This window comes from Acartia tonsa, chromosome 9 (genome assembly GCF_053477335.1).
Source record: "Acartia tonsa isolate MP-2025a chromosome 9, ASM5347733v1, whole genome shotgun sequence".
In the NCBI taxonomy this organism is placed as follows: domain Eukaryota; kingdom Metazoa; phylum Arthropoda; class Copepoda; order Calanoida; family Acartiidae; genus Acartia; species Acartia tonsa.
Window position 1 is genome coordinate 37638146 of NC_137268.1, and position 137863 is coordinate 37776008.

The 137863-nt window shown below is 34.4% G+C and overlaps 3 protein-coding genes across 3 annotated transcripts; all 3 read right to left on the bottom strand.

Moving 5' to 3' along the window:
• Nucleotides 1-10768: 10768 nt before the first annotated feature.
• Nucleotides 10769-48436, bottom strand: LOC145327528 (uncharacterized). Its single transcript, XM_080171074.1, has 9 exons — nucleotides 48428-48436; nucleotides 47690-48277; nucleotides 36148-36218; nucleotides 34917-35025; nucleotides 32336-32431; nucleotides 29581-29694; nucleotides 19754-19960; nucleotides 11229-11303; nucleotides 10769-10924 (listed from the first exon to the last, which is right to left on the bottom strand). Exons 1-9 carry the CDS (start codon nucleotides 48434-48436, stop codon nucleotides 10883-10885), a joined length of 1311 nt encoding a protein of 436 aa, XP_080027200.1. The 3' UTR covers nucleotides 10769-10882.
• Nucleotides 48399-49917, bottom strand: LOC145327866 (uncharacterized). The gene is made up of 4 exons (XM_080171402.1): nucleotides 49463-49917; nucleotides 49210-49331; nucleotides 48821-49007; nucleotides 48399-48601 (listed from the first exon to the last, which is right to left on the bottom strand). Exons 1-4 carry the CDS (start codon nucleotides 49543-49545, stop codon nucleotides 48475-48477), a joined length of 519 nt encoding a protein of 172 aa, XP_080027528.1. The 5' UTR covers nucleotides 49546-49917; the 3' UTR covers nucleotides 48399-48474.
• Nucleotides 49918-101567: 51650 nt separating this feature from the next.
• LOC145328861 (von Willebrand factor A domain-containing protein 5A-like) lies at nucleotides 101568-107413 on the bottom strand. The gene is made up of 5 exons (XM_080172770.1): nucleotides 107098-107413; nucleotides 106042-106171; nucleotides 105627-105709; nucleotides 104201-105209; nucleotides 101568-103149 (listed from the first exon to the last, which is right to left on the bottom strand). The coding sequence occupies exons 1-5, from the start codon at nucleotides 107140-107142 to the stop codon at nucleotides 101996-101998; spliced, it is 2421 nt and encodes an 806-aa protein (XP_080028896.1). The 5' UTR covers nucleotides 107143-107413; the 3' UTR covers nucleotides 101568-101995.
• Nucleotides 107414-137863: the final 30450 nt, after the last annotated feature.

Below are 137863 nucleotides of genomic sequence, written 5' to 3' on the forward strand. Positions count from 1 at the left end.
GGTAAAAGTGGCAGCACCCCTATTGACAGTATGAAGGATTATTTTTGGCATGTGATATCTTTCACTATATCTTAACAAGGTGCTGATACAATCTAGCTAAACTTTTAAGATTCAACATCAGCAATTTTGTAATTATTTTACATTAAATTTTTGTTTAAAAGTAATAAAAAGGGAAGAGAAGAAAGTTGATTTCAAACATGAGCAAACGTAATTTGGGATAGATAATAGTTATTTATCGCATCGTATTATAGACAGCTTTCCACGGATATTAACATGAAAAATGAAGATTAATTACAGCGGATATTAATCGGTTTCGAAGCCATACTGGAAATATTTTTCCCTGTTCTTGAAAAAATGCAATAATATTGTACAGAAAATACTTTATGACACAGTACAAATAATAAGAAAAAGATGATTATATGTGATATATCTGCATTAGTTCGAACCTAGTTCATACCGCTGGATTAGAACCGATTCTCAGTCATACTAAAAAATATTGTTTAACATCGCATTATAGACAATTTTCCACGAATAGTAAAAAAAATCATGAAATTACCACCAGTTTTGTTATCCAGGCCTTCAGCCCCTAGTAACTAACAAAGATGGATTTAACTTCACAATTTTTTTCTTTTTACTACCCGCAGAAAACTGTTTATAATACGTTTCGTAAACTATCTCTGTAATTGTTTGTATATCCTATCATAAAATTAATACCAGTTTTGTAGCCTTAAAAGTCACGTTTCAACGAAAAACGTTTTGGACAGGATGACAATTTGAATTATAAAGAATTCTTACTACCAAAAAATGTTTATTTATTTCAGTATGCACTGAAAAAACAATCTTATAAAAACTTAGGAGAAAGTATATTTGTCATAAAAATACTGCGTTACGAAAAAGTGTCTATCTACATAGTTTTAGAGTATAAAAGTAAAAAAAATAGAGTGGGCACGAGCTTTATGTAACTTTACCCACAGGTTGGGGACCCTATGATGACTTTCAATTTGGTCTTTAAATATCAGCCAATAGCGTTGAAACATAAACACAGCCGAGTCGTTACAAAAGAGCAGATACCAATTTGCTAGCAGACGAGAAAGAACCCCACCACTTGGACAAGGTAGTTGTCTGGATTAAACATCTATACTTTATACATTTATTTAGAGTAATAGCTGCGCACAACGTAGTTTCTTATTCTTGTTTATTTATCTATATATGCACTGAATATACTATTAATTAAACAAAAAGGATGATAATATTCATAAGTTGAAAAAACATAATAACAAAACTTCAAAATGGTTTGTAGAGGGGATGTTTAGTGATAAAAAAAGAGAGAAATAATGTATGATTATAAAATGAAAATATAAAATCATAAAACCTTGCTAATTCATTTTTTGTTGACTTACTGAAAAGTAGGTTATTTACTGGATGTTCTTTAGTAAGGGTTATCTTAATAACAGTCGAAAAATTAGAGTAAAACACTAGGGGAGGGAAGGGGTTGAATAACTGTATGTCCCCATCTCATGGACCTTATAGCAGAAAACAATTTGCTAAAAGACGAAAAAAGTCCTTGAAAAATGGGACATGTTGTTATCTATATACATCTATACAATAGATATGGTTTCAAAGAATCACATATACCCAGCGTTACAGACGGACTAAAATCCAAAGTAAATTATAGAGTAACTTCACTACAGAATTATAGATTGATAAACTAATGAAAAATAGCTGAAATAAATTGTATTATATAACATAGATAAATTAGTAATGAAAATGATTAAATAATTTTTGGCTTATACTTTAATAAATTGAAACTTGCAGCTGGCTCTTTTGCCCCATTCCCTATCCTTCTTCTGGATGAACGAACGGATCTATAAATCAGATCCATGTTAGCAACATTAATTAATTGCAATTTTCGCATAATAATATCTACGTATATTCTATATCCATTTCTTATTCCTTTTTCTATGAAAAAAAAATTATTTCTAAACAGAGAAATTAAGATGTGCTAAAAGATATGCTTGATTTATTAAACAAGAAATCAGCGCTGATTGATCCTTGCAAGATATTGACGCAGAAAGGTAGATAAACTCAGGGAGGGAGGGGACATTGGACTGTTTATTACACTAGTCCCCAAAGTTTTATAATAACATTTTTTATTCATTGGCTCAACAACTTTGGGGACTTTTATTTTAGTTTTGATTGGTTGGTTCATTAAGTTGAAAGTCTAAACGTTTTAACCATTAATTATACAAAAGAGGTAATTTTGTGTATCATCATTAGATATGCACATCAATTTATCAGCCTCTATTTTATTTCTTAAGATCCATGAGAGAAACTTAAACCAAACAACATCCATAAGTAGCGAAGCACAAAAAAATTACTGATGGATAAGCGAACAAAGAAATGTTCATATTATATTTAATACTTATAATTTTACTACATAGTGTTACGGACTGGCGTACAGATAAATTTTATAGAGTAGCTTCGCTTCTAAAAAGTGCAAATATGTTATATACGTCAATAAACAAATATCTTAAAATTTTGGGTCGATTAATACAAAAATAGTTATATGAGTAAACCTTTTAGTTCATTTAAATATGACAACATCCATAAAAGCGAAGCGATGAAACGGTAGGTCAAACGGACATTAACACTTGTATAGTGTAACAACTAAATTATCAGAATTATTCAGAATTTTTAAGACTTAATTATAGAGTTGCTTCGCTTATAATATTGATAATATTGTTCTTTGTTGTCCCAGGAATCAGTATACAAAAAATCAGATCAATCGGATAATTAGATCACACAAAAATCAACATGTTTAAAATGGACGTACGGACATTTTGGTAATTATTATAGAGTTGCTATGCTTTCTAAATCGTACCTAACTACTACAGGAATCACCATGCAAAGTTTGAAATCGATAGGACAATTTTAACATGCCTAAATTAACGAAAAAAGCTATCCGTTACGGACGTACGGACGCACGGACGTTCTGACGTACGGACCTACGGACGGACGGACCGACCCTAATTATAGAAAAGCTTCGCTTTTAAAAATATTTACTTCTTGCTTTTTCAATAAATTAGCAGCCAACATTCCATTGCATTGTATTGATAACAACACAGTTCCAGACCATTTTTTGGGTCGCAATGCATATTTTAAACATATTGATTTTTTTTCCTTTTTTAACACCAAATTTTATGTCATCTCATCATCCGATTGATCTCATTTTTGGTTTATTGATTCCTGGGAAAACAAAGTACAATGTAATAAGCGCAGCAACTCTATAATCAAGTCCTAAAAATGTAAGTATGTCCATAAACATTATCCTGAATCAAGCAGTTTTTCAACAAATTTACTTACAATTTTGCTTTGACTCTTATACATTTACATATATTATGATTATTCTGTTCTGACACTATACAAGTGTTAATGTCCGTTTGTCCTACCGTTTCAGTGCTTCGCTTTTATGTTTAAACTTAATTAAATTGGAAGACAATGGCCACGACTCCACGTGTAGCAACTGAAAGATGTAAGCCTCTCCTAAACCTTGGACAGGTGTAACAAGTACAACCAATATTGGTAACTTTTATCTATGAAATTAAAAAAAACATTGCAGAGCTGTTTTCCAATTTTACCTTTCACATGAATTCTAATACATCAATAATTGTTTAATAATAATGTTGTATAAATATGTTTTTTACAAAAATATAGTTCATTTGGTCTTTCTGTCCGTCCGTAACGCATTGATTTATTCGGCTGCTATTTAAGGTAAACTGTTGATTTTTCAGTTTAGATGTCTCTTTCAAATGCTCATCAATTAAATAATTTACTTGGTTCGTCAGTTTGTTCGTCAGGCTTTCTTTCTTTTACCCTCTAAAAAGAATTTAGAAATATACTGCTGTTAACTAAAAAAAGAGTAACTACAACAAATAATAAAACAAAATCATTTTTTTACATTTTTTATTAATAATTAATTTACAACATTTATTTTAAACATATATCACTGTATCAATACAAACTACAATTACATAGTAAAAATAAAATTTTCATAAAGCTCTTTTTCAAAATTCAACTTTTTTATGTTCAACATAATTTAAATTGTAAATGTTTTATCCAAACGATTATGTGTCGAGAGATGTTTTTTTTATAAAATGAAGGGTGAAAATTTGTAAACATGTATTTTTCTTTAGCTAATACGCAAGCAATTTTTCAAGTAAGTTTGTTTTAGGTCTCCCGCAGGGTTCAAGTATAGTTTTGATGTAATAGTTATTGATCGCATCATATTATATACAGCTTAAATTAAGATTAATAATTATAAGTTAAAACCAGTTTTGTTAGCCCTGAGGGGCCGAAGACCCGGACTATCAAAACTAATTTTAGTTTTTATTCGTAGAAAACTTGCTATAATACGATACGATGCATGTATTTTCAGTATGGCTTAGAACCGGTTCTATTCCAGTGGGTATTAATTGAACAATGAAGCCGTATGAAATATATGAAAATATTTTAACCGCTTGCAGAATACAAACCAAACTTTCTTGTAATTTTTCTCATTTAAAATTTGGAGTAAATTCTATATTATTTTCCAAAATACCCCTAACCGATGACGGATATACAGTAGTTAAAACATGTACTCAATTTTTAAAAGTACAAATGCAAATAACCACTGCTTTAATATATAGCTTTAAAAATATCTTTGTTTTGTACATGTTTAAAACTCGAAAAATCCACATGTACAGAATATTTACTGTACAAAATCGGACACTGAATTTGATGGACTTATTCTTATTCAAAAAAATTATTGCTGAGTAATCTTTTTTAACCCAACCTAACATAAGAGTATAGGTTTAATACGTATTTACTTCAAATTTTAAAAGATTTTAATAAATTAATATACATATAAGCCTTCATTTACGACATTTAAATTATTTTTTTTATTTTGTAAAATGTATTTTTATAAAAATAATACTGTACTATATTATACTAAATATATAGCTATAAATAATATTCTATCAAGCTGACAATGTTTTTAAATCACCAATAGTAAAAGCGAAGCTTTTCTTCATAATAGTAATCTTATACTATAAATAGACAAATATGTTGAATGAGGATTTTAGATTAATAACCCCCAAAAAACTTTGAAACCCTTTTAAAACAATTGTTCAATGCCATTGGCTTTTTAAAAATCAGAAATAGTTTAAATTTTATTTAAACCTAAAAGGTAGGTTTCTAACCATCCTGAGAAAGTGTTAAAAAAGTGGATGGACTTCCTTGATCAGCCAAATATTAAGCAGACACTTTTTATACCATGAGGTAAATTAAAACCTTATTTTTGGGAAATTTAAAATTTGCCATTTAGGTAGAAATGTCAGTGGTCAATTATTTTTTACTTTTTTTCTCGCTTTTATGAATGTTGTTATCCTTGTATACAAACAATAAATTGAAATATGCATTCAAATAACATCACTCAAAACAACATTAATTTTTGGTCTATACAATTACAGGGTGTCTCAGATTGAGTAAGCCTAAAGTGAAATCCATCTTGGATGGGGGTTCCTCTCCCACTTCTCCTCTCATCCTTCCTTTTTGATTTTTTTTGACGTCACACATGACACTATAGGCTTTCTCTTCATATTTCTTTTATTTTAGATTTAAAAGGGAAATTGTTCTTCTGAGTTTATAGTTAAAGGAAGCCTGCAAGAAATACCACGCTTTAACTGCTGAAAGACTGCCACAAGTAGACCAAATACCCCAAATTTGAAGCCTTCAGCTTCTATAACAAAAAAGTTCTAGGCATTTTAAAATGACATTTTATGTGCAATGGAAATTTTGAAAGAATTGCAATGCTCATGTTGAAAACTTTGAAATTGAACTACGTGGCCTAGAAACAAAATTATAAGCTTATTTTTGTCATAAATTTAGGTTTCCAGTAACTAATTATATTTTTACAATAAAAATACCCATTTTTATAGTCAAAATCATTAAAAAAAATTAAGTTTTACTTGCGTTGTACCGAATGTACTGTAGCCAATCAGAAGGCTGAATCAGCTTAACAACCAATCACAGCTAAGCTTGTATTAGTTTACCCCTTTGTTTCCGCTATGATTTTCGTTTAAAAATGCAATTTAAATTGAATTTTTTTCATAGATTTTGACTATGAAATGTGGTGTTTTTATTGTAAAAATGTAATCAGTTACAGGCAATCTAAGTTTCTGACAAAGATAAGGTTATAATTTTGTGTCTAGGCGACGTAATTTAATATTGTTTTTTTCTTTTATGAGCATTGGAAATCTTTCAAAAATTCCATTGTACATAAAATGCTATTTTGAAATGCCTAGAACTTTTTTGTTATTGAAGCTGAAGGCTTAAAATTTGGGGTATTGGGTCTTCTTGTGGCAGTCTTTCAGCAGTTAAAGCGTGATATTTCTCGCAGGCGTCCTTTAATGTGTCAATTTTGCAATAACCATCGCCTGAAACTTAAATTAACTCTTAAAACACCCTGTAGAGATAAAAAAGCATGACTTAAAATTTGAAATAATTTAATAGATATTTATCGCATCGTATTATAGACAGCTTTCCGCGGATATAAAAATCAAGAATTGGTATTTCATGATTTTTTTAATATTCGTGGGAAAATGATTGTAATGCAATGCTATACATGATTTTTCAGTATGACTGAGAACCGGCTCGAATCCAGCGGATATTATCTAGTTACAAAGCCATACTGGAAAAAAATATATTAACAAATTTTAGATAATTCATAAAATATCTATTTTAATAAGAAACATATATATCTACATCAATTAAAAGGAAATTTTAAAATACATTAAATTTTAAAATCCTAGAATTAACAAATTCTGTAAAATCTCGAAATTAAACCAATATGCATTGGATAAAGTTAAAAGCATTTTTTTAAAAAAACCAATAAAAATAGAATTAAAATTTTAAGCACTTTAAACAACATTTGAATCGCATTTTAGCAACAAAGTTATAAGCATTCACATCTCGAAAACAAAAAATTTAGTGTGCCTTCGAAACTAATTAATATCCGCTGGATTATAACCGGTTCTAAGCCATACTCAAAAATCATGTATCGTATCGTATTATACCCAGTTTTCTACAAATTTAAAAATATATGCAAAATAATAATTTGTAGCCCGTGCCTTCGGCATCTCGGGGCTAACATAACAAATATAAAATCTTAAAATTGTACATTTTTTATCCGTGATGGAAAGCTGTTTATTACAATGCGATAAATGATTTTTAAAAAGAAGTTGTATCAACTATTTTGCTTTTTATTTAAGATAGCTAGCCGGTTCTTTCAGTAAGTAGTAGATGTAAAATTTTTCATAGAATTCAGATATGCAATCGGTTTTTTTGTAGACCTCTTATTTTTTAAGTAATTTAAGTTTTTTAAAAAAATAATTAAGTCGGTTTTAAGGTACTAAAACGCAACAAAATAAAAGAAGAAAATAGCCAGTATGAACAAAAATAGTAAGATCTTTAATTTGACACCTTACTTTTAAAATTCTGTTGAGTAATTGTTGAAAAAATCTATTTTTTTAACCTCGGTTTAATCAAAACATTAGACCTAAATATTTTCTCATACAGACATAAAAATATGGGTTCATATATACCATTAGAATGAGAAAAATAATATGAATCCATTCTAAGCAAAATTGAAAAAGTTTTAAAAAATTGTAAAAAATAAAAATAGAAAAAATAAAAAGTTTATTTTAAGAATTGTAACTACTAAACTAGCCAATCACAAATCGCAAAAATTGACAAATCGGGAAACTCAACCTATAAAATTAACCTATAGAATTGCCAGAAAAAAAGGAGAACGTTCATACAATATATACAATAGATACTACAATAAATATAGTGATATTAAAGAACATGTAGAGAATGAAAAATTATGAACAAATATGCATCAGTCTGTTTATAAACTTCAAAACAATGCAGTTAAAAATACATTATTGTTTCTTGTGTTTAAAAAATATCTGCTACATTGCATTGTCTTTTGTTTAGGTTTAGTTCAGGTTTGGTTCAAGCTAACCCTTTAAAGCCGAAAATTATGATTCTTAAAATAAACTTATTTTTTTTATTATAGTTTTATAAAACTTTTTCAATTTTGCTTAGAATAGATTCGTAATATTTTTCTGATTCTAAAGGTATATATGAACCCATGTTTTTTATGTCTGTTTGAGAAAATATTTAGGTCTAAAGTTTTTATTAAACCGAGGTTAAAAAAATAGATTTTTTCAATAATTACTCAACAGAATTTTAAAAGTAAGGTGTCAAATTAAAGATCTTACTATTTTTGTTCATACTAGCCATTTTCTTCTTTTATTTTGTTGCGTTTTAGTACCTTAAAACCGACTTAATTATTTTTTTTTTAAAACTTAAATTACTTAAAAAAATAAGAGGTCTACAAAAAAACCGATTGCATATCTGAATTCTATGAAAGATTTTACATCTACTACTTACTGAAAGAACCGGCTAGCTATCTTAAATAAAAAACAAAAAAGTTGATACACCTTCTTTACATTATTTAAAGCCACAAACAAAAGTATAGATTAGCTTTTCTGTATAAATCTATCAAAACTACATATATTTATATGTTAGTACAATATTTAAGCAGATCCGAAGGAAGCGAGGTATTTGAAGAATAAAAACAAGGATGATAACTTATCATGTCCAAGAGTAGCGAAGCTGTTTTAAATTATATGCAAAATTGACCGTCTTGAATTGATAAAATTAGAGAAAGAAATAAGAAAGACAGGACACCACACTGATCAAGAAGGGGGGGGGGGAATGGAATAGTTATTATAGTCCAAATATGAGAACATGAATTATAGTTTTTGTGTATCAATAGACAAAGCCCTAAATGACTCGAAAATCAGCCATATGGCGTCATAAAAATTAAGGGATTATCCATCTCTTTTTGGGGGGTTTTCTTTCCCACTTCTCCTCCCATCTCCCTTATTTTTATGACCTCATATGGCTGATTTTTGAGTCATTTTGGGCTTTGTCTATCAATATACAAAAAAGTAGAGTGGGGCTTACATTATATCCTCGTTAGAGAATCCAACGTAATTTTCTCCTTTTTATACAATTGTTTATATCTTTGAAAGGTTAGTGTTAAAACATTCTTGATATTACCGGCAGTCAAAAGGGCAAACAGACACTTTAGAGAAGTTTTGCTAATTAATTCTGTATTAAAACAGAGTAGAAAAAGACTTAAATATTTAGTGTGATAATCTCTTGTTTTTTTCTTCAGAGCTGGATCTTTAAATCATTTTAGTGGTGAGCCAGATCGGGTTGCGCCGAATTCTAGCCAATCACAGCGCGGCATTTCATGAAATGTGCTCTCATTGGTGGAAAGTTGGCTCACCCCGATCTTGCTCACCACTAAAATGATTTAAAGATCCAGCTCAGAATACCTGTCCCTATTTTCTTGGAATGCAATAAAATACCAAGAGACATATAAAGCAATTTTAATCGATATGAAACAAGTTAATTTTAGACCCATTTCATACTTATACAAGATTATAGACTTAACCCGGCCCTGATATGTTGACCTTTAGAATTATGTTTTTTTTATTTACGTATCTACGGTCAACTGTCCATATTTTGTTTTTAAGTTTTGAGATTGAAACATGATCCCTAACACGCGTGGACGAAAATTATACATGATACAAATCGATTAAAATAGTTTAATATCTGACATTAATCTTCAGCAGAATAATGGATATATTATTATTACTTGGATGTTCTCTAATAAAGTGAAAATTGTAGCTGCCTAAAATAATGATACCAATCTTCTATCCCTTCCCCTCTTACTGGATGAACAAACTGATCAGTAATTAATCATGTCCAACCTAAATTGACGATAATTTTTCTCCTGTCATGATATCCAAGTATATTCTATATCGATTATGATAATAATTAAACAACGACGCGATTACGAACACAAATACAAAAAACTATGTAATACATAATAAGGAACTTTTTTCAATGAGATGAACGTCAGGGAATGAGAGATAGGACAATGATTAATTAATTAGCCTTTCTCGTCATATTTTTGGAGTTTATTCGGATTTGATCTACTGCAGTTCACGGTAAAATATTGCTGGTAACGAATATTGCCAAAAATCTATGAATTTTTAAGGCTGCTAGCTGCCAAACGGCTGAAGTACAGTTCATAACCGCACACCATTTTAAGCGACATAAGAAGGCTTACAAATAATTTGGAATATCCAATATCTAATGATGCAAAGGGAGAGCTTCACTAAAGAAAAAACGCATAAAATAGGTCTTTTTCGCGCATTTCTCTGCACTGCGAGATAATAATGCATTATTGATTTATAGCTATTTCAGATTATTTGTAGGCCTTCTTATGCTGCTTAAAACAGTGTGCGGGCATGATCTGTACGTTCAGCCATTTGGCAGCTAGCAGCCTTTAAAATTCATAGATTTTTGGCAATATTCGTTACCAGCAATATTTTACCGTGAACTGCAGTAGATCCGAATAATTTAACCAGAATTGTCATCTCTCTCCCTAAACGAGTGCTATCCCAGGAATTTAAGGATAAGTGCCGGACAAAAATTTACCTAAACAATTTATGAAATACCAATATAAAACAATTAAATATAACATTAACATCTTTATTTTTATTTCTCACTTATCTTTAAATCCAAGAGTTTTTGTAGATGAAACAATCTTTAATGAATCTACATAAATGAATTTATCATTGTTTTCAAGCAATCAAATATTCATAAAAAAAGTGTCATTTAGATTTTTGTTTAAAATTCAATACAATTGGCAATTTTGTATAATGATTTTTAAATAATATTCTTTTTTAGTCTAACAAGATTATTTGTCATACTCTCCAAAGTTTAGTTTCTCAACCAGGGCCTAAAATAAATAAAAAAATATGTTTGTCTTTTTTTTTAAATTTCAAATTATCTTTTATTACACCCTATTACACCCTATCTCTCTCGTAATCTATCTATCTCTCACTCTCTCTCTCTCTCTCTCGCTCATAATCACAGACTTTCTATATCTCTCTCTCTCTCCCCCCCCCTCTATCTCTCTATTTCTTTGACGCTCTCTCTCTCTCTCTCACTCTCTCTCTCTCTCTCTCTCTCTCTCTCTTTCTAATTATATCTCTCTTGTTTTCTCTCTATCCACATTATTTATCTATTTATCCTGTTTATACCTGAATATGTATAAGATCCGGATGGTCATTATCCACGGATTGATAAACATTCACACTTGGACGTCGGAAACGGTCCTTAACAAACAAGTTAGGTTAGGTTAAAATGATATTCAAACATTAGATCTGTTATTCCAACCAATTATATATACAGGGTTGTCATCCATTTTTTTGAAGTTTTAAGATTTTTTAGCTAGTAGTAAATATTAAGATATGATGAGGAAACTATGTACACAATCGGAAACTTAAATTCAGTGGACCATTTTTATGTAAGCCGCCAAAATATGTACACCCTCTAACCAATAATGTAATCAGATTATTCCTACAATATATTACAATAGGTCAATTAAGAATTGATAATCTAAACATTTAATATTTATTGTAACTACATTCAATTATATCTAAGTTTGCTTCAGATGTTGTAAAATTTTTATTAAAAATCAAATTTAGATATCGCTAAGAGAGGTTTGTTGGTTTGATAACTTTCCAGCACTTGAAAATACAATAACATAAAAACTTTATTTTTTGGTCTGTCAGTCCGTCCGCCCATAATAAATGTGGAAATGGGATTTACTCGGCTACTAATAAAGTAATTGTTAAAAGTAATTTTACCAATGAGCATCTAAAATATCTACAAATGTTCGTTGAAAACCTTTAGAGTGATGGGATTTGTAATTAGGAAATTAACTCCTTCAGTGTTAAATATAATTCTTGTGAATATTCCCTAAGTCATTGAATATTTTGTTCATTTGTGTCATATTTGCTTATTTAGATCCTTGTTTATCTGGACGCAACCCAATCTTTCCCACTTTTGTATTACTTTTGTAGGAACACGATTCCAGTGATGTCATATTTTTCTTTCCCAAAAAAGGGAAGGGGGGAAGAAAATCTCTTCAAAAGAGATGGGGAAAAAACCCCCTTTTCTCCCATCTCTTTTTTTCGGGAAAGAAAAATATGACGTCACTGGAATCGTGTTCCTACAAAAGTAATACAAAAGTGGGAAAGATTGGGTTGCGTCGTTTATCTGATGACTTTCAACATTGAAAACAATTTTGACATTTAAAATGATCAGTGCATAAACTTGATTATATGTATATACTTGAATTGATGCTCGATCTTCATTTAATTAATTTCTTGATTGATTAAGCCTTTCTTTTTATCTGTAAAACCCCTTCCATTGAGATTATCATTAGCCCAACGTGTTTTATTAACATTTCTTGTATTTATACTTTTGATCGGGGCTCGGCAACCGCGCGTCTGTTGCCTGTTCGCACGAGGGAAATAAATTTTTTTTACAATAGTAAAAATCAGAAGTAACTCTAAACTTTACCCATATATGGCAATTCATATTTTTAGAAAATGTTTAAAGCATCCAACGGGTTTTTAATTGAGGCTTAGTTACGGCTGATGTGCTACTGCCGAGTCCTGTTCTAAATATAAATCAGTGCTTGCTTTCTACTGCTACAAACAAATTTGACGTTTAAAATTGATTCATCTATAAACTTCTAGGGAGTAAGGAATGGGACAATGGATTGAACTTTGGGTACTGGCTTAAAGGGAATGTGCAAGAATTTAGCCGGTTCTGACTGTTTGGGTTCTAGTGCATCATTGCCGCTAACTTGCTGAGTTAGTTTTGAATATAACAGACAAGTATCATAAACTTAATTTCTAGCAGACAGAAAAATTTTTTATTAGATGGCTTGTTTTAACAATTTTCTCTCCAAAAAAAACATTTCATAGATTAAAACTTTATTGTGATATTTTTTAATAAACAATCTAAGAACCCTTAAATTTAATTATTGTACATAGTGGCATTTTAAAATTTAGGAATATGGGGTGGACAAGTTCCAGGTAGATTTTTCTAGTAATGAATTACAGAAGTCAGTCTGATGTACTGGTGATCTAATTTTCAAATGAATGCTTTTTTTCTTGGAACTTTTTTTCTAAATTTTAAAGTTTTCTAAATTTGATTAACACACCCTTTACAATTTTCTTCAAATTTTCTGGATAAATCTGGATTTCATGACCTTTCAGCGAAAACTGTTAAATCTAATTAATTGCCCATTGTCCCCTCCCTTACTCCCTGTAAACTTCATTGTACTTTAAAAGATTTTGATTAATAACGTCTTTTAACTTTTTTATCTGATATTATTCTGTGAAACCCCTCTCTCTGACATTTTAATTGGTTGGCCCAACGTTCTTTATTATCATTTCTTGTATCTATACTTTCTTGCTACTACAAATGGATTTATTATTACTTGGATCTTACACACCAGATTATAATGTACTCTAATAAAGTTTTAAATGTAGCTGGCTAAAAAATTGTTCCCCCCATCCACAAACTTTACCCTATCCCGTACCTTTCCAATAGATGACCAAAATGATAAATAAGTGATATCCATATTAGCAACCTAATTTGGCAACAATTCCACGTACATTCTATATCCATTATTTTAATCTAATCCATTGTTTGCTTACTCACTCTGTGAAATCAAACTTGTTATGGGGAGCATGTTGATTTTTCTACACATAATATTTGTCCGTATGTCCATCAAATCGTCTGTATAAATTTGCTTAAAAAAATAAAAGGTCATTCTTGCTCAAAAGTCATTTTGACGTGTAAATGTATGTTACTGCTTTTTATAGAACTAGCGGCTAGGCACCTAGAGGCCTCTAGGGGCACTTGGGAGGGATAGTCAAATTTGATAACCCAATTTATTATTTTAGATCTTAAAAGAAAAAGTTTTTTTTTTTTGTGGGGGGGGGGGGTATTTTTTTTTAGTGGCGATTTCTCTTAAGAGGGTGGTGGTACCATCCCCTAAAAGAGTTATAAACTTTCCCGGGACCTATGAGAAGCTACCCTGTTAAGGAAAACCCAATCGGGTCAGCGGTTAGCGAGATCCTTCGGTACAAACAGAGACATACAAACACACAGACAAACAGACATTATGTTGCTTTAGTGTAAGGATATAGAAAAAATATTCTTCTTCATTAGACCTTTTCATGAAAATACACCTTTTCGAATTTCAGTCTTCTGCTAACCTAAAAAGTTACTTTAGGAGCCTAGAAATACATGTATAAAATTTCAGCTCTCTATCTCTACTGGCGACCTAGCGCCAGGCATGTAAAATATCAACAGATAACGGTAGCACGGCGGTTTTAACAATATCTCAGCAATGTGCAGGTTTTAAGCTCTTCTGCATATTTCAATTTAAACACATAAGGACATAGGTATATTATCCCAAAAATCTTGTGTCAAAGTCTTCTCTACACCTAGCGCCAGTCAGTTTTCTAAAATCATGCATTTTATACCTGTGAAAATAGAAATCGCCAGCGCTAGGTGTAGAGTAGACTTTGACAAAAGATTTTTGCGATATTATATCTTTGGCCTTATATGTTTAAATTGAAATATGCAGAACACCTAAATTCATCTTCCAAGCCATTCTCTAAGCATTTTATTTTTTTTTTATTAAATAACGGGATTTCAAAACTGCCCTTTGAAAAGGCCTAAAAAATATCTTTTTTTGTCACTTTTTTTCACTGCTTATAATTACAACTTATTAAGATATTATGCTCAGTTAAAAAAAATCGGCGCCTCCAGCACCAAAACCGGCATAAACTGGCAGTTAAAGTTCTGTGCCCCTGCTTGCCCCCCTCTTCGGCCAACAGTAGTTATCTCAAGAAGTAAAAGAGATATCAACACACAGAAAGAAAACTTTTTTAACATAACCGAACAGATTGTAATGTAATGTTTACAGATTTCATTTTGGGACTTTCCTTCTAGGGGCTTGTGGAGCAAAAGACCCCCAAAACACTAAAAATATGAGTTCTGAGCTTATTTTTAAAGATATCAACCTGATTTTTTTTTGTAAACTTTGTTAACATAACCAAACTCAGTAACATTTACAGATTTCATTTTGAGACTTTCCTTCTAGGGGCTTGTTTGGCAAAAGACCCCCAAAACTAAAAATATGCGTTCTGGATTTATTTTTAAAGATATCAACCTAATTTTTTTTAGAAAACTTTTCCACATAACCAAACTCAGCAACCTATACAGTAAGATATATAAGTTTTCCGGTATTTTAATGTTAGGGGGAGATTTGAAATCTGCATCAAATTTTAAGGATTTTTAAAAAAATTCGTTTTTTGTATAATTCTTTATCTAAAAGCGGAAATGCATTTTAAGTTAATTAATTTTGACCAATAGGATAGGTGGATTTTAAACTACCTGCGCTCTAATTGGTAATGTACGCCATCCAATCAGAGCGCAGATTTTTTAAATCCACCAATCAAAGATGCCAAAATTAATTAACTTAAATTGCATTTCCGCTTTTAGATAAAGAATTATAGAAAAAACGAATTTTATAAAAAATCCTCCAAATTTGATGCAGATTTCAAATCTCCCCCTAACTTTAAAATTCCGGAAAACTTATATATCTTACTATACAGATTTCATTTTGGGACTTTCCTTCCAGAGGCTAGTGGAGCAAAAGACACCCAAAACACAAAAATATGAGTTCTGAGCTTATTTTTAAAGATATCAACCTGATTTTTTTAAAAGAAAACTTTTTAAATAAAACTAAACTCAGTAATATTTAAACATTTCATTTTGGGACTTTTCTTTGAAGGGCTTGTGGAGGAAAAGACCCCCCTAAACATAAAAATATGAGTTCTGAGCTTATATTTAAAAATATCAACCTGATTTTTTTAAAGAAAACTTTTTTAACAACTTTAAAAATATGAGTTCTGGACTTATTTTAAAGATATCAACCTAATTTTTTTTTGAGAAAACTTTTCCACATAACCAAACTCAGCAACCTATACAGATTTCATTTTGGGACTCTCCTTCCAGGGGCTAGTGGAGCAAAAGACACTCAAAACACAAAAATATGAGTTCTGAGCTTATTTTTAAAGATATTAACCTGATTTTTTTAAAAGAAAACTTTTTAAATAAAACTGAACTCAGTAATATTTAAACATTTCATTTTGGGACTTTCCTTTCAGGGGCTTGTGGAGCAAAAGACCCCCCAAAACACAAAAAAATATGAGTTCTGAGCTGATATTTAAAGATATCAACCTGATTTTTTTAAAGAAATTTTTTTTAACATAACCAAACTCAGTAATGTTTACAGATTTCATTTTTGGACTTTTTTTCAAAGGGGCTGGTTGGGCAAAATATTCCCAAAACTAAAAATATGAGTTCTGAGCTTATTTTTTAAGATATCAACCTGATTTTTAAAAAAAAACTTTGTTAACATAACCAAACTCAGTAACATTTACAGATTTCATTTTGGGACTTTCCTTCTAGGGGCTAGTGGAGCTAAAGACCCCCCAAAACACAAAAAAAATCTGAGTTCTGAGCTTATATTTAAAAATATCAACCTGATTTTATTAAAGAAAACTTTTTTAACATAACCAAACTCAGTAATGTTTACAGATTTCATCAAAACACTAAAATATGGGGGGGGGGGGGGTCTTTTGCTCCACAACAATCTTTAAACATTACTGAGTTCGGTTATGTTAAAAAAGTTTTGAAATCCCGTTATTTAATAAAAAAAATTAAAATGCTTAGACAATGGCTTGGAAGATGAATTTAGGTGTTCTGCATATTTCAAATTAAACACATAAGGCTAAAGATATAATATCCCAAAAATCTTTTGTCAAAGTCTACTCTACACCTAGCGCTGGCGATTTCTATTTTCACAGGTATAAAATGCATGATTTTAGAAAACTGACTGGCGCTAGGTGTAGAGTAGACTTTGACAAAAGATTTTTGGAATAATATATCTTTGTACTTATGTGTTTAAATTGAAATATGCAGAAGAGCTTAAAACCTGCACATTGCTGAGATATTGTTAAAACCGCCGTTATCTGTTGATAATTTACATGCCTGGCGCTAGGTCGCCAGTAAAGATGGAGAGCTGAAATTTTGTACATGTATTTCTAGGCTCCTAAAGTAACTTTTTAGGTTAGCAGAAGACTGAAATTCGAAAAAGTGTATTTTCATGAAAATGTCTATTCTTCATACAAATATTATGTAATTACAAAATTAGAATTGCGCCTCTTTTTGCTGAACTTTTTGTGAAGAAAATTGTCCTAGTAGTTTATATATTTTTGTATTTGTTTTTCCTTGTTATAAGTAAGTATACTCTTATATGAATATACATTTCTTAATGATTGCTTTCCCTCAAATGTACCTATCCAGAAACTAAAACCCCTCTACTTATTTTTTTAATAAATTTGAAAATAAGATGGCTTGAATCCAATATAACCTAACCTAACTTGGCCTAAGTAATAAACAATGAATTACTCCTCCCCCATACCCTTATTTTAATACTAGTGGCCCTTGAGGTAATTTTTTCTATGGATGATTTCTCTTTGGAGGGTGGTGGTACACTTCCCCAAAATAAATATAAACCATCCCAGGACCTATGAAAAGATACCCTTTAAAAGAAAACCATATCGGTTCCGTGGCTAAATAGACTCTTTAGTGCACACACTCAGACAGATCCTGTTACTTATTTATAAGGATAAGAGGGGTAGGTTCAGTGGTCGAAAAGTACTTTTTTGAAAATTGTCTGATAATGTTGCTAGTATGCAATGATTTTACAAGATAATAAATTCAGGTTTTACATCCTCTGTAATAATACTACTATTGTTATGAATACTACCGGCGACGCCACTAGCATATCTGGGGCTCTATATTCGAACTTCGAAGGAATATGGAAGGGCACAAAAATAGCCTAAAACCATACCAGGACTTCCAGGCGTTCTCTTCTAATAAATATTTTTTCCAATATAAAAATTTTCAAAATTGAAAAAAATATTTCTAAGAGGATATTACCCTGACTTTTTATAAAAATGATATAGCCTAAAAACGTCCCGGGACCTATAAAAAGCTTCCATATAAAGGAGGTGGAGGACTATATCAGTTCAGCGGTTCCTGAGATTCTTAGTTACAGACAAAAAAGGCTTACTACTTTATATAATAGGATATTATTATTTGGATATTACACCAGATTTTCATGTTTTTGATAAAGTGAACCACGCAGCGGGGTAGAATAACTATTCCTTCACTTCCTTTTATGCCATCCCCTCCTCTGCTACTGAATGAACGATAATAAATGAAAATAGCAAGTTCGGTGGAGGCCTCTAGGAGCACTTGAAGGAAATGGTGGTGGTGTTACATTCCCCCAAAATAGTTATAAACCTTCCCATGGCCTATGGGGATCCTCACTGTAAAGAAGAACCATATCGGTTTAGCGGTTAGCGAGATCCTTCAGTACAAACAGAAAGATAGACAAACATCCTGTCAATCCTTATAATAAAGTAACAGGATGTGTGTTTGTTTGTCTGTCTGTCTGTTTGTCTGTCTGTTTGTTTGTACTGAATGATCTCGCTAACCGCTGAACCGATCAGATTCTCCTCAACAGGGTAGCTTCTCATAGGTCCCGGGAAGGTTTATAACTATTTTGGGGGAGGGTACCACCACCCTCCCAGGAGAAATCAAAATAAATCGAAATTTTTATTTTAAGTAAAGAGACTCTTACGTAGCATTGTGAGGTATCATATAAAGAGACTCCTACACAACAAACCTAGATATCATAGAAACTTGAATGCAACAAAAAAACATTTCAAGTGCCACTAGAGGCTTCTAGGGGCGTAACCGCTAGTTTTTTTTTATAATGAGTCATTGATTCTGTCCATAAAACTCCATGGGTAAAATAAAACAATAATAAAGTAATAAAAATATTAGTTAGACACAGACAGAAAGATAAACAAACATCCTGTCCATCCTAAATACAAAGTAGAACGATGTCTGTCTGTTTGTTTGTTTTTGTCTGTACCGAAGGATCTCGCTAACCGCCGAACATTTCGGGTTTTCCTTTACAAGCTTCTTATAGGTCCCGGGAGGTTTATAACTATTTTCTTGGGGGTGGGACACCCCTAACCCCTAAAAAAATGAAAAATCCCCCCCGAAAAAAGAAAAAAAATTTCGTCCCCCCCTCCCAATTTTTTTTTCTTTTTTCTTTTAATAAAATCTAAAATAAGATATTGAATTATTAAATTCAACTATCTCCTCCTCAAGTTCCCCTAGATGCCTCTAGGGGCGTATCCGCTAGTTTTATATAATGTGAACGCCCATTAAAGTCGTAATGGGTAAAATAAAACAATAATAAACTAATAAAAATACATTTATGATCAAAAAATTTTTTTCAGTATTCCATCTAAATTTTTACAATTTTAAAATTGCCTTCCTTTCAAGAAGCGAACCTTTTTTGCTATAATTAAATATACTAGGGTTGGGTTGGATATCCGGTTTGGCCGGATATACGGCCATTTTCAATATCCAGCCGGATACCGGATATTAAAAGTAACCGGATACCGGCTATCCGGCTTATTTTTAGTGCCGGATATCCGGTAATTTGCCAGATATCGAACGTTGGTCAGATATCCGGAATCAGCCGGAAATCAAGTATCCGGTATCCGGCCCAACCCTAAAATATGGTTCGTCTGTCGCTTCTTACCTCTTTCTGTAGCTCAGCAAAGGAGGGTCTGTGGTCATTATTCGTCCTAGTGCGTGTCACGTGGCTTGGCGCTTCATTCACCACCTCCACGTCCTCGGGCAGCGAGGGAGGGGGGGAGGAGGTCGAGTTGGTTTTGGATGTGGGAGGGTAGGGGGGCTGCGAGCACGGGGAGGGGGTCTTCATTTCCAACGGGACCAGACCGTCATACTGAAAATATTTCATGAGTAAATTTTAAAGAAGATTTGCTACTTTTTTATTTTATTTGTGGTTTAACTGGGTTGAACTGTTTACGTCAACCAATAAATCCTTTGTCTTTAATTTCTCATTTTTAATTAAAAATATCTTCTAAAGATTTTGATTAAGGTAAAATATATGTATTTATCGGGGTTTAGGGATGACTTTAAAAGTTAAGTTCATTGAACCATATTTTTTTTAAAGCGAAGCTTTTCTATAATTAGGGTCGGTCCATCCCAGCTCATACCTATAACGAAATTAATTTGGAAGAAAATCACGAAACCTATACGTGCTTTTCAGCTGTCGTTGGGGGGCAACACATCGTAAAATTGACGACCTCTCCATTTGCCCCCCAAATATCATTTTAGATTTATTTTGCTTGTTGGTTATACCTTATTCCTGGGTCCGTCCGTACATCCGTCCGTCCTAGACGGATAGCTTTTTTCATCAATTTAGGCATGTTAGAATTATCCTATCGATTTCAAACTTTTTTAACATGTTGATTTTTTTACTTTTTAACAACAAATTTTTATGTGATCTAATTATCCGATTGTTCAGATTTTTGGTATACTAATTCCTAGGACAACAAAGTACAATATTACAAGCAAAGCAACTCTATAATCAAGTTCTAAAAATGTAAATATGTCCACAAACATTATCCTGTATCAAGAAGTTTTTCAACACATTTACTCACAATTTTGCTTTGACTCGTATTCATTTATATTCTGATTGTTCAGTTCTGACACTATACAAGTGTTAATGTTCGTCTGTCCTATCGTTTCAGAGCTTCGCTTTTATGGATGCCCTCATCCTTGTTTATTCAATAATATATAAAGTTTTAGGGTGTATGTTATAAATAATCTCGCTATCCGCTAAACTGATATGGTTCTCATGTACAGTAAAGCTTACTATCACAACAAGAATTTAGTGAGTCTTTTTATAACTAGAAGGAGGGTTGACTTCCCTCCTCCTCCCCCTGGAGGCCTCTAAAGGCGAATTCCAAAAATTTAAGCATACTAATGTTTAAGGGAATATTTTTGGCACCCCCAAAATTTGGATGCTTGAATTTTTACCCCCCACCCCCACAAAAAAAAGCTTGGGCGTCCTTGCCTATATGATAAAAAAATCATCGCCACCCCCCCCCCTCAAAAAAAATTAAAAAGCCTAAACGCCCTTGGCGCATCCGCTTATAAAAAAAAAACAATAAATTCTTGTGGTAATTTTACACAAAATACATGCATACAAAACCTAGGCCATAAAAAGCCAAACCAAAATTGGGGGGAGTTTTACAAACAATCAGACAAATTTTCCATGGGGAATTACTTAATTGTCAAAATGATTGTATTGCTCACATAACCCAAAAAAATGGTAAAGAACCTAAAAACAAAAAAAAGATTAACAAAGGGCCTATCCCATAGATCAGAGTTTGTGATGCCTTAACCCATTACAGAGGCATAATTGCATGTCAAACAATTCATGAAACATTGTCAAGTATTATAGAAAATAAATAGTTGAGAAAATTGTAATGAATACATATAATTTTATACTTTGGTCAGAGACGTGCAGATTGGAGGTGAAACCACCCACCTTAACACCTTTAAAACATTCCCTTATACAGTACACCCCCTAAAACAGAGAGAGGAAGTTTCAACTTTCAAGTAAAAAAAGTAACACCACCTTAAAAAAAAATCAGCACTTCGCGCATCAATTTACTAGCCAAAGAAGGTGTATGAGATTAAAGCTAAAAATCTCGGAAACTGAAAGTCCGAATAAAATGTACATTTCAGGGTCTTTGGCTCGTTTTAGCCTATTTTTCTGACCCCATTTGCTAGCAGCTAGTAATAAAACAAAGACATAACAAAAGCCAAAAAAATATTTTTTAGATTAAACATCCCTGTGGGATGCATATGGGACAAGATACCAGTCCTAACCTCTTGACGTCATTATTTACCCATCCTAATTCATTCCATACAAATTGTGATTCACAGAACGTAATTTACAAAAAATTTGGGTTTTTTGGTGTTCTAACCATGCAACACAACTTTTAGGTATAGCAAAAATTCTATTAGAAATGATAATTTGGACAAAGACCAAATTGTGTCAAAAATGATCCATGTGACGTTATAAAAATGAGGGCGATAAGAGGAGAAGTCGGAAATAACACCCCTAAAAAAGAGATGATTAATCACTCATTTTGATGACGTCACATGGATCATTTTTGACACAGTTTGATTTTTGTCATAATTTGACTGAAAATCAGATCAAAACGGAACAGCGGCAGCTGTATTGATTCGCCTCAACCGCAGCCGTTCATCATATAACAGCTGTATAATCGTCTTTAGTATACATTTTGCGGCTTAGAATCAAAATTTTAACCTGGTCGATTTTTTTTGTTCTGTGAAAGCTGCGGCTATTAACGATCCACAGTTGCCTTTTTGAACAAAAACATTATTTTAAGTATCAGCCGTGCCGACTTTTTTTTTCAAAAGCGCATTCTAAATTTAAATGAAACTAAAAAGGAACAACAAGTAGTTTTGCATTGCAATTGATTAAGCCAGTTATTTTTGTTTAAACTTTTCATGGAAGTTTTACTATTTTATATTTGGGTACTTTTGGTATTTTGAGTACTTTATGTGTACACCTAGTAGGACCACGTAGTAAAATGCACTTTGGCGCGCGCGTAAGAAGAAATAGCACTAAGGTGCGTGCGTGAGAGGAAACAATAAAAACAGTATACTATATATAATTGAATTTTTAGTATACACCCTCTGTGTGTGTGTGTGTGTTGTGTGTGTGTTTAGGAGCGTAGCAACTCTTTTATTCGAAATGACCGTCTATACGTCTGTAAGCTAGTATTAGTTTTATGATTTTCATTTGAATATATGTGAAAAATTGTCTGAACTAAGATGCTATGCAATATTTTTTTAGTAAGTGTATGGCTTAGAACCGGTTCTAATACAGTGGATATTAATCAATTTCGAAGCCATACTGGAAAAGCTACAAAATAAGTCAAACCTAGATTACAACAGAGTATTTTTTGTGGTAAAAATCACGCAACCTTTCAACTAATTTATCTAACTTTAAGTAATAATAACTAATAAGACGATTATGACGATATTTTCTTTGTTTGTAAATCTTAGAATAACTAATTAAAGGATTTTGCGTATTTTCTAAAAATGCTATTGGCGCATTTTCTCCACCTTTCATGAATATGTTTATTATTTAGTCCGGAAAAAGTTAAATATTTATCTTAACCTTTTTTTTGATCAGAGATGCAAAATAAAAGAAAAAGAAATGAGTTCTAAGAAATATTTACAGAGGTGCCACACAGAATCTAAAGGGATAAGACAATAGCCGATAAATTGATTTACATCCCCTAAAATGAATTTACCCTTTATGTACATTAGAATTAGTGGTTGAAACGTTTTGACACTCAACTAAATGAACTAAGCAATTAATTTCAATAAAAGTTCCCAAAGTTGTTAAGCCAGCAAATAAGAAATATAAAACTTTGGGGACTAGTGTAATAAACATTGTCCAATGTCCTCTCCCTTCCTGGGTGCTATAGCATTTATCATTATAGCATATCGTAATGTGTTTATAGAATATTAAATATCTTTAGAACTAGTAGAAGTCTAGCATACATGTGTAAAACAAAAATAAAAGTTTTGTAGAAAAATAATAAGTTTTATTACCAAAAGAGAAAAACAATATCTGCACTTTTACATGTAGACGTCTTAAGACATGAGGACAAATCAAATTATTAGAAGGTGGGGTTGGTTGACACTAGAGGCCTCTTGGGGGCACTTGAGGTCGGAGGGGTGGTGTCAATTTGGATCAACACCCATCTTTTTTTTCAGTTTTGAAAAGAAAAAGTAAATGAAAATTTTAGAGAGGGGGGGGTTAATAAAATTTCCCAAGGCCTATAAGAAGCCACATTGTAAAGGAGAACCATACCGGTTTAGTGGTTTGCGAGATACTTCGTTGCAGATACGCAGACAGACATCCTGTTACTTTATATAAGGATGATCGTATGACATAGAATAGTAAAGTTTTTTTGGTTGTTGATTATATTAAATAAATAAATAATAAGCTTCACAAAAAGAACTTACTCTTTTATTTTGTTAAATACTAGCGGCTACGCCCCTAGAAGCGTCTAGGGGCACTTAAGTTAGAAGGGGGAAAAGTCGACATCATTCAATATTAAATTTGAGTTTCAAAGGAATGAAAAAAAATATTTTTTGGGGGGAGGGGGGGTGAAGACAACCTCCCCAAAAATAGTTTAAAACCTTCACAGGACCTATAAGAAGCTTCACTGTAAAGGAAAACAATATCGGTTCAGCGGTTAGCGAGCTCCTTCGGGACAAAAAACGTCTACTACTTTATATTATAAGATATATTTTTATGGGACATATAAAACGCAAGTGTATTTAATTCCTTTTTTAGTAGCGAAGCTACTCTATAATTCACTTTGTCTATCCGTACGTAACGCTATGGGGGAAACGTGATTTTCTCGGCCTTTATTAAAAATAGACAGCTGGAATTTTTAGTGAAGATTCCTATGACATATGCTCATCTATTCTATACATTGTTTTGTCCATCTGTCTTGGGGTGCACGATCGATTCCTAGAATTTTAAGTTTTTGTGATTAAAAGGTTGCGTGATTTTAAAGGCTTTGTGATTTCCCTATTTTATCAAGTTTAATGATTATTGTATGACACTGCTCTATAGAAAATTTTCCCCGATATCCATTCATAATTCTGAACTTTGCTACTTATAGATGTTGTCATCCTTGTTACTACAACAAGAGACACAAATAGTAGGTCTTTATTTTTTTATTATTTTCAAATTTTTTATCTAAGTTTACTTTTTTTAAACATCTAGCTAAGTGAGAGGGTATGGGGTGAAGTTTTGTTTTATCCCTGTAGTAAGGTGTAAGACACACATTACAATCTTTCCCGATTTTGTATTACTTTTGCGGAACATGATTCCCGTTATGTCATGTTTTTCTTTCCTGAAAAAGGGAAGGGGGAAGAAAAAAAGAGATGGGAGAAAAGGGGGTTTTCCCCATCTCTTTTGAAGAGATTTTCTTCCCTCCTTCTCTTTTTCGGGAAAGAAAAATATGACGTAACTGGAATCATGTTCCGCAAAAGTAATACAAAATCATGAAAGATTGTAATGTGTCGGTGTAAGATTTCGATAACTACTGAACTGATTGAGTTCTCCATTTATGGGAAGCCTCACATAGGTCCTTGGATGGTTTTAGGCATTTGGATTTTAAAGTGTAAGTCTAAGGTTGGTTTTGGGCTATTTTTCTGATATTCCCATACCTTTGTATTTAGTGCCCTTAAATAAAGAAAAAATGGTGTTTAGGGGGGAGGGTGATAGTTGATTTATATCTTTTGTTTTTAAAGGGGGGTGGTGATATGGTTTAATCTTTATTTATTTTAAATTTTGTCTACTTTGTAAGATTAAGTTCTTGTTTTGTTTATATCTCTGTGTAGACAGACGAGGGATATTAAGGGATAAGACAATGGCCGATAAATTCATGCACATCCCCAATGATGATACACAAAATTATGAATTCTGTAGATTAAAATTAGTGGTACAAACGTTTAAACACTCAACTTCATGAACCAACAAATCAAAATTCACCTAAAATCCCCATGGTTGTTTAGCCAACGAAAAAGAAAATGTTATCATAAAACTTTGGGGACTAGTGTAATAAACAGCCCATTGTCCCCTCCCTCCCTGGTAGAGAGAAGTGTACTTACATGGTATTTTACAACATTACAAGTACATATAAACAATAATATACAATATAATAAAATATAATGTAATAAAAATAAAAAAGAACATTATTCCCAACTCTACTGTGTGTGTAGGTTTTTGTATACGGATTAGATTGTTTCGAAAATAAGAAATTATTTTCTCGTATTCATTCGAATCCGGTGGATAGGAACCGGTTCTTATCCATACGAATAAACTATGTCTAGCATCGTATTATATCCAGCTTTCTACGAATATAGAAATGTACAATCATAAGATTAAAACCAGTTTTTTTTTGCCTGTGACTTCGTCACCTCGGGGCTAAAAAAACTAGTTTTAATCTCATAATTGTACATTCTATATCCGCGGAAAGCCGTTTATAATACCATGCGAGAAATAACTATTATAGGTGCCAATTTTATATTTGAATTAAACTGATTAATATCTGCTCGATTAGAACCGGTTCTCAGCCATACTGAAAAGTAATGTATAGCATCATATTACAGACATTTTTCCACGAATATTTTGTTAGCCCGGTTCTTCGGCTCCTTGGGGCTACCAAACTTTAAATTTTTAATTTAGTATCCGCGGAAATATCCGATGCGAGAAATAACTATCCTTTGTCATCATATTTAGAAGATTATAGGGAATATAAATTAATCTGCCATTGTATTTATATTAAAGTAAAAGAATAGAGTGGGCACGAGCTCTAGGCGGTGACCCTGTCCCCAATTATGTGTTGGATCTATTAAGTCAGCTAATAGCGTCGGAAATATAAACACAGCTGAGGCCCATATTGACAAAGATGTTCGTAGAAGCTGGTTAAAGTGGCTGACTCAGATTATGACGTCAAAAAATTAACCAATGAGAGGCCAATACAAATTTTACCATTGGTCAATTACAGTGTATACTGACCTCTCATTGGTTAATTTTTTTATCGGAGTCGGCCGCATTTACTAGCTCCATGTTCGTACTGTAAAAATCCAAGTAATTTCTTTCGAAGCTCAAGTAAAATAGTATTCTTGTATAGTAGCAGAAAAACCATTCGCTTTTTTAGCACAGATGTAAATAAATATTTTAAATATATTTAATAAGCATGAAACTACAAAAATGTATACAATTTTGTTAGAAGCTTTAAATTGGTATTTAGGAGGTTTAGGGTCACTTCTTTCTACCTACTCTTTTGACACGGCGCCTCTAAAACTGGATACAGTTAATCTATACGCCGTTCTATACAGTGGAGGTGGCATGGGATCATACTTTGAGTTACCATTTGACCTCTATCCTAAAAGGACTTTAGAGTTCCCAAAGGGGAGCCAACAGATCTATACTATAGATGTATATACAGACAACTACCTCCCTTTCTTTTTCAAAGACCTCTTTCGTCTGCTTCTAAATTATTTTCTGCTACTTGGCTGTGCTAATATAAGCGATACCATTGGTTGATTTTCAATGACCCAATAAAAGGTTGCACAAGGTTAATGCGATGGGCCGATGCAGTTATTTAACCCATTCTCCATCTAGTATTTTAATCTAATGGGGAGCCCAAAAACGAGAACCAAGAATTTTTCAAGGGCCTATATAAAAATAACATAATTTAGTACAATATGGAAAATTTTGAAAAAAAGTCTGTCTGGTTAAGTACATATTTAATGTTTGTGTCCTTGATTTTAATGTTATTGTATTTTGCTCAAGTTTTATTACGGCATAGAATTATAAAACATTTTCCACTATCGCTTGGAAACCGATTAATATCCGCTGGGTTAGAACAGATTCTCATCCATACGGAAAAAAATATGTCTAGCATAGTATATAGTTTTCTATAAATATACAAATGTAAAATCATAAGATTAAAATCAGTTTTTAGCTCTTACCCTCGGCATCTCGACTAAAAAATCCTCATTTAATATTAATATTTTAATCTTATATTTGTACATTTTATAACTGCGGAAAGCTGTTTATATTACGCTGCGAGAAATAACTATTCTCGTATTCATTCGAAACCGGTTAATATCCGCTGGATTAGAACAGGCTCTCATCCATACAAAAAAAAACTATTTCTAGCATCGTATTATATCCAGTTTTCTACGAATATAAAAATGTACAATCATAAGATTAAAACCAGTTTTTTAGCCCTTACCCTCGGCATCTCGGCTAAAAAATGGTTTTTAGTCTTGTATTTTTACATTTTATATCCGCGGAAAGCTGTTTATAATACAATGCGAGAAATAACAATTCCAGTATGGCTTGGAAACCGATTAATATCCACTGGATTAGAACTTGTTACTAGCCATTCTGAAAAATCATGTATAGCATTGAATTAGAGACAATTTTTCACAATTATTGAAGTAAAATTCATAAAACTAATGCCAGTTTTGGCCTTTGGCCTCTTGAAGCTAGCCAAAATCTTATAATTTTTAATTTTTAAATCCGCGGAAAGCTGTCTATAATACGATGGGATAAATAACTATTAATGTTCTCAATTATAATACACTCTGGGGAACTCTCAATACCAGCTCTCATGCCAACCATTTTATAGGAAAATTAGTTCACATACAATCTTGCAAAAATTTACTATGTAGAGTATTAGAGTAAAACACTAGAGGGAGAAAGGGTTGAATAACTGTATCTTCCAATCGCAACCGTCTTGTGCAACCTTTCTATTGGGTCATTGAAAATCAACCAATATGGTGTCGCTTATATTAACAAAGCCAACTAGCAGAAAATAATTTATAAGCAGACAAAAAAGTTCTTTGAAAAAGGAAGGGAGGTAGTTGTCTGTATATACAATACTATAGATTTATTGTTTTGACCGGCTTTCTGTAAGTCATGCTTCAGAAATCCTTAGTGATTTGATTTTATCCTTCGTTGTTATGACAACTGAACATCTGCTTTATTACATACTTTTATTGTGTTTTGCTACTTATGGATGTTGTCATCCTTGTTTTATTTTTTTTTCATTAACTAAAATTTGAAATTGACAAAAGTTGTTAATCGTGAATATATTTCAGTTTTGTAAAAACAGTGAAAATTTTGCGAATCATTGAAGAGAAAATATATAAGTAAGAGAATAAATGTAAATTTATAGATGTATAATCCATACAACTGCCTGACTCAAGTAGTGAACACCCTTTTCGTCTGCTAGCCAATTATTTTAAGTTCTTTTATAGGGACTCGTCTGTGTTTATATTTACGACGCTATTAGCTGATTTCAAAAACCCAAAATAAAAAGTGGACAGGGTCCCTCGCGCTGTGGGCAGAGTTACATATAGCTCATACCCCTCTATTCTTTTACTTAAATAGTAAGAGAAATGTAAGGTCTAATCTCTAGTAGGACTAGGAAATAATTTTGAAAATTTCATCCCTTCATTTGCGGATGGAAAATCTTATGATACCCTTATCTTTAGATATTGATATTTGTATCAAGAAAACGAAGTATCGGGTTTCGTCGTATTTTCACAGTAGCTTTTTTCCTAATTTTAGCAACTGCGGGGGCTCTATCCCTGCGGGGCAATCATTAACATTTACCTAACCTAACTCAAAATAACCTATTAAAAGCTAATGTAAAAATACGTTGAAACTGCTACTTTGTTTTTTTTTTCCATGATCTAGATGTTTTTATAATTCTACTTGTTCATAAACCAATAGGGTGCGGGAAGGAAAAATACACCCCATTCCCATGACATTGACAGGATCTAACTAAGTGTGAAACTATAATAATCCAATCTTTAACTTCAGTCGTGAGATATTTTTTTGCATTAGTCCATTACCTAAAGGCCACCAGGACCCGACCAATAATCAATAATTGTTAATAGAAAGCTTACCTGAAAAACTGTGTGTTCATTGACCGGCGTGGCATAGGAGACAGGTGAGTTGCCAGCAGAGGGGGAGTCATAGCTGGAGGTCAGGTGGCTAGAGGTACGCCGTGGGTTGCGCTTCTACATAGATGAAGAAAAATGGATTTATTATTACGTGGATCTTATACCAGATTTTCATCTACTCTAATAGAGTGAAACTTGTATTGGGCTAAATAATGATTACTTCCTCTCCTACTAAATGAACGTACTACCAATAAATGACAGTGGAAATAGCAACCTAAATTGACGACATGTTTTCCCCTGTCATAATAGCCACTTAAATTCTACATCCATTAACAAATAGGTCTGTAATTGTTCGGACAGGTACAAATTGTTAAAAAGCTAGGATATGTAAAATCCTCCTCACGTATATAAATCTTGTGTGTTATAATAAGATTACAAATAAAATACAATCAAAGACCCTTTAAGCTTTTAGATTAGTATTTCAAGTGATAACATTTTACCCTTTGTTTCTCAAGTCCTCAATTCAAATTTGGTTTTAGATATTTGCTTTGTAATTTTTCCATTTATTTGCTGATATTGTTTCATTCATAAAAATTATATTCATTTTTCTTATTTGTTAAAATTGAACAATTTATATTTTTAAATGTTTGAAAAAGTATGGACAAAGATATTTTATACCAACCAATCAAGACTATAAGAGAGGTCCCCATTAGTTTAAGCCAACGATCTATAGAACATATTTATTTTGAGTTCCAGTATAATTTTTAGTCCAATTTCTTATCCCCGAGAATGGTAAAAAGAAAATTACCCGTGGTTTAGAATAATTAAACTGATATGACAATGAATCAAATACTATATTTTTAAAAGCGAAGCTTTTCTATAATTAGGGTCGGTCCGTCCGTCCGTCCGTCCGTACGTCCGTCCGTCCGTTCGAGATAGATAGCTTTTATTCTTTAATTTAGGCATGTTAGAATTGTCCTATCGATTTCAAACTTTGCATGATGATTCCTGTAGTAGTTGGGTACGATTTAGAAAGCGTAGCAACTCTATAATCATTACCAGAATGTCCGTACGTCCATTTTAAACATGTTGATTTTTCTATTTTTTTAACAACAAATTTTCAAGTGTTGGGACAACAAAGAACAATATCATAAGCGAAGCAACTCTATAATCAAGTCCAAAAAATGTAAGTATGTCCATAAACATTATCCTGTTTTAAGCAGTGTTTCAACAAAATTACCTACAATTTTGATTCGACATTTATACATTTATGTTCCGATTTTTCAGTTCAGATACTATACAAGTGTTAATGTCCGTTTGTCCTACCGTTTCAGTGCTTCGCTTTTATGGATGTTGTCATCCTTGTTAACTTAGAAATATTTGAATCTAATGCAACATTAAACAAGGATGACAGCATCCATCAGTAGCGAAGCTCAAAATTTATTGATATCTGGAAAATTATAATCTTTTGAGTATGTTAAAAAGACATATATGGAATAAATCACGAAACCTTTAAAAAATGTATAATGTCTTTTGAGGCATTAAGCTAAAAAAAAACCCGTAAAATCTAGGAATCGATCTAGCACCCCAACCAATAGCAAGTCTTTATTAAACTTAGTGAAAATATGTATAATGTTGACTTAATTTATCCCTAAAAATTCCAGCTTTTTATCTTGAATAGGAGTCGAAAAAATCAAGAAAACTTGAAAAACTAGGAATCGATCTAGCACCCCAACCAATTATCATATTTTTATATAAATGTGTAGAATGTTGACTTAATTAATTCCTAAAAATTCCAGCCGTTTATCTTGGTTTATCTTGAACAGGAGTTTAGATAATGATGAAAACTTGAAAAACTAGGAATCGATCTAGCACCCCAATCAATATACAAATCTTAATGAAACTTAGTAAAAATATGTAGGATGCAAATTTATTTAATCCCTGAAAAGCTCAGTCGTCTGTGTTGAAAAGCAGTCGAGAATCCTCCCTGCAATTTAGAATTAATCTAATCCTATTTTGGATGTCTCGAATACCAGAAAAGTCTCAGGACGATCAACTGAAAATTGATTGACTATTTCTTCCCTAATTTCCAAAGTTGTACAGCAGATAACCCAACTATTGCAAACCTATTTTCAGCTACTCTGGTCAAAGGGGAAAGCGATATAATGTATAAACGATTTGTAGGAAAACTGCCATTTACACATCCAGCAAATTTACAGTGGATGTGTTTTCGCCAGTGCAATGGATGTATTTATGACAAACTATGTACACAATCGGAAACTCAAATTCAGCTGACCCCCAGGGCATTGCAATTAGATTAAACATGTATCCTGCAGTCAATCAAACACAAGAAAATTACAACATAATATCTAGATTTAAAATACTAAAACTTTACTGTAACAGAACACTGTATACATACAGCTAAAGCCTTTTCTATGAATAGCTTTTCCTCGTGTTTTTTTTGCCAAATTTTGTAAAAAAAAATATCCTATATTTTTCCTCTGATAAACATCTGATTTATAACCAATAGAGCAAACACGTGGAGAAAATTTTTCTAAAACTTACATAGTCCTTTTATCTTAACTCTTAGGGTAATATAAAAGAAACAATATTGGTTTGGTCAATTACAAAATTTTGAATGCTCAAATATAAAACCTTTAAACTTCAAAAAAATTTATAGGTTTTGTGAATTTTGGTAGGTAAATATTAATTTTCAAAAAAGGCAAAAATTTTTGAAAAATGACCTAAATGAATTTACCTGTTCATTGGCAGAGTATCTTCTTTCAGAAAGGTTGCGCCGAAAGTGGGACGGAGATTCGCTTGGAGAAAAGATTGGGTAAGGGTATTCTTTCTCCTAAATAAGAAAAAAAGTTTGGTATCTTGACAAGTCACATGTAGCGTGGAATTTTTTAAAACTTAAATGTTTAGTGTATTTGGAATATATTTTTTGTTTGTTTGGTTAGTATCTTAACTAGCACTAGCGGCTGCGCTGGTATCAAGGGAGTGTGCCCAAAAAAAAGCCTAAAACCATCTAGGGGTCTATGTAGGAAATGATCTTCTTTTATTTAAAAAAAAGTATGAATCCCTTAATAGTTATTTCTCGCATTGTATTATAAACAGCTTTCCGTGGATATAAACTGTACAATTATAAGACTAAAACCAGTTTTTTTTCGCCTCAAGGTGCCAACACGGGTTAGAAAAAATTGTTTTTAATCCTATGATTGTACATTTTTATATTCATGGATATGAGACAATGCTAGACATACTTTTTTCATATGGATGAGAGCTGGTTTTAATCAACTGGTTTTCAATGAATATGAGAATAACAATTATAGGTTCAGTACTAATAGTAAAAATTTTATAAATATAAGAGAAAGATATACAAAATTGGCAATTCATGTACTCCTCATAAAGCACTGCAAGCTCAGGTTTTCTATTTCTGGCATACACATGAAGATTTGTGATAAATTAGATGAGACAAATTTGTTACCCCAAAGCAGGTTAGATACTTACAATTAAATTGAATCATGTCTCTGAGTATAAAACTTGGGATAAAGTTTGTGTTGTTTGAATATATATTCCTGTCGCAGATGCAACTTTTACAGATTATGTATACTTATATAAAAGTATAGAACATTGTGTAATGGTTAAATCAATGATTTCAAGGTCTTATATCATATTTATATCAATACACTTTAGTGTTAACTTGTCATTATATAACAATTTTATTTGAAGTCTGTATGATTAGAAGATTAAAGCAAGTATTGCAAATTTTCATCTAAATTTGAAAGATGTGGATACGCAAGGATAAATCACATATTTCCTGGTAAACATCCAGTATGATGAAAATACACTGCAATGGATGAAATTTCATGCTACTAAGTTATAATCTTATTTACATATGTGTTTTTTTTTTTGTTGGAGATTATGAAATAGGGCTTGAAGAAAGCAAATTGTATTATAACTCTTGTACTAGAAAACGTTTACCTAAATTAAGTAGGGCAAGTTAACATTATGAAATAAAGGTAAACATTGTTAGAGGTAAAAAATATCTTTTGAGAACAGTGTTTGACTATAAAAAGCATAGCACATGCAACCAAACTAACCATTCTTCTAAAGTTTTCCTATCTGGACTTGATCTAATTTCTTTATCACAGCTTTGGATGGAAATTGCAGAAGTGCAAAAAATAATTTTTCAGGCTCCAATTTATTCTACCATATCTAAGCTCAAATCTGTAAAGAAGTCAAGAAATGATTATCAAATTAATAGTTTACTTAAAAGTATTAAAATTTACATTTTGTAACATTCTTAGTTGACATTAATGTAAACATTTAGTTATTTTCCTCTTTGTTTTCCGCACTTCATGCAAATGTAAGGATTCTTGACTAAAAAGATTAAAACTAAATACCATACATAATTTAAAGTATAAAGTTAGGGTGCAATTTGAAATACTTGCATAAACTTGTGCACACTTTTCACATAAGATTAGGGCTGCATTATGCCAACATACACATGAATTCCTTCTTACTACCTCTCTCCTCCCATCCCTTTTTGGAGTATTCAAATTCATTGGATAATAAATTTGGCTTTATGTGGCGAAGTTCACTGTTTTGAATTCCCATTCCCATCTACATAGGATTCTCAAAATAGAATATTTTGCAATATATGCAGACAAATTGTATTTATTCTATTTGCACTACTTACTTTTATGAGTTTTCTTTCAATTATAGAATATGTAGTGAAATGAAACTAGTGTGTTGATCGTTTTTCTTTGATAGAATTCTGCTTTTTATAATACAGCAGATAAAGATATGTTGTTAATTTTACACGTTTAATGTAATTTTTTTTAATGTTGGTAATTTGTACAACTTTTTTTTTTAAAACCTGTTTTTAATTCAACAATCCTTACAACACAAAGTGGAAAACAAACTTTAATCTTCAAAGTATCATAAGGCAAATCATCTTTAGGTATCTTTTAACTTACAAATATAAAGTCTATTCATGACAAACCAAAAGTTTCATTAAATATTGGCCAAAATATGATTTAGCAGGATTCCTGGAATTTCTACAAACATTTTTAAAAATATTTGCTCTACTCTAAGATTTAAGAATGTTCTTAAAGTAATACTCTGAAAACTGTGATTTATTAGCCTAGGAAGAAATTCAAATGTTTCATGGAAAAAAATAATTGATATCTAGACAATTATTGTTATGAGCTCAATCATTCCCTACTACACCTTACTGTTTCAGATTCCAAACTAGTTTTGGCAATAGGTTTGATTTACCTAAAATCAAAATAATAAGTTTTGTTATAATTAAGCAAATTATTTGAACTAACCTCATAATACAAAGTGGTGACATGACCATTAGTATTTGAAGAATTACTGTTGTTGCTACTTGAACCCCTCTGTCTCCATTTCTTAAAGAATTTGGATGGCAAAGATTTCCTAAAACAAATAAATTAAAGGTTAAGATCATTTTAGATTATTAGCTTAGAGAACTTAGATGGCAAAGAATTCTTAAACAACAAATGAATTATTAAAAGTCTTAGAAATTTATTTTAGAAAAATAGCTAGGTACTTTTCTAGTTGAATTTTGTTAAACACTTTAGAAGGCAAAGATTGCTTTAAAAACAAATAAATAATTGTTATAAAGTCTTAGAAAGTTTATTTAGATGCATGGCTAGGTACTTTTTTTACTTGAATTTTCTTAAAGAATTTAGAAGGCAAAGATTGCTTCAAAAAAAAACAAATATATAATTGAAATAGAAAGTTTATTTAGATGCATGGCTAGGTACTTTTTTACTTGAATTTTCTTAAAGAATTTAGATGGCAAAGATTTACTAAAACATACAAAAATAAATAAAGACTTAGAAAATTATTTTAGATGTATAACTAGGTACTTTTATGCTTGAACTAATTTTTGTACATTCATTTATAATTCGCTTTTACTATTATTTTTGTTTTTTAAAATATGTTGCAAATATGTTGCAAGGTTCATAATCCCAAAAGCAGCCTATATAAACTGGATTTGTATCCAATTTATAAGCTTTAATGGATGATTACATCCCTATTTGAAGTGTTATATCAATAAATATAAAATATAGGAAATGTTTTCACAGTTGTTTTAAAGTATTGGTAAAGTAAGTTAGTAGTTCATAAATTTAAACTTTATGACAAATAATGACTAAACATAATAATGTAAGGTAGCGAAGCACAAACATTTGGGATTTACCAACAAAGAAAGTGAATTTTTAATCAAATTTGCAGTAGTCATAAAAAGAAAGTAGGAAAAAGTAAAAATAGTATGAGCATAAAGAATGAGATAATTAATGTATGAATCACGAAAACTTCATAAAGTATTTATATGTCTTTTGATGCATAGCCGACGGACCGACAGACAAAATAAGTTTTATACTGGATGCTATTTATAACTAAAATAGTTATCAATCTATCTTAAATAGAAATAGAGAAATTTAAAATATAACAGAAATCCCCTAGAACCATGGAAAATATCCAATAATAGCGTAGCTTCGCTACTAAAAATTTTCTCTATAAAGAAAAAATTACCTCCTACGTGTTTTTGGAGATTCTGATTGAATGTTGACGTCTAGACTTCCTGTGCCTGCTAATAGCTGTCCCTAGAGGTGCCAGGCTCCAACATTAGCTTTATTATCTTCAAGTGACATATTACTATTGGAAAAAAACGTTCTATGAATTCAATAGGTGGTTTAAAACAGGGAGGGAGGAGACATTGGGCTGTTTATTACACTAGTCTCAAAGTTTTTATGATAACGTTTTCTTATTCATTGGCTTAACAACTTTGACGATTTTCATTGAATTTTGATTGGTTGGTTTATTAGACTAAGTGTCCAAACGTTTCCACCACTAATTTTAATCTACAGAATTGGTAAGTTTGTGTATTTTCATTGGGGATGGACATAATTTATCGATCATTGTCTCATCCCTTTAAATCCCTTGGTTTAAAATTTAAAAATATAAAATTATACATATAAAAATCAAATTTTATTGATTTGACTTATTTATGTAATATAGATTATCTGATTAAAAGATGAAGCCTTATTTTGAATCAATTAAAATCCAATTTTGCAACTTTAGTTGGAATAACATCAATTAAGTTGTTAATAAAAGTATGAATTTTTTTTTTTTAATTTTGTGACTTAGGGTATGATAGAAATAAAACAATACAGGGACAGGAGCTAAATGTAACTCTAGTTACGGCGTTGCCGACTTTGAAAGTTTCAATTGGGTCTTTGAATATCAGCCAGTAGCGTCGGAAATATAAACACAGCAAAGTCGCTACAAAAGAGCAGATAAAAAGTTGCTAGCATAGAAAAAATGTCCCCACCACTTTGGCTTGTTAATTGTCTGACTTATATATCTGTAATTACACAATACATTTATTAAGCTAGGGTATGCAATTTCAATTTCTATTTAGCCTACATTTAATTAGTATCAATATTCACTGAAAAGTAAAAAGGAAAAATCAGCATAGCTGATTTTTAGTAGCGAAGCTACTCTATAATTCGAAATGTCCGTCCGTCTGTCCGTCTTAGACAGAATAGGGGAAACGTGATTTTCTCGGCTCCTGTTTAAGATAGAAGGCTGAAATTTCTTGTCAACATTCTCATTAATATGGAGCATAATTAAGTATAAAACATGGATGCCAGTCGGACCCCTTTTTAGCAGGTTTTAGGCTATTTTTATATTTTCTTATTTTTCTCCATATCTTTGGTGTTTATGGTCCGATTTTCAATTTTTTTAGTTATAGATATCAAAATTAAATTTCCTGTAGATTAAAGAAAACAAGCATGACGTCCAAATGCCTTTTTGCAGGTTTTAGGCTATTTTTAAATTTTTCACATTTTACTCTATATCTTTGGTGTTTATGGTCCGATTTTCAAAGTTTTTTCAGTTATAGATATCAAAATTAAATTTCCTGTCGTTTTAAGATAACAAACATGGCAGTCAGACTGCCTTTTAGCAGGTTTTGGGCTATTTTTATATGTTTTACAAATGGATGTTGTCATCCTTGTTTTTTGTATATATAGACATCATAGTCGTTCAAGGATGGGGGTAAATGGGTGTTAATCCTCTCAAACTTTAAAATCCCTCATTTTACCCCCCTTATTTTTTTTTAATACATTAAATTACCCCCCTCAAACTTTTGAAAACCCAAAGTTTTCCCACTTTGAATTAAAAGCTTGGACATCCCTAATAGACATTCTATCTGTTTTAAATTAAGGTTATTAAAACTCTTGCATATGAATCTCAGCTCTATAGAATAATCCTTATGTTTTACTAGGAATTGAAAGAATAAATCAGCTTGGAGAAAAGTGAAAAATTCCATAGAAAAATAATCAACAGAAAGGTTAACTGGTACAGGAAACAAGGATGACAACATCCATAAAAGCAAAGCACTGAAACGGTAGGACAAACGGACATTAACACTTGTATAGTGTCTGAACTGAATAATCGGAATATAAAAATATAAGAGTCGAAGCAAAATTGTAAGTAAATTATAGAGTTGCTTCTGTTGTAATATTGTTCTTTGTTGTCCCAGGAATCAATATACTAAAAAATCAGATCAAACGGATAATTAGATTAAATAAAAATTTGTTGTAAAAAAAAAGTAGAAAAATCAACATGTTTAAAATGGACGCATGAACACTCTAGTATTGATTATAGAGTTGCTGCGCTTTCTAAATCGTACCTAACTACTACAGGAATCACCATGTAAAGTTTGAATAGGATTGAGATGACAATTCTAACAAGCCTAAATTAACGAATAAAAGCTATCTGTCTCGGACGGACGGACCGACCCTAATTATAGAAAAGCTTCGCTTTAAAACAAAAGCACTGATATACATACATATAACATGCCAGGTTAGGTTAGGTTATATTGAGTACTGGAAAGCCCAGCAGGGCCTGGTCACCAAACAGAGGTTAAAAATAGGGGGAAAAACTATGCCATTAATCTTATTTCTAAAAATAACGGGGGAGGGGTTTATCGTTGCTCAATCGGCACTTTGAGTGATAGAACCGAAAAATTTATTGTAAGCAGGATCAGATCCAATTATCTAGTTTGTTGGAAAATTTATAAATCCATGTTTAGTATTTTTAACGTGATTTGAAGTGTTCTTTTAAATAGGATATACATTCAATTACAGAGATAATTTAAAGTAATTCCAGTATGGATTGGAACTTGTTCTCAGCCAAAATGATAAATCATGTATCGTATTGTATCATAGACAATTTTTTACGAATAATGAAATAAAAATCATTATATAAATTCCAGTTCTGTTAGCTTGGTATTCAGGCCACTCGGGGCTAACAAAACTAAAATCAATCTTTTGATTTTCAATTTTACCATTCGCGGAAAGCTGTCTATAATATGATGCGATAAATACCTGTTAAACCTATACAACATATTCTTCCTACCTATTCTTCTTTGTAAAAGGGATTATTTAAAATCTGTCTGATAATTCAATTTTTGGAAAGTTAATATATCCTCAGAGTGAACCAAGGACAACTATTGAAAATAAATAAATTAATTAATAAAAAAAGATAAATGTATAAAATCATTTGTTTTGTAAAGCATGTTAGAATTGTTGATGATTCCTGTAATAGTTCGATATGATTTAGGAAGCGTAGCAATTCTATAATGAATACAAGAAAGTTAGTATTTCAACCTAAATAAATTGTATGATATAATTATCCTATTTACTTTCCATAATGGTATAATGTTATAGGCTATATTACTCTATAATCATGTTTCAAAGTTTAATAATGTTAAACTTCGAATTAATGTTAAATATTAAATGCGTTGTTACTTTATACTTGTTTTGGTTGGTTTGTTTTTCCTTTGCTTTTGTCATCCTTGTTTATAATATTCTTTTTATCATGCGCTCGACAAAGCATTGAAAGATTTTTGAGAAAACTTATCTGTGTCTTTAAAATACACACACTCACCTCCAAGAAAAATACCTAATTTTAAAAAAATTCTTGTAATATTAACAAAATATTTAGATATCTTGAAATTTTAATATACCAAATTTTAAAGTAAAATCAAGGATTTTTATATTTTAAATCTATTTTGTTCATAATGATTACCTACAAGATCAATATTCGAGACAAAATGTATTTACATTATCTAAAACTAGCGGATACTCACGCCCTAGAGGCCTCTACGGGCACTTGAGATGGAGAGAGGAGAAGTCGATTCCAACTTTTTGATTTCAAAATATTTGCGGGGGTTCATTTTTTCATGAGCAATTTCTCTTGGAATAGTTGTGGTGCCTTTTCTCAAAATAGTTATAAACCTTCTTAAGTCTTAGAAAAAACACTGTAAAGAAAATTTTTGTTCAGCGTTTAGCGAGATCCTTCGGTACACACAAAAAAAACAGAAAGACAATACATATCTGGTTACGTTTAAATAACATTTATATAATTTAATGGCATAAATATGCAAGCTAAATAATTATCTTGAGGTGCCAAATCCTTTATTTCAAGGCCTGAAGCCTTTTATAAAAGTAGGCCGGCAGTTAGAATAAATGTACAGAAACAAGGATGACAACATCCATAAAAGCAAAGCCCTGAAACGGTAGGACAAACGGGCATTAACACTTGTATAGCGTCAGAACTGAATAATCAGAATAAGAGTAGAAGCAAAATTGTAAGTAAATTTGTTGAAAAAAAGCATAACACAGAATAATGTTTATGGACATACTTAGATTTTAGGACTTGATTATAGAGTTTTTTTGCTTATAATATTGTACTTTGTTGTTCCAGGAATCAGTATATTAAAAATCAGAACAATCTGATAATTAGATCGCATAAAAATTAGTTGTTAAAAAAGGACATTGTGGTAATTATTATAGAGTTGCTACGCTTTCTAAATCGTACCTAAATACTACAGGAATCACCATGCAAAATTTGAAATCGATAGGACAATTCTAACATGCCTAAATTAATGAAAAAAGCTATCCATCTCAGACTTACGGACGGACCGACCTTAATTATGGAAAAGCTTCGCTTTTAAAAAGTTTGGAAAGGTCTATATCAGAATATCTATCTATATATATTTTCAGGCAGTCTGTAATACACTGTAAAAAGAATTCTTGTATTTTAACCTCTTTCAACTTGCTAAAATACTAAAATAGGCAAGATCCTATAATGCTCGAGGAAACATGTGTAAAAAAGACCTTTTTCGCACACTATGTTCAAGGAATCTGTTTATTCAAATCCCAAAATATGTAGGCTTGCCGTCTTTTAATGATGTGCTAATATTGAAATATGTTTTACAGTAATAGACTTTGAATATACGTGGATATTATGGCATGGGAAATATTGTAGTCAACTTAGGTTGCTAACATGGAAATTATTTATTGGTAAGTTTGTTCATCCAGTAGGGGAAAGAGGATGGAGTGAAGGAAATGTAAGGAAGAATCGTTATTTAGCCAGCTACGAGTTTCACTTTATTAACTTTATTATAACCTGAAAATCTTGTGTAACATCCAAGTAATAATATATCCATTTTTACAGTATGCACAAAAAGGTTTCAGAGTTGATAAACACTTTCATCCTTTGCCAAAATCATGCTATCTATCTTTCTATCTTTCTTTCTTTTCTACATTTTCCTTTCTATCGGCATCAATATTTGATGTCCAGCTAAGTTTATATTATTCAATGTGATACTTTAACAGTCACTAGTGAAAAAGAATCATAGAGATGAGCCTTTTTTACTTTTTTTATTTTGTTAAAAAGACAAAATGGAATGAGCAATTTGGCATATATGTTTTACTTACTACCATAGATGTTTTTAATATTTACAATTTTCTTTCAATACCTGAATAAACAATTTACTCTATTGACGACATGCATAATCATACTTTTCTTTCTTGCATTGCATTTTCTTGTATATAAAAAAACAAGGATGACAACATCAATAAAAAGCGAAGAATAATGGATTGACACGCGGACAAAGTGAGTTACAGAGTAGATGTTCAGTGGTCATGGAAGAGAAAAGAAATAGAGATAATATTTAACTATAAAAAAAACAATGTATTTGCCTATATATTTTATACATTTTATTGTTTATTTATAACTGAATGCTTTTTGGTAAAGGGTACCTTCATTATTGACTGACTGACAAACGATCAGACAAAGTGAATTATAGAGTAGCTTCGCTCTTAAAAAGTTTGAGAGAGAATATTTGTGCATAAACACTTACAATCCTTGCCAAATTTTACTAATTCGCACAAACAGTTCAAATCAAGGTGAGGGATATGAAACCAGAAGATTAGTTATTTCTCGCATCGTATTATAAACGACTTTCCGTATGGATGAGAACCGTTTCCTATCCACCGGATTCGAATGAATACGAGAAAAAAATTTTCCGTTAATTCTTCTCTAGCACATTAGTAAAGTAAAAAAATAAAGGGGGGCATGCCCTATAAGTAAGTAACCTTCCCCTCAGGACTGGGAACCTTTACCGATTTTGTAATAGAAATATAAACACAACAGAGTCCCTACAAAAGAATCGATCTGCTAGGAGACGAAAAGGGTCACTGCCACATGGGCAGGTAGTTTTTAAATATACAACAATCTTATACAATCTTAATCAATTTCTAGGAAATTACTGCTTTTTATTAAGACAAAATATAATTTGGAAACCATAGTAAATATTTTGTTTCTTCCATAAGATCTATAGAAAAGAACATTATAGTTATGCTTTATAATAGAGCTTCTTACAGGTCTTGAAAATTTGTTTTGCGGGACTCGATATATATAATTACTTGGATGTTGCACCAGATTTTCATTTCTTGTACTTTAATAAAGAGATACTCCCAGCTGGCTAAGATTATGATATTCCTCATCCACTACCTTTACCCCATCCCTTCCCTTGAAATGAATGAACTAACTGGCCAATAAATAAGGTCCATGTTAGCAACCTAAATATTAAACAGTTTTTCCCATCTCAATATATCCACGTATTCTATATCCATTTTTGGTGAAATATTTTTGTAACAAAAAAAAGTAGAGGGATAATGTGCTAACCATTCCCCGAGGTATTGACTGGTATAATTTACCAGACTAAAAGTGCAATGTATAGAGTAGCAGTGCCTGTGCCAAATGCGTATGTAATATTGACCTTTATAACCATATTAAAGGTTGGTTATAGGGCCATAGATTACATTTCTATCACAGCAGTGTCTAATACGACAGGAAATAAAATTATATCGTAATATTATTCCATATGAGATTTGTAGGAATGATGCTAAGTGCTGAATGGCCGCACAGTGTGCCAAAATCTGAGGTAAAAGGTTGTTCAATCAAAGTAACTAAAATGTACTATATGTAAATACTAGCAACTATGCCCCTAGCTTCTAGGGGCTCCGTATTTGAAGGGGCGGAGTGGGGCTTGGAAATTAAGACTTCAATCTGAAAATGAAATAGCCTAAAACCATCCACTTTAAATTTTAGTTGTAGAAAAAAAAAGTAAAAAAAGATTTTAAGGGGGTTATTTTTTTCTAGGGGAAATTTCTCTTTGGAAGATGGTGGCACCCTCCCCTAAAATAGTTATAAACCTAGACCTATGAAAGGTATTACTTTTAAGGACAACCAAAATGGTTCAGCGGTTAGCAAGAACCTTTGTTAAGCATACAGAGACATCCTGTTACTTTTCTATAACCAAGTTGTTTTATGTGGATATCTTTTTGTTCTAGAGGTACCATCTAATGATTCGTGTATTACGCACAAAGTCAAGACAAAATAGGATAATAACATACTTAATTTACTATAATATAAAGTAAAGATAAAATAAGATAATAACATATTTAATTTACTATCATATAAAGTAAAGATAAAATAAGATAATAACATACTTAATTTACTATAATATAAAGTAAAGATAAAATAAGATAATAACATACTTAATTAACTATAATATAAAGTAAAGATAAAATAAGATAATAACATACTTAATTTACTATCATATAAAGTAAAGATAAAATAAGATAATAACATACTTAATTTACTATCATATAAAGTAAAGATAAAATAAGATAATAACATACTTAATTTACTATAACATAAAGGAAAGATAAAATAAGATAATAACATACTTAATTTACTATCATATAAAGTAAAGATAAAATAAGATAATAACATACTTAATTTACTATAACATAAAGGAAAGATAAAATAAGATAATAACATACTTAATTTACTATCATATAAAGTAAAGTTAAATAAGATAATAACATACTTAATTTACTATCATATAAAGTAAAGATAAAATAATATAATAACATACTTAATTTTCTATCATATAAAGTAAAGATAAAATAAGATAATAACATACTTAATTTACTATTATATAATAGGGTGGGTCGATTTTGGAAATTTTTTTTCTGATGCCAAAGCGGGGATCTGCACTCAATTTATATAGATATAATACACCTCTGGATGATTTAAAATTTATCCTAAGTCTTAAAACCGCTGACGACCACACATTCAATTGTATAGCTATTTGTAAATGGGAGTCAAAATTTATTGAATCAGAACTATGGCTTCATGGTGCTCCCAGGAAATGCCTTGAGGAGCTGAGTCAGGAACTTTTGTCCGTTTCAAAAAATCTCGTTCCTAGCCTAAGAAAATCTAAAAAACCTCTACAAATTAGACAATTCTCAACAAACCTTAAAAAATTTTGGTTTTTTAGTGATTTCTAAGGCTAGGAACGAGATATTTTGAAACGGACAAAAGTTCCTGATTCAGCGCCTTTCCAGGGAGCACCATGAAGCCATAGTTCTGATTCAAAAAAAAATTTGAATGTCGTCTTTGCATACTAATAAGTAATGAATTATATTTTTAAGTGGTTGTGTTCTAAAACTCAATTTTTTAAAATTCTTTTTCGGTCAGAAATGTTTTTAAGGTTAATTTTATCTGTTGCATATCCCCGCTTTGTCTAATTCCGATATGAACCCACCCTATTATATAAAGTAAAGATAAAATTAGATAATAACATTCTTAATTTACTATCATATGAAATAAAGATAAAATAAGATAATAACATACTTAATTTACTATCTTGTAGTGGAATATTACTAAATTTGCAAAACTCATGATAATATAATAAAAACCATTTTCACTACTTGAAAACTTGAAAATCTTCAAATGATGACACACGTAGTTACTGCAAATCTTTTTTATTGAAAGTGTGGAGATACCCTCCCTCAAAATAGTTAAAAACCTTCCCTGGACCTATAAAAAAAAGCTATATTGTAAAGGAGAACCATATCGGTTCAGCGTTTAGTGAGATCCTTTGCTAAAGACATAAAAGCCTACTACTTTTATATATTAAGATTTCTATATGGGATAGATTGAGAAATGAACTTCACAAACGGTTAGTAGAGTAATATCGCTATTGATGCATACATACATAAAGATTTAAAGAAAGGGTGCACTTCTAATGCCAGAAAGCGGAGCTTATGAAATTTAAGAAATGTCCTCCCATTTTATAAGCAAAGGGGATCAAACATTCTGCCCCTATAAACTATAAACTCTGATATTTCATAATTATTCATAAAAGGGGTAATTTTGCTTATCATAATTGAGGGGAACTACATAGTTTATTTTTATTGGTTTCAATTTCAAAATTAAGCATTTTAAGCAATATTTTAGATTTGATTTTTTTTAAATTCTGTAAAAGTTTTTGTAGATTTAAAGTTTTACTTTGTGATTTTTTTGCTTTGCTAAAATGGATATTTTCATTCTTGTTTCTTGTTATATAAGTCTATATCATAAAATGTAAAAATATCAATAAAATACATCCATGGCAAGGCCTTTTCAGGACAAGTATTATCCCAATGATAGTTTTAGTTTATAGTATTTTTCAAAACATACTCAAAATCGTAAACGATGGGTGATTTCGTAGAGAAATGTTACTGTTTTCAATATTTTCAAAATACTAAAATAACCCTACAAATATACAAATTCCCCGATATTTTCAAACGACCGGAAATTGAGACTTCACACCTCTGCTAACATTTTCATACGGAGAGAAGGGGTCAACTTATGCTAGATTTGGGATGTATTTGTAAAATACTACATATGTTCACATATCTTTACGGTCAAACATTGTCAGAAAATCATAAAAATTCCGGAAAATATTAACATACGAATAAGTTTTACGACCTCACTAGAATTTTATGACTTGAATAATATAGGTTTGGTGAATAGTTTTTTTTTATAGCATCACGCAATCTCGTAGCCAGATTATCAAGATAGTTAATCTTAGTTCTTATTGCTAATTTCGCTTGTTTTTTTATTTCCATTTTGGCAGCATTTCATGCTTAATAAACCAACCAATAACAATTAAAGAAAAAAAGTCTCCAAAGTTGTTATTGCTAATTTATCTTTTGACTTTTCTTACATATTTTTTGTGAATTAATGTTTTATTAAACCTTAATCTAATTATCTATCCATTAGTTTGTCCATATATCTATCTATTAGTTTGTCCGTATATCTATCTATTAGTTTGTCCGTATATCTATCTATTAGTTTGTCCGTATATCTATCTATTAGATTGTCTGTATATCTATCTATTAGATTGTCTGTATATCTATCTATTAGTTTGTCCGTATATCTATCTATTAGTTTGTCCGTATATCTATCTTTTAGTTTGTCCATATATCTATCTATTAGTTTGTCTGTATATCTATCTATTAGTTTGTCCGTATATCTATCTATTAGATTGTCTGTATATCTATCTATTAGTTTGTCCGTATATCTATCTTTTAGTTTGTCTGTATATCTATCTATTAGTTTGTCCGTATATCTATCTTGTAGTTCGTCTGTATATCTATCTATTAGTTTGTCCGTATATCTATCTATTAGTTTGTCCGTATATCTATCTTTTAGTTTGTCCGTATATCTATCTATTAGTTTGTCTGTATATCTATCTATTAGTTTGTCCGTATATCTATCTTGTAGTTCGTCTGTATATCTATCTATTAGTTTGTCCGTATGTATTATTTTTTAAAAATGTTATGTAACCCCCCCCCCCCCAATCATATTTCTTAAAATATCTTATACGTGAGTCACACACAAAGTAGAGAAACAGGTGCACATATATTGTTAATGAATTCTGGCGTGGGGGGGGGGGGGGGGTTACAATGATGCATCAGATTCAGAAGTAGCTAATATACCAACCAAAGGTTTTTTTATAATATCTATATGTGATACTTAATTTTTCAAAATATTGCTTGACTTTGATGTATCAATGATCAGAAATAGCTATTTATTTATCTAATATACCAAACAAAATTTTTTTTTATAATAATTAATATAATATCTATATCAGTTACTTAAGTTCTCAAATTTAAAATATAGCTTGAATTTTCTAAAGAATAATTCTTACAACATTTCTGTACGAACACCTTGGCTGACCGTAATATCATGTTACCAGTTACTTACCACCACCCCCCCCCCCCCATATTCCGTGGGTAATCCCCATAAATCATACATTTAAATAAATACAGGAGAAGACTTTATAATAATAATACTCGAGTCCCCTCCCTCCTCTTTACTACTTACTAGTAATATAAATAAAGACATCTTCTTAGCTTTAACTTTACCAATTCCGAGCCTAACCAAGGAGAGCGCAAAATCTGTCGGACGACACGAAACAAACAGACCAATGAGAGTTCGAGTTGGGTGGGTTAGCGGAGATTGTTAAATAACAAATTAGCTGTAATAAATAATAGGTTTATTTCATATTGTTCAAACAAAATTGAAAATACAAATACAATACATTATTATGATCCTGTTACTTTCAATTGTATTAATAAGTTTATTTCATTTTATTATTCTTTCATACAAAAAATACAATATTTTGCTAAATGATTGATCTCAAAACAATCTTCATCATGGCTTAACTTAAAAAATCCGTGAGGTTTGATTTGGGAACCAGGTTATTGAATCCGAGGAACATAAGTTCCTTAACCAGATGGCCCTTTAGGTTATACCTCCTTTCGCTGAAAAGCAATTTAAGGTGGGAAAATATTCTTTCCACCCTCGAATTGCTTACAGGCAGAAGAATAAGGTTCGCTAAGAGCTCCCTGATTTGTGCTGGGTACTGGTCTTCTTCAAGCATGTTGGCAACTGTTCCATGGATTAGCTCCAGTGTCGCTGATCTGGAACCTCTCTTCTGTGCTCCTTTATCGTTTGTCCATTTTTGATAATAGTCTGTCAGTTTTACGGCATTTTGAACGCGCCATTTTCTGAGTCCTTGATACAGTTCCGATCTCATGACTGCAAGTTCATCAATTTTCTTCTTTGCTCTTTCCTGTTGTTGTTTTTGTTCATAGGCCAGCTTTCTTTGTTTGAACACAGCTACGAACAGAGGTGATCCAATAACATTATCATCACTGCTTGTAGTCTCAGTCTCCTCCTGGACCTGTTGTTCTCCTGAATCATCCTCGTCCTCCTCGTCGATGCTGGTATCATCTGCTGGTGGCTCTCCTTCATTCTGCTCTTCATCCTCGCCAGAGTCAGACAATTTAGACAACTGGATCCTTAGTAATCTTTCTCCGATGATTGCTGCACACTGGTAGCCACGTTCAAGGATCCATTCTGCATATTCTTTATCAACCAGCTGACTGGGAAGTAGGCCTTCCTGTAAATATAAAGAAATTAATATTTGATATAAATTACATTTAGGAAAAAAAGTAAATTTCTCATACTTCAACATTTTAAGAAAGCCTAAAACTCAATTTCCATCTCTCTATTATGACGAGTTTTTGTTGCAATTTTATTATTATTATACCTGCACCATTTCCAGGTTTTTGTTGCAATTTTATTATTATTATATAATTATACCTGCACCATTTCCAGGTAAGTCTTGCTGAAGGGGTGCAGAAACAACAGAGTTGTCCACCCTTCACTATTCAGCATTTTCTCTACCCTCTTCTTCAGATTGGCATACACTGTGGCAGCAAACCTATACATAAAAAAATAAAAAATAAAATACAAATAAATAAAATAAAATATGTTTTTAGATGGTTTTGTTTGTATATTGCTAATCCCCTCCCCTCTAACTACTACTTTGCTTCAATAAAATTTTATTTTTGATAATGATATCTTTATTAGTATGGCGCATTTTTTCAACTAAAATGCATCTTATTTATTATTAGCAAATAGTAAAACCATAAACACAAACCTGTTGTCACACTTCTGCAGGTTATCCAGATGTTCAAAGACCGTCTCCAAATTACTGAACATGCTGGGGATTGTTGCCTCCAGTCCTTGGGCGCTCTTGGTGATTAGTATGTCCACCCTCTCCAGGACAATTCTGATGTCTGCAAGCAAACCATTCTGAATGGCGGATGGCCATTTTACATCTTTGACTGAAACAAAAAAAATACTTTAAATATTATGTCATCACATAATAAAATAATTTTAACTTTTATTTATAATTTTGTGTCACCATCTTTGACTTAAACATAAAAAATACTTGAAATATTATGTCACCACATCAAAGAATAATTTTTATAATTTTGTGTCACCAAATAAACAAAACTTTAAATATTATTATAACAGATAACTTACTTCCTTGTGCTATCAGAGATTGTTTTACTTCTTGTAACAAGTCCTTATTGTTCAACAACTCGAAGTATCTCACGACCATATTCACTCTGCTGCTCCACCTTGTATCCACTGGTTTTATCAGTCTGAAAAAAAAGATAATTAAAATTAAATGATAAATCTAACTACGTTGAAAAGTTGAACACCCCCCCCCCCCCCAATCAGAAAATTCAAAATAAATACTAATAATTAACACTAATAAATAAACAACACTTACATTCTTTGCTTGTATTTTCTATACAGCTTTCTAATTCTTTTGTTGTTTCTCAGCCTGGACACTAGTTTGTTAAGTATATCCATTGCTGCTTTGTAATCCCTGTTCTCCTAGATACATACAAAAACAAATGAAAACAAATATTCCAAAACCCTTACTATTAAATTTATGAAAATAAATATTTCAACAAAACCCTTACTATTAATTTAAATTAAGCAAGCAAAGTACAAAGTACAACTACAAACTCCCAATAATTATTATATTACCTCACACTTTTCGCAGGAATCACCAAGGGCCAGTTCAGTCTGGTGATTTAGACAGGGAAGTTCTACCATAAACCCGTTCAAACAGGCACTTTCTTCTTGTAACTTTTTCGCTGCCTCGATTGCTGACAAAAAAAAACACATGTTAGTAAAAATTGAAATAAAAATGTTGTTTCTGATTAATATATTAATAATTTGTTGTTTAAATTTCAATGAGATGAGGTGTTATTTGTATCATTCTTACCAGCAGCTCTTTCTTGGGCAGCTAGAAAAGTTACGTCATACCAAGGCAATACAGGCTCTTTCTCAGCAGCAGGCTCTTTCTCAGCAGCAGCACTCGAAGTTCCTTCCCCTGCTCCATCATTATCTTCGTCTCCTGACTCATTCCCTCCTGTCAGCTGGATGCCTTCAGAAATCAGGGTTTCTACCTCTTGTCTGCTCAAGCCATGCTCCTTGTTGAGTAGCTCCATAAACTAGGATAAATAAAAATTTGGAAATTTGGAAATTAGTTTAAGATGCTGTGAGTATTGGTGCAAAAAATATGACGTAACAAAAAAAAAATTAGCCAATGAGAGGCCGTTATTTAGAAATACTAGTTTTTAAATGTTTTTTTAAAATGATAAAGAAACTATTAAAATAACCTTTAAACAATTAGATGCACTGTCTGTGGTGCATGATAAGAGTTGTTTGTGCTTAAGTCCAAAAAACTCCATGACTCTATTGACAGCGGCAACAATGCTCTTGCCAGTGGAATCAGGCTCTGGCATCTAAAAACATTTATAAAATTTGATTTATGATTATTAATTTAAATATGAATTTTGAAATAATGAAATGATAATAATAGTTTGTAACTTTGTACCTCTTCACAGGTCAATAACACCTCTCTAGGTTCGTTGGTGTTCTTGTCAAGAAAAGTAGCTGAAACTGAAAATAAAAGATAAGTGTAAGTTCGTGTTGTTTGTGTTATATTATATTATATAATATTATATTAATATTAAAAAATCAAATGAATGAATTTATGATGAAATACCTGCAAGAAAATCTACGAATACTGACCCAAAATCTATCGTCAGGTGTACACCTATAACAAAATAAACAAATTATAAAGTTTTATTTTATATATATAAATTCAAATATCAATGGTAACTAACTCCCCTCCCCCCCATTCTTGACACATAAATTCCTGATTAAGCTTTTACCTGTATCTTTCATCTCAGATTTCAAGATCCCAACAAAATTGTTGTAACAGTTTGACACCCAAGCCTTTAGCTGCTCATCAGTTGGTGCTAATTGACGTGTTCCTTGTTCTAGCAGCTTTACTGTAATAAAATAAAAAAATCAAATTACTAACTTTTTAACTATATTAAATATTTGTTACTTCAACAATTTAAAAGTCTTAATAAGTCTTTTTATATTACTTACCTTTCTTTGCAATGACGTGATCCCAAAAGAATAGGAACGGATCCTTCATTTGTTTTAAGGATATCCGACCTTTTGACAGCTTATACACGTAAGAGTGGATGCAATCGAGCGCAGTAACACCCTCTATTACGATGGTATGTTCTTTTATCTCATTTCCTGAAAAAACGATAGCTTTTTTTACAATCGTTAAAGTCTTTTTAATTTGCATTTCAATTTATACAATTTCAATTCTATAAAGTATAAACGATACCTTGGCACCAACCGTTGAACTCTCTAATCTACTTAAAGATGTGTGTTTGTTTGTGTAACGAAAATGTTCTTGATATTTGATAACTGCTGAAGCCTGAACCGATATGGTTCTTCTATAGGGTATCTTCTCATAGGTCCTGGGCAAGTTTGTGACTATTTTGTATGTAAAATTTGTAATAATATAATACTTACGTTTCTTTTGGTCAAAATATTTTCTATATTGTCTCTCGCTTGTGTAGGTCTTAACAGCATTGACGCAGGCCTTCGAGATGGTTGGGTGTTTCAGTCTCCAATGGTCCACGCAGCGCCTCACAAGATTGGTATCATCCTTAGTTTCTGCACTAAAGTCTTCTGTTCGCCAATTAGGACACCCTTAAAAATATATATAGATTAATGAATTAAAATTTGGAAAATATATAAAAATCAGTAATATCCTACTCCCCCCCCCCCCCCTCCTATGAACTATGGCAAAATATTGGTTTGTCTTGTGGGGGGTGGTGGTTATGAAATTTACAAAATTTATAATTAGAATTAATTATCAAATATTGTAAATAATACTTACATAGACATATAAATATCTATTTTTTGAATTAAAATTATCGCCTGGACAGACATACTTACAAAGCTATGTTCATATATATTTAAGATTTTAGATTAGTTTGTTTCCCTTCAGTATTTTATTTTTTTTGGAGCGAAGCTATTTCATAATTAAGTTTTTTTTAATTTTTATAGACATTTTTCCGTGCATTTTAAATTTGTTTCAATTTTCCCATAATTACTAAAATAAAAGAATAATGTCAGTTGTCTATAATATGATAGGATAAATATCTATTCCAATTTGGCTTCTAAATTACATATACGGCACAATGCGATAAATATCTATTTCAAACCGTTGGGTCAGTAATTATATAGAAATAAAAACTTGACTTAAAAGTACTCGTTTTTATGGTAAATAAAATTAACATATCTTCGCTTAATCGCTGTACAATATTTTTTTTTTGGGGGGGGGGGGGGGGGCGGGGAGGAAAAATTTATGTCACCTGATTAAGGAAGGGAAACTGGAAGGGTCAACTTAACTGAACTCACATGAGAAATATGAGATCTTCATACAGAACAATAATTTTCTATAATTAGGGTCAGTTTGTCCGTCGACTATTTGTCGACTATTCTGAAACTATTTAAGTGTTATTATCCGTTTGTTATACAGTTTCAGAAATCGTTTTAATCTTACAGAACAATAGCTTTTTTATAATTAGGGCTGGTCAATCCGTAAGAAAGCGGATAGCTTTTTTCATTTCTGGTAATGTAGGCATTTGCTTCCTGTATCCGTTTGTCATAAAGTTTCAGTACTAGTTTTTATGGATGTTTTAATCCTTGTTAATATTCCCCAATATACAAGGTATATTGATAAAAGGGTCAACTTAGTCACATGAACAAGGACAATATACATTTTAACCCCCCCCCCCTTTCATATTCATATTTGACTTGCAACTTTGGATGGAAATATAAATACCCTTTAGGATTTAACTTTCACTTGACCTATACTCCCCCCCCCCCCTCGTTTAGCAAAAGTTGACCGATGACATATCATATCATATATTAGGGGAGGGATCTTTTACAACGAGACTTAAATAAATATAAGAAGAGTAAGTATTTAGAAAAAAATAACCTATATAATAGTAATACTAATAGGATACTAGTTCAGATATTTCTTAATCTTAAGCTACTGACCAAAAAAACAAAAATAACAACACGGCACAAATTTTAAATGTTGAATGTGCGTGTGTGCGTCTGTTTTAATCTAGCTGACCTTTACAGGGTAGCTTCTTATAGTTTAATTCGTATATTTATCTTTCTTTTTTGCTTTTAAAAATTTATGTATTTATTAATGTTAAGCTTCAGACAAAAGCCAACAAAAAAAAACTTTTGCTAGAAATATGCGAAGGTTCCGTGATCATATGAACAGGCTATTTTATTTGAGAAATCCACTATTTTTTAAAAAACTCAAATTGCCCAATAAAATCAAACGGTCTAGCTAAGTTTTTGAAAGGGATAATTAGTGATTTACAACGATATCCTGGCCGTATGAAAATGTATAGCTATTTCAATATTTATCAAATACCTATTTAACCCCTTTCTTTCACACGTTTAACCCCCAGTATGAAAATGAGGGAATTTAGCAATATTTGGCACCAATTTTAATATTTTGAAGCCGTAAATTAGTTTTTGAAACTAACGATATGACTGTATTATCCGACATAAAACTATAAATTAACAAAAAAATAAAACTATGAAAACATCCATTAAAAAGGAGATCTAAAATTAGCAGGAAGGACAAACGATCAATATCTCTTGTAAAGTGTCAGAACTTGATAAGCAAAACATTAATTTGTAAGTCTAAACAAAATTGTAAATAAATAAGTTGCAAAATTGCTTAAATACAGGATACTGAGATGCTTTACTGTGCCTTGTTGTCCTAGAAATCATTACTCCATTAATTAAATGAATAGTATAATTATATCAAACAAAAAGTTTTGTTTGACGAACATTGTTAAAAATTGATTTGTAACATTGTAACTAACTTTATTTTTATTGCTGCGCTAATAAAGAACATAATTGTCTTTATTTTCTATAATTCAGAGTCAATATAATCTCATGGCAATAAATTTTATTTCCTATATGAAAGCCAATATATTTTTGGGTGTTCAATAGAATACACGTAAAAGTTTCATTAAATATAATTCCGAAAATATCACTTTATGTTTGAATAATAACAATTACAATACATAAGTGGTGTTGTAAAAAAGATTTCACAGCATTTTTAAAGATAAAGAAACAGTAAAATATTATAATACATATTTTAATTTTTAAAAATATTTTTTTTGCAAAAATGACCGAAGATTTTTATTTAAGCTCATCATTTTATAACTCTCTCTATTTCAATATTTTTCTTTTTATATTATAATATTATTCATAATAGAAGTAATATTAGACTATCTTAATTTTTTTGTAAAAAAGAAATGCGCAAAAGTATGTTCAATATAACCAGCTAAGTTTCAATTTAAATCCAGTTCTTATTGCCAAATATTTTTTTATTCTTCTGATAAAAATTACAAAAGGCGGGTATAGTCCCTTTCGTGGCAACGCTACTTAAGGGGCGTTTCTTCTTTTTTTTACAATAGCTTTTCTCCTAATTCTAGCCCGTGCGGGGGTCTCTAACCCTGTGGGGCAATCACCTAACCCAATATAACCTAACATAACCTAAAACCTATCAAAAGCCATTTTAAAAATACGACGAATCCCCCTGTAAGGCCACGAAAGGAACTATTTCCCAAAAGTCTTTTAATTAACTCATAAGGTTTGATTTTAGAAATTTAAAACTCTATTTTATCTCTAATACAATGTAATCTTTGACTTGAAATATAAATAATGTATAAAAGATATTTGAATTTATAAGCTCTTAAAGTACAGATTCAGAGAAAAAATTAATAGAAACATAAAATAGTCATAAAATGGAAAATCGTGTATGTCTTTACACAGGTATTTAAAGGTATAAGAAAATGGCCGATAAATTGATGATAAACAAAATTGCCATTTCTGTAGATTTCATTATTTGTTGAAACGCTTGGACAAACAATTTAATGAAACGTTTTAGAGCTTCGCTTTTATGGATGTTGTCATTCTTGTTGTCCTTAGAAACCTGGGTAAAACAATTCTTATCGGATTATCTTGGACATGGGAACACGTCTTCAATCAAAATCAGGAATAATGTCATAAAAACAAATCATGTACTAGCATTTTTTTATTACTAGAAGCGTATAGAGTACAATTTTTAGCAGCGGAGCTACTCTATCTATAATACAAAGTAGAACAATGTCTGTCTGTCTTTTGTTTGTAACGAAGGACCTCGCTAACAGCTGAACCGATCGGGTTCTCCTTAACAGGGTAGCTTCTCATACAAATCTAAATTGAGAAATTGGTTTATACAATTCAATTGCCCCCTCCTCAAGTGCTCCTAGAGGCCTCTAAGGGGCGTAGCCGCTAGTAATTATATATGTCTGTACGTTCTTCAACAAATTAATCAACTGTAAATTCAGAGCAGAATGCAAGCAGTTTTTTTTTATTTTAATATTCGTGGAAATTTTCTGTAATACAATGCTATACATCATTTTTCGGTATGGTTGAGAACCGGTTCTAATCCAAAGGATATTAATTGGAATCGAAGCCATACTGGAATATATTTTCTATTAAGATCTATTCTATGGGCAATACACCAAGAAAGTAGACTTGTATAAGATTAACTTTTTAAAAACGAGACAATCTATAATAGACAAAGTAGATTGATGTTTGTCTGTCTCTTAAGATATCGTTAACCACTGAACCGATTGGATTCTACTCTTCAGAGAATATATATATATGGTCCTGTGGTAGTTTTAAGCAATTTTCTTGGTGGGCTGGGACAGAAATACTTAATTTAAAAAAAAATTTAAATCACCTCTTGGGGCAAAACCCTTAGAGGCTAGGGGCGAAGCACTAGTAACACTATAAGCTGCTTTACAATAAATGTTTCCGTTATGATGGTTTTGAACTTCGCATTTTATTATATTATCATCCTTGATTTTATTAAGATTTACAACGTATAGACAGACATTATATGGATTTTGATCATAAATTTATATTAAAACTGCAATTTCATAAAATTATACTAAATCTTTTAATATAGCAAAACTTCGATTGAATGTTTATTCGCCAGTTTGTACTATAATTATTAGTTCCACTGGATTAGAACCGGTTCTCAATTATGTATTGGATCGTATTACAGACAATTTTCTACGAATAATGAAATAAAAATCATAAAATTAATACCAGTTCTATTAGCCACGATATGCCGAAGGCCCGGGCTAACAAAACTGGTTTTAATCTTTTTCATCTTAATGTACATAGAAAGCTTTCTATAATACGATGCAATCCTTATGATAAAGTAACAGGATTCTGTTTGCTAGTCTGTTTGTTTGAACCGAAGGATCTCGCCAACCGCTAGACCGATCGGGTTCTCCTTAACAGCTTCCCGTCCCGGGAAGGTTTATGACTACTTTGGGGGAGCGTACCACCACCCTCCCCATAGAAATCGACAAAAATAAAAAAATATGAAAAAAACGCTGCCCTGCGGTCATTTTTGCAATTAGCTAAAAACATAACTAACACTATCTATCGGTGAAAAAAATTTTTTGGTTAAATAGCTGATTTTAAAATAGATTGAAAGGAAAACTTTCAGGTGTCCCTATAGGCCTCTAGGGGCGTAACCGCTAGTTTACTATTAAAGCTAAGTTAGTTCCTTTGATTTGTTGGCTAGCATTATCTGTTTGTCTGCTATGCTAATAATGTTCTTCTTATCTTCGAATTCTCACTTTTCTGAAATAAAAAAAAATCTTTAAAAATCTAGATTAAATATTATTCAATTGGTTATCTATCTCATCGTATTATAGAAATTATTCCGAGGATATGAAATTGAAAATTAAAGCTAGGGCCAATAAAACTGGTATTAATTTTATGATTTTCGTTTTAATATTCTTAGAAAATGTTTGTAATACTATGCTATACATATTTTTTAGCATGGCTGAGAACCGGTTTCAATCCTGCGGATAATAATCGGTTTCAAAGCCATACTAGAAAAGATATTGGAGAGATATTAGAGTAAAACACTAGAGGGAGAAAGGGTTAAATAACAGTATCTCCCCATCGCAACCGTCTTGTGCAACCTTTCTATTGGGTCATTATAAATCAACCAATGGTGTCGCTTATATTAACACAGCCAAGTAGCAGAAAATAATTTATAAGCAGACGAAAGAGGTCTTTTAAAAATGAACAGAGGTAGTTGTCTGTATATACATCTATACTATAGATCTGTTGAAGATATTTGTAAAACATTTAAATATATTTATAATTGTTTTGTTAAAAGCCATGTTTAAGTCAAAGTGTTGTAAATATGTCAATTTTAACTTTATTGAACCGGTTTCAATCCTGCGGATAATAATCGGTTAAATAACAGTATCTCCCCATCGCAACCGTCTTGTGCAACCTTTCTATTGGGTCATTATAAATCAACCAATGGTGTCGCTTATATTAACACAGCCAAGTAGCAGAAAATAATTTATAACCAGACGAAAGAGGTCTTTTAAAAATGAACAGAGGTAGTTGTCTGTATATACATCTATACTATAGATCTGTTGAAGATATTTGTAAAACATTTAAATATATTTATAATTGTTTTGTTAAAAGCCATGTTTAAGTCAAAGTGTTGTAAATATGTCAATTTTAACTTTAATGTGCGAAATATTGCAGGGATTTTAAGGGATAAGACAATGGCCGAAAAAATATGCGAATCTCCAATGGTGATACACAAAATTACCCCTATTGTATATTACAATTAGTGGTTGAAATGTTTGAACACTAAACTAATTACATCTGGTGTAAGATCCAAGTAATAATAAATCCATTTACCTATCTATCTATCCTTGTGTACTATTTATAAAACTAATATCTACATGTACCATTGTACTTTTGTAGACTTGTATTTTCTTCGCTTTTACATAATTTCAAAAAAGTTTCTTATCGAAAAGTTAGATTTATTTTTACGCAAACTGTAGACGAGCTCAAACTTGATTTTAAAGTGTACAAAATTAAAAAGATGCTTTTCTTTTTGTATATTTTTTTTATAGTTATTAACTTATTATAGACAGCTTTCCACGGAAACTAAAATAAAAATCATAATAATAACACCAGTTTTGTTAGCCCAAAGAAAATTCGTGAAAATTGTCTATAGACAATACTGCTGTACATGATTTTTCAGTATGGCTGAGAACCGGTTCTAATCCAGCTGATATTGATCGGTTTCGAAGCCATACTGGAGAAGGTATCCTAATAACTTTATTCACGTCGTAGGATAATAATTTAGATTTGAAAATAAACAGTGAACTCTTGTACAGCGATATTAGATAAAAGGTTAAATTCAGCTAAGAAACCAGAGCTGGATCTTTAAGTCATTCTTAGTGGTGAGCCAGATCGGGGTGAGCCGAACCGATCTGGCTCACCACTAAAATGATTTAAAGATCCAGCTCAGTTTTGTCCATATGATTGTATATAGAGGGGGGGGTGGGGGAATTTTAAGTCCACTGACAAAGAAAATCTTCTTAAAAATTGCATCCGTAGCAATTTGTTTATTTAAAAGAGTTGTATGTGATTTATTATTTGAGTGAATAAATCATTGAATCTCTGTATTATACATATATACAAGAAAGATTTACATAAACATATACATACACAAACACACACACACACACAAACACACTTCATATATTCACACGTCACACCGTTCTTCTGTAGAATTAAACATTATATAATCTATAATACAAAGTAGAATGATGTCTTTCTGTCTCTTAAGATATCGGTAACCACTAAACCGATCGGATTCTACTCTTCAGGGAATATATCTACTGGTCCTGTGATGGTTTTAGGCTATTTTCTTTGGTGGTGGGACACCCCCCACCAATCCCCCCCAAAAAAATCCCCCCCCTAATTTTTAATCAGTTTGAAATAAGTGGTTGCATCTTCAACTTTTTTTTAATTGCCTCCTTGGGCAAAGACCCTAGAGGCTAGGGACGGAGCCGCTAGTTCATATAATAAAGTAACATGATCTCTGTGTGTCTGTCTTTGTATGTGTAGTACCGAAGGGTTTCGCTAACCAATTAACCGATATGGTTCTGCTTTATAATGTAACTTCTCATAGGTCCTACCAAATCGTCCCTACCAAAAAAATCAACCCCTACAAAAAAAATTGGGTGGTGGGGGGGGATAAGTTGTTCCTTATACAGGTATCACTTTTGAGCGGAAGCACCAAAAAGTTTTTAATTAGCTGTAATAAAAGGCACTTTTAATAAATTACTCTTTTTGGTTTAAATTTGAAGAGAATGTAGTTTAAGATAAAATAGTTATTTATCGCATCGTACTACAAACACCTTTCCGTGGAAATTAAAATAAAAAATTAGAAAAACTAGATTTTAAGCCACGAGAGACCGAAGGCCCGGGCTAACAAAACTAGTGTTCATTTCATGATTTTTATTTTAGTATATGTGGAAAATTGTATGTAATTCTATGCTATACATATTTTTTCAGTATTCAGTGTTCTAATCCAACGGATATTAATTGGTTTCGAAGCCATACTGGAAAATTATTTATCTTAATCTAAATAAGACATATTGTGAATTCTATACACATGGTAAACATAAATATACAAAATATTCAATATATTTAAACAGAGTTCTTATGTACATAAACTTGGTGAGAAAAAATATGTTATTTTTCAGTGGACCTAACCTCCCCTTCCCCAGCTCATACCAATAACGAAATTAATTCGGAAAAAAATCACGAAACCTATACGTGTTTTTCAGCTGTCGTTGGGGGGCAATACATCGTAAAATTGACGACCTCTCCGTTTGCCCCACAAATATTATTTTAGATTTAATTCCCTTGTTGGTTATACCTTATTCCTGCCTTCCCCACCCTCCAAAAAAACAAAATTCTGTAGGGGGTAATATTTGTAATGCTTCTTGTTGGTAAGGTCGGGTTAAGTGGGTTAAGGACACGCATGGCTAGCCCAGCGAGGCTAGGACAAAAGTTCAGTTCACGGTAAAATGTTTCTGGTAACGATTATCATCAAAAATAAACTTTAAAGGCTACTAGCTGCCGAGCGGCTAAACCTTGATGACATGACCGCACACCGTTTAAGTGGGATGCATAGCATATATAATGCGAACACCTATAATACAAAGTAGAACAATGTCAGTCTGTTTGTCTGTTTGTACCGAAGAATCTCGCTAACCGCTGAACCGATCGGGTTCTTCTTAACAGGGTAGCTTCTCAAAGGTCCCGGGAAGGGTTATAACTATTTTGGGGGAGGGTACCACCACCTCCCAAGAAAAATCACAAAAAATCAAATTTTTAAAAATATTTTTGGACTTCATAAATAATCTGACAAAATCTGTTAACACGTAAAATATCGATTGAAATAAAAAAAATATTTAAAGTGCCACTAGAGGCCTCTAGGGGCGTAGCCGCTAGTAATCCATACGTTAGCAACATTTAAAATTCTTAGATTTTTGCCTTTTTGAGAAAATCGTCACCCGAGATGGGTTCTTAAAAGATAATGCCGCGTTTTTTCGACATTTTTTACGCTATGAATAACAAGCGTGGCATTCGCGAAATCTAAAAGAGTATACAACGATTTATTTAATTATTTCGCTTTTGTTGATACGGCCTTCATAGAAGAAAAACAAATTATCTTCAATCCATTTTTGCTGCATATTAATTAATGCATCTTTTTAGAGCTGTGTTAGACATTAGAAAATTTGCTAAAAAAATAATTTAAAATTCAGTATTCTTAAGTTATATACTCTGTTGAAATTACATCGTCTTCGTTCAATCAATCAATGTCTAAAAAACGCCGAAAAAACGCGGCATTCATCTTTTAAAAACCCATCTCAGGAAAATTTCACCATGAACTGCCTAGATCCTAAAATACTAGGAAGGGGGTGAAAAGGGATATTAGTTGCAAATTGAATAAAATTACCAAACTTTATACACGGTTCAAATACATTACATATTACAAATGTATGTTATAATTGTGTCCAATAAGATCTCGGGAACAGATAAACCTAGGCAACTAGCCCGTAATTTTCTAAAAAAAGGTTTATAGTGGCCAGGAGTAGGTTTCAGGCTAGATATATAAACCTAAGAGATTTAACCATTGAATTAGACAACTTCCAAATTAACAAAAAACTATTTTGGTAATTTCTTTCTAGTCAAAAGTTTCAATATTCTTTTATATATCATTTTTGTAAATTGAAAGTATGCAATCTAACATATACGTCAAAACTGCGACAGAAAAGTACAAGAGTACAGAGACAAATTTATTTATTGGAGTACATTTTGTACATTATGCTCAATATTTAAATATTTAGTAGAGGGTGGCATATAGAAATTTTTTATCGTATTATATAAACTAGCGGCTACGCCCCTCTATTATATATATTTGTATTAAAATTAGTTTTTAATACAAATATATATTTTTGGTGGGGGGTAATTTTTTATGGGTTATTTCTCTTCGAAGGAAGGTGGTACCCTCCTCCCCAAAATAGTTATAAACCTTTCTAGGAACTATGAGAAGCTACATTGTAAAGGAGAACCATATCAGATCAATGGATAGCAAGATCCTTCGCTACAGAAAGACACAAGAAAGACAGACATCCTGTTATTAAGTAACCATTAAACAGATCGAGTCCTCTATTTTAGGGAAGCTTCAAATAAGTCTTAGTATGGTTTTATGCTATTTTTCAAAACTCCTCCCTCAACTTTCAAAAGAAGATGCAGGCTTTAACTATTCCAACTATTTTTTCATTTTAAATTATAGATATATTAATGTACTGTAATTTGGCAGACCTTATTATTCCACGATTTATAGAGTCTATTTGCTGTAATGAATAGTCTACTTGTGTTGTTTTTATATGATTACTTCCTTGTAAAGAAACTTGTATTACAGATAAATATAACTTAATCAATACTTCTCAATATAGATATATTAGATATCCATGCTTTATATATTAAACAAGGATGCCAACATCTATAAAAGCGAAGCCTAACCTCTATGCTTTATACATTAAATTTAATATTGAATATTTATTTTATTTTAATAACCTTTCTATGATTTTATTTAATTTGTATAGATTTTTATGTGATTTTGGAGGAAATTTCACACAAACAATTTTGCCTCAAAAGCGAGCAGTGAGCCAATTTTTTTTAAAGAATCTAATTATAGAAAGACTTCGCTTTTAACAAAATAGAATGAAAACATGCATAAGTGAAGCATAACAAAACAGACAGTCGGAATTACTTGGAAAGCAGTTAATTTTCTTAAAACATTGCCATTAAACTGTAAGTATGATAGGAAATCTCTAAAGTATAAGGCAATGGATTCATTATTACTTAGAACTCACATCAGATTATCATTTACTCTAATAGTGAAACTTATAGCTGGCTAAAACAACGATCCCTCCCCCCATTCGTCCCTCCTACTAGATGAACGAAATAACCAATAAGTAATGTCCATGTAAGCAACCTAAATTTACGACAATTTTATCCTCTCATAATATCCACGTATATTCTATCCACTACTAAGGCACAATATTACACGCTCTACAACTCTATATATCTGAGCTGGATCTTTAAATCATTTTAGTGGTGAGCCAGATCGGGGTGCGCCGAATTTCAGCTAATCACAGCGCGGCATTTCGTAAAATGCTGTAATCTCATTGGTGGAAAGTTGGCTCACCCCGATTTGGCGCACCATTGAAATGAATTAAAGATCCAGCTCTGTATTGATCTGGATATTTCTATTTATAACTAATCATATTATAGATATGAAAGAAAATTTTCCTTTCAAAATACCACGTGCTTGATACAGCGTGGCTTTTCATAAAATACACAGAATTATGCTTACGTCGATTTTTAGAATAATGAAGATGTAAACTGGCCTCTCGCTGGCTATTTTATCGAATGACGTTATAATCTTGGAGGGACTTTAATCATCTTCTAGAATAACTATTTTGAAAGAATGCCACAATTAGACCCAATACCCTAAATTCTAAGCCTATAGCATCAATACCACAAAGTTATATGGAATAAAATGACATTTTAAGTTATTGAAAGAAAAAAATCAGAGGTGTATTCTTTGAAAAAAAAATTAGGCTTGCTACTTGCTGCTGAGGCAAAATTATTACGTGAAAAATCCTCCAAAATCGCATTAAAATCTACAAAAAAAAAATTCAAGAAAATCATAAAAGGGTTATTAACATTTTTGATTAATTTTTGTAGATTTTTAATGTAATTTTAGAGGATTTTTTACAAAAAAAAAAAAAAAAACAATTTTGCCTCAACAGCGAGTAGCGAGCCAAATTTTTTTAAAGAATCCACCTCAGATTTTTAAAATCCTCATATAAAAATATTGACAGCTGACAATCCTTCTGAAGAGATATATTTTTGAGAAATTTGGAAATTTTTATTTAATTTTTTTTTCCATACTAGGTTTGTTCAAACGTTTCAACCTATAATTATTAATTTACAGAAGGATGATATAGTTCAACATCATTGGGGATGTACATCAATTTATCAGCCATTGTCTTATCCCTTAAAAGCCCTGGTAAGACAATGTTATTGATGGTACAATGATTTTAGATTCTGTAACAAAAACAAAACAAATTGTACAAATTTCATACACAAGGCTAAATACAGGGGTCTAAAGGGATAAGACAAAGGCCGATAACTTAGTATGCATCACACTTGATAATATACAAAATTACCTCTTCTGTAATTTACAGTTGAAACGTTTGGACACTCAACTTAATCAACTAACTAATCAAAATTCAATAAAAGTCTCCAAAGTTGTTATGCCAACAAATAAGAAAACGTTACTACACAACTTTGGGGACTAGCTTAATAAACAGCGCAAAGGCCTCTCCCTCCCTAAATACTAGAAGAGGGGATATTTCATCTGATAAAAATTTATTTACCTCTCCATTAAATGAAATTAATTAAAAATTTATATGTTTTTAAGCTGAATGAAAAAAAAAACTTTTTCTGGTTAATTTCATTCTTTGATATCGTTCTCTATCTGTTTTTTCCATTTCATTAATCTATAATTTTTTATTTAAGTTCTATTTTTTTCTTATTTTTCTTGATATCAGGAATGGAGAAAAAATTACAACCACATTATTTCATTCGTTTTGGCTCAACAGATTTTGAATTGTGATTGGTATGTTCGAGAATTGTATAGTGTCACACTTTATTAAAAGTTTTAATCTACAGATAGGGTAATTTTGTCCAAAATAATTGTGGATATACATCCATTTCTCGTCCATCTCATAATATCTCTGCTTTTTATATAAAGTAGTTTTACTGGTAGAAATATAATATAAAATAAAATTTGTAAAAATCTAATTCAGGGATCTAAAGGGATAAGACAATGGCCGATAAATTGATGTAAATACCACACGATGATACACAACACCTGTAGAATACAATTAGAGGTTGAAACGTTTGGATACTCAACTTAATGAACAAATCAATTAAAAGTTCCCAAAGTTATTGAGCCAACGGATAGGAAAACGTTATTATAAAACTTTGGGGACTGTTGTAATAAATAGCCCAATGTCGCCTCCCTCCCTGAATTTAATTGCTGTCACTTCAAAGCTTTGTCGGAGCCGACAATTAGATTTGCAACAATATTATCCTTCCTTTTATATAAAGTAGTAAGCTTTTTATGTCTGTAGTGAAGGATCTTGCTAGCCACTGAACAATATGGTTCTCCTTTACAGTGAAGCTTCCTTAAGGCTCTGAGATGGTTTTAGGCTATTTCATTGTTATAAATAAGTCTGGATATGATTTTAGGCTATTTTTCTGCACTTCCATATCCCTTTGAATATAGAGTCCCTAGATGCTAGGGGCGTAACCAATAGTATATATAAAAGTAATTAGTGCCTGCTCCCCTTTCTTCTAGGGGCTCTGCATCCGAGGATTTGAAAAATAGCCTCAAACTTCTAAAGATTTAAATATAATATGAAAGAGCCTAAAACTATCTGGGACCTTAAGTGAAGGTTACCTAAAAAAAGAACTCAATCGGTTCACTAGTTATTGAAATCTTCAGACAATTAATTTCTTACTACTTTGATTCAAAATGCATGGACATATATCTTTTTAAATCTTATTTTATACATCTTAATTGGAACTGATGATCTATTTTTATAGAGAAACATATATATTCCGCCAATAAATAGTTAAAAAATTAAATGTGTATATACATATAATAAATACTTTATATAATAGGATAGCAATTATGTCTTTGTCTGTTGCTAAGATCTTGCGAACCGCTGAACCGATTAGATTATTCTTTACATTAAATCTTCTTGGTCAGGTTATTTTCTTATTTGTAATAAGCGAAGCTTTTGTATAATTAGGGTCGGTCCGTCTGTCCGTACGTCACAGACAGTTAGCCCTTTTCGTAAATTTAAACAGGTTAGAATTGTTCTATCGATTCAAAACTTTTCATGATGATTCCTGTAGTAGTAAGTTACAATTTAGAAAGCATATCAACTCTATAATTGTTACTAGAATGTTCGTACGTCCATTTTTGACATGTTGATTTTTAACCTTTTTAACAACTAATTTTTATGTGATAAAATTATCCGATTGTTCAGATTTTTGGAATGCTGATTCCTAAACATCAACAAAATACAATATTATAAGCGAAGCATATCTTTAATCAAGTTCTAAAAATGTAAGCAATCATGTCCTTAAACAATATCCTGTATTTATGCAGTTTTTCAACAAATTTACTTACAATCTTCAACTTTCATTAATTTATAAAGTGATTTTTCAGTTCTGACACCCTACAAGTGTTAATGTTCGTTTGTCATACCGTTGCAAAGCTTTGCTTTTATAAATGATGTCATTCTTGTTTTGGTGGGAAAGGGGTGGATTTTGTTGCTTAATCAACTTTTCATAATCAACCTTAATTTTATGGAAATTTTATATCTTTTGTCAAAAAAATTTATTTATAAAAGCTAATTATGATAAAAATAACAAAGGATTATTTTGAAAATTTTCTATTGTTTTCAGTTCTAAAGAATTTATCAATGGATTTTTTGGATAAATAAAGTTATGAAAAAAATTGGTACGTCTTTTTTTTTTTTTTTTTTTAAAGCGAAGCTTTTCTATAATTAGGGTCGGTCCGTCCGTCCGTCCATCCGTAACGGAAAGCTTTTTTCGTTAATTTAAGCATGTTATAATCATTACCAAAATTTCTGTACGTCAATTTTAAACATGTTGATTTTTTTACTTTTTTAACATCAAATTTTTATGTGATCTAATCATTCGATTGATCTGATTTTTGGTATATTGATTCCTGGGACAACAAAGTATAATGTTATAAGCGAAGCAACTCTATAATCAATTCCTAAATATGTAAATATGTTCATAAACATTATCCTGTATACAGCAGTTTATCAACAAATTTACTTACAATTTTGCTTTGACTCTTATACATTTATATTCTGATTATTCAGTTCTGACACTATATAAGTGTTCATGTCCGTTTGTCCTACCGTTTCAGTGCTTCGCTTTTATGGATGTTGTCATCCTTGTTAAATCGAAGATACTCTAGTAGCTTAAGAGAATAAAAAAGGTCCAATTATTTTTACTCAGCTTCATACAACAGATATTTTAAAAGTATGTTTCTGTGTATCATAAATAGTAAAATAGACAGACAGTTGGACGAACAGACAGAATTATTAGAGTAGCTACTACAAAAAAGAGGTGCTTTCTCTCAAAGTGCCTGTATAACGAGCAAACAAATAAATAGTTAAATATAATAGGGGGTTCCAGGACAAACGCAGGAGTCCCAAACGTCGGAGTGGACAAACGCAGGAGTGTTAAAATATTAATTTTATTACGTATTTCTATACAGATTAGGTTAGGTCAAGAAATGAATGAACAAATAAGCCCCCCGCAAGGGTTAGGCCTTTAAAAATCCTATAAGATGGTCTAAAATAGGTTAGGTTAGGTTAAGTGTCCACTCAGACGTTTGTCCACTCCGACGTTTGGGACTTCTGCGTTTTTTCGTATTTTATTATGTCTAACCCTTGCGGGGGGAGGGGCTTCCCATGCTTCGTGTTACCCAATATAACCTAAACTAAGATAGTAAAAACCTAAAATAAAGGAACTTAATTCCATACATCTGGTATAATTACACATACAATTCTTATTTTTCATAGTAAAGAGTTAATTCTTTCGGCTTTATTTCCAAGAACTTGTGTATTTTACTAAACAATTGTTTAAAAGTGTATTTTCCAAAATGTAAAATACGATTTTTTGTCACTCGCTGGAACATAGTGCACCTGCGGGGAAACCATGTACATGAAAATGACCTAACCTAAGCTGTTATATAGTAAAAGAATACTAATATAATGATTCATATACGAAATTGGGAACTGTATCTATTCAGTCGTTAGCAAGATCTTAACGGACAGACAAGAAAACTTTTTATTATAGGATGGTGTAGTTTTATATATACGAGGATATATTGACAGGAGAATTTTTGTCGTCAATTTAGCTTGCTAATATGGACCTCATTTATTGGTCAGTTCTTTCATCCAGTAGGAGGGGAGGGAATTGGTTAAATGGGAGCATGGGGGGTATCGTTTTTTAACCAGCTGCGAGTATAATCTATCATAGTATCATTAATGATATTGACAATATACTACATCAATAATTTTTCACAATTTTGAGATTTTATCTTTGATAACAGTCGTCTTATTAATACACTTATGTTTTACCTCAAATCCTAACTACATTAAATTTCCTTTTTTAACATTAATCTATATTTTTTTCCATAAATATTTAGTTATAAGTAGTCATAATTTAGTTTACATATTATGCATTTTTAGCACTTTAACATTGCGCACTTTTTAAAGTGTTTTTTTTTATATCGTAGTTTTTAGTTGTTTTTTTTATTTATATTTATATCTATATATGTATGCAAATTTAAATCTAACTGTTCTTATTTTTAGTTGTAAGGAGATGAAGTTAGAATGGAGCGGCTGTGTGGTGGCAGCTGACAGAAACAAAGTGGGTCCGGGTATAGTTGTTTTTTTTTATTATGGTAGTCAATTATGATAATAGTGATGGTGTTCTCAATTATCTTAACTCTAACCAAAATTTCGATCTTATTAACAATAATCCTTTTCTTGAACCGTTTAGAGATATTATGCCAGAATGTAAATATGTCAATATTGATACTTTATCTAACAGTCTATCTAAAAATAATTCTTTTTGTATGTCTATTAATTGTCAATCTCTTAGAGCTAAATTTACTGCAATTACTAACCTTATTGATGATATGGGAGCAAAATCAATTCATCCTAGTCTTATTTGTTGCCAAGAAATTTGGAATTCTGATCATTCATTTAATAATATAAAAGGATTTAAATTTTTCCACGAATCAAGAAAGATAGGCCAGGGGGGCGGGGCTGGAATCTATGTAAATAAAAATTTTCATTCAGAAAAGTTAAAGAAAGAATCTAAATTTATTGAAAATATTTATGAATCATGCGCTGTCAAGATAGATATACCTAAAGTAAAAAAATTCATTGCTATCAGCTTATATAGGCCCAACACCCATTCTACTTTGACCAATAAAGAGCAACTTGACCAATTTTTTAATTATTTGTATGAACACTTGGAAACCCTTTCTAAGTATTCAATTCCCATTTATTTTTTTACTGATAGCAACATATTGATCTTTTAAAATACAATAATGATGAAAACTCTACTTTATTTACAGATTTACTTTCATCTTTTGGATTTCATCAAATTATTAGTAAAGCTACTCGTATTAGTGGTGAATCCCACACATTAATTGATCATATTTTTACCTCAAATAATTGTAATGATATAACAAGCTCTGGAATTTTTATTGATAGTATTTCAGATCATTTTCATCCTTTCATTGACATCAATCTCAAAAAAGGTCCTAAGAAAAAAAATATTCCTCGTCATTATAGAGACTTTTCATTGGCAAATAAAGAAGTGTTCAAAGCAAAATTGCAAGAACAAACATGGAATAATGTACTTCAATCTAATGATCCCAATATTGCAGCAAATAATTTTCATCACACTTTTAGCGAAATTTTAATATTTGCTTTCCACTAAAAATTGAAAAAGTCAATAGTAGATACAAACCAATCAATAAATTTATGACACTGGGATTGTTAAAAAGTAGAAGGAGGAAGATTAAGCTTGCTAACAAAGCTAAACTCCGCCCTACTGAGGAGAATAAAAATAAGTATAAAAAATATAAAAATGTTTATATATCTCTGATTAGGAAATCAAAACAACTTCTTTTTAATAGCGAAATTTCGGCAGCAAGTGGAGACTCTAAAAAAATCTGGAAAATAATAAATGAAAACATGAATAATGTTTCCAACCAGAACTCTATAGGACCAATTTTAGTAGATGATCAGTTAATCACAGAAAACAAAGAAATGGCAAATCACTTTAATTTACACTTTTCTAATGTAGGTAAAAAAGTCGCTGAAAAAATACCAGAGCCTTCAACTCATTTTTCTGATTACCTCCTCCCTCCTATAAGAAACTCATTTTTTCTTGGACCTATAACTAGGCTTGATGTCATATATTACATTTTTATGTTAAAAAAGAAAAAGTCTCAAGATATGAATGAAATTTCTACCGAATTATTACAATTCATTGCTTGTCCTATAGCTGCTGCATTGAGTCATATATTTACACTTTCAGCTCAAACTGGTATTTATCCAGAAATATTCAAAATGTCTAAAATTATACCAATTTTTAAGTCTGGTGATATGAAAGATATGTCATGTCACCGAGGCGTAACAATAACAGATAATATTTCAAAAGTCTTTGAGAAAATTGTTAATGACAGATTAACAAATTTTCTTGATAAAAATAATTTTTTCTACTCCCATCAATATGGATTTTTAAAACATAGATCAACAAATCATGCAGTCATTGATTTTATTAACCACATTTCTGATAATTTAAACAAAGGAAATATAGCTTTAGGGCTCTTCATGGATGTAGAAAAATGTTTTGATTGTATATCGCATCCTATTTTATTCAAAAAACTGGAAAATGCAGGTGTGCGTGGCATTGCACTTTCTTGGTTTAAAAGTTTTTTTTTCAAACCGTACACAAAAAGTAAAAATTGGGGATGAATTTTCTGAAAATACTTGTAATATAGATATTTCTACTTTTCAGGGAAGTGTATTAGGGGTATTAATGTTTATTATATTTGTTAATGATGTACACAATTGTACAGATGCATTTGCAGATTTGTTTGCAGATGATATTTCTACCATCACTGCAGCAAAAAATTTAAAGGATCTTATGATTAAAGCAAACAAAGACTTAGATAATCTCTCTAATTGGTATAAAGCAAATAAGCTTTCTATACACACTAACAAATCTTATTTTATGATCTTTAGTTCAAACAGAAATATTCTTTCTGATCTTCCTGTTCATGATAGCAATATTTATCTACCTTTGTTTATAAATAATAATGCACCAGGAGAATCTAACATAACTAAAATTTCTCGTGTACAAATGGTACCTAATAAAGATACTAAATCAATTAGAATGTTAGGTGTCTATCTTGATAGCAACTTGAATTTATCAGAACATTGTAAACATATTCATGGAAAAATTTCTAGATCCTTGTATAGTCTTAATTTAGTTAAAAACATTTTGAACAAAGATTGCATGATATTAGTTTTTAATGCTCACGGCCAATCACACCTTGAATATTGCTGTAATATTCTAGGTATTGCACCTGAAAAATATTTAAAACCAATAAAAATTGTTCAAAAAAAAGCCATACGCATTATTAGTGGAGCTTCATACAATGAACACACTCCACCCTTGTTTAAAGAAAATAAAATTCTTCCTCTAGCTGAACTTATCAATTATAATATATTCAAATTTATGCTTGATTTTAAATTAGAAAGACTCCCAATTTCTTTTTCTGGCACATGGATTCAAAACAGTCAACGTGGAACTTATGCTCTGCGCAATACAGATGATTTTTACATCCCCAATGTTCGATGCATTTCATTTTTTAAACACCCTTTGTTTAATTTTCCTCGTGTTTATAACGAGTTACCTAATGATTTTAAAAATCTTGAAACTAATAGAATTCTAAACTTGAAAAAAGTAAAGGATTACCTGTTAAATTCGATATAAATTTTTGTACTTTTGTTAAAGATAGAGAACACCATACTAAATTTTTTACCAACAAATATTATTATTAACATCATACGTGACTACTATAGTTTAATACTTCTATACCTGAACCAACCCACCTTGTCCTGCTTGGGCCACATCCGAGCCACCACTCCTGACAACAACATCACCATTTTACTATTAATATTAATTACTCTATTCCGGAACCAGCTTTACAGGCAAGCTTTCCTTGTAACAGTGGATAGCTTACATGCCTTCTTGGAATCCGGATCACATGGATCATACCTTTTATGAACCCGACCATAATCATCAAGATTTACAATATACAACAATAGTAATAATTAATAAAATATTTTATTTGTAAACATATTGTCAATTTGATCTCATGTAATAAATATTTTAGTATTTTATTTAGTATTTAGTATAGTACATAAAAATCTGGCGCAACATCCAAGTAATAATATAACGATTGCTTTTCTGTATCTATGTCAGGGAGTAAGGGAGGGGACAATGGATTCAATATTCAATTTTTAGGAGTCTCTGACTTTGGGTACTGGCTTAAAGGGAATGTGCAAGAATTTAGCAGTTTCTGACTGCGTTTGGGAAATGCCACTACTCGCTGTGTTAGTTTTGGATATAGCAGACGAGTATCAATTTGTTATGATATGGCTGGTTTTAAAAAAATTTTCTCCAAAAAAATATCATTTCATAGATAAAAACTTTATTGTGATATTTGTGTAATATACATTCTAAGAACCCTAATCTAACAATCTAAATTTTATTCTTGTGTATAGTGGCATTTAAAAGCTCAGATATGGGTTGAACGAGTTCCAGAGAGATTTTTCTAGTAATTAATTACAGAATGGTTATGATAGTCTGATATACTGGTAATCTAATTTTCAAATGATTGCATATTTTCTTGGAACTTTTTTCTTATTTCATAGTTCCCTTACTCCGTGATCTATGTGTGGGGGACAACTTTAATCGAGTTGACCAAAACTTGGAAACAAATGCATGGAAACAAGGTGTTCATTCGTTTCCCCATAGGTAAGGAAAGGTGAACAATCATTTCTGCAAATACATAATCAAATTTTTATTCATAATTAGAATTAAATTTACTTACAAATATGACAAAATTCAAAAGTAACAAAGTAAAAACTCATTACAAAGGTATTGGATCAGTAGAATCTGTACAGCAAAAATTAGACATTTGTCTTGCATAACAGCTGAGAAATAAATCGTTTCCCTTGTAAGAATTTGTTGTATTATAGAATGATCGTCAGATTAAGGGTAATCTTCTCTATCTTTATTAATAACAGCACAAAAGTTAACAAGGTAGCCAGATACCATTACAAGTACATATATAAAGATGATCTTTTGGCCTGGGTACAATTTATTCTCAAAAAAATCATCCTACAATGTTTTACTGTTTACTGACAGAAAGAAATCTTTGTTTTAAACATGGCCAATAGCGTTCTAAAAAAAATTAACGTAAATCTCCAATTATTTATGTATCCTATTGATAGTTATTGTAATGATAATTATGCATAATATATTAACTATAAAGATGTCTATGTGATTGTCTCATAACAGGATTGAAAGAGTTATTTAATGAAAGTTGAATTACTATTTTTATTATTAATTTGATTTAAATGGTTATCTACTAATAAGTGATACACATTTTCATAAATGTAATAAGCCATTAGAAATTAAAAGTAATATCTTTACCCAATAAGATTTGATTCCAATATACAAATTTATAAAGTCTAACTCACCTTTAAAAAACTTGTGTTAAAAATTACTAATAAAAATTAGAAATATATTTTCTAGTTGCGAGCACAATGGTCAAATAAGAACTAATTTATCTCCGACCAAATTTTTTTATCCTTTACATTTGAAACTTACGGGATGTTAGAGAGTGAGAGAACCAGAGAAGTTCTAGAGAATTAGCGAGAGAAAGAGGGAGATAGAGAGAGAGAGAGAAAGAGAGAGAGGGGGGAGAGTGTGTGTCAACGGAGATTTTATCATGGCTCCGATTTTTATAAGTTGCACGCTCTCTCTTTTTCTCTTTTCTACTACTCTCTACATACACCATTATTAACAGCTTTAATTATTTTGTAAAAAAAAAAAGGATGACAACAGTCATAAAAGCGAAGCTCTGAAACGGTATGACATACAAACACCATGGGTAAATCTTGGAACTTTAAAACAAATTAGTTTGGAGATTACTATTTTGTTCTTGACATAACTCCTGATTTTTCAGTATGAACCTCCTCATGGTCTTATCCATACCAGGCATCAGCCATCATGGATAAAGGGGTTTCTTTATTGAAACTTTTTCGTCTTGCTGTCGACGATTTGTGGTCATCCTTGACACTTTCAAGTCATGGTATCCTGCGAAAGAAATCAGCAAAGAGAGAAGCATTGATATTTGTCTATGTGGATCATGTATAAAGTGTAAAAAGTGACAATAGTTAAATTTATCTTTCTAAACAAAACTAAATAAGGAAAACTTTTATCACTGTTAATTATCATATTATGTTACACAAGATCAAACTCACAATTATAGTTTGCCTGTATATTATTATGTTGTAACATTGTGTTGCTGATAATCTCATAAACATTATTAATTTTAAACCCTTCTAACTTATCATGATTTTGTCCCATTGTGTTATAACTATAATAATAACTTGTACTCATTAGTTAAATGTTTGTTTATTTACCTATTTTGTGAATGATTTTTTTTACATGAAAAAAAATCATTTTAAAAACATCAAACATCAACTGAACTTTAAAAACATAACTATCTGTGTAATGTTGAATAATTTTCTGTATTTTAACATAAAAAAACAAAAATATTATAGTTTGTTTCATGTTATTTGTGTTTAAATGAAATAAATTATTAAGAATCGAATCAAACGTACAGGATATTGTTTAAAAACATAATTTTTAGACTTTATTTAAGAGATTCTTCGCTTATAACATTGTACCTTGTGGTCAGAGGAATCAGTATTCCAAAAATCAATTGAATATGATAATTATAAAAGTTGTTGTCAATAAAGTAAAAAATTTGCATATTACAAATGGACGTACGGACTTTCATTTAACGATTATAGAGTTGCTTCGCTTTCTAATTCCTATAGGAATCATCACGCAAAGTTTGAAATCGATAGGACAATTTTAACATGCCTAAATTATCGAAAAGACCTATCCGTTACGTGCAGACGGACGGACGGACCGACCCTAATTATAGAAAAACTTTGTTTAAAAATCATAATTTAAGCATAGCAACTCTTTAACTTCTCATGTCCATATTGAAGATGCGAAGCAACTATCTAATTCCCCTTGTCCTCCCGTCCACAAGTCAGTCAGTTCGTAACGTTTTTTTTTTGGGGAATATGTGAGAAAGGTTTGAGATGCAAGGTTTTGAGATTTTTTTCTTTTTTTGATATTAACAGTTACTCTTTAAATCTCCTATCCATGATTTCCTAATTATGAATGTTGTCATCCTTATTTAAAGCTATTTGGACACCAATTTACAACATAAAAATAATTACATAACTTCTTTATTTTCTCGGCTCCTATAAAAGATAGACAGCTGAGTTATTTAGTTTCTTACAACATAGCCCATCAAATCTATACATTGTTTTGTCCATCCGTCTGTAATTTGGGGTGCTAGATCGATTCCTACATTTTCATGTTTTTCTGATTTTCTCAACTCTTTTTAAGATAATGGGCTGAAATTTTAGGGATTGCTTAAATTTACATTTTACATATTTTCCTTAAGTTTTATTACGATTTTTATATTGATAGGGGTGCTAGATCGATTCCTAGATTTGTAGGTTTTCTATTGTTTTCTCAATTCCTATTCTGGATTTGCGGCTGAAATTATCAGGGATTGAATATGCTCATATTCTACATATTTCCATCAAGTTTCATTAAGATTTGTTTATAAATTGTGGTGCTTGATCGATTCTTAGGTTTTTAATTTATCGTGATTTAAAGGTTGCGTGATTTTGAAGTTTTCGTCATTTCCCTATTTCATCAAATATTTAGGATGACACTGGTATATTGTAAATACATTCATAATATACATTCATAATCTCTGAGCTTCGCTACTAATGGATGCTGTCATCCTTGTTTAAATTGTAAAAGTTTGATTTCCTTGAGGCTTACAGTCTGTTACATTCAGGGGAAATGTGATTTTCTCGGCTTCTATTAAAGATAGAGAACTGAAATTTTCTGTGAAGATCCTGTATGCCAAAAAGCATCTATAGTATTCCATTAAATTGTTCCGTAAGTGTGTCGGTACTGCTCTGACTGTCATTTGATGCTTTTAAAGATAAATTTTATTTACATTGTAGCTATTTTAGATTCGCTACTTATGGATATTGTTATTCTTATTATCACTTCTACTGACGTTAAACATATTCATTTATGTGGTAGTGATTTGTAATTTTACATTATATAGATGACTAAAGATTTCAGAGTATATTTAAATGTATACAGGCTTTAATTAAGACGCATTCATTAAAGTGTATACTTTTTTTCAGCCGCATAGCTGCTCTTTAATTCACTTTGTCTGTCCGTCCGTCAGTCAGTTATCAAGGCCATAATGCCATGGAGGGAATGTGGTTTTCTCTTTTACTATTCAAGATAAACGGCTACAAAACATAAACATCAAAAAATTAAATATATATGTGAGAGGTTTTGTGATATTTTTTTCAATAAATTTGTTCTAGGTTTAGACAACTTTTCTTTATAATACCTTTTCCGTACTACTATCCATGATTTTTTTGCTACTTGTGGATGTTGTCATCCTTGTTTAATGTTTAATTGCGTATAGAACAATGCGGAAAAAACGTAGACATTTTATTCACTAATTCATATTTTAAGCTGTGGATTAAAAAATTAAGCATACAAATAAAATACAGTAGTATTTTGTAACACATTAGAAATATGCAACAACAAAAATATTTTATGTTTAATGAAATAGATATATGTATCAGTAACCTATTACATATTAGAGGCGAGACTGCTGACAATGTCAGGTCTAACGACCAAGGCTAACTATGGGGAGTCATATCTCTCATTTTATATAGGGGTAAGTAACAGTCAGAGGCTCCTATTCAGCCAATTAATTCCAATTGAAATTGCCGCTAAATTTTATATTTTGTTGGAGTCAAGTTGGAGTATAGATTGTTTTTTTTTCATGTACCTGAAGAGGGGTGGGTAAGAAGGGGGAGAAAATGGGGAAGGGGGTTGTGGGAAAATTTTCCTTTGGAATTGTTTGACATAATCACATTCCCTTTTCCCTGGGTAACAATAATTTATTGTTATGTGTATTTTTTGCTCTTTTTTGATTAATACTTGGTATTAAATTGGATTTTTTTTACTAAAATTATATAAAATTATTATTACATATTCTAATGTTTACAGAATATATTTTTTTTATAAAGGCTTTCATTTTCCTCTGCCGATTTTTTTACTGCAGTGAATACAAATCTGGCAATAAATTTCTATACACAAAAATATGAAACAGAAGGTATTAGGAAAATGCATCTTACAGGATGATAAAATTGTGGAAAATTTAAACTGAGATATGGTTGCATTGTTGTAAACATTTACATATTTTCAATAAATTTAAATATTAATAGATTGATGAAAGAAATATTACTTTAATAGTGACTCCAGAAACTTTGTTAAACAAGGATCACAACATCCATAAAAACGAAGCCCTTAAAATTTAGGACAAACGAACATTAACACTTGTAGAGTGTCTTAACCTAATAAGCTTTACACGACTTTCTAAGTCTAAATGTACATAGATTATTTTACATGTATCAATATGTCATGATAATTAAAACCAAGTTAGTCATATTTTATTATCTATTTAAATTGTTGTAAAACAAGAATGTTTAAATCTTTGAAAAAAAAACATTTCTTCTTCAAAGTTTAAAAATTTAAGAAAAACTGGTTTTCTTTCTACATCAGTGTACATTCAAAAAAAAACATTGGCATATTCCAGTTTCTTCTTTAATCCTTTGGTATTTTAAAACCATCTACTAATGTGTGTACAATTATATAAGCATCATAAAAGCTTGAGTATGTATTAAATTTGTTTCTCGTATTCATTCGAATCCGGTGGACAGGAACCGGTTCTCATCAATACGAAAAAACTATGTCTAGCATCGTATTATAAACTGCTTTCTACGAATATAGAAATGTACAATCATAAGATTAAAACCATTTTTTTAGCCCGTGCCTTCGGCACCTCGGGGAAAAAAATGGTTTTAATCTAATAATTGTATGGTAAGCCGAACGTTTCAGCTCACAGGGTTGCGAGTTCGAGTTCAACGAGCCTTAGCCTTGAATTATTCTACCAAAACAAACTAGCAGTATTTAGTCATACAGAAATTATATATTTAACTGAATAATATTTACAATGAATGTTTACTATATATATACAACAGATTATAACAATGGTTAGGTTTGAAGGGGGTGTGGGACGCTAGGGCTTAGCTCCCGGCGGTAGACAGGCTGTGGGGGCAGCGGTGGTAAAAAGGGGAGGCAGCGCCTCCCGGTTGTATAATCGCGTGAGGGGCGCGTGATAGCTGCGTGTTTGAGTCCCTCCCCACATTTAGGCAGGCCAGTTTGACCGCTGGATAGCGGGGTCAACATCGGTCATGAGATAAATGGTGATATAATAAGATTAGTGCAGAGGGTTTGTTATGATAAGTCACAGCGTAGCAATTCTGTAAACTGCCTGTCCGTCTGGTTGTCGCATTACCACAACCTCCCCTTCAAGGGTTGCGGGGCTCTCGAGCCACCAGGCCTTGAACCTGGGGATACGACAACCTATGTCTGCGCAGGACATGCTCTTCCTGGGGCACAGCTCGGTGGAGGACAGCTCGGGCTACACAGGCTCCACGGGACACTCGTTGCTCTGTCCTGCTGTGGTTGGATATCAGCATTGTCAACTCCTGGTTGGCTTCCAGGCGTGGGTTGGCGATGGCCAAGCCCCGCCGCTGGAAATTTTGCCTCGTCTGCAGGACTAGCTCTGCCTCAGCGGGTAGCTGGACACGGAGGCCTAGGCTAACTCTGGTGGTTCCCAAGGGGGGAATGACGATGGAGGAAGGCGCATAAAATTCCATGGGGGCGCCTGCTTGATCCAGGTTGCTTGGCCTCCTAGCTCCTACCCGGATGGGGATGGCTGTCATCAACAGGGGGCACATGGCTTCAGCTTCGTCCTCTGGGGCTGCCTCTTCCATTGCAGTGGCCGCTTCTCCTCCTACAGGCTCGCTGCTGGCTGGCAGGTTCTCCATGTCCGTATCAGGATTCCAGATGGCATCTCTGGGTGGCTCTGGAGCTGGCGGCGGCGGCGGTGGTTCGTTGGGTTGCTCCTGCAGGTTTTCTTCTACTGGGTCACGGTCCTAGCCGCTAGGCTATGGGGCGGCTGCGGTCGGCTGGTACACTGGGAACTGTCCTGGGTCACTCGCTGGGGGCGCCGCAGCTCCGACCGGCAGCTCGGTGGCATCCTCGTCGCCGTCCAGGTCGCCTTGAATGTCTGTTGGAATCTGGTGGGCAGTCACATCTCCAGTGTATTTGCGCAGTCGGCCTACATGCGCGGTAACTTCCGAGATCCTGGCAATTGGAGAGGCAGGTTTGATGACATAATGGACGTCTGTAGCTTGCCTCACTACCTTCCAGGGGCCAGTCCATCTCTTGGTAATCTTGGCTGCCTTCCCTGGCACCAGACGGGGGGCCAGGTACCAGACCAAGTCTCCAACCTCGTACTTGGCCGTGCCTTCGTAGGCTGCCGCGCTCCTCCGGATGGCTCCCTCCTCTTTCTGCTGGATGGCATCATACACTGCATGGTAGCATTGCAGGAGAGCTTGGACGTTGGCTGGAACCGAGGCATATTCTGTGTCTGGCAGCCGGAGCACCATGTCCACCGGAAGTTTGGCCTCTCTCCCAAAGTAGGCCAGGAACGGGGTCACGCCGGTGGATCTGCAGGCCTTGGTGTTGTAGGCGAAGGCAATGGCAGGCAAGTGTGGCTCCCAGTTGTTGTCGTCTCTGTCTAAGAACAGACGCATGCCTGTATTGAGCGTCCGATGGAACCTTTCCACTCGGTTGGACTGCGGGTTGTAGGGTGGTGGATGTGTCAGGCCAATCTCAAGCTTGGAGGCCAGCTCCTGGAATACCTGGCCGGTGAACTCCATCCCATTGTCGGAGTGGATCTTCAGGGGGCATCCGAACGTGGCCAGGTGGCGGTGCAGCAGGGCTTCAGCCACCGTGAGGGTGCGCTTGTTGGGGATGGCGTAGAGGCTGACAAACCGGCTGAACCCGTCTTGACAGGTGAGGATATAGCGGTTCCCGGCTGGGGTCTCTGGCAGTGGCCCCACCAGGTCAATGAACAGGACTTGCTGTGGATACCCCTGGCGGGAGGGCACATGTATCCCTTGCTTCAACCTTTCCTTGGTAACCTTCTGGACACACTCAGGACAAGTCTGAACCATCAGGCGGACGTCATGGGCCAGGTTGGGCCACCAGAAGTGCATGGCAATGCGGGCGATGGTCGCGTCCATTCCAAAGTGCCCGGCCATGGGGGTCCCATGGGCTAAAAAGAACGCGTCCTGCTGGAGGGCCGAAGGCAGCAGGTATCTTGTCCTTTCCCCTGTCAGGGTTTGGTCAGTGGTGGTGAGGCAGCCATGCTCGTCAAGTCCCAGGGCTGGGAAGCGGCTGGCGTACTGCTGCTCGTCTCGTTCCTTGCCGCGCAGCTCAGCCTTAGTTGGGGCTCTGCCATCAGCCACCCACTGGCGGACACGGAGCAGGAGAGGGTCCTGAGTCTGGGCTTCTAATACTCTAGCTGGGTCCAGGCATGCGGCAGGGGGCCGGCTAGCTGCGGACTCCCCTAGCTGGCAAAGGTTGTGGATATACTCAGCCTGCTCTGCTAATTCTTCGGCGCTAGCCGTCGGCATGTTGGCGTCCTCCCGGCGGCTGAGGGCGTCGGCGTTGGTGTTCTGGGTGCCAGGACGGTGGCAGACAGTGAAATCTAGGGCCGCTAGCTCCTCCTGCCAGCGGGCCACCATCCCTGTGGATGTGTTCAGCGACTTCATCTGCAGCAAGGCTGAGGAATCAGTGTTGATCTGGAAGCTGCGGTAGGACAAGATGCCGTGAAATTTCCGGATTCCATACATAATGGCGGCCATCTCTCCCTTCCAGGACGGGTAGCGAGTCTCGGGGTCGGTTGTCTTGCGCCCCACGGCGGCAATCAGCCTCTCCTTGCCGTCCTGGCATTGACTCAGAATGGCAGAGATGGCGCGGCTGCTGAAGTCTGTGGTGAGCTGGAACACCGCCGGCAAGTCAAACCTGGGCGGCGCTCGGATGGGGGCTTGACGGAACTTGTCCTTGAGCTGTAGCAGCTGGGCTTCCATCTCAGGCGTCCAGGCTAGGGTCTTGGCCGTCTTCTGCCGATTCATCTCGTAGGTGAGGTCGGCATACTCTGGGATGAACAGGCGGTAGTATCCAAAGAACCCCAGAAGCGCCAGCAAATCCTTGGGGGTGCTGGGGGCCGGCCAGTCCAGGATACGGTCAATATAATCCTCCTGCATGGCTATCCCCTCACGGCTGAGGGTGTGGCCCAGATAATCCACCTTGGCTCGGAACAGCTTGGTCTTAGCTGGCTTGAGGCGGATTCCTCCCCTGCGGTGGGCTTCCAAGACCTCCCGGAGCCTAGCCAGGTGGGCCCAGGTATCCTGGTGGAAGGTCAGGACGTCGTCAAGGTATGACTGGAGGTTGGCTGTGCCTAGTGGATTTAGGACCCCTGCAATAAATCTGGAATAGACAGACGGTGCCGTAGCCAGGCCAAAGGGCATCCTTTTCCATTGATACAAGCCCCTGGGGGTGGTGAAAGCGGTGCAGGGCCGGCTATCCTCAGACACACGGATGGTGTAGTACGCGGCCACCGCGTCTAGGGCACTGTAGACGCGGTGCCCTCCAGCTCGTTCTACCAACTGCTGGATCCTGGGCAGAGGGTAGCTATCCAGTTCCAGGCACTTGTTGAGGGCTCTGTAGTCGACGGCCCAGCGGGTGCTCCCGTCCTTCTTCTTGATGGGCACCAGGGGACTGCTCCAGGCGGAGTCTGACGGCTCTATGACTCCCTCTTGTAGCCAGGTGTCCAGTTGTTTCTCCAGCTCAGCCTCCTGCCGCGGGTTCAGATCCCTAAATCTCTGGCGGATCGGCTGGGTTCCTAGCTTGAGGCGCAGCTGAAGCTCGACTACGTCCGTGCAGCCGGGGGTAGAGTTGGAGAAGACGTCCCTGTACTCTGATAACAGGGTCCAAACCTCCTTTTTGAGCAAGGGGTCCTTGCGCAGGAACTCGTTGTCTTCCATCTCAAGGGCCTCCCACAACTCCTGCATATCTGGGGGCTCAACAGGCTCTTGGAACGAGTGGAGACGCGGGGGAGGCTTATCAGAAACCTCTAAAATGTCAGGCTTGACTAGCTCCCCAGCCACTGGGAGGCCAGCGTCCAGCAGGAGGGGCGTCTCCCCTTCATTTACCACCAGCACTCGAAACACACTGGCAGAGCCAGGCCTGTGGGCATACAGGCCTTCTGGGATGACAAGATCCTCCCCAAACCTCTGTTCTGGGGCAGCTAGTTGGATGGCATCCTTGGTGCGGTGTCCTACTAATTCAACAGGGACAGCCATGACACCGCGGCCAGGCAAGACCACCCGCTTGGCCGTGCGGAGTTGGGGTGGCTGGCTGTCAGTTGGAGTGACAGCGCTTAGCCTATACGTGGCTGGTGCGGGGTCAGCTTTGGCTCCGGGACCCACCGGCCGTGACTTGACGGGCTCGGCCTCGGGAGGGGCTGACGTGTCGGAGCCAGGTGTGGCTCCGAGGGCGTCCGGCCACGATTTGACGGGCTCGGTGCTGGGAGAGGCCGGGGCGCTGGGACCAGCCTGGGCTCCGTGGGCGTCCGGCCGCGACTTGACGGGCTCGGCGCTAGGAGAAGCTGAGGCAGCGGAGCCATGCGTGGCTCCGGAGGCGGCCGGCCACGACTTGACGGGCACGGCGCCGGGAGAGGCTGATTCCTGGGAGTTGAGTGTGGCTCCGGGTGCATCAGACCGCGACTTGACGGGTCTGGACTCGGACTTGGCTGGCTGACTGGCTGGGGGTCCCAGGTAGAGGGGGCCAGGTGGACACGGCTGGCCGTTGATAAAGGTGTCGGCGGAGAAGATTGGTTCTGGAGGGCTGGCAATCTCAGGGAACGTTGTTGGCAGGTTCTCCAGCGGCACCTTGGGCACTGGGGGCAACCCCATGGCTAGCAGGTTGGTCCCCCTATGGGCGTTGAGCGCAGTGTCCACCCAGTGCGTGCCTTTCTCGACCACACGCGGCTGCTCTGGCAGTGGGCCTGGCAGAGGCCCCTCGTAACTCAACTCTCTCTCGGCTGTCTCCCGGTCAATGGGGACGCCTCGGAGTGGGATAAACTCCCCACGCACCCACAAGCAAGGTGGTTGCATGTCGAAACAGAGCCTAGTTCCGAACTCCTTGAGAAAATACCCTCCTAGGTTCAGAGGGTGTGAGATTCCGGACCACAGTCACGTGGTACAGATGGAGTATAAGGGTGTGTGAGACTGCCATATATAATTCTTTCAATTTTCCTATTACCTGGAGGGGCTGGCCTTCCTCGTTAGCAGTCAGGATTTGGGTGTTGTCCGGAATCAACATGCGTTGCACGCCCATTGCGTGCATGAGGTGTTCAGAAATTACAGCAGACCCTGGTACACGGTTGCCAGAATCGATCATGGCATCAACCTGTACATGCTGGGCAGGGTCAGGAGTAGGAAACCTCACCCTGATATGGCAGGGGAAGTGGAGGTCCTGCCCTTGAGACAAGGGGGCCTCCCGTTCGGCTGGGGTTGGCAGAAACTTCGGTGGTGGCCGAACCGCAGCTATGGTGGTATCGCTTACCATGGTGGCTTAGACTGTAGCTTCGAATCACTAGAGCTTATTAATTATCACTGGGTCAACAATTTTATATTTCTTGTTATCACTTGGTTGACATTTATACACACTTATGTGTTGTTATCACTAGGAGCTCTAGGTGTGATTCTGGAAGCACTGGCAGCAGGGAATGTCCGTCCTGCAAGGTTCAGAGGGGTGACGGCGGTAGGGAATGTCCCGTCCTACAGCGCCGCTGGTTCGAATCCCGAAAATGGCGGCAGGGAATGGCCCGTCCTACAGCGCCTCGGGTTCGAATTCTGGAAGGCAGCGGCAGGGAATGTCCCGTCCTGCCGTGCCTGTGGCTCAAAATCTGCTATCCGTCGCAGTGGTAGGCCTTACTTGTGTGCTGAAGCTTCGCAGCCACACATTGCCTTCTCAAGGAGACCAGCACCCAGCTGTCTGTCTCGTAGGTTTGGCCTGGGTGTCCTGGGGCTTGTCCCAGCTACACTTGCCAATTTAGACTCAGTTCTGTAGCCGTCTGAGCTAAATTATCCGATTACCGTGGCTGCGCACCTAGCGCTACTCCTATACGGTACGGAAAAAGCGTCTTAACTGGCGCTTTTAGCAGGCTAAATCTGCTTGCCGTAGGCCAGAGGCCCACATATTGCGTTCAAAATGATGGAAATTCGACCTAAAAAGGCCGTCTCACGGGTCAGTTGGCTTCTCAGTTGGCGGCTGATTGTCCCCTTACTTGCCAAAGGGTCCAATCAGAGGTAGAATAGGCTAATTTCTGAAAGGCTCGATTGAAACACGCTGACACCAAGTTATGGTAAGCCGAACGTTTCAGCTCACAGGGTTGCGAGTTTGAGTTCAACGAGCCTTAGCCTTGAATTATTCTACCAAAACAAACTAGCAGGATTTAGTCATACAGAAATTATATATTTAACTGAATAATATTTACAATGAATGTTTACTATATATATACAACAGATTATAACAATGGTTAGGTTTGAAGGGGGTGTGGGACGCTAGGGCTTAGCTCCCGGCGGTAGACAGGCTGTGGGGGCAGCGGTGGTAAAAAGGGGAGGCAGCGCCTCCCGGTTGTATAATCGCGTGAGGGGCGCGTGATAGCTGCGTGTTTGAGTCCCTCCCCACATTTAGGCAGGCCAGTTTGACCGCTGGATAGCGGGGTCAACATCGGTCATGAGATAAATGGTGATATAATAAGATTAGTGCAGAGGGTTTGTTATGATAAGTCACAGCGTAGCAATTCTGTAAACTGCCTGTCCGTCTGGTTGTCGTATTACCACAATTGTACATTCTATATCCTCGGAAAGCGGTTTATAATACGATGAAAGAAATAACTATTCTTACCACAATGCCAGATACATGGAGCTTTATCAATATTCTTTTTACAATTGTATTTTTTGGGGTGTTTCTAAGCACACATGGGGTGCCCTTCAAAGTTTGGAAAAAACAGGAATTAGTGCTAGTTACCAGTGACAAAAGCCTTGGTGATCTCAAAGTTTTATCAAAGGTAAAATTTTAAATTGCTTAATATTCATTTCTTTAAATATTCTATGGTGATATGTGCTCGCATTTCATCTTTTGATTTTCTTTTGCAGCTTTTCAATCCTAATTTATTCCCTTTTTAAATCCTCAAAGTTTTCTTTACTTTTGTATTTTCTTTGTTACCTAAAACTTTTTAGGAACTTAAGACGTAAAGTTATAGTTTCCCATGTTATTTTTACAAGCAATATTTGAAGATCCAAGAGTTTCATTGTTTATAATTTTAACTTAATATAAAGATAAATATTTCTATTGCGCACTTGAAAATGGTAATTAAGGTTATCATCTGTCCCAATTTGATGTTGAACTAGTTGAAACAGATGGATATGATGGTATCAGTGACTTTTTAGCTGGAAACCGAAATGATCTACCTAATAACCTTACCTGGAACATAGATAGTAATCTTTGCCCTAGAGCTTCATTTTGTGGTTTGAATTCAAAATATGAAATGTTTATATCAACATTAGATTTGGCAATGAAACTATTGTGGATTTCAATGGTACCATTTCAGAATTTCAACATGATAAAGATACTGCCTTTGGAGAGTTTTATTGGAACAAAGAAGAATGTTTTGCCATCAATATAACCATAGATATCTCTCAAATGATAACAAATTTACCAGTTCAAATATTTCTCATTGATCCTAAAATAAACATGCTTGATATTTTCAGTCAAATGGGAGATGTACTTGGAGCATCCAATAATGGGAAAGCTGGAACAGCTAAGTATGTTTGATTTAAGAATTAAGTTTTCAAAAATCAAAGTACAAAATTTGGTAACTTCATCAACTCTAGATACATCAAACAGTAAATGCGACAATCACTAGACAGACAAACCTTCAAAAAAACATACACGAGATTCAACAAACAATATAATATAACAAACACTAGATTTTTTCTAAATGCAACCAACAAATTCTACCATTTGTTGTAGTCTAGGGTTTGTTGCATCTGTTGTTTGTCTGTCTAGAGTTTGACGCATCTACTGTTTGACATATATAGGGTTAGACATGGCTAGTTTATAGGTCTTATGAGGTAACTGTCTATGAAACAAAACATTATGGAACAAATAGGTGTAGACTATATGTTGAAACAGCAGATCAATACCATTGCTTACTTCAAAAGCTCTCAGGAAATGTCATATTCTAAAATCTTGCTTTGTACCTAAAATTAGGCTAATGTTGCTAGATAGTTGTGGTATGTATGACATTCATACTACTTAGGTATAATGATGAACGAGACCAAGTGTGTGTCACGATTCATGAACACAGCTTTTACTGACCTGCCTCTATGTAAAGATCCTTTGTTGAATGTATCACAATCATTGAAAACTTTAATGGGAAGTATTCTGAAGGAGTATATAAATACCAGATACAACATTGATGAATGTATGCCACCCTGCCTAAGACATCATTCAAAACCCAGATGGTCATGGACTTTAGAGACTACAAAGAGAACCATAACCGGATTAGAATTTACTTTAATAAGGCATGTAAGTTTTGTCTTTGACTTAAAATTAACTATTTAAATGTTAAAACAAAGAATATGTTACCATTACCTTCTAATGGATTCTCCTTCGATTTAAGTGGATCATCTAGAGAATCCAGAGCATTATCAATGTGTAATGGGATGCAACACCCAAGGATATAAGGTTAAGTAACATACATCAAACAACCAACCCTTTGATTTTACAACCTTTGTCTAAGAAGTCCTAACTGTGCATGGTAATGAGTTGCGCCTGTTTATTGGCCCCTACTCTTACTGTTTATGTTGTGCACCTGACATAGCAGCAGTAGGAACCATTTTTAATGTTTTTAGTTATGATGCGGTATTGGCCCAAAGTTCGAACCTATCACCTCCCTGGCGACGAGAGGAAAGCGCTACATGGTAAACCACGATCGCGTATTATAGATATGTTAACTATAGATAAGATGCACCTAAACTTGATAGAATTCAAGCCCTGCTAATTCTACGATGCATTAGGATGTAGTATATGGAGAACTTCAGCTGAAGTACAGTCTTATCAACTTTGTCAATGATTTGGGCAGCAATCTCAGTCTCTGGTTGAACTTGTCATTTCTGGCAATTGCAAGCACAATACTTGATGGTGTAAAGTCAATATTTACATTAATTTACTAACTGTTTGTTTTTTAATAGGATTATTAGCAAAAAATTTGAAAATATTCCTTTTTTTTTGTCAATTAACTTTTTAAAATGCACATAATATTAAATTTTAGAAAATCATATTATTTTTATACATAAAAAAGACAAAATACAGGCATTATAAGAAGTAATTGAATGTAGATATGTCAACTAAATTAAACCACAAATATAAAAGATACTAAAATCCAATAACGAGATATATAAAAATTTTAAAATGCACTATCCTGAATTTAGTGAGTTGAATTCTGAATGAGCTGAATAATGTAGGTTGAATCATATAATAACTGGATTTTATGAATTTTGTTTGGACTGCAATTAGTGTGTTGAATCCTGTTTGGGCTGAATTGCATAGGTTAAATACTATATAGACTCGAATCTGTAGGTTGAATTAATCCAGCATGGACTCAATTCCATTGGGTTGAATTCCGTGGATTGAATCCTGTATAGGCTGAATTCTATTGCAATTTTCTAAAACCTTGCCAATTAAAACTCCTTTATTAGTTAGGCTCATTGCTAATTACAGAGTAACTTTCATAAATTTTTTTTTATTTATTCAAAAACTTAATATTGCATATTATTGTTTTTTTCTTTATAATCCAGCAAATCTATTCCACAATCCTATAGATTGAGGAGTCTGTTATTTGTTAAAATTTAGTCCCTCTATCCCCATCACCTCTGGAGGCGAAGCCTCTTAGTCAGTTCATAAAGTACAACAGAATCCAAGAATAGTCACAAAAGTTTCAGGGCCGATCTACTGGATAAGTATTATGTTGGCCGCTTCTACGCAGCACATCTACCTCCAACATCAGCAGCAACACCATCAGCAGCAGACGTGGAGCCAAGAGCCAACGCTTACAATCTCCCATCCTTCAACATGGGAATCGTCATCAACAAAATCCACATCCAGAGGTTTTTTAACATCAACGACAATGAGGCTCACCCCTCAGCTGAACTATATTTTTAATATGTCTGACAAAGAATAAGACAACTCCAGCCTGTCTTGTTCGGCTCCTTCTCATCCGAGCTGGTATTGAACAGAATCCGGGTCCCTGGTTCTGCTCAGTATGCAACAAATCTGTTGGCACCACAGCAGCTCAGTGCTCCAAATGCTTGGCCTGGCTCCACGTCAAATGTTCTCAACTTAAAACATCAAGTGAACGGAAAAAATACACCACCTGGACCGGACCATGCTGCACCACCCTTCACCACCCTCCCCCTCTTAATCCCCCCTTTAAACCCCCTTCTCGCAACCCCTCTTCCTCTTTCATTCCCCCTTCCCGTAATAATCCACCCCCTCGTAACCCCCCTCCCCCCCACAATCCCCAACCCAACCTTCTACCAAACACAGGCTTCAACACTAAGATATTGCAATGGAACATCAATGGAATAATGAGCAAAATCGATGAACTTCTCCAACACATGGAAAAGAAAAAAATCCTGATTGCTGCAATACAAGAAACTAAGTTGACAACTAAATCTAAGTCACTTAATTCTTCAAACTACACACTGATCAGAAAAGACAGAGGAGTCAACAAAGGTGGAGGTCTTGCTTTCCTTATACATAAGGAAATCACGTTCACCCAAGACAAAACTCCAGCTAGTCTAGAACAAGATCCACACTTAGAATCCATGACCATCAGCATCCAAGGAACGGATTCACCTCTAAAGATCAAAAATGTGTACATACCACCACAAGCAAGCTGCAGTCAAGGATATACACCAAACCTTGATGATCTTTACCTAGATCTAGGTGACAATTATTTCATCCTTGGTGACCTAAATGCCCACCATGATCTTTGGTTAAGCAACTCTACACCCAATGCAAGGGGTAATGCTCTTGCAGACTCAGTAGCTGCCCAAAACTGTGGTATAATCAACAAAGACCTGCCCACCAGAGTGACAAATGATGCATCTACATCACCTGACATTAGCATCGCCTCATCAAACCTTCTACCTGTCACCAACTGGTCTGTAGAAAGAAAGTTGAGTTCTGACCACCTCCCTATCACTATTAGTTTAACAGCTGAACTAAAAAGGTCTAATTCTAGACCTTCCACATACATGAACTTTTCTAAAGCTGACTGGCCAAAATTCCAGGAATTTACCGAGAACATCTTCGAGAATGCCCGTCCTGTTAATGACATCCACCGAGCAGAAAAGTTCTTTTGTCACACCCTCCAGAAAGCCGCCAAGAAATTCATCCCCGCCGGCCGCATACCTAAAACATTCAATGCACTACCGACGGAAGCCGTTAAACTAATGGAAAAGCGAGACGAGATCCGCACAGCAAATCCAGCTGATGCCAGACTTCCTGACATCAACAAAGAGATCAACCAAAAGATCAACCAACATCGGAAAGATAAATGGCATGAACACCTCGCCAGCTGTAAACAAGGATCCAAAAAACTGTGGTCAACAATCAAGAGATTAAACAACAAGCCACATCAGCCAGACAATCAAGGTATTTACTTTGATAACAAGGATTTCACAGATGCAAAGAAAATAGCGAATAAATTCAACCATCAGTACACACCATCATCCAGCAAAAAACCTCTACAACAACTTAGGAAAACTCTTCGCTCTCTGAAAAAGAAATCCAGATGCCAACCTGTTGTTTTCACTCCTGCCCAGACCCTAGCAGCAATCAAGAAAGCCAAATCATCAAAAGCACTTGGACCAGATGGGCTCTCGCCTATCATGCTAAAAAATCTTGGACCCAAAGCCATCAACTTCCTTACCGAGATTTTTAACAAGTGTATGGCTACATCAATCATCCCAAGCATATGGAAAACTGCGAAGATCATCCCCCTCCTTAAGCCAGGTAAAGCAGCAGATCTCGGTCCTAGCTACCGTCCTGTTTCTTTACTTTCACCTGCCATCAAGATCCTGGAAGCACTCCTTCTACCTATGATCAATGATGCTGTCCAACTAGCTGATCACCAGCACGGCTTTCGGAAAGGGAGATCAACAAACACTGCTCTACAGACCATCCTTGACCATATTAACACCGGCCTTAACCGTAAGAAACCAGTTCACAGAACTGTTTCAGTAGCTATAGATCTTTCACGTGCTTTCGACACTGTTGACCATCAGATACTCCTGAAAGACATTGACCAGCTCAACATGAACGACTACATTAAACGGTTCCTGTGCTCATACTTACGTGGTAGGCAGACATATGTCATGTTTAGAAATTCTAAATCTAATTACAGAAAAGTTAAACAGGGTGTACCACAAGGAGGTGTTCTCTCTCCCTTGCTGTTTAACTTGTACATGTCCAAAATGCCTCCACCACCTGGTAACATCAAGTTAGTATCATATGCAGATGATGGTAATATTCTGAACTCTGGCCCCTTGATTGAACCTATCGTAAAGGAGATCAATGACTATCTGATCACACTTGATTCATGGTTCAAATCAAGGAATCTCTTCATCTCTCCGTCCAAATCATCAGCCACAGTGTTTTCAACATTTTCTGGTGATGTTGGAATTGAGCTTAATGTTGAGATTAATGGAGAAACTGTGCCCACTGAAAAGAAGCCTAAGATCCTGGGAGTCACTTTCGACGGACTTCTTTCATTCAAAGAACATGTCAGCAACATTAAAACCAAAATACTTGCCCAGAACAACATTCTGAAAGCGCTTGCTGGCTCCACCTGGGGGAAAGAAAAAGAGGTGATAATTAATACATACAAAGCAACAGGCCAGTCACATCTAAATTACTGTTGCCCTCTTTGGACCCCGTCATTAAGCAAGACATCATGGGATGAACTTCAGGTAGCCCATAACCATGCTCTCCGAGTCGCCACTGGCTGCCACAGGATGTCTAATATAGACCATCTCCATGATGAAACTAAAGTCATGAAAGTCCGTGATCACTGTGAGATGATCAGTAAACAATTTCTTCTTGCTACCCAGAAACCTGATCATCCCAACCACACTGATCTTAGCAGACCTCCCCCCCTCCGCCAGATGAAACAAACATTAACATCTAAATTTGGCAATGAAGTAAAATCCATTGCTCGCAATCTGACGGAGGGCAACTACAAACAAAAACTGAAGATTATTCATACCAGATCTGTAAAGGAGGCCCTCAGTAAATATGACAACAATAAAGTCCTCCAAACCCGACCCCTGGAAATTAACAGTTCTGAGAAGAATCTGCCCAGAACCACCAGATCTACATTGGCCCAACTTAGATCTGGCTACAGTAGCTACTTAAATAGCTATAAATCCCGAATTGACCGTAGCGTCACAGACAAATGCCCACACTGTGACCACAGTCACACTTCTGCCCACCTTTTCAACTGTCCAGGCAACCCTACTGACCTCAACGTCACCAGCCTCTGGAATAAACCTGTGGATGCAGCCAGATTCCTCAACCTGGCTATTGATGACGAGAATCGTGTATAAGAAGGAAACGGGCTAAAGAAAGAAAGAAAGTATTCTAAGAAACAAATAACTAATATCTCAAAAGTTTTGTAAGAAGAAAATATAAATATGTGAGTAGCTTTACTCAAATACTTAAATAAAAAAATAATTTTCTTGCATAATTATTTAATGAATAGCTTTGCTGAAACTCTTTAAAGTGCCTATAACAAAATGACATCATACAACACAAGTGACCGATGATAGGCAAATACACACATTAGCAATGGCAGGCCAGTACACATTTTAATTGACCAATGATAGGTAAGTATAACGACAATTTTATGGGCACTATAAAAAACTTTAATTTTGTTTAATTTTTTTTTTATTTCATGGTTAAGAAATAGAATACTTAGCACTTTCAATGCTTCATATAATGGCATACTTAGTTAGTTAGTTAGGAAAGAAAAACAGTTTCTTATAGGACAAATTAACTAACTTTTTTACCCTGATTTTTAGGTATTCAATAGATAGATGAATACTATAGATAGAGAAAGACAGGGAGGGAGGTAACGTTAGGCTGTTTATTTCAATTTTAGTCCCCAAAGTTTTATAACAACGGTTTCCTACTTGTTGGATTAACAACTTTGGGGATTTTTTAAAATCGGAGCTTTCCTATAATTAAGGCCTGCCCGTCCCTCCGTAGCATATAATTCTTTTTGCTTTTTTATGCATGTTAGAATAGCCCTATCGAATTCATACTTTGCTTGGTAATTCAACAACATTATGTACATATAAAAAGCGCTTTAAATCTACAATCTTTGCTAAAATCCGTCCATCAAATTAAAAAAGCTGATTTTTTTGTATGATACTATTATCCTTTTTGATTATCTGATTATTGGAATATTGATTCCTAGGACAGCAAAATACAATATTATAAGCGAAATATCTCTATAACCAATTCCAAACAAACAGTATCCGGTATTAAAGCAATATTTCCAAAAATCTACATACATTTTAGTTTAGATTTATAAATTTTAGTTTAGTTCTGATACTCTACGAGTGTAAAGTTTATTTGTCTAATCGTCTGATTTTAGGGCTTCGCTTTTATGGGTGTTTTTATTCTTGTTTGGCATACATTTTGTACACAATGAACAAAAAAAAAATTTTTTATAAAGCTAGCAATGTGAACTATTTTCTCAAAAAAAGAATAAGCAACTTGGCTGATCTTAGAAATACATGATGATTATATGTCAGCTGATATTGTATCATGCACCTGGAATTTGGCTGGTTATTGTGGCTATATTAATATATATTGTTTATGAAGACGAAGACGAAGTCCCTCAATGACGTCATAAAAATAAGGAAAGGAGGAGTGGGAAAGAAAACCCCTTAAAAAGAGATGGATAATCCCTCGTTTTTAAGACGTAACATGCTTATTTTTTAGGGACCTTCTTCGTGTTCTTGTTTATTCGTGGCATATACTTCTTTTATAACAATCATTATTTAAAAGATTTTTGATTTTCCAGTAAATTGTTTTTCTGAAAATTAATCCCTTTCCCTTCTCAAGACAAAAACTCGGTGAAGTGAATCAACTTAGAAAATTTCTCTCATCAAAATTTTAACAAATATCCCCCGAGATAGAGAAAACGTAGTTTAAACAAGGATATTAAGATTAAAAGGAGCGTAATAAAAAAAATATAAATTCGATATGTTCCTAACTCACAGTAAATTATTTATAACTTCTTTTTTTGATTGATAATTTAAATTTTAAAACATTGCTTGCTTTTTTAAAAAGGAGACATTAAGTCGATATCAATAACGGAATTCTAGAATACAAACAATGTATTATTAACTAGCGGCTACGCCCCTAGTGGCCTCGATGGGAATTAAATGTGTATGAGGAGAAGTTGACACTCCCCCCCCCCCCCCATTTTTCAATTTTTTTGTTTTTAATAAAAAAAAGTTTAACCAATTTTTTCTCTTGGGAGGGTGGTGGTACCCTCTGTAAAAAAAAAAGTTATGAGCCTTTCTTTGACCTAAGAAAAGCTAGCTATATGGTAAAAGAGAACAATTTCGGTTCAACTGTTAAGAGATATTTTGCTCAAGACAAAAAAAAACTTACTACTTTATATAATACTAGCGGCTACGCCCCTAGAGGCCTCTAGGGGGACTTGAGGAGAGAGTCGAATATACTAATTAAATTTCTTATTTTAGTTTTTAAAAGAAAAAGTAAAAAAAATTTTTTGGGGGGGCAAATTTTTTTTTTTTTGGGGGGGGATGGTGCCCCCCCCCCATTTTTGATTTTAGTTAAAAAAAAAAAAATTTGGGGGGGGGATTTTTTATTTTTTGGGGTGGTTGGGGGTGTCCCATCCCCCAAGAAAATAGTTATAAACCTTCCCGGGACCTATGAGAAGCTACCCTGTTAAGGAAAACCCGATCGGTTCAGCGGTTAGCGAGATCCTTCGGTACAAACACACAGACATCCTGTTACTTTAGTATAAGGATGACAATGTTTCGTGTTTGTTAATTACTCAATACTTAATTACCCATCTAACCAAAATATTCTTTAAGCTTTAGTGGCAATACGAATAAAATATTTTAATACAATAAAAAATTCTGTTTACATGAAAATTCATCTATTAGAGTTAATCACGTTTAAAAGGTTAGCATTTTAGACACCTTGACATTAACAAAGCATTTGATAGGATAGATGACAATTATGAACCATTTATAGTAAAAAAAATGATCTTATTCTTGATAAGATAACTTTTTGTCTGTCTGTTTGTATTTGTGTGGTAAAGAATTTTTCTAACCAATGATCCAATATGTTTCTCCTTCACAGTTAAGCTAATCGTAGATCCGGGGAATGTTTATAAAGTGTCAGGTCACCTATACCCGCCCCTACACTAATTCCCCTTTCGCTCAAGTACCCCAAATTTATCCTCCTCTACTCATCCCTCATTTATATGACGTCAGAATTTTGAGGGACCTATTTTGTCTTCATCTCAGCCATACTAGATTAGCCTTCACAGCTTAGAACCAGTTTGTTTCTGAGCGGAAATATTTTGAATTTATTGCTTGATGGACAAAAGTTTTATATTCTTTTAAACTTTTTTGATATTTAGTGACGTAATATGTTTCACTTTCTTGAGTTGTGAAATATAGTCATTCAAGAGCGCAGAAGAACCTGATTTTTTACAATTAGCAATTTTTTTTAATTTTATGTTTATTACTACTAGTTGGAATATCTATCTTATTTTTAGAATTTTGATTACAAATTGCAAAAAATACAATTTTATATTAAAAATTTTCTCACAAAAAAATTATTTATATTGATTATTACTGCCCTTTTTATTATCCAAATTCTCCTAAATCGGTGGCGTCGAATGGTGGGTGTAAGGGATGTCAACGCCCCTCTTTAAAATTGATATTGGAAAAACTTTTATGTCCATTTCTTTCACCCCCCCCCCTTGTAAATCCCTGTGTATGCCATTGTTTTGATTGCTATTTAAAATAACTTTGGGTGATATTTTCTGAACGCCGTTGCTAGACAGAATATTTTTGTCTGTTTGACCGCTCTTCATCGCCTCTGTATTTTTCCCGCTCTTTTCTCTCTCCCGCCAGAAATTCAAGGACAGGTAAATGTTCAAAGAAAATAACTTTATATTGAGCTACTGTATAACAAAACTCTTACTATTTTTTTGCTTGATATTGACAACTAATTATATTTAATACTAACCACTGAACCGATCGGGTTCTCCTTAACAGGGTAGCTTCTCATAGTTCCCGGGAAGGTTTATAACTATTTTGGGGGAGGGTACCACCACTCTCCCAAGAGAAATCGCCCCTAGAAAAAATTCCCCCCCCCCAAAAAAAAAAAAATTTTCTTTTTTTATAACTAAAATAAAAAATGGTTGGGGGGGGGGGACACCCCCCCCCACAAAAAAAATTCCCCCAAAAATTTTTTTTTTAATTTTTCTTTTAAAATCTAAAATAATAAAATTGGGTTATAAAATTCGACTCTCCTCAAGTGCCCCTGTAAAAAGTAATAGGATGTCTATCTGTTTGTGTAGTGAATGATCTCGCTAACCAACCATTTAAATACACTATGCAAATGCCGACAGGAATAAGACAATGGCCAATAAATGTCCATCCCCCATGATTAAAGACAATTTACCTTTTTTGTAGATTAAAATTCGAAGTTGAAACATTTGGACACTGAACTTAATGAACCAACCAATTAAAATTTGTTAAATATCTGCAAAGTTGTAAAGCAAAAAAATAGGAAACGTTAGTATAAAACTTTGGGGACTAGTGTTATAAACAGCCCAATAAGTTTATAAAATTTTATTCAGTCAAAGTTATTAAAATGTTTCAAAAATGGAGGGAGTATTGGAAAATTCCTTGTTTAGCTATTCTATCTTATTGATTATTTTGTAAGTTGACCGCACTTTGTTGTATAAAATTGTGTCCAGTCTCTGAATAATGTGAGTAGTGTGTGAACATGTAATTGTGACTTATACAGGGCAGGGCCGGTGATTAATAAAGGACAAGTTTTCCTTTCATTTCATGGATTTCTTATCATAAGAAAATCTCTTATATACAATGTAATTAACATGTTTTCAAGAAATAGTCTTATAAAGGGTGTTGTTTACTTTCCCCAAAATATTTATAAACCTTCCCAGGACCTATGAAAAGCTACACTGTAAATTAGAATCATATCGGTTCAGTGGTTTGTGAGATCCTTTAGTGCAAACAGATTTAGATCTTGTAACTTTTATGTGAGGAAAATATCGATCTTAAAACTTAAAAGAAAAGATTTTTGTCAAATCTTTGGTGTGCCTATGCAAATTTACTTATTTGTAAATAACTTTTTTATTATTACAAGCACATTGATAAAAATCAAATTCTAAGACAAATTAAATAAATCAATTTTTCCTGAACAACAATTAAACCGAGAAAAAAAAACTTTTTCTGCTTTTAGTTAGTTAAAGAAACTTTTGAGGGTAATAATGAATCCTGATTGGGGTGTACAAAGTAACAGTAACATACGTGTAGTGGGGAGGGGGGGGGGAAACTTGTTTACCTCCCTCAAACTTTAAAACCCCTGATTACTCCCTCAAAAATATAAAAATACATCAGAATTCCCCCCAACAAACCCTTGAAACTCTTCATTTACCCCCCCCCCCCCTCTTTAAATAAAAAGATTAGACGTTCCTTCACGAACAGTGTATTTAAGAGGTGTATTAATTTATACTCAATTGTCCTATCCCTAGAAAACGTCATACCATAAAAAACAAATGACCAATGATAGGCCAATATACAGACTGTATTACCAATGGCCATTATACTTTTTGTGAATGTCTTATGAAAGAGATTATTGAACCCGCCTTTAGGTAGTGTTAAATGTTAAAAGTGAAATGTTGTCAAGAAAATTATTTTCTTTTCAGTTCAGTTTTCTCTGTACAATTCTTTTTACGGGGATAATTATGTTCATTACGGGCGTATCAATAGTTGTTAAATGCGTCTTTATTGCATTTTTAGCAGGTAGCGTCACTAAATGTGTTATAAATGTTAGTCAATCACTAAAAATATTTGTAATCTTGTAGTTTAATGCAGGGAGGGAGGGTCATTTGGCTGTTTATTACACGAGTCCCAAAAGTTTTATAATAACGTTTTGTTATTCGCTGGCTCATTCGTTCTTGAATTATGATTTTTTATCCATTAAGTTTATTGTACATATTATCAATAATACAAAGTAGTACGATGTCTGTCTGTCTGTCTGTCCGTCCGTCCGTCCGTCCGTCTGAAGCTTAAGATCTCGGTAACCACTGAACCGATCGGATTCTACTCTTGAGGGTATATACCTATTGGTCCTGTGGTGGTTTTAAGCTATTTTCTTGGGGGGTGGGAAACCCCTAACCCCCCCAAAAACAAAAAAAATCCCCCCCTTATTTTTTATTTTGCTCTGGTACAGGCTGTCGCAGGCTGCCCTTTTTATTATTTTTTATTTTGCTCTGGCACAGGCTGCCGCAGACTGCCCTTTATATTATTATTTTTTATTCCAGCATTTATTTTGAATGAAAGAATAGCAACATTCTCTCACTAAAAACAATAAATATTAATTTTTTTATCACCTCTTGGGGCAAAGCCCCTAGAGGCTAGGGGCGAAACCGCTAGTTGTTTATATGAACCACTATTCGTAATCCACAGAGAGGGTAATTTTGTGTATCATCATTGGGGATGAAAATCAATTTATCGGCTTTTGTCTTATATCCCTTTAGATCCATGGGTTGGATGTAAATGTAAATTTTTTAATTGATAAAAATGCAATAACTGAGTTATTTAAAAATACTTTAAGATCAATTTTACGAATAGATGTATAGAGAAGGTGCGCTCTCAAAATGTACGTCATTAAGTCTAATGCATTCAAAGTGGTGTAATTTCTCTTTATTTGCATAAGTACGTCTATATATTAGGTTGTTTAATGGCAAGCCCTGCGGGTTTGCACTAACCGAGCTTTACCAAGACCTGTATAAATATTAATCTAATTTGATGTAAATAAACTAGGAGCTGTGACCCTAGCATCTAGGGGCTCTATATTCTATGGCACAGAAAAGCTTAGTCAGTTCAATAGTTATTGAGATCTTAAGTTAAATACAAAAAAACCTAATATGTTAGTATTGTTGTGACTTTTGATAAATTTATTTATTGCAGCCCAAAAATATAAATAATCTAGATAAGGACGTCCAAGCTTTTTTGAAAATTAAAATTTTGGGGGTGCCTACGGCACCTCCAAGTTTACTTTGGGGGGGGGGGGGTAATCTTTATATCACATAGGCATGGACGTCCAAGTTTTTTTTTTTTTTTGGGGGGGGGGGAATAAAAAATGCCAAGTATTGTTTAGCGAGAGGCTTTGCTGTTTTTCAACGTGTTTCATTAATAATCATTACGTGAAGCTTTTTCTGAAACTTTTAAATAGTTCTGTATTTTAAAAATAGATTTAATAAATTGAAGTTACAATTTTGTTTCAAATGACTTCATTGTGTAAATAAACAAGCATAAATAATTCCATAAGAAGCAAACACCAGCATACTAAAGAACTTTTTAAGCATTTTTAAGTATATAATATCTATAGCTGTCATATTGCTTTGAGCAGCTTATTAGCTGCTATTGTCTTTTACAGTTGATTTCGCCATATCTGTTGTGTTTGGGGTCAGAATTTAAATATTTTTGTGTCTATAGATGTAAGGACAAGTAACTATATTTTTTTATATACCTTTGGTGGTTTTTGTACGATTTTAATAATTTTTATCAAAGATAAATTTTTACAGTTAGATTTCTCACATGCAAATTAATCAATATTGATAAGATTTGCACATTTTTTGCTGAAATTATATAAAATATAACAAGTGCAAATGATTCCATAGCACTTTATGATAACAATCCAGGTAGGGAGGGGACAATTGGCTGTTTATTACACTAGTCCTCAAAGTTTTATAATAACGTTTTCTTATTCGTTGGCTTTACAACTTTGGGAACTTTAGTTAATGGTTTGTACATTAAGTTGAGTGTCTTAACGTTTCAAGCCATAAATCTACAGAAGGAGATGTATCATCAATGAGGATGTACATCAATTAGTCGGCTTTGTCTTTATTAAGGTATCTAATAACTAGCGGTTACAGAGTGGTGGGTGGGCAGAAAAATAGACTAAGCAGTCAGTGCCTAGTCTAAAATTAAAAACCATTGAAGCCTTCCTAAAATGGAAAACTGAATCGGTTCAGTGGTTAGCTGGAGCTTTTATATATAATAATGGCTAGGCTGATTGTATCTTTTTAGAAAGTCCTCTGTTCGTCCTAACATCCATTATACAATTGGCCAAAAAACTACTTAAACCTCCTTGTCAAGCAAAATAAATGAAATTTAAATGAATCCTATTCTTATTAGAACACGTGCTGCATGGTAAAATATATTAAATGCAAAATCTACAAATTTAGTATTTAAATTTTCAGAACACATTATTTCAATTTTAACATAATAAACATTTTAAATGTTTACTTCTCTTTTTACTCTATTTTATATATAAAAGCAATGCAAAACCAATTATATTTATAGCCCCTGCGGGGATGAGGGTCACTAATTAATCATTTACCTAACCTAGAGTAACCTATCAAATGCTACTGTGAAAATACGACAAAACCCGCGTCTTCATTTTCTTTCCATGGTCCGTAATTTTTGTTTGAATGTCTGCCTATTTCCTTCTTTTTATCTGCTCTGGAAGGGAGGGGACATTGGGCTTTTTATAACACTAGTTCTCAAAGTTTTATAATAACAATTTGTTATTCGATGGCTTAACAACCTTTGGAGACTTGAAATTAATTCTGATTGGTTGGTTCATTTAGTGTTTACTAAATTTAATCTTCAGAAGGGGTATTTAGGTGTATTGGGGGATGTGATATATTTAATAGCCATTGTCTTATCCCTTTAGGTACCTGGCTCTAATGAATCTATTACAAAACCCCATAAAAATGTAACTTTTCTCTCCATGAAATAGACTACAATTGAGCTACAAGAAATAGAATATCAATATGATTTTTAAAGGTTATACATACTTATCTTTAGTGGCTAAAATTTTTGAGGGTAATAGTATCAAAATTAGATTTCCTGTCGTTTAAATGGATTTTTGTTTTCATAGATAAAAGGTCATGTAGTTTTCTTAATTTAAAAAAAAATTATTTTAATTTTTTGGATGAATATACCCCTTTCCAAAGAGCATCCATTATAGCATTCTGTCAATGGTAAGTGGGTCAAATTAAGCAATACATTTGTTCTATTGAAAAAATACACAAAGTACAAATAAGACATCATTTTTAGTGACATGGCTTTGTCTGTCTGTCCTTAGTCCGTAGTCAGTCTGTAACGCTAATAGGGAAAAGTGATTTTCCTGGATGCTATTGAGGATAGACAACTGAAACTTTTAGTGAAGATTCCTATAACATACTCGCATTTAATACATTTATTGTCTGTCTGTCTGTCTTTCGATCATGCCTCAAAAGATGTAAACGTTTTTAAGGTTTCTTGAAATTTTTGCATATTCTCTCTTTTTATTGTTATGAGAACTGAACATCTGCTCTGTAACTAACTTTGCCTGTTTGTCCAATACATGATGATACATATGTACATGATTTTTTGTGCTTCGCTACTTATGGATGTTGTCCCCCGTATTGCACATCTATTTTAGCGCCTTTATTGTTTGAAATGTGTTAACACGGCTGTAAATGATGTAAAAAACTTTCAGCTCTTTATGACAGAGAATGTTTTAAATATTTTTTTTTATTTCTCGGCTTTTAGCAATGCATTATCTTACATTGTGTTAAAATAAAGGATGACAACATCCATTAAAGCGAAGCTATAAGATCAGAATTGGTAGGAAAAAACAACATTAATACTTGTACAGTGTCATAAACAGAATATAAGTTTATAGGTCTAGGTAAATTTATATGTATTTTTTGTAATATTTCTTAAATTGACCTACGGACTTTTTTGTTATAAAGGAGCTTCACTTTCAATATCGTATATAAATGTTCCAGAGATGGGTTTTTGAAAGAAGAATGCCGCGTTTTTCGACATTTTAGACTTGTCGTTTTCGTTCAATCAATCATTATTATGAAAATGCTTCGTAGGATCTAAACAGAGTATACAACTTAGGAATTCAAAATTTTAAAATCTTTATTTCAGCCATTTGTATAATGTCTAATAAAGCTCTAACAAGATGCATTAATTAATATACAGCAAAAATAGATTAAAAATTATTTATTTTTCTTCCATAAAAGTTGTACCAACAAAAGAGAAATAATTAAATAAATAGTTGTATACTCTGTTCAAATTCTACAGGGCCTTTTCATAATAATGATTGATTGAACGAAGACGACAGGTCTAAAAATTGTCGAAAAAACGCGGCATTCTACTTTCAAAAACCCATCTCAGTAGTCATCCTTCAAAGTTTAAAACTGATAGGACATGTCGAACATACCTAAAATAATGTGCGGACCAACCACAAGTTTAGAAAAGCTTCGTTTTTTAGAATGTTAGCATTCATAACAGCAAATCTTAATATACCCAATACCCAACGATCATAGATTTTTAGATGTAAGAATAGAGATCCTATGTTTATAACCCTGTTCTTAATCTTCAAAGGAATCCCATTCAAAAAACACATTAATTCTATAAAAACAATAGAGGTAAAACTTAATCAAAAGTATATTTCAAGATATAGTTAACAAAAATAAAATCATTATTTTACATAACAAAGATACAATATCAAAGATTTTTAAATTTTTATGAAAAAAAGATTAACATTCATAAATCTATGTACTTTTTTGCTTAGATTAATAAATAATACCACAAAGTTAATTTAGGAATTGATTAAATACTGTTTGTTAAAGAATACAGAGAGTATCATAGAATAATAATAACACAATAAAAAAGATTTAATGATTTCCAATAAACTTAAGGAATGTTCCAAGGAAAAGAACATTAATATTTTAAGCAGTTAATGTTAATATATCTATAAATATTATATTTAGTTATTTGTCTTAATTAAATAAAAGCAGTTCGAAGCAAGAAAAGTTAAAAATGCATAAAATTTTTGGTTTTTTCTTTCTGAGTTCTTAATTAAAGAGAGCAGCAATTTTGTCTTTCAATTCAACTGAAGCAGAATTCTTATTCAAGTAAGCCTCTGCCTTTTCAACCACCAGCTCCCAACAAGACTTAAAATCAGAGAACTTCTTTTCCAGTGCCACACAAACCAAGACAGTGTACACAATCTTAGAGTCGGCTTTGGTCTCTTCAACAAGCTTTTCAATTGCCTCCTCTTGTATGTTGAGTGCTGAGAATATTTTCTTGTCCTTGGTAAAATATCCTGCAGCTGTTTGTAGAGCTATTAGTGCAAGCACTGTATCCATTGGAGAAGAGTCTTCCATGGACTCCTCTGATTCACAATCTTCTAGGTCTTCATCATCACAACAATCAACTACAGATTGCTTATAACTATCACATTGAGTCCTCATTCTCATCATAGGAGCAGCACATTGTTCATATTCAACACTACTATTATCAAATTGAGGCTGAGCCCTCTTTTTCATTGAGGATTTCATTGAGAAAAAGCCCATGGCTCCCATAGGGGCTGCACCGAATGCCATTGGGGCTGCACACATCATCATTCGTGGAGCACCTCCCCTGCTATGTTGTTGTTGTTGTTGAAATCCATGAAAGCCACTTGGCATTTGGTTAGCTATACTTCTTGACTGCATGGGTTGTGAATTCTTGTTTTCTTTATCATCAACAGCAACAATAGATGTGTGCTTGGACATAAGTTGGTACTTCATTGCAAGTTCAGTTATTAATTCTTTCACTTCTTTTTCATCTGCCATCTCCTCTTTTTCCTCAAGCTCCTGTATCAGTTTGCGAGCAAACATTTTATGCAGCAAAGTTCCTTGGAGTCCACTTTCATCAACAGACACTTCCTCATCAAACCCTTCCTCACCCTCTGCTACTACATCAGCACTGATCTTGATAGTAGCTGGAATGGTTGTGCCTTTATTGTTAACAATCCGGAAAATTTGAACCCTAGACCCATTATAAAGGGAGGGAATCTTAGATGGAGCCTGGCTAGAGTTGTTTATGTCAACATCATTGCCCCAGTTGATTGTAACATCTTTCAAGTTTGGCTGCAAGCAATGCTTCAACTGTTTGATAACTTTAGGAGCTATCATTTCACCTTCTGTGGTGAATTCACTTGTTCCAAGACCAGCTCTTGCTAAACCTAAACAGAAAAGATTTAGTATCAATTATAGGAAACTTTCTTAACTGAATAAACTTTTTAGTTCAAATTTTTTTAAAGCAAAGTGTGTTCTATATAGCTTTGTTTCCTTCAAACCGAACGTCTGTCTGTATTTGTGAATGTTTAAATTTGTAAATAACACTGTTGTTTATTGATGTACTATAAAGGATTTTTAGAGTGTAGCTACATCTCAAATTTATTAATCAGGAAAAAAAATTTATTTTATTTTTTAGTGATGCAATTAAATATGTATTTATGGATCTTGGACAAAGTAGCTTCGGACAAAGTAGCTTCGGACAAAGTAGCTTCGGACAAAGTAGCTTCGGACAAAGTAGCTTCAGGACAAAGTAGCTTCAGGACAAAGTAGCTTCTGACAAAGTAGCTTCGGGCAAAGTAGTCTCCACTGTTAATAAAGGTCATGGCCGCAGCGCTCGGCCCCCTAGCCTATAACCTAACCTAACCTAACCTAAAATTTGTAAAAACATCATTTTAAAAATTGTAAAAACAATATTAAAAATTGTAAAAATCTATCAATCACTTTTTGTAAAATCCACGAAATTCCAAACCACCTATGTATTAATAGTTGAGGATATTTTACTTAAATAAATGTCATGAGGCTAACATAGATTAGGTTAGGTTAGGTTATAGGCCAGGGGGCCGAGCGCCCGCGGCTAGGCAGGCCAGGGGGCCGAGCGCTGCGGCCATGACCTTTATTACTATTGGAGAATAATTTTTCTTAAAAAGCTACTTTTCTTAAGTAAATGTCCTGAAGCTACTTTGTCCTGAAGCTACTTTGTCCTGAAGCCACTTTGTCCGAAGCTACTTTGTCCGAAGCTACTTTGTCCAAGATCCGTATTTATTGTATTCTAAAATGTATAATATAGATAATTTGATAATATAATTTTTCATGTCATGGCCATTTATAATTGTGGTTATTTTATAAATAAGCATGCAATTTGTTATCTATACTGTTTCAATAAACTTAATATTAATTTTCCTCATTCATATTACAGAAAAAAATTATTAATTTTACCTTTGACAAGATGTCTGTCAGCAGCAGATCCAATTCCAAGAGCAAAGACTTTTGAATTGTTGTTGTGTTTTTGGGCAAGCTTCAAGCATTCCATACTGTTGGACACTGAACCATCTGTTAACACAAAAACTCTCCTTGGCAGCTTGGTTTTTTCTTCCAGCAGCATTTTTAAAGGAGAAAGAATTTCAGTTCCTCCTAGGTCAGCTTCTAACTTCTTCATTGCCTTCTTTGCTGTAGCTAATGTTTCATCTGAATAAGGAACACTTGAATCAAAGAGCTTCTTGTAAGAACTACCAAACCTGACAATGTTGAAGTAAGCTGTGTGAGGCAGTGAATGTAGCAGGATATTGATAGCATCCCGAGCTAGCTTTATGCTACTTCCCATCATTGAACCAGAACAGTCAATCAGGAATACAATGTCCAGTTCTGGATCTGATTTCAAAGTTAGCTTAGGAACCAGAGAAACCATAAGAACTGTTGAATCAGCATCATCTTCTCTTAGAACCACAGAAGCATTGGCTGCCTCACATTTAACCAGAATAATGATATCTCTGTCCAAGTCAGTTGTTGATGCTGACAAGCTTGTCTTGCTTGTAAAGAATCCCTGTTCATTAACAACATCTTTGCTCAAACCTTCAGTTTGGATGCTGTGACTGGGACTTGTTACACTTTCAATCTTGGATTTCATCTTTGCACCAATGCTGAAGGTCATGGGTGCTGGGGTGTTGAAATCATACTTGATTGACTTGATCTTGTTAGCTTCTTCAGAGTTGTCATGGAAAGGAATATACTTGGGGGATATTGTTGTGGGAATAGTGAGTCTGATTTTGTCAACATCAAGAGCAGCCTCTAGAATGTAGGTTAGTTTGATGGAACACTTGGCACCAGGCGACAGGTGGCCAACCTTGATTTTCAGGATATCAGGACGGACAGATTGTGCCAGGAAACCAGTTCTGCCCTCAGATACAGCTTTGTCATAGTCTGCTTCTGCTTCCTTATTGGGCTTCACCTAAAATAAAATGTAAATAATTTAATGTTCTGGTAATACATTTATAGAATAAGTAGTTGGAACAAATATAAAATAATGTTTGTGTTTTTAAGTCTAAAAAAATCAAATACCAAAACTAAATATGATATATAAAAATAATATTTTCTCATTAATTTTATATAAATTTAAATTTTATGTGATAACAAGTGCGTTACCTACGACACTTTCTTTTCCTATATTACATAAACCCAAAGAATCTATAGAAAGGGTAATTTTGTGCATCATCAATCTGGATGTACATCAATTTATCAGCCATTGTCTTATCCCTTTAGATCCCTGAAATTGACACATGGTTATGTATGTGAAAACAACCAAGAGTAACTACTCTACAATTCTTACCTAAAGTTTGAATATAATATAGACTATAAAATTTGTTACCTTAGATTCTAAAGTTTTTCCCTCCAGTTGAGCAGTAAAGGATATGACTGCTGATTCTTCTTCAATAGGAAACATGTACTCACCTAAATTATTAAAGTTTTTATATAAATTAGATTTAGAACACAATCGGTTTAGTAGTTATCAAAATCTTTAATTACATACAAATGTAGGGGGTGAAACGTGAAACTGAAAGTCATTCAAAAATCAGCCATGTGACGTCATATAAATTAGGGATTATCCATCTCTTTTTTAGGGGTTTTGCTTCCCCACTTCTCTTATCTCCCTCATTTTTATGACATTGCGTGTCTGATTTTTGAGTGACTTCCTCCCCCTACCATTCAAATTATACTACTAATTTATACAATAGGATATGCAAATTTTTAAAAAAAAATAAACAAAGCATTAAACTACTTACATTCAATAGGTCCTTCCTCAACATTTTGATACTCCTGTTCCACAGTGACCTCAGCCACGTAGTTGATCAGCTGACAGCTGATCTTGATGGATTTCAATGGCACTGGTATCAGGATGTTTCTCCACTCGCCCTAAAAAAATAAACATTTCTTTGTAACCCATTTTACTGCAGAGATCTAAAGGGATAAGAAAATGGCCTATAAGTTGATGTACATCCCCAATGATGACAAACTAATTTACCCCTTCTGTAGATTAAAGTTTTTACTGCAGGAAGGATGGGTACAATAGGCTGTCTAGTACACAAAGTTGTAATAACGTTTTCCTGTTTGTTGGCTTAACAAATTGGGGACTTTTTATGAATTTTGATTGGTTAATTCATTAAAATAAGTGTCCAATCATTATAACCAGTAATTGTACACAAAACGAATTGTCTGTTAATCATCATTGGGGATGTACATCAATTTATCGGCCATTGTCTTATCCCTTTTAGATTCCTGATTTTATGTCAGTTAATTAACCTTATTAGGTAAGTAATGCACTGATAATAGACAATGGACGATCAATTGGTGTACATTCCCAGTGATGATACACAAAATTATCCCTTTTGTAGATTAAAATTAGTGGTTGAAACGTTTTGACATTCAATTTAATGAACTAACCAATTGAAAGTCCCCAAAGTTGTTAAGCCAACAAATAATAAAACATTATCTTAAAACTTTGGTGACTAGTGTAATAAACAGCCCATTGTCATTGGTTCATTAAATTGAGTCTCAATCGTTTCAAGCAGAATTTAAAGTCCCCAAAGTTGTTAAGTCAACAAATAATAAAACATTTTTATAAAACTTTAGAGACTAGAGTAATAAAAAGCACATTGTCCCCCCCCCCCCCCCCACTGTCTCTTACAGCTTTTAGTGACATACAGATGTAGAGACAGACACAGAATATAGTGTAGCTACGCTACTAAAATTATTACAAGAATAGATAAAACGATTTTATATTCATTATTTAGAATCATAAATAAAATGTTCAAGTATATAAATGTAGTAAATAAAAATACCTTAATGACAGACTTCAAGCCACAATGTTCTTTTTCTCCATACATTTTGTTGTGTTTTTCTTGTATATAAGATCACAAACGCTTGGTTAAGTTATACTTCAACTAAGCTATTCTGCTGATATCCTGCATTAATATAAACAATTCTTATCACTAAGTGACGAAATGAGGAGTATTTACTGACTAATACACGTATCAGCCATTAGCCAACGATAGTTTCTTAGTATTTTTTATATTAAAATCACTGCAATATTTTAATCTAGCATTGGCAAATATTGTAATGTGAATGTCATACAACTATAGTCACTAGGCTACTACATAGTACATATACCAAGTGTTTTCACCTTACAGCGAGTATCAAATTTTTAATTAGCTAAATTTATAATAAAAAAGGGTTAAATATTTTTTTTTATTATGAATTTAAAACCGATTAATATCCGCTGGAATTTTTCTGGTTCTCATAAATAAAAATAATGTATAGCATCATATGACAGAAAATTTTCCACGAATATTAAAATAAAATCATAAAATCAATACCAGTTTTATTAGCACAGGCATTCGGCTTCTAGTGACTTAAAAACTAGATTTAGTCTTTTAGTTTTTCATTTTAATATCCGCGAAAAGTTGTCTATATTAATATGCAATAAATAACTATTCTAAATGTACATTTTTAAATTTTTTATTACATAAATCTATAAAATGATAAGAATAATAAAATATGCTTTTGCATTTTCAACAACTTTGTATAACAACTGGTAGACCTACCTTAAAATTTATACATACATTACTCAACTAGAGGCCCGCAACAAGGTATTTAGAATTTCTAATTTCACAATAGTGCAATTTTTATAGCATAGCTACTTTTTTTTCTATGATGTACGTCCGTCTATGGACGTAAGTTACGTAAAATGCTATTTTATTACTGTGTTTTAGTTTATTGTTATTTTTCTATCCTTTTATTTAAAGTTGTAGGTTTTTTGTCTGTAGCTGAAGAACTCGCTAACCACTGGACCGATTTGGTTTTCATTTGCAGTAAAGCTTTTTATATGTCCATGGAAGTTTCATTACTATTTTGGCAGAAACCAAGAAAAATCAACCCTAAAAATTAACCCCACTTCCAATTTTTTCCACTTTATCTTTTTAAAAAATTGGGGGAGGGGTCGACGTCCTCTCCCCTACCTCCTATTTCCCCAAAAGGCCTCTAGATGTGTAGCCGCTAGTCTATAATAAGTGGTAAAAAAATATATTAGAAGCAAAATATATCAGAAATTCTTTAATCATTTTATACTTTTCAAAAAAGAACTTTATACATCCAACGGCGGTTTTAAGTTATTGTGCTAGGCCATCATAAAGATAGAGTTGCAGCAACAATTTTTGAAAAATGTTTGCTACACTTTTAATTAACAATATTGTCCTTGTTATTAACGCAGAGTACAATCAAATTATTTTTTAAAAGCTTTTTTGATTCATAAAGATTATGAAATATTTAGCAAAGATTTTTTTTTACATGATGCAATAAAAAAACTGATGAAAAAAACGTTTTAAAGCCAGGCCTTAATGTGTTACTTAATCAAAAAAAAATTTGTTTTGTAGAAATTGTATTTCATGATCTTTATTTGTTTATCTATAGATCTACAGGAACTTTGCGGCTTTTGTAAAAGCTGAGCTTCTTTTTATGAACTATTGCTTTTTTTTATTTGAAATAGTATTTTTAATTGAAGTACTTTTAATGATAATGTTTATATGTTGTAAATTCCTCAATATTTGTTTTTAAATATTATTTTCATTAAATACTAGTAGCCGCTATCATATCTGGGCAAAAAATAAGCCTACAATTACCCCAATACTTAAATTAAAACAAAATATCATAAAATTATCCTGGAAACTATGAAGCCTCCCTAAAATCAAGACCTTGTTCGGTTCAGTAGTTATCGAAATCTAAAGCTATAGACGTAAAAACTTAAAATGTTAAATAACTTATAGTTCAATCATATCTTTTGACAAAAACACATAACTACTTTTAATCATAGGATTGTTTTTTTTAAAAGCGAAGCTTTTCTATAATTAGGGTCGGTCCGTCCGTCCGTCCGTCCGTCCGTCCGTCACGGATAGCTTTTTCGTTAATTTATACATGTTAGAATTGTCCTATCGATTTCAAATTTTGCATAGTGATTCCTTTAGTAGTTAGGTACGATTTAGAAAGCGTAACAACTCTATAATCATTACCAGAATGTCCGCACGTCCATTTTAAACATGTTGATTTTTTTACATTTTTAACAACAAATTTGTATGTGACCTAATTATCCGATTGGTCTGATTTTTGGTATACTGATTCCTGGGACAACAAAGTACAATATTATAAGCAAAGCAACTCTATAATCAAGTCCTAAAAATGTAAGTATGTCCATAATCATTATCCTGTATCAAGCAGTTTTTCAACAAATTTACTTACAATTTTGCTTTGACTCTTATACATTCGTATTCTGATTATTCAGTTCTGACATTAAACAAGCGTTTTGTCCGTTTGTCCTACCGTTTCAGAGCTTCGCTATTATGGATGTTGTCATCCTTGTTTATTCTAAACTATATTGAGCTTATTATGTTTCGCTATAAACATGTGCTTGTTAATTGTATCACCAAGGTGAATATGTTATACACCCGCTACTGCTTTCCTTTTAAAACCTAAAGTTCCTTAAGGATAAGACAATGAAAAATATATTTATATTCATTCCCAATGATGATATACAAAATTACTCCTTCTGTGGATTTTGATCATTGGTAAAAAAAAGTTTGGACACTCAACAAAAATTCAAAAAGTAATTAAAATTTTTAACCAAATAATAAAGCGTGGTTTTAAAACTTTGGGTACTAGTTTAATTTACAGTACAATGTCAACGCGAAGCTTTTCTATTATTAGGATTGGTCTGTACGTCCTTATCTATAGTCCTAACTGTTGATTTAGGCATGTTAGAGTTGTTCTGTCGATTTTAAACTTGGTATGAAGATTTCTGTAACAGTTAGGTATGATTTAGGAATATTTTGATTCAGTGCGTGCCAACAACAGATTGTTACAACAGATCTATAGTATAGACGTATATACAGACAACTACCTCCCTTCCTTTTTCAAAGACCTCTTTCGTCTGTTTCTAAATTATTTTCTGCTACTTGGCTGTGTTAATATAAGCGACAACATTGGTTGATTTTCAATGACCCAATAGAAAGGTTGCATGTAAGTTGGTTGCGATGGGAAGATACAGTTATTTAACCCTTTCTCTTTCTAGTGTTTTACTCTAATATTGTGACGAAAAAGTTATTAAGATTATTTTTTCTAGCACAAGGTGTAAATATGGTTCCATTGGAATTCAGCCCACACGGGATTCAACCCACGGAATTCAGCCCAGCGGGATTCAACCCAATGGTATTCAGCCCACACGGGATTCAACCCACGGTATTCAGCCCACACGGGATTCAACCCACGGAATTCAGTCCATACGGGACTCAACCCACGGAATTCAGTCCATACGGGACTCAACCCACGGAATTCAGTCCATACGGGACTCAACCCATGGAATTCAGTCCATACGGGACTCAACCCACGGAATTCAGTCCACACGGGATTCAACCCATTATATATGTAAAATTACCAGTTTGAAAAAAAAATTTTTTTTTAAAGAGAACAAAATTTTTAGAAATTTTTTTTAAAAAGTTTTGAAAAAAGTTCATGTAAATTTTTTTTATTGTAGAAATTATTTTATAAAATATGCCTTATAAAAACTGAGAATTTTATATATATATTGGGTTGAATTCCGTGTGGACTGAATTCTCAGTTTAAAAACAAATAATTTTTTTTTCAAATTTGAGTAACAAATTTTTAGAAAATAATTCTTTTTTTCTCAAATTTTTTTATAAAGCATATTTTATAAAATAATTTCTACAATAAAAAAAAATTTACATAAACTTTTTTCAAAACTTTTTTTTTTAATTTTCTAAAATTTTAGTTCTCAAATTAAAAAAAAAATATTTTTGAAAACTGGTAATTTTAGATATATAATGGGTTGAATCCCGTATGGACTGAATTCCATGGGTTGAGTCCCGTATGGACTGAATTCCGTGGGTTGAGTCCCGTATGGACTGAATTCCGTGGGTTGAGTCCCGTATGGACTGAATTCCGTGGGTTGAGTCCCATGTGGGCTGAATTCCGTGTGGGCTGAATCCCGTGGGTTGAATCCCGTGTGGGCTGAATACCGTTGGGTTGAATCCCGCTGGGCTAAATTCCGTGGGTTGAATCCCGTGTGGACTGAATTCCAATGGAACCTGTAAATATATATGTACTCAACGTACTATATCCTCCAAAAACCAGTGTGAGTAATTTATTTATTTAGAATACTTATTTCTCGCATCTTATTATAAACAGCTTTCCGCTGATATAAAAATGTACTATAATAAGATTAAAACCAGATTTTTTTTATCTCTGAGGTGCCGTAGGCACGGGTTTATGATTGTACATTTTTATATTCGTAAAAAAACTGGATATAATATGATGCTAGACATAGTTTTTTTTTCGTATGGATTAGAACCGGTTCTAATCCAGCGGATTCAAATGAATACGAAAAATTAAAATATTTAATGGTGCCTACTATTGTGACAATAATGGATGTAGTAGAATATACGTGGATATTATGACAGGGGAAATATTGTCACCAATTTAGCTTGCTAACATTGAACCCGTTTAATGGTTAGTTCGTTCATCCAGTAGGAGTGGAGGGAATGGGATAAAGTATGGAGAATTGTTATTTTAGCCCGCTGCAAATATCACTTTACTAGAGAACATGAAAATCTGGTGTAAGATCCAAGTAACAATATTTCCATTTTGAAAGTTAATGACATTCGCAGACTAAAACTGCTTTCCTTGCAAAATAGGAACTTCCATAAAAAAACGTGAAATCAATGGATTGGTTGTAAGTTATTTAAGTTTAAAGAAGACTTGTTCCTTTCTTGATAAGAGTATAATTCTATTGTCCTTTTCAAAAATAGAATCTTTACAAATTTTGTTATAAAAAAAGATTTATTTTACTGTTTCTAACTCTTTAAATATATTTATTTATTTTCTCCATCTCTATCTATCCTTCTATCTATAATCTATATCTCTTTCTTTTTGTTTATATATCTATCTATGCACACCCTGCCTTAACCAAATAAAGGATAAACAAAAATTACCATGAAAACGGACAATGCAGCGTTCAAATAGGACCTAGAGACAAGTAGAATCCATTGAGAATGAAATCCTAGCTGTTCCTTCTTGCCAGATATTTCAATTTTAAGATTATAGGTGAAAATCACTAAATTTGCCAAATATACAAGGCAAATCTACTTTAAATACAAGAAGATTAGATACTTTTTTTGTAAATCAGGCTTCTGGGGACACTTTTTAAATCAAATATATTCTTAGTCATGTAAAATTATATATACTATATCTATTGGTGTAAGATACGATTAAACATGTTATTTGGTTCCTTGACAGTATGATTATCTAGGCTTCATATTTTTAATATTGTGTTTTGAAGTATTTCTATAATATATAACTGCTAAGTAATAATTTAATCTCTTTCTTTTAGAGTCTTTTCTAAATTAAATTTGTGTAAGAAGACTAATTATGATTAAGCCAAATGTAAATTGAAGTATGTCTACTACTCTGTTGCTGTAAGGTTTCTTTTAAGTTATTGTTTCTTCTTTTATGTTCTTTTCTGCTTTAAGATGTTGTATAGCTTTATTCTTAATAAAAACTTGCTAAGGTTTGTGCTGAGCGGGAATATGATCATTACTGTAGATGGAGGAGAGGGATTTTTCTTACTTTAGTTCTTAAGACATCCAAAAATCTATTTCCTTGTTCTAACTGTTTGGTACCAATCAGAGATTTTGAAGATTAACTCCTTATGGTTGATGAATATAAGCCAAGAAATTTTGGTCTCTTACATCAAGTTCACTTAAGATCTCAAGCTTGCTAAACATAGTGCCAAATCCTAAACTTCCCTATAAGCAAGGATTAGGACAAGGAGTTTGTACCAAACAGTGTAGTATATCTAGATGGTCAAACTTAACCAATAATCTGATTTATAGAACGCTAACTCTATCCAAAGAAATACAACAATAATTCAATATTCATAGTTGACTCTTATTATATGCAAGAATACATTTTTACAGGCTATGATTTACCCAAGCTAAGCTTTATCCTAAGGAATGCACCTATTTGTTGGTGACTCATTATGACAACATAATGAAAACATTGTTGATCAAAATCTGTACACATCTTTACCATAGTGCACTACGCTGTGGTTGGGAAAATCCGAATTCAAGTCCCCTCATTGGTATTGTACTTGGATGACAAATGCTGTTGTAATTTGTCAGAATATATAACCTTACCTGAGATGCCCTTAGGTTGTAAGGACGAAAATTTGTAGGAAGTTAGGATTCTATCTATCAAGCAGCTGTAATCGTGCTTACCCTTGCCCATGCTCCTTATTCATATGAGAGTGCCATTAATTAGGGTGGCTTAATATGGAACACTTGCCAAAACTCTAGACCAGGGTGATGTAATAATTGATTAGCTTCCACGAGAATTGCGGGTCAGCTTGTAAAGTAACATAGAATACACTCAGCTGTGCACGAAGATTACCAATCTATGATTGGCCAAAGGATTCTCACCTCCAATCTTCTCATGCATCTGAATCCTAACTTCAGAGAATCAAGGCTACATACATACATACACACATCTTTGCCAATAACATAGCCAGATTGTTCTTCCAGTGTTATCCTATTGGCTGATTTACAGAGGGTTTACATCTCTATTCTAAGTGTATACACATTGTGTAAAGAATTCTATGCCCTAATAATTGAGATGATTAAAAAAACAAGTAAAACACAAAGATATGTTAACCAGATTCAAGTCAAATAACAACTGTTTTATTGATTTTACATGACTAAGATTATATTTGATTTAAAAAGTGTCCTCAGAAGCCTGATTTACATAAAAAAATATCTCATCTTCCTGCATTAAAAGTAGATTTGCCTTGCATATTTGGCGAGTGTAGTGATTTTTAACCTTAAATCTTAAAATGGAAATATCTGGCAAGAAGGAACAGCTAGAATTTCATTCTCAATGGATTCTACTTGTCTCTAGGTCCTATTTGAACGCTGCATTGTCTGTTTTCATGGTAATTTTTGTTTATCCTTTATTTTGTTAAGGCAGGGTGTGTATGTCTATCTCTCTTTCTCACATTCTCTATCTTTCTCAAATTCTCTCTCTCTTTCTCATTCTCCCTCTCTTTCTCTCTTTCTCTCTCTCTCTCTCTCTCTCTCTCTCTCTCTCTCTCTCTCTCTCTCTCTCTCTCTCTCTCTCTCTCTCTCTCTCTCTCTCTCTCTCTCTCTCTCTCTCTCTCTCTCTCTCTCTCTCTCTCTCTCTCTCTCTCTCTCTCTCTCTCTCTCTCTCTCTCTCTCTCATTCTCTCTCTCTCTCTCTCTCTCTCTCTCTATGTCTCTCTTTCTCTCTCTGTCTCTCTCTCTCTCCTTCTTTATTCATCTCTCTTTTGCTCTCTCTCTCTATCTATCTTTCTATTTATATTTTTCTTTCCTTACTATGTTTTTTATATTTGTGTTTTTCTTTCTTGTATCAATTTTGTTTGGAATTTTAGAATGGTCTCTTAGGTTTTAGTTTTATCTCCAAACAATAAAGTTATAATTCAATAGAGGAATAGTAATTCAAGAAATCATAATGAACAGGTTTTCTTTCACATTTAGTGTTTTAATAAACAGGATGACAACATTCATAAAACAAAGTTAAATAAATAAAACAGAGAAATTTAAAAAATTGTTAAAAAAGTAAAAAATCCATGTTTAAAATGGACGTACAGACATTCTGGTAATGATTATAGAGTTGTTTTGCTTTCTAAATCGTACCTAGAAACTATAGGAATTACCATGCAAAGATTTAAATTGACAATTTTAACATGCCTAAATTAACAAAAAAAAAGCTATTCGACTTGGACAGACGAATGTACAGATGGACTGACCCTAATTATAGAAAAGCTTCGCTTTTAAAAACAAAAATTCCGAGTAGATTCCAAAATTATTTGAATACAGGATACTTAATACTTATGTTTTATGACTTGATCGTAAAGATTCTTTACTTATGGTTTTTTTCCTAATCCTCCTAATAAGGATACTATTATATCATATAAAATAGTTTTTTCTTAAGACGTTTTAATAGACTTATTAACTGTATGATAATAATTATGAAGTGGCTATGCTTTTTAGATTGTACCTAACTGTTATTAGAACCTGAACAATCCTAATATGAAGGAAGGCCACACTGTCCAACACTAATTTTATAACAGATTTGACTTGTAGAAGAGCATTCATACCTTAAATCTTTTGTTTTAAATAAATAAAATATGATAAGAATGCGGATCAAGAAAGATAAAAGAATTAAAAATATTTATATTGTGTACATTTAGAGAAATAGAGAGAGAGAGAGATAAGGAGAGAGAGAGTGAGAGAGAGAGAGAGAGAGAGAGAGAGAGAGAGAGAGAGAGAGAGAAGGAGGAAGGAAGAGAAAGAGAGAGAGAGAGAGAGAGAGAAGGAGGAAGGAAGAGAAAGAGAGAGAGAGAAGGAAGAGAAAGAGAGAGAGAGAGAGAGAAGGAGAGAGAGAGTCAGAAAGAGAGAGAGATATGGAGAATTTATAAATGAATCACAATCAAGAACATCCTAGTACATACAGGAATGTACATAGAAATTGCAGCTATTAATCAAGTAGTTATTTTTCCTTTTTGCAGTTTTTTAACTTTATACAGCAAAAAGCACAAAAAGGAGGGGTTAATTTAAGAAAATCAAAATTTTGAAAGTCTACGTTATTTACATGCAACTACACCCTTCTGGTTGTCTTTTTTGGCATATGATTTAAAACAGCTCTGCTACCATGAACATTATAGAAAAACACTAGAGAAAGAAAGGATTAAATAACTGCATTTCTCTATTGCAATGACCTTGTGCCGAATCTCTATTGGGTATTTGAAAATCTACCAATTGGGTCGGGTATATTAACACAGCCAAGTAGCAGAAAACAATTTGCTAACAGTCAAAAAGGTTATTGAAAAAGGGGGGGTGGTAGTTATCTGTATTTACATCTATACTATAGATCTGTTCCATGAACATAATTTTCCTTGTTTAAGTTTCAAATTCATGTCCGCAAAGTTTTCAAGAAAAAAAGTAAAAACAATTGTATCAAAATAGCCAATTATGATTCATAGAATTTTGAACGTCTAATTCCGCTACCTTTAATTCTATACAAAAGATTGTGTTTTCATTCTTTGAAAAAGACAAAAATGTAACACGAGTAACAAATACGTTGATCTTAAAATCACTTTTCTTTTTCTAAATATCTGTTTTGATATCAATTCTGAAAATAAAAATTTCGAGTAAAATAGTTATACTTCTCTGTTTTTCTAAATATTTTTTTTTCCTTAATTAAAAAAAAATATTTTTAGGATTTGAACGAATATTTTTAGGACGAATATTTAAGACAATTATTTAAAAGAAAAATGTAAATCAATACTTTATTTTTTATTAGAATCTAAATAGTATGTATACATACTAGCGGCCTTTAGGGGCACCTAAGGAAAGGGGATCCACCAGCCTGGGGCGTGCAAGGTTTTTAATTTGGGGGGGGGGGGGGGGGGGTGGTTAAAAATTTTTAAGGAGGGGGGGGGGGGTAATTTGCCTACAGCACCCCCAAATTCGTTTGGGGGGGTAATCACCCCATTATCCCCCCCCCCTTTTGACGTCCTTGCCACCAGCCCTACCCACTCCAATTTTCAATTTAAGTTTAAAAAGTAATAGTAAAAAAATGAAAATGAGATAATTTTGATCTAGGGTCGATTTCTCCTGAGAGGGTGGAGATACCATCCCCCAAAATAGTTCTAAACACTCCTGTTTCTATAAGAAGCTTCACTGCAAATGAAAGCTATATCAAATCAGCGGTTAGCGTTCGATTCTTCGCTACGGACAAAAAAACTTACAACAAATTTTATGTGATCTAATTATCCGATTGATCTGATTTTTGGTATATTGATTCCTGGGACAACAAAGTACAATACTATAAGCGAAGCAACTCTATAAGATAAACCCCAAACTGTCCCAGTTTTGAGCAAGACGATCCCAGTTACGTCATATACGTTTCGGGAAAGAAAAAGGGAAGGGGGAAAGAAAATCTATTTAAAAGAGATGGGAGAAAAGGGAAGAGATTTTTTTCTCCATTCCCTTTTTATATGACGTCAAAGGAATCGTCTTGCTAAAAACTGGGACAGTTTGGGGTTTATCCTCTATAATCAAGTCTTAAAAATTTAAGTCAAGCTGTTTTTCAACAAATTTAGCAACAATTTTGCTTCGACTCTATACAAGTGTTAATGTCTCTTTTGTCCTACCGTTTCAGAGCTTCGCTTATTATGGATGTTGTCATCCTTGTGTTGTATAAATCTTGTGACACAAAGATCCTTTAACAACTTGGTGACATTTTCTCCCAAATAAAAAATGTAGCAAACATTCAGTTAATATTTATATGCATGACTCGTAATAATATCATTTCTAAACCTGAGTTTTCCTCCTAAGACTTTCAACAAACTTACTTTTCATTGCGAACTTTAAAATTATGGTCGGTTCGTAAGTCCATCTTTATGTCTGTTTGTCTAAAAATGTGAGTATGTCCTCAAATAATATCCTAGATACTACGTCTTAATTTTCATTTGTCCTACCTTAGTTCACTTTTATGGACGTTGCAATCCTTGTTTGCTTTATTTTGTTGCTTTTAAAAAGCGTAGATTTTCTATAATAAGGGTCGTTTCGTATGTCCGTCCGTCCGTCTGGACTTTGCATGGTGATTTCTGTTGTAGTTAGTTACGATTAAGTAAGCGTAGCAACTCTATAATCTTCAACAGATTGTCCGTACGTCTGTTGATTTTTAACTTTTTTGACAACAAATTTTTATGTGATGTAATAATCCGATTGATCTGATTTTTGGAATACTGATTTATAAGACGACAAAGTACACTGACAAAAGCGAAGCATCTCTACAATCTCTATATACTAGACATGTAAGAATGTCCTTAAACATTATCCTGTTTTTAAGCAGTTTTCAACAAATTTACTTACAATTTGGTTCCGACATTAAATGTTAAAATTAAGTGTTAATGTTCGTTTGACCTACCATTTCAGAGCTTCGCTTTTAACGATGTTGTCATCCTTGTTTTTATTCCAGAGAAAGCGCACCGTGCGCTATTAACCTGCATATTTAATACACAAAGTCTTAACACGTTATACTTATCCTTATACTAAAGTAACAGGATGTTTGTCTGTCTGTGTGTCTATCTGTCTGTGTGTCTGTCTGTGTGTACCGAAGGATCTCGCTAACCGCTGAACCGATTGGGTTCTCCTTAACAGGGTAGATTCTCATATGTCCTGGGAAGGTTTTTAACTATTTTGGGGGAGGGTACTACCACCCTCCCAAAAGAAATGACAAAAAAATTGCAAATTTTCTTAAGATCTGGGAGACTTCAACGTAACATTAAGAGGTATCCGTAACATAAAGAATTATCGTAGACTTTAACAAACAAAAACATTTAAAGTGCCACTAGAGGCCTCTAGGGGCGTAGCCGCTAGTCCTTTATAAAAGTAACAGGATCTCTCTCTGTACCGAAGGATATCGCTAATCACTGAACAGATACGGTTCTCCTTTACAGTGTAGCTTCTAAACGGTCCTGTGAAGGTTTATAGCTCTCTCAGGGGAGGGTTACACCTCTGTACCTTAAAAAAATTTCCCTTTTTTACTTTTTATAAAAACTAGCGGCTACGACCCCTAGAAGCCTCTAGGGGCACTTAAGGTTGGAGGGGGGAAAAGTCGACATCATCCCATTTTAAATTTGAGTTTCAAAAGAGTAAAAAAATAATTTTTGGGGCGAGGGGGTGAAAACATCCTCCCCTAAAATAGTTTAAAACCTTCCTAGGGCCTCTAAGAAGCTTCACTGAAAAGGAGAACAAAATCGGTTCAGCGGTTAGTGAGATCCTTCGGGACAGACAAAAAACGCTTACTACTTTATATAATAGGATAGATAAATGGTCGAATTCAACCACCCCTCCCCCACATCCACCAACTTAAGAGGTCTCTAGCGGCGTAACCGCTATTGCCAAGTAAAGGAGATAAAGAGTTGTTTAAAAAACTTACAAGGGGTGTGCACGATGAAAGGGGTTAATCCACCCCCTTATTTTCGTCGGGGGGTTAGATAAACCCCCCTTTTTGCACGCCACTGCTCTCAAATAAGGACATACGAAAATAAAACTGATTTTCCCTTATAGAAATAAATTACAATATTTGTTTTTGTATGTTTATTTCTAACAATATTGAAAATACGCTGCGTTTGTGTAATCATAGTGTGCAAATATAACCGCCAAAAATTAAAATTAGTCATGACTTAAGTGACATATCCCTTTTATAAAGAAAGTTTCAAGAACCGGTTCTGAGCCATAGGAAAAATTATGTCTAGCCCTTCAGCATCTCGGGGCTAAAAAAACTTTTTTTAATCTTTTGATCGTACATTTTAAATACGCGGAAAGCTGTTTATAAAACGATGCGAAACATAACTATTTTGACATCATATTTTTCTTGCAAAAATGAATTAGCACATACAGATTGGACGTATGTATTCGCAATTTTTTTAAGGAATGAGGAAGATAGGGCATCTAAAAAAACAATCACAATGTCATATATGAAGTAGAATCTAATTTGTACAAGGATAGCAACCCCCATGAAAGCGTCGCGCACATAATAAGATTTAATGATGAGTGAAATATTAAACCCGCGGTGTTAGAATATTGGTAACGTGTCGGATGGGGATGCGTCGGCTTTGAGTCTGGATCACACCACGTTATAATAGAGACTTTGAAATGGTGCCTACTGCTACTATGTTCATGTGACATTAATATTAAGAAAAGAGGGAATGCCTTGACACATAAACAGGAGCAACTAATTACCATGCACAATTGAAGACTTTCAAACAAAGGTCATGCAATCAAAGTGTTTACGCCGCAATTAAGAGATGAGAGGTTTATGAAGGTAACTAAAATAATTAAGAATTTCGTCAATTAGAACTAACCTTAGCAGATATACTTTAACGAAAATTGTATGGCTTTGTAATGGATATAGAATATACGTGGATATTATGACAGGGGAAAAATCGTCGTTAATTTTGGTTGCTAACTCATTTATGGATCAGTTCGTTCATCCAGTAGTAGGGGAGTTGATGGAGTAAAAGGGAGAAAATTGTTATTTTAGCCCGCTGCTAGGTTCACTTTATTAGAGAACATAAAAAGTTTGTGTAACATCCAAGTAATAATATATTTATTGATATTGTATACATAGAAAAGCTTCACTTTCAAAAATAGCTTGGTGAAAAAAAATGGCAATATTTTCCCCTTTATTCCATATACGTGTATTCTTGGTTTATATTTATGTTTGTATAGAAAAATGCATTAAAACAAAAACAATATTGATTGCATTACATGTACAATCTGAAAATCATGAAAGGAAAATAATTCATATAAAAAAAATCGAAAGTACTTATTCTTATCTCAAAAAAATTAACAAGGATGACAACATCCATAAAAACAAAGCTTTAAAATCAAAAGGAAGGACAAAATAATAATATCTCTAGTAAAGTGTCAGAACTTAATAAGCATAACATTAATTTGTAAGTCTGAAAAAATTGTACATGATTTGTTGCAAAATTGAAATATTGTAGTTCTAGGAATCATTATTCTAAAAATCAGATGAATAGGATAATTATATTACATAAAAAAAATTGCAGGATGCAGTATAAGAATATTATTTTGATTTTAGTTTAAGGGATTTGATTATAGAAAGCCTCGATTAAAGTATTGTATCTTGTAGTTCTAGGATTCATTATTCCAAATTTCAAACTTCTTGGCATGGTAGTGATTGTAAATTTAATAGGCCTATATAAACAAAACTCCCATTTCTAATTTTAATAAATATTATAAAAATCTTCCAAACTTAATTCTAAAATCTTCCAATTTAAATATCTATAATTTAAAAAAAAAACGTTGTTATATTGTAATTTCTGCGCTCCTTTGATTTCTATATATTATCAAGGGATATAAAGGGATAAGACAATCGCCGATAAACTGATGTACATCCTCAAAGATTATACTCAAAATTACCTCTTCTGTTCATTTAAATTAGTGGTTTAAACGTAAAACACCTAACTCATTGATTAATTAATTAAAATTCACTAAAGTCCCAAAAGTTGTTAAGCCAGCGAATAAGAAAAAGTTATTATAAATCTTTGAGGACCAGTGTAATAAACAGCCCATTTTCCCCTCTCTCTCTGAAATGATCTATATTTATGTAATAGTAATATGTATGCACAATATTGAAAATTATTTAATATAGAAAATCTATTACATTCAAGTATATTAAATGTTAAGACAAGGGTTGGCACGGATACTTTTTTGGCCGAATACTGGATATCCGGTATCCGGCCGTATATTGAAAATGGCCCGATATCCGGCAAATTACTGGATATCCGGCCGGATAACCGTATATACGGCATTAGAAATCAGCCGTAAATCTGGTATCTCGATGGTTTCAATAACCGGATATTTTCAATATCCAGTATCAGGCCGAATATCCGGCAAACCAGATAACAAAATTATTATTATTACTTAATTGGGGTGGGTTTCTCCTTCGATCTCAGGTGATCATCTAGCTAGAACACAAGGGCGTCATACCAATTGAAATAAAATGTAAAACTCTAACGCCCAATGGTGGATATTAGGTTAAGTAACATCCACCAGATAACCAACCCTTTTATTGTATGACCTTTGTCTGAAAAGTCCTAACTGTGCATGGTAATGAGTTGCTGCTTGTTTATGGGCCAAGGCATTCCCCCCACTCAAACCATTTATGTCGCGCACTTGACATATCGACAGTAGGAACTATATTATTAACGTCTTTATTTATGACGCGGTGTCGGACCGAGATTCGAACCTATTACCAACCCCGACGACAAGCGGATGCGCTACGTGTTGAGCCACGGTCTCAAGTTAGTTAACAAAATTAATGTCTATCTTAGTTTCTAACATTGTGTTTTAATTTAGATCTTTAAACTTGTTTTAATTTCATAATAGCTGTTTTTGATCATAGGCAGGTTTATGGCTATTCCTTTACGTTCTTCAATTGGGTAAAGGCTATTGGGAGATCTACTAAATTTTAGAAAGAAGGGGTAGAAATTTAGTTCCTGACCCTTTCAAATTGGATTTTTAGGTTTGACATAAAGATTTTTTTAAATTATGCCTCTTCTAGAGCCTTTTTATTTTACTCTACTTAGCTCAAGGTACTTAAAAGATTTTTTTATTTTGGATCCTCGTAATGTTCATACAACAGATCTATAGTATAGATGTATATAAAGAAAACTACCTCCCTACCTTTTTCAAAGACCTCTTTCGTCTGCTTCTAAATTATTTTCTGCTACTTGGTTGTGTTCATATAAGCAACACCATTGGTTGATTTTCAATGACCCAATAGAAAGGTTGCACAAGGCGGTTACGATGGGGAGATACAGTTATTTAACCGTTTCTCCCTCTAGTGTTTTACTCTAATGATCATGCTTGTTGAGTAGCAACGCAATCTTTCACAAGATTTAGCAATCTGGGGAAAATGCAATTTAGATATATTTGGAAAAATGGTATTGACAACATTTCAGTCAGAAAAAAAGCAGGACTCGGCAGCCGAGTGTCAACAGCGACTAAGCTTTAAATCTAAACCCATTTGGATGCCTTGAATTTTTTTTAAAAGAAGGATTGCCATATTTTTGTCAGGTTAAGACTTAGACTTAAGTAAAATGTTTAGGCGGATGACGCGCAACTGCCAAGTCCTGAAGAAAAGGGAAGATATTTGTAGATTATGTAAGTACAAAAATTATGTTAGGCCAAAATTGAAACAACCCCCTCCCCCCCTTCTAAAAACGCTTCGTGTTATCCTGAATTTTGGTGGAAGTTAATAATATAGGAGAAGAGATGAAGGAGTTCTAAGAGTAATTACAGAATGTTTACTTCATTGTGATGTACTGATGAGCTAATTTATAAGTAGATGCTTTTTTTCTTAGAACTCTTTCCATTTTGAGTTTTCTAATTAGATAACCATTAATACTTTACGATTTTCTTCAAATTTTCTGGATAAATCTGGTTTTAATAGCTTTCAGCAAAAACTCTTAAATTGAATTAATTGCCCATTGTCAACTCCCTTCCTCCCTACCCGTAACTGCTGGTATAGATAAAGACCAATTATTATAACAATTATTATTTTTATTATTACAGTACACACTAGTACAAACTAGAAATATTAATATCTATAATAAGTTAATTATAATAACAAATGAATCTATAATTAAAAAGGAATTATCCTATTATCAAAACCCCATTGTTTGTGCGTAGCGTCTATAAAATTAGTCTTGTCCCTCCTTCACCAACTGTACGTATTGATCACCATTGAGGGAGGGTACATTGGACTGTAAATCACACTGGTACCCAAAGTTTTAAAACCACGCTATCTTTTTTTTAACAGAAGTGTGGTATCGTTATTTTATCCAGATGCAAGAATCACTTTATCAGAGCTCATTAAAATCTGGTGCAACATCCAAGAAATGTATTAAGCAATTCTTCTTTGGATTTTATACGACCATGTTTTTTTATAAGAATACTAAAGAAGAGAAAACTTTTTCATTTCCTATAATTGTATTATTGTCTTTTTTATTTATTTTTAGAAAATATTCTACTCCATTTTTATTTTTGTCTTTAAATGCGTTTTATTATTAGTTTTCTGATAACTTCAAATCATCATGAATCTATAAAATAAATTGACAATAAGTGGTTGGTTTTATTTCTTTTTTTAGTCCATTTTGAGGGTCTAACCCTGCAAGGCCTTTAATTACCTGCTAACTAACATATCCTAAGGAAATTAAAAACTCCCCCCCCCCTTCCTTATTTTCAATTTTTTCAATATAAGAGGGGGTGGTCTGTGCTTGACTTTGCTTAGGGAAACCACTAAAAAATATTTTCATAAACCTCATTAGGATCCTAAAATGATAACAGTGGAACTTCCTTTAACATGTAGAATAGTTTGGATGTCTTTATTTCCTAGCTATTAAAAGCGAAGCTTTTCGATAATTATGGTCGGTCCGTCCGTACGTCCGTCCGTTACAGTTAGCTCTTTTTGTTAATTTAAACAGGTTAAAATTGTTCTATCGATTTCAAACTTGGTATGGTACGACTTATAAATCGAATATAATTACTACCAGAAAGTACGTACGTCCATTTAAAACAAGCTGATTTTTTTCCTTTTTGACAACAAAATTTATCTGATTCGTTGAATACTGATTCCTATTACAACAAGGTACATTGTGAAGCATCTCTATAATCAAGTCCTAAAAACGTCAGTATGTCCTTAAACAGTATCATGTATTTAATCAGTTTTGTAACAAATTAACTTACAATTTTGTGCATATAAACTTATCCATTAATATTTAGTTTATTCTGACTCTACAAGTGTTCGTTTGTCCTTCCTCTTCAGAGCTTCGCTTTTATGGATGTTGTCATCTTTGTGTTAAAAGTACAAATATCCATTGCAAAATTCTTTACTATTATAGTTATGAACAAGGATGACAACATCCAAAAAAGGGAAACTCAAGACATAAGACAGTGGAACAAATAAAATATTTTTAAAAAATCCATTGCATGATCCAGATTCTAATATTGAACAGAAAGGGATTAATATTCGCATATAGACGAAATTACATTTGAAATATTAGTTATGCTTTGTTCAAAACATTGTGCCTAACAGTCTTGAGAATCATCAGTATTGAGATATTATATCCATCATTTCAAACATTGATTTATATTTCATTGGTATTTCCCTGATTCTTTGGTGTAAAAGTACGATGATGTGTATGAATTGCAATGAATCGATCTTCATTTACTCAAATATATGTCAACAGAAAACAAGGATGACAACTTCCATAAGTAACGAAGCACAAAATATCGTGGATAGGAATACGTATTAGTAGTATTTGATAAAATCAAGAATAGACTTATTGGGAAATATGTAAAAAAAAAAATGTATATATGAAAATAGCAACAACATAAAACCTGCTAAAAGGCATACCGACCGCCAGAAATGATTTATTAAAACGATGGGAATTTGATTTGGATTACTAAAAAATTTTAAAAATCATACCATAAACACCAAAGATATGAGGAAAATGTGAAAAATATAAAACTAGCCTAAAAGTCCGACCGCCATGGATGTTTTATAGTTTTCATAGGAGCTGAGTAAATCTCATTTCCCTCATAGCAATACGGACTGACGGACAGACAAAGCGAATTCTAGAGGAGCTTCGCTACTAAAAAAGAAATGCAGGAACCAAAAAAAATAAAATCCTATGAACTAAAGTAACAGGATGTCTCTCCGTCCGTCTGTCTGTCTGTCTTAATGTCAGGCAAAATATAACGAGAATTGTAGTTTAAGCAAGTAATTTTTGTGTTTTATTATCGGGCAACATAAGATATGAAACATAAAATTCATTTATCTGGTAATGCTCCAAAGACATTAAAACATAAGATTCGTGATTTGTGTTATACGTTTTTTCTCTTTTTTCTTTACTAGCGTCTACGCCCCCTTGAGGCCTCTAGGGGCACTTGAGGAGGGAGATTTGAATTGATAACCTAAGTTTCTAGTTTTGTAGATTTAAAAGCTAATTTTTTTATTTTAGTTTTTATGTGGTATCCGCCTAGGATAAATGGCAGACACCAGAGTTCGAAAAGGCTACGGCAGTGTGACAGACGTGGACACCTTACTATAGAGAAGCTACGCTTCTCTAACAATCACTAAATAACAAACAGCATCGATTCAGTTGTTCCTTTATTGCAGGTCTAAGGGTTACTAAAGTTATATACAACAAACAATAGCTACACAGATAGGAATAAATAATCATAACATAAAAGCATTATAATACATATACAATAGTCAGTTTGGGCAATAATGATCCCCCATCCCTGGAAAGGGTGGGGGGAATTAACAATGCAGCTTAACCATAATAAAGCTTGTCAGATTCAATCATTAATTTTAGGCATAGGGAGGGGGTCGGCAGACCCCTTCCCCAGGACTCCCTGTGGCCCTTCCCCGAACCCCGGTCAGGGGTGCCATAGGCATGGCTCACGGTTGCCGAATACCACAACTCTCCCCTCGGAAGGCTGGGAGAGGGTTTCCCTACCAGACTTCCGACAGTGGTTGAGGCCTTCGGCCCGCTCCTTAGGGCTAAGATATATACAAATGATAATGATTCAATGGAATCCTAGTGGTGAGTTTTTCAGGGCTGATGGGTTCCCAACGTGGGATAGAAGGTAGAGGCTGGCTTTGGTTGGACACGTAGCTCGGCGCCGGCAGGTGTCAGGTTGGCGTGGGGCACAGCCGCTGCGGGGCCGGTCAGCAGCGGGGCATTCTGGTTGTTGTTGGCAGCGGCTGGGGCACTGGCTGCCAAGTTGACCGTCTGAGCGGCAGCCTGGCCTCCCGAGGGGCCGCGGGGTCTTCCAGAGGGCGGTCCAGGCCTGCCTGGGCGGTCATGCCCGCTATCGGTCGATTGCATGGACACCATTTCCTCGGCGGCTTCCCGGCCAATGGGAATGGCATCCCAGTCTACTGAAAAGTCCCGGGACTTGGCATGGGTGAGCCGGGCTCTGGCCAAGGCCTTCCTGTACAAGGTTGGATGGTACAGGAACACTTGTGACATCGCATTCATGGCGGCCCGTACACCTCCTTGTGCGGCTGCCAGGGAAATAATGGTCAGATCCCCCAGCAGTTTGAGGATCAACAACAGTAAGCACAGTATGGCTGCGCCATCTCCCCACTCGTGAATAGCTTGTCTGAACCCAGCCCAGACATCCAGGGCGGCCTCTCCTTCCTCTGCCAGTCGGTCGATATTGTAGGACACGATCCCATGGTCTCCAGTGGCCGAACAGCTACCTTGCTGAACGCACGAGCCATAGGACAGGCCGGTCAGCATGGCGCTTTTATACGCTGGGAAGGCTAGCAGCTGCTGCCAGTCGTTCAACTCAGCCTGTGAATACAAGCCTCCTGAACTAAAGTCATCCAAGGGTTCTGTCAGCAGTTGCTTGGGCGTATCCAGCGGGGCCGGCCTCTTCTTAGGTGCGGGGGTTAGTTCTATCCAGCCTTCCTCCGCGTGCACAGTCAGGGGGTAGGTGGAGGAGCAGGGAATCTTGGTGGCGTGGCCGCTATACACCTGTGTCACGGCGTCTACAAATCCTGTGGGTTCCACTGGTACTTTGTCCCAACATTCCTTGCTTTCACGGACAATGTATTTGTTGCGTTGGCAGGTAAGCTGGAGCAGGACATCTCCCCTCAGTACAGAGAACGTGCTCCCCTGGACACGCACCGGGTGGGCCGGGTCTAGTTGCTGGAGCTTCCAGCAGTTGGCCGCTACTACTTCTGCCGCTGTGCTTTTCATGCGTGTCTCCAGGGTGAATCCAATGTAACCTGCATGTATCTGGGCCTGCAGGGGGACATCCACATCCCTGGCCGATACTCTGGGCAGCGCTGCCGCGGCCAGGTCAGCTGCCACGAACAATGCTGGGTGGTTGGTGGCATGGGCCTCAAAGTCGCAGTTCACTATTGAGGTGGGGTTGGTCATGTTGATGAAAAACTGGGCTTGATGGTCAACCAGGAACGCATCCATCACTAGGCTAGGCTGGAGGCTGCGGATCAGCCTCAAGGGGCAATCTCTCCCCAGGTGGTCCCACACGTAGGTTGCTTCCCCAGTGATGCAAGACAGCTCAGAATGGGGACATTCTAAGGCCAGGTGGTCAGATTGGGACTCCACCCGTCCATCCTCTACTACGTAGGTCTCTTCCTTGACCAGCAGCCGTCGTTCCTGGAGCACTAATTCATTTCGGTACAGCTGGCCCTCGAAGTGGACGTCCTCCCCTTCACAACCCACCCCCTCGGGGCTGTTGACAAGGGCGCCCACCATATCGAGGGTGAAGAACAGGGGATGGTTCAGCTGGAACGTCAGTGGCTGGGTCTTGCCTGGCAGCGTGTAGACTCGGTTCCTGGCCAGGTCTCGGCACGTTTCTGGATCGATCTTGGTTGGCCTCATGAGGGTGGGGACCGAGGTCACCTTGAGGTGACCCCATACCCCACACCTGAATGTCCACTGGGACACAGTGAGCTGACAACTGTATCCTGTTGTTTCCCTAATCTTGACTTGTTGCAGGACGTGTACTTCATGGCCCAGGGGCACCTCCTGGTGTAGCGGTTCCGTGCTACACATCTTTTCTTTATTGTAGGCTGTGACGTGGGTGGGGTTGGCGCAGTCCCATCCCACCAGGACGTAGCTGGTTGTAGGCCACACGGCTGCCAGCAGTAGTCCCAACAGGACCATCCACCAGTGTGAGAAGCTACCAGACAGCCATCTACCTCGCGCACGCGGCTGGGGATCTTCGGCTCGGGTCACGGCTGCTTCTCGGGGCTGGACACTGCTGGGCTGCTCCTGGCTAGATACAAATTTCCATTGAGCGTTATCTGTGTGTGTCCGGGGCACCCCGATACCCTCCCCAATGACAGACTGGCAGGCGACTGGCGCTTGCCTGGGTGTCGGCTCCCCTAGCCCCAAGGGGTCCCTTCCCTTGTCCATGGCATGCCCAGTGGCATGGGGCTGAAGTGCGTGTGGCACAGGCTCGCCCTGACTCACGTCCCTCCCCTGCCCTAGGAACTCAGGTGCATGTGGCACAGGCAAGTCCTTATATCCCCAAATTTCAATCTCCCCAGCCTCTGGTGCAGGGGGCACAGGCAAGGTTGGGGTTTTACAATGGATACAACACATTTGTTAAATTTAACTTATCCTGGCTCGACTGGAAGTGCTGGGCAGCTGGGTTCCTTCGGCTGGCAGGGGGCGCTGGATGGTGTATAGTTGGGCTCTCCCTACAGGCTGGTGGCGCTGGCTGACTGGGGGTGACGGGTGTCACCCCTTCCTCTGGGACTGCTGGCTCGTTCCAGGATCCAGGTATCTCGGTGGCGGCGACGGTTGTCGCCCCAGGCACCAGGTTGGAGGCTGGCTCGTTCCAGGATCCAGGTATCTCAGTGGCGGCGACGGTTGTCGCCCCAGGCACCAGGTTGGAGGCGCTGGATAGCACCCCCCAGTCATCGCAGGTGGCGGCGCCGGGTGGCGCCCCATACATCGACTCTGATGCGCTGGCTAGCGCCTCCTGCCTCTCTCGTTCAACGGCCGCCAGGGCCTTCCCATACACCGTCTCAGTGACGCTGGGTAGCGCCCCTCCATTCTTGCTGGGTAGGCTCGGTCGAGCAGGCTCCATCATGTTTAGGCTAAAAGGCTGGGGCCTCAGAACTTCTGGCTTGGCGATGTTGTTGGGTTGCACAAACTCCGGCCCCAGGTGGTTGAGACTGAAGCCCAGGCCAACCCGGTTGGGTTCAGCCGCGCCTCCTAGTACGTTGATCCTAGCTGGCACGGTCCCAAACTGCGGCATTCCGTCGGCTCGGCCCGCTGCGTTGGGGGCGGCTGCTTGCTGCGGTGGTGCTGGGGGCGCGCTCCCTTCCATGTGGGCTACTCTGCTGGGCTTTCCTGGGGGAGCACCCTTGTCTGCGGTGCGCCTACGGCCGGCTACCTGGTCCCAGTCGGCTCTGCACTCGGCCGCCGTATGGCCGGCATAGTGGCAACGCTCGCACTTGGCAGGACGGTCACGGCGTGGCTGGGTGCGTCTCTCCTCTAGGCTGACTTCCAGAGGCGTCGGGCAGTCTCGAGCTCGGTGGCCTTTCCCTTGGCAGCGGAAACAGCGGCCTGGAATCTTGTCATCTGGAGCGACCTTCCCCATCTGGTGGACACCCGGAGCCAAGGCGCCAATCTCCATTGGCTCCAACTCGTCGTAATTGGGCAACTGGACGCTGGCTGATCCCGTGAGCCCGTCGGTGGCGTCCACTAGGCACACACCCTCCTTCAGCTGCTTGGTAATCATTGTGACGGTGAACATGGCTCGCCTCGTGTACTCAGGTACAGAGGCGATCTCATGACTCATCATTTCACGTTTCACATTAGCGTTACGAATGCCATGATTTAATTCGTCGACTAATAATTCGAGATCCTCATGGCTGTAGGCGTCCCTATACAAGGCACACTTTGTGGATATGTATGCTTGTATAGGTTCTGTCGAGTGTTGCCTGTAATCCCTGAAGGCTTGCTTCAAAGTCTGGGATTCAAAGGCGGGACGAAATAACATTTCACACTCGGCCTTGACTTGTTCGTATGTCAAGGCTTGGCCTGCCTCGCCAAACAGATGAGAAGCCATTTCCGCCGCTTGCCCTACCAGTGACAGTAAAAGGGCGTTGCGGCGGTTGAGGGTGTCATGGGGCGGCACGCGGTAAGCCGCCCATGACATCTCGAGTCTGCGGATGTGGGAACTCCAGGATTGCTTGGGCGGTCCTCTATACTCCGGCAGGTTACTCAGCATCAGCTTGCGGTACTCGGCTGGAGCCGGCTGGGGGTCATCCTGGAGCCATCCTTGGGCTTGGTCGCCTCCTGGCGCTTGCGGCTGCTCCATCGGGTCAACGGTTCAACGGCGGGGCACAAAGTTATAAGGCAATATTATAAATGGTTTGTCACTTGAGGCTTTCTAGCCTAACAGCCAACACTGTTGTATCACTAGGTTGGTAGTTTAGTTACAAAGATATAACTTAGCTGTACTTATCACTAGTTTTATTCTGAGGTTGTAGAGTAGGCTGGTAGGGGTAGATAGCTGTTGAGGGTCTGAACTGCTGTCAGGAACTGATTGGGTTTTCCTTTATCACACTATAGATAGGAGGGAGAAGCTTGTAATGCTTTATTTTCTAAAAATACCTCTGTTAGATGCTATGGAGTAGCTCCGCTCCTGTGTGTGTGTGTGTGCGTGAAATCTCCTTTCCTTGCAGCGCGCTTACACACCGTCAAATCCGCGCACACAGGTAAAACGCGCACTTATCCCTCAACTCGCTCTCTCATTGGTCCGCTTTGTCCGTTGAATTTTATGATATTTCCCGAACTCCGTTGCGCGACCCGTAAATGGTGCTCTGTTTTCCCGGTCGCTAGCTCCACACCGTGGGCGGACTTAGTCAAGTGTGGGTAGGAGGGGGGAAGCGCGTGAGGGGACAGGGTAAATCCGTCCGTTCCCCCTGTGAGGAAGGGGGGAGTGCTGTGGGTTTGAGGTAACTGTGTGATGAGGTAATGGTGCCCTTTCTCCTTAATCCTAGGCTTTATTGTTATGTCACCTTGATTGTATTTTCTTCAATGGAGAGTGGGCCCCTCCCTTTCCTCTGGAATAAGGGGTGTATTTTGTTGTGCTGGAGGCTTGGGTGGTTAGATTGTTTATCAAGGCATTGTTATATTACATCTAGATTCTATTTTTGGCCTTATCACAATACATAACAGATTTGCTTACCAAGCCTGTTCTATTTTTAGTTGTTATCACAATACACAACAAATCCAAGCCTGTTCTATTTTTAGTTTTATCACAATACACAACAAATTGTTTGCCAATCCTTGCTCATAAATCTATTGTTTAACCATCACACTAGGGTGGTAATCCCTACAATGTGATATAATATCTGCTTTTCTAGATGGGTGGCTGCGCTGTAGCCTCTCAGGATACTTGGAGTTGACGTAGTTTTCTCTGCTTTGGTACACTACACTCGTATGTTGGCTCGCAGCTCGCAGCTATGTGGCGTGTTTCAGCCTATCGGCGGCAGGGAATGTCCCGTCCTGCTAGCGCCGCTTATCCGAATCCGGCTGATGGCGGCAGGGAATGTCCCGTCCTGCTAGCGTTGCTGGTTCGGATCCTGCTATCTCTTGCAGTAAATGTTGGCCTATTTTCAGCCGTTTGCACTTATTTGGCCTGTTTCAGCCAGTCCGCAGGCCTGTTTCAGCCCTTTGAGCGCTCGATTCTCCGTTAGATGTCGGCGCTTCTCGCGGTTCTCCGTCAAGTTTCGCTGTTTCACTTCCACAACTGCCGGATGCAGAGTTAGACCTTGCTATCCAGGGTGGGTAATTCAGGTTGCTTGTGCCAGTTTTGCCAGTTTCACTGCTGGGAGTACCTTAGCCTCAGCTGCGCGTCTGCTCTACACTTGTGGTTTGCCGTAATCTCACACAGCTGTCACCAAAAGTTGTGGTATCCGCCTAGGATAAATGGCAGACACCAGAGTTCGAAAAGGCTACGGCAGTGTGACAGACGTGGACACCTTACTATAGAGAAGCTACGCTTCTCTAACAATCACTAAATAACAAACAGCATCGATTCAGTTGTTCCTTTATTGCAGGTCTAAGGGTTACTAAAGTTATATACAACAAACAATAGCTACACAGATAGGAATAAATAATCATAACATAAAAGCATTATAATACATATACAATAGTCAGTTTGGGCAATAATGATCCCCCATCCCTGGAAAGGGTGGGGGGAATTAACAATGCAGCTTAACCATAATAAAGCTTGTCAGATTCAATCATTAATTTTAGGCATAGGGAGGGGGTCGGCAGACCCCTTCCCCAGGACTCGGGGGAGGGCCTGTGGCCCTTCCCCGAACCCCGGTCAGGGGTGCCATAGGCATGGCTCACGGTTGCCGAATACCACATTTACATTCTGTTACTTTATTAAAAGGATGGTAATTTAAGTCTCCTCTATAAACCACTTTGCCATGTACTTTAGGGTGTTGTCATTTAACAGTTATTTTTGCTCAAACTTTATTACCTTTTTGTTTGTTTCAATTTCTATTGAATTTTTGTTCATACGTCCACTTAAACTACGCTGATTTTTTAACATTTTTCCGGTATGAAATGATATTTTGAATACTAGGACAACAAGGTAAAGTATTATAAGCGACGCAACTCTATAATAAAATCCTAAAAATGAAAGTATGTCCTTTAACTGTTTCCTATATTAAGCCAATTTTGCAACAAATTCATGTACAATTTCATGTTGACTTAGAAATTTTTGTTTTCCTTATTATATGTTCTGACACTCTACAAGAGTTGTTGTTTGTTTGTCCTTACTATTGATTTTAGATCTTAACTTTTAAGGACGTTTTCATTCTTATTTAACTATAATTATTTTTATCCTTGTTATCTATTATTGGAGATTTTTTTCTGTAAATGTTTTGTATATCTGTAGACAACATTAAGAAAAGAATTTCCAATCATTAATACAACTTAACAGTAATTAGAGGTCAACTAACAAGGTTAATAAGACTGGCTGCAAGCGTGCCAGGAAGCTAAAGGGATAAGACAATGGCCAATCATTGGTGTACCCAGTGGTGTACCCAGTGATTGATAGACAAAATTACCTTTCCTGTAGATTACAATTAGCGATTGAAACGTTTGGAGAAATGAACAAACCAATCAAAATTCAATAAAAGTCCCCGTGGTTGTTAAGCCAACAAATAAGATAACGCTATAATCAGACTTTTGGGACTAGTGTGATAAACAGCCCAATATCCTCTTCCTCCCACTCCAGTTTTCTACGAATATAGAAATGTACAATCATAAGATTAAAACCAGTTTTTTTAGCCGGTGCCTTCGGCACCTCGGGGCTAAAAAACTGGTTTTAATCTTATAATTGTACAATTCTATATCCGCGGAAAGCTGTTTATAATACGATGTGAGAAATAACTATTCCCTAACCTGTACTATTATAAAGCAAGGGGTAAATGTATTTATTAAATGCTTAGTTACAAATTAGAACTTGAAACTCCTTGCCCCGATAACAGGTTGAAGTAAATTTTATGCATAGGAAAAATATAGTTATTTCTCGCGTCGTATTATAAACAGCTGTCCGCGGATACAGAATGTACCTCGGCCCCTCAGGGCTAAAAAAACTGGTTTTAATCTTATGATTGTACATTTTTATATTCATAGAAAGCTGGATATAATACGATAATAGACATAGTTTTTTTTTGTATGGATGAGAACAAGTTCCTATCCACCGGATTCGAATGAATACAAGAATAGTTATTTCTCGCATAGTTTTATAAACAGCTTTCCGCGGATATAGAATGTACAATTATAAGATTAAAACCAGTTTTATTAGCCCCGAGGTGCCGAAGGCACGGGCCCAAAAAAATGGTTTTAATCTTATGATTGTACATTTCTATATTCGTAGAAAACTGGATATAATACGATGCTAGACATAGTTTTTTCGTATGGATGAGAACTGGTTCCTATCCACCGAATTCGAATAAATACGAGAAAATTGTTATGTACTTCTTTTATGCATTTTAATAGTGTTTTGTAAAGTAGTTTCGCTACTGGGATAATTATCTTCAAAAGAAAAGCTTATCCTAACATTAATTAATTTAAATGCTTTGTTTTCATGGAATATTACATAAAACATTTCAACATTAATTCTGGGTATAAGAAAATTCCTTTGAATGTAATCTAAAGGAAAGATTAATTAAAAAAAAACTATTTTGAAAATTTTCAAAAAATTAAATTTAAAAAAATATCTTTTTAAAGGCAAAGCATCGCTATTGATTTCTATCCTATCTATAATACAAAGTAGATTGATGTCTGTCTGTCTGTCCGTTTGTCTGTCCGTCTGTCTGTCCGTCTGTCTGTCCGTCTGTCCGTCTGTCTGTTCGTCTGTCTGTCCGTCTGTCTGTCCGTCTGTCTGTCCGTCTGTCTGTATGTCTATCCGTCCGTCCCTTAAGATCTTGGTAACTACTGAACCGATCATATTCTACTCTTCAGGAAATATACCTTCTGGTCCTGTGGTGGTGTTAAGCTATTTTTTCGTGGCGTGGGACACCTCCAACCCCACCTCCAATTTTTTTTGCAGATGATGAAGATGAACCAACTATTTGGTGCTGCACCACATGTACTACATTTTTTTTATTGCCTCTTAGGGCAAAGCCCCTAGAGTCTAGGTGCGAAGCCGCTAGTTATATAAATAAAGTAGAGGTAAGATCTCGATAACAGATTGAGTTCTCCATTTTCTGGAAGCTTCATTTAGGTCTCCAGATAGTTTTAGGCTGTTTTATTTGATATCAAAGAATTTCAATTTACAGTTTCCTGTTCCTCTACTATCAATAGAAAATTAACAGCGGCCTCTAGTGGCACTTCAAATATTTTCTATGTCTCTACGTAACATTTCTATGTTGTTTTAAAGTCTCTACGTAACATTTCTATGTTGCTTTCAAGTCTCTATGTAACATTTCTATGTTGTTTTCATGTCTCTACGTAACATTTCTATGTTGCGTTCAAGTCTCTACTTAAAAAATTAAATTTAGATTTTTTGTGATTTCTCTTGGGAGGGTTGTGGTACCCTCCCTCAAAATAATTATAAACATTCCCGGGACCTCTGAGAAGCTACTGTGTTAGGGAGAACCCGATCCTTCGATAAAGTCAAACAGACAGACAAACAAACAGACAGACATCATGTTACTTTACTATAAGGATTATAGACTGACTTCTCACTTGATCCATTCAATTTTAGGATTAAAAACTTATCCTAATTTCTAAAAATTCTAAAACGTTTTTGGAAAGAAAGTATAATGAAATTACTTTGATATTTATTTCGTTTTTACATAAATTTTGTTCTCAATTCATTTTGTAATTAATAATGTTTTATAATCCTCATAATAAAGTAACAGGATCTGTGTTTGTGTCTGTCTGCAGTGAAGGATCTCGCTAACTGCTGAACCGTGCTAGTTCTCCTTTACAATGTGGCTTCGAATGATACCTGGAAGGTTTATAACTATTTGGGGGGGGGGGGGGAGCACCACCACCATCCCAGGAAAAAAACGCCTCTAGAATTTAATTTTTATCTTTAATTATTGACTAATTTTATAAGTTTGATTTCCTTAAATTTGACTGTCAAAAAGGCACCGGCTAAAAAAATGGTTTTAATCTTATGATTGTACATTTTTATATTCGTAGAAAGCTGGATATAATTCGGTGCTAGACATAGTTTTTTCGTATGAATGCGAACCGGTTCCTATCCACCGGATTCGAATGAATACTAGAAAGATGATTAAATAAATTGTTTTTAATGATTTTTTTCTACCCTAAGTTTTCAAGAAGTTTTAATAAAATTGAAAATTAAGATTATTTATTAGGTAAACTTTACTTTCATATATTATTCGTTATGTTAATTGTTTTCTTAATAGATATATTTCATAAAATATTACTTTTCTTAATAAGCAAAAAATGTTTAAAATGAAATGTATTAATAAAAAAGAAATAGTTCATATATCAAAATATTAAAAGTATAAAGTTTTTTTTTTCACAATCAAAAGATCTCTCAAATCGCCTTTTTAAAACACCTATGAAAATGACCCCTCAATTTTCTTGGACTATCTTAATTTTGAAATTTACACGTTTTAATATACAACTAGCAAAGTCACTTTGGAAATAATTGGTTTTGATATTTGTAATAGTTATTTATTTCATCGTATTATAGAAAGCTGTCCTCCAATATTTAATGAAGTATTATAAGATTAAAACCAGTTTTATTAGATCCGAAGGGCCTTATGTCGGGGCTAACAAGGCTTAATGATTTTAATTTTAATATTCGTAGAAAATTGTCTGTAATACGATGCTACACATGATTTTTCAGTACGGCTGAGTACCGGTTCTAATCCAGCGGATTAATTAATTTGAAGACATACTGAAATATATTTTCTTTGTGAATATTTATTTCTGTCTATATATACAGGCTTAATTACAAAAGTTTACTAAATTATACTCATATTAATGATTACTGCTTTCAAACTAATTGTGTTCAGATAGATAGATAGATAGATAGATAGATAGATAGATAGATAGATAGATAGATAGATAGATAGATAGATAGATAGATAGATAGATAGATAGATAGATAGATAGATAGATAGATAGATAATTAGACCACACCCATCCCTTCCCCCCGCCTCTCTTTCTAATTGAATGACTTTTTGCTGGACTATTAAGCTTGAAACAAATGAAGTTTAGGTGTTATGTCTAAAAAATGACCTTTCTTTAAAAATAGAAAACTTTAAGACATAAATTATTTTAAATGTTTTCTGACAATAAATAGGAAATGTGTACATATTAGTTATAAGCAAGGTTTTCTTTAATTAAAGTGTGTACACAGCTTTTATTAGTACCAGATTTCAGTATCAATGCTGTTTTCCTGTAAATATTGAGACGCACTTTAAAAAAAGAAATTAAATCTAGTAAGATTAAAATTAATTTTAAAATTGATTAAGAAAAATTTAAACTAAAATCAAAATAAAATTCCAGTAAACTGTGATTTTTAATTTCAAATATTTCAATTCTAAATAAAATGAAATCAGTTTTCTAAAAAAAATATATTATTTTTCCTCTTCTAGAAAAACTTTTAATTTATCGAATGTTTTACTAAAATCAAACTAACTTAAAATCGCTAAATCCTTAAGATTTCGATAACTACTGAACCGATTGGGTTCTCCAGTTAAGGAAAGCTTCACAAATATCTTAGGATGGTTTCGGCTACTAAACTTATCAGGTTTAAGTCGGGGGATAGTTTTATGCTATTTTTATCCTCTTTATCTATCCCTTCGAATTCAAAGATCCTAGTTGCTAGCA

Coding starts and splice junctions, on each gene's coding strand:
- LOC145328861 (XM_080172770.1), bottom strand. CDS start 107,142: ATGTATGGAGAAAAAGAACATTGTGGCTTGAAGTCTGTCATTAAG. Junction 105,710..106,041: donor TGAGGAAGGACCTATTGAAT/GTAAGTAGTTTA, acceptor TTAATAATTTAG/GTGAGTACATGTTTCCTATT. Junction 105,210..105,626: donor GAAAAACTTTAGAATCTAAG/GTAACAAATTTT, acceptor ATTTTATTTTAG/GTGAAGCCCAATAAGGAAGC.
- LOC145327528 (XM_080171074.1), bottom strand. Junction 11,304..19,753: donor TTGCTGAGCTACAGAAAGAG/GTAAGAAGCGAC, acceptor TTGTTTGTTAAG/GACCGTTTCCGACGTCCAAG. Junction 10,925..11,228: donor CGGATCTTATACATATTCAG/GTATAAACAGGA, acceptor TATTTATTTTAG/GCCCTGGTTGAGAAACTAAA.
- LOC145327866 (XM_080171402.1), bottom strand. CDS start 49,545: ATGGATATACTTAACAAACTAGTGTCCAGGCTGAGAAACAACAAAAGA. Junction 49,332..49,462: donor AGAAAATACAAGCAAAGAAT/GTAAGTGTTGTT, acceptor CTTTTTTTTCAG/ACTGATAAAACCAGTGGATA. Junction 48,602..48,820: donor CTGCAGAAGTGTGACAACAG/GTTTGTGTTTAT, acceptor TTTTATGTATAG/GTTTGCTGCCACAGTGTATG.